Here is a 101,169-nt window from a genome sequence, read left to right as displayed (position 1 = left end):
CTTCACCGCAGTAAGATCTGATAATTCACCTCTTTTATTAGGCATTTGGCACTTGGACAGACAGCACAGTGCTTGGCACCTGCTGGCTGCTGAGTAACAAGCTCTCTGCGGGTCAACGAACAAATGAAGGTCTCTGCATAATTCGAGCATTGCCCTCATACCTAGAGGCAAACCTCGCTCTGCAGATGTTAACTAGTTTGTTTGAGTGTTTACACAAAGGTTTCTGAGCTATATTTGGCAGGGGAAAACGATTTTGTAAAAAGGAAATTACCACTGCGTCTTATTTTTTGGTTACTTTTCTTTTTTCGTATATTACAAAACTGTATTGACACACCCAGGGAAGGTTGATGTTTTCTCTGGATTGGTTAGATTTTAAATGGGTTACATAAACACATTTTCATTTTTATGGTTTCGTGCAGGACTTAATTAGAATTAAATGAGCCAGGCATTGTTATGTTAGCCTTTAAATAATTAGCATTTATGGCTGACTTTCCTTTTGATCTTTTAAAATTCTAATTGGTGAATTAGAAGAGCCATGAGAAAAAATTTTTTTAAATAATGTTTAGGTTAATATATTTGCCATTTATGTCTTAGCAAGCCACAAACCCCAAGTAATAAATACAAATTCAAATTAGACATTCACAAAGAAAATAAGCCGCCTAACAATATACTATGGCTTCTGTAAAACATAGCTTAATACAGGGTGAGAGCTGCCTCTCTCAGTCCTAAAAATGAAATATTTGTTAGCTGGTCAGGTGATGTTGTGACTGCATTTCCAGATGCTGGGATCTTAGAAAACAATTATTGAACACAGTTTATTCTAAAATATGTGCTATTATTAATTAAGAAAAATTTTTTTTGCTATTGCCAAATTTCAATGATTTTTGTCTTGGTTACAATAAAGCAGCCAAAGAAATTATATATTGGAGCGAATGCTATTATTCTAAGAAAGCACATTTCATAAGAGCTAATTCAGCATTCAACTTATTCCAGTTATAAATCCTTAGACTCAAAATGTGATTTAGCTCATGGATTTACACTTGTAAAATAAGCAAGGTTTCAATTAAAAGTCAATAGGTTATGCCTAAGCATCAATTAATGTTTGCCCTGGGGCACCTACCATGTCTATATTAAGTAGCCTAATAGAAAACACTTTACCATCAAGGTTTTATTTCTTCACTAACACACCATGTGTGAAAAATACATTCTTGGCACAATAAATCATACAGTGGAGTTTGATGACTTACATATGTTTCTGACGTTTACAAAACCTGCGTTGTCCTCAGAAGGTAACACAGAGTCCACGAGGCTCTTACACTTTACAAAAACAGAAAAACAAATCGGTGCCCAATTGGAATCGATTGGATGCGTAACCGAGGGACAACGGAGACGCTCCTTGCCTGTGGCTTTTCTAGAATGTCGTAAACAACCATCTTTTAAGGACGGGTCACCAACTAAAAATTGAAACAAAACAAAATTTTAAGGAAGCAGAAGAGAAACTAATGCATTAGATGAGTAATCCAGAGAAAAAAATAAAGGAGCCAGTGAAATCCACAAGGAGATTTGGCCACCAAGAAATCTGAACTTTCAGACATTGAGCTAATACTAAGGCCTTTGATTCTGTTATGATGCTGATGTAAAGATCAGAGGGATTAAAAACAAGAACAGCCGCAACGGTGACCACCCTCCCTCTGTTTTTCTTCTTTCCCCTGACAGCTAACTACCCTATTATAGGGCTCCCGCTCTGTCTTGCCCAAGGACCTTCAATTCACTTTTACTCTTTACAAATTTAATTGACAACGATGCTGTTATAAATATCAAATTGCTCTTCATGAAATTATCTGCTTTATAATAACTAAATGTCACCATTAAATTCAAGCTCCACTTCCCTTGTAAAAATGCATTTATGGAATGAGTCATTTTTTTTTCCAGGGTTTTTCAGAGCTGAGAACATCTCATCAGTCATAACTTTTAAAAATAGTACCAGGGCACAGATCTTCTAGGTCTCAAATGATTTTATTGGGCATTTAAGTCTAATACATTTGTGCCTCTGTTGCATTTGTGTCAGGGCTGTGGTTTGCACTGGACCTGAGGTTGTACAAAGTAGTCTCTGAGGGATTAAATTTAATTTAGGTCAGATTTGTAGCCACTGGTTATCAGAATGATACATTTTCTACTGTGTGCACATTTCTATTTATTTCCAGAACATCATGGTGTTGCTGTTTATTTTGTAGAATTTGCAACTCCAATTATTTCAGAGAGGTGGTTTTTTTTTTCTTATCCTTAAAAAAGATTAAATTGCTTACATTTTAAAAATATAATACACATAGTTAGCAATAAATATATACATTATGCCACCTTTAGAGAAAGAAGGAATAATTCCAAACTAAACTCAAGCAGATGTGGAAATTTCTTTGCCCTGGATAATTTATTTCCAACAGAGAACTCTTTGTTCGGTTCTGCTGGTGGAAGAGCAGTTCTGACGATCAATATTTCACAGGATTCTACCCAACAAGCCTGAATGAAGTTGTTGTGTTTTGTTTTATTTTAATGTTGTTTGCATAACTTAGATTAAAAAAAAAAAAAAAAAAAAAAGGAAATGTTTAAAAAGGTGAGCTGGGGAAGGAAATAAATTCCAGTGATGTTAAATTCGTGTGTGTGCACTCTAACGATTTAAACATTACTCGGCGCACGTGCTAGTCAGCTCAAGTTGCTAACTAAATATAGGTCCCAGGAGATTAATAAATGTACCCATCACCTTTGGAGAACTCTAGTTACAGGTCAGCCATTTCCTCTTCCTGTCCCTGCCTCTCAATAAGCGACTTCTGTTTTGCATTATCCAGAGTGGCCAAGTCCAACCTAAGTAAAACATCATGGTTTTTAATGAGAAGGGTTTCAAATGCATCTTGCCTTTAGAGTTAGTGGACAGCCAGGGCTAAGAGCTACTATTAAAAGACCCGTATTTTCTTTATAGCCAGTGCTTGCCTGAAGACTAAAGCATGTTTGGTTAAGGATACTAAACTGAGACAAGCTCCTTCATAAAAAAAAATAAATAAATAAAATAAAGTGAAATAAAATAAAAGATTGAGAACAAGCTCTGCAATGTTTTTATAACAATTCAAACCGAAAGCAAACGAATGTTCCACTTTTTAGGCACGCAAGAAAAGACTGAGCCTATATTTCATTCTATTTATTTTTCGAGCGATTGCCAAGGAAAGGCAGTTCCTTACACAGCCCTGTTGGGCTGAGTCTTAGAAGTGCAAAGATGGATGAAGTCTTTGTCTCAAGCGGGGTGATGCTACAGGCCCAAGAGGGGACAACCGAGAGGGCCTGGCAGCCGTTCATCGCTCAGACGCGAAGGGACTGTCCCCCATTTGAGATACTGTAGGATTTGTGGATTTAAAAACACACACACAAAGCAAGCTGTTGTGGTGGTGTTGACCTTTCATACGGTTTCTCCTCTGAAACCTTGTACAACCAAGTTAAGCTATTTTTATTCTCAGCCTTGGGCAGGCACTGGAGCCTCCTCCCACCACCGCCTTCCCTCGGCTTCCCCTGGCACAGGGGTTGCCAGCTCTGCCTGTCTCTTCATCTGACCCTTTCTCTGTCCCCTCTCGCCCTCCCTCCTGCAGGCTGTTGGTTCCCGCCGCGGTGCTTGCAGGCTGCGGCCTTCTACCAAGCAGGGGGGTGCATGTGCCTGGTATGGGACAGGCTCGGGCCTCTCCTGTCACCTGCTCATCACAGCAGCCCCCCACCCCTGTGTGCTTGCCGCCCACCCTCTTGATCCTGAGCCCCTCCTGTCTTATCCCTTCTCAAGACAGAGCCGGGAGCTCTGGTGCCAAGAACATACCCAACCAGGATGAAGGTGGGAGCCAGCCAAAGCAAACGTCCCCGTTTCCCTCTCTGCTGTTGATGAGGAAATAGGTGATGCGGGTCCCCCTCTGCGTTACCTCACTTAGTTTATACAGCTCGTGGGAGAAAGAGATCTGATCGCTGGCCCCGCCGCCTGCGGCCTGGGTGATCTTGGACAAGCTACTTACCCAAATGCCTGAACCCCTTTCTGGAATAAGGCTATGGTATAAATAAATAAAGGATCTTGCTCAGATTTAACTTCTTAATTACAGAGGAAAGATAGCTTAGAGGTTAAAAGCGCAGACGGGCTTTGGACTTGGGTGGGAATCTGGGACTTTCCACTGACTGGATAATAAGGCCATAGTTTCCTCGTTTGTGAAACAGGGCCAATAATAATCTTAACCTCATAAGGCTGTGGTGAAAACTGAATGAGACAATGCAGAGAAAGCTTTTAGCACAGTGCCTGGCACTCCGCGAATGTTAACTATTATTATCCCTTGACGCTGTTATCTTGAAGCAAAATTTGGAGGCTGTATCATGAAGTTAAAAGTAGATCCCTAAGACTCCTAGCAGAAAACATAAGCAGGAAGCTCCTTGACACTGGTCTTGGTGATAATTTTTGGAATCCGCCACCAAAAGCAGAAGCAACTAAAGTAAAAATAAACAAGTGGAACTACGTCAGACAAAAGAAAAGGCCATTTACTGAATGGGAGAAAATATTTGCAAATCACATATCTGATAAGGGGTAATATCCAAAATATACAAAAAACTCATACAACTCAATAGGAAAAACCCCCACACCAAACAAACTGATTTTAATATGGGCAGAGGATCTGAAGAGGACATTTTTTCCCAAAGAAGACATACAGATGGCCAACAGGTACATGAAAAGATGCTCGACATCATTAGTTATCAGGAAAACGCAAGTCAAAACCACAATGAGATATCACCTCACACCTGTGAGAATGGCTGTCACCAAACATACAAGAAATAACAAGCGTTGGTAAGGAGGCAAAGAAAAGGGAGCCCTTGTGCACCGTTGGTGGGAATGTAAACTGGTGCAAACCCTCTGGAAAAAAATGTATAGTTGTTCCTCAAAAAATTAAAAATAGGATTACCATATGATCCAGCAATTCTACATCTGGGTATTTATCTGAAGAAAACAAAAACACTAATTTGAAAATATGTATGTCCCCCATGTTTATTGCAGCATTATTTACAATAGCCAAGATATGGAAACAACCTAGGTGTCCATAGGTAGATGAATAAAGAAATTATATATATAGCTCATATATATATATTTGAATATTATATTATATATATATATTTGAATATTATATTATATATATATATTTGAATATTATTCAGCCATAAAAATAATTAAATCTTGCCATTTGCAACAGCATGGCTGGATGGACCTTGAAGTGAAATAAGTCAGACAGAGAAAGACAAATACCTTGTGATGGCGCTTAAATGTGGAATTTAAAACAAAACAACAAAAACAAGCTCAGATTCAGAGAACAGATTGGTGGTTGCAAGAGTTGGGGTTGGAGAACGGTAGATATGGGTGAACTTTTTTTTTAGTTAAAATAAACTGGAATTTAAATTTTTTTTAAGAAGTGAGATACCATCTTATAGAAATAATAAGCTATTATTTGGTTTCTACTCCCAGTTCCTGGCACAAAGCTCTTAAAACCCTTGTAAATAGTGGTACTAAAAGAATCTTTTGTTCTAACATTCAGTCCTTGACCTTGGTTCCTGACACAGAGTTCCTAAGGTCCTTGTAATTTCCTGATAGGAAGGTTTGACACTGATCTCCTAAGTCCTTTGGAATTTCCTGGGTGATGGGACTGTCTTTTATTCTAACGAGGTGACTCTTGGTGGGTCCTGGATGAAGACTGATCAGCAGAAAGACAAAACCATGATTAGAAGCTTGGAAGTTTCAGGCTCCTCCTCAATTCTCCAGAGAAGGGAGGGGGGCTGCAAATGGAATTAATGATTGATCATGCCCATGTGGTAAAGACTTCATAAAATTTCCGGTAACATGGGGTTCAGAGAGCTTCTGGGCTGATGAACACACCTACATGCCAGGAGGGTAGCACACCCGGTTCCCCAGGACAGAAGCTCCTGTGCTTAGGACACTTCTGGGCCTCGCCTGTATATCTCTGGACCCAGCTCCTCATCTTTTTTTTTTTCAATCCTCACTCAAGGAATATTTTTTCCATTGCTTTTCAGAGAGAGTGGAAGGGGGAGAGAGAGATAGAAAAGAAACGTCGATGTGAGAGAGACACATCTATTGGTTGCCTCCCGCTCGAGTGCTCACAGGGCCAGGGATCGAACCTGCCACTGAGGTCCGTGCCCTTGGCCAGAACCGAACCTGGGACCCTTCAGTCCGAGGACCGACGCTCTAACCACGGAGCCAAACCAGCCAGGGCTCATTTAATATCTTTTAATATGCTCTTTATAATTAGCCAGTGAGCAGAACAAAGTGTTTCCTTGAGTTCAATGAGCCATCCTAGCAAATTATTGAACCCGAGGAGAGGACATAGGTAGTCTGATTTATGGCCCAACTATTAGAGACATGTTTTGTATGGGGGAAAGAAAAAAATTATATATACACAAACACACAAGATAAACATTATAAAATTGGTGGGGGCGTTTTGGCTTTTTAATTATGGAATGGAGTGTTCTAGTGCTGACTTCACGTAAACCTGCAAAAGCATGAAGGGGGTTGGGAAAAGGGGCAATTGGGATGTGGGGCAGTCTGCCCTGCTTACACCAGGCCTAACTTTGAATCAACAAGTTCCCTCAGATGATATAAAAGCAGTGCCCAGCACCTAGCAACGGTGCTTGAGTCAAAAAGTTATTGAAAGAATTAATACATGATGCTGTTTAAATAAAAGATAATTTGCACATAAGTGAAAAACTGGACAAATGCTATAAATATTTGCCTATTTGTCGTTATTGATTAGAAAAGGCTAGAACTCGAAGGATTCTTAGAGGTGACCTAAGTTCCTTTCTATACGTCAATTCATAAATGAAAATATGGACATCCCAAGGGATTCATGACTTTTTCAGGCACAATCCTCATGTTTTCAAAAAGTGAAAAGCAATTTTAGTATTCTGCATAGTCTTAATTTTGGTTCTTGATCAGTGTTTCAGTGACTACTGCTGCATAGTAAATTACCCCCAAACGTAGTGGTGTAAAAAAAACAACCATTTTCTTTTGCCTGTGACTTTATGAGTCAGGAAATTAAGGAGAGCTCTGATGAGCAGTTTTACCTTGGGATCTCTCACAAGGCTGCATTTAGATGTTGGCTGAGACTGCAGTCATCTGAAGGCATGATTGGGCCAGACGTTCAAGTTGGCTCATTCGCATGGCTGGCAGTTAATGCTGGGCAGTTGGCTGGGAGCTCAGCGTGGGCTGCCTCCTAAATCGTTTACACATGGTCTCTCCAGCAGGTGGTTTCGGGGTTAGACTTCTTACGTGGTGACTGACTGCCCACAGAGCGAGCTTCCAGGAGAACCAGGAGAAAGCTGCAGCACCTTTTATGACCCAGTCTCAGAAGTCATATACTTCTGAACTTTATGGGACAGAGCAATCACAAATTCATCCAGGTTCAAAAGGCAGAGACAGAGAGCCCACCGCTTAATGGGGAAAATGCCAATGAACTTTGGGGCCCTGTCTTTAAAATCTTCACAGCCAGGTTGGTCATGTTTGGCAGCTTACCCTTTATAAGACTTTTAATTTGGTTCTGGGTGTAACTATCTCTAGGTTACATTTTTTGACTTTTTATTATAGAGAATTTCAAGCATAGATAAAAGCAAACAGAATAGTATAAGAAACTCCTGTGTGCCCATTGCCCAGAGTCAAAAATTATCAGCTCATGGCCAGCTTTGTTTCATCTGTACTTCCACCTGCCTTCCCCATCTCTAACTCTCATATTGCTCTGAAGTAAATCTAAGATAACATATTGATTTATCGGTAATTATTTTCCTAAGTACCTCAAAAAGAACGAGGCGCTGTCTTATTTGTTTTATCCCAAAGCCTCCTAGGAATGACACCTTTCTGCATGCTTGTAGGTAACCGCAGAAACCTCGTCATCTGGCGACTAAAGACAAGTTGGTAACAGCCTGATGATGGGAGAGAGAGGCTCAGAACAAAGGCTTTTAGGAGCCAGGTTGAGCAAAATCCATGCTCCAGACTTGGGGTTGAATATTTTGATCCTTCAAGAGAGTTAGCACTTGGCTCTACATTGGGGCCCCCTCCCTTAAGCCACAGCACACACAGGACAGAGTGTCCCCGCAGGGCAAGGCAGGGTAGGAGGTCGCCAGGCCACTCTGCCCGCTGACTTCCACTGAGCTCTGCGTACCCGGCAAGCTCTGATCGACAGGCCGCTGCAGCTCCGCCTTCTCTGAGGCTCGGTTCAGGAAACCAGGGCTGGACTTGCCGGCCGCAGAATGGAACCGTCTACAGTTGTAGAGAAAGGGAGGGTGTTAGTTTTCAAGAGCTACGGTAGCTAAGAACCACGACCTGGGTGGCTCAGCAACAGAAATCTATTGTCCCACAGTTCTGGAGGCTGGAAATCCGAGACCAAGGTGTGGGCAGCCTTAATTCTTTCTGACAGCTGGGAAGAAGGTTCAGTTCCAAGCTTGTCCCCTAGCTTCTGGTGTTTTGCTGGCAATCTTTGGTGTTCTTGGCTTGTAGCAGCATCACCTGGTCTCTGCCTTCATCTTCACATGACATTCTGTGTGTGTGTGTCTCTGAGTCAAATTATCTTTTTTAAAATAAGGACACCGTTTATATTGGATTAGGGCCCACCCTTATGACCTCCTCTTAATTAATTACATCTGCAAGGACCCTATTTGCAAATAAGATCACATTCTAAAGTGCGGGGCCTTAGGATTCAAACATAGGAATTTTGAGGAGACATAATTCAACCCATAACAGGGGGTCTAGGTGGGAAAAGGCCACCCCTTCTACTCAAATGTTTCGAGTAGCTTTCCTGGCATGAGCAGGTAAGGGGGAACAGGTATCTTTTCCTTCCTCTCCAAGGAAAGGAGGGATTCTGTGGGCTCCTGAGATTTCAATGGGAGGCTAGAGCTAGACCGCCTGCATGCTAACAATTATCCTACACACTTCCTAACCTAGCCCCAAATACCCACCGGCTTTCTGACAGGGTCAGGAGCACCCGATCATTTTGAAAAGGCAATTTCCTCAGATGAGACGTGAAGCACATAAGCAGTCATTATGTGCATCCCCTCCTGCCCCTCCTCAGAAGCCAAAGTGTGATTTAATGTATTTTAGGAACTGAAGTTCAAAATGTGAATTTCCTGTGCAGAGGAAAATAATGCCAGAAAGCACTTAGGAAAAGGCACAGCAGGCGGATTAAATATGTTCAAAGATCTGTCCTTGGCCCGCTTATCTGTTTTTCTTGACGATGTCATTCAAACTCCGGCTTGGGAGGGAGGCCGCTCCCCTGCCTGTGGCTGTGGCTGCGGCCCTGCGGTCCTGGGCGGGCCACAGGGGTTCCGCATCCCCCATGCCCGCCGGAAAACCCACCTACAGTGGCGTAAAAGCCACAGATCTCAGAGAAAGCGATCATTTCTGCTCTCCTCCAGCCAAACCCACCTCCTTACTTGTTGCCCTGGGACCCCTTTTTTCTTTTCTTTCCTTTTTATTAAATGTGTTTTTATTGATCTTTTTTTTAGAGGGAGAGGGAGAGCGAGAGAGAAACATCGATCGTGCGCCTCACCGGGGATCGAGCCCACAACCTGGGCATGAGCTCGGACCGGGAATCGAACCGGCGACCTTTCCAGGATGCTCAACCCACTGAGCCACCCGGCCAGGGCCCCCTTGTCATTTGAACGCTACTACTATGCTGCTGGTCATCTAAGCTGGCGACCGCTACGCCAGTGATTCTTAGCCTGTTCTGAAGTCTCAGACGCCTTTGAGATTGGATGAAACCTATCGACTCTCTTCCCGGAAAAAGAAACATGACTATTCACACAAATATTTACTCAAAATTTCAGGGGGTCTTCACGCGCCCCCATCTAAGTAATCTGGATTCATCTCTTTTATTTCCTAATGATATCTGCTCCAAAAACCTTTAGTGGCTCCCCACTGTCAATGAAATACGTGTGTCCATCTCTTAGCCTGGCACTTAGAGCATATCATTCATTATCTGACTACACCCCATCTTTCTAAAACAAACGAGTTCATCATGGACACAGAGAGCAGTGTGGTGACTGCAGGGGCGAAAGGGGTGGGGGGAGGTAGAGGAGGGGAAAGGGGGGTAAATGGTGAACTTGGGCTTGACTCAGGGTGGTGAACACACAATACAGTGTACAGAGGCTGTGCTGTAGAATTGGGCACCTGAAACCTGTATGATTTTGTTAACCAGTGTCACCCCCAAAATTCAATAAATTCAATAAAAAGCAAAAAATAAAAAGTAATAAGCAAAGCATCAATATGCTGGGGAGTGGACCACTAATCAGGATTAGTAGAGCAGGAGTTGAAGATCAAGAGCCTAGTATCTTCTCCTGTGCTCAGTCAGGGAAATGCAGTATAAATAATAGTAATGAGGAGGAGAGGAAAAGAAAAAGAAATATTATTTAGCAATTTGTATGTGCTCGGTACCTCAGGTATATTACCTCATTAATCCAGTGACGTGTTTGTAATATTAGCTTCATTACACTGGTCACTAAATAAAGATCACTCAGAGTATAAATCATGGAGCTGGGATTAACAACTACTCCTGTCTATTTCCAGAGCACAAGGGGTTTTTTTTGTTTTTGTTTTTGACTATAAACATTACATTTATACAACAATAAAGATTTTAAAAAGCAAGCAGAATCTTCAAAGGAGTGAATATTTTATGATAAGGCATTCTTTGTACTTTTTGTTGACCTGCTTAGAAATTTTTTGCTTGGATGGACTCTAAGTTTGGTTAAAGGCACGTAAAACCACAAGAGGTGCAGCTTTCAATGAATCTCCCCCTGTAAGCAACTATGACATTGGCAGATGGCATGTTCTCTAGCCTCCTCCAGCCCGTCTCTATCCCAGAACTCCTAGGAATGGCTGAAACTCAGAACAACAATTCCTGCCACCTAGTTGCTGTAATTGAGTCTGTGCTGCGCGGCCTCCCCAGCTCCCCACTTCAGGACTGAGGCACTCACGCCCCGCCTGCTGGGAGGGTTGGCTGACAGCTCTCTGGTGAGTGTCTCTTCAAGAACTGAAGGCACCTGTCTTGCTCAAGGTCATGCTGTTCTCCCTCCCTCCACTGAAGGCACCTGTCTTGCTCAAGGTCATGCTGTTCTCCCTCCCTCCACTGAAGGCACCTGTCTTGCTCAAGGTCATGCTGTTCTCCTTGGTAGCAGCCACTTCCAATGACTGGCCAATGATGGGGGGCTGGGGCTGGGGGAGAAAGCCCAACTTCTCGGGTGCTCAAGGAGCAGACTGTACTAGGGAGGAGTGGGCTCCAGGTTCCAAAGAAGCAGAAGGTGCCAGGACAGGCCAAACCCTCTTTCCAGCGTCCCCACCAGCAGCTGCTGCATCCCAGCTCCTTTGCTTAGCCTCCCCCCGGAAACACTGTGTGCCCGGGGGTGTGGCAGCCAGGTGTGGGCGTCACTACCAAGACCGAGGGGGAGAGACAGGAGCTCACTGACTTCACAGCGTCAGGTGATGTTGGGGGCAGTTGGCTGCCTTCACCTCTAGCTGGAGAAGTAGAAATTTTATAACGCGGGCTGTGTGCCAGGAGCAGCGCTGGTCAGCCGTCAGGGGGCAAAGCGGCCCAGTTTCATAGGATGTCTTAGGTCCTGTTTCTATGGTGGCTTTCTGACTAAGTGCTGGGCACTGCCACTCATGCGCGCTTGATCTCATTCAGTCTTTACAACAGCCCTTTGACACCAGGGCTGTATAAACTGATTAGAAAACTGAAGTTGACAGAGATTGAGGAACCGCCCCTGGGACTCACCCCTAGTAAAAGCACATCCATCAGGGGGAAGCGGGGCTGTGAGGAATTTGGGGGTTTTGACTACTGCTCTCTGCTGACTGCCCACGAAGCCCTAGCCCACTGTCGTCTCTGTCCAGAGAGCTCGTGCGACAAGCTTAAAAAGATCCAGCTACTGCCCGGCCGGGCTTGGCTCAGGGGTTAAGCGTCGACCTAGGATCCAGGTGATCAGGGTTCGATTCCCGGTCAGGGCACATGCCCGGGTAGCGGGCTGCAGCCGATCAATGACTCTCTCATCATTGATGTTTCTATCTCTCTCTCTCTCCCTCTCCTTTCCTCTCTCTGAAATCAATAAAGATATATTTTAAAAAAAAAGATCCAGCTACCATCTTGCGGTCAGCAGTGCCTAGCATAGTGTTTTGTCCACAGAAACAGAATTGAATTAAGAGGTGCGGACAGATCTCTTTAATAATAGATGCCAATGCGACGGACCGCAAGCGTACTGAAAAGGGCCGTCGGCTTTTCTTGTGCTCCGGAGTCTCATCCTCCTACATCAGAGCCTCCTAGTGCCTGCGACAAAGCAGAACAAACAAGCTCAGGGCCCCAAGGTGCTGTGTGTGTCTCTAAGGAGCAGCACCAATGAGTCCAAGGCCGGGGCAGTTTGAGCTGAGCGGGGAGGGGGCGCGCGCTGCTGGAACAGCCTCCCTCCAGCTGCCCCCGGGCTCCTCGCTGACACCGGGCCTGGCACACGGGGGGGGGGGGGGGGGGGGGGGGGGGGGGCTCTGGGTGGATCTCTGCTCAAGGTCAGAGCACTGTTCCCAGGGGAGTCTCAGTCCCGGGGCCGGGAAAGACAATTAACCTTCACTGAAGACCCACTGAGCGTGGGTACCGCGCTAGACTCCGTGGGCACGAGGGTGGATTCAGGGCAGCTACGGAGTCTGCAACATCAGCGCGCGGTGAAAACGAGAGGCACCTGCTCCTTGTTCAGAAGCGAAGACTTTCAGGACGGTGACAGCAGGACATTGGACCAAACGTGGGACCCTTCTGAGTTTGGGGGCTAGTGCGACTGCTCGGGTCACACGCCCAGGAAGCTGGCCCTGGGTGGACCAGAAAGTTTCTGTTGTCGGAGGGCTCTCAGCTCAGTGGGCAAGACAGAGGCGCACAGTGAGGATTTGGTGTGATGAACAGTGTGTTGGGGGGGGTGGTGAGAGGTGTTATGAGAGCAAAGACTCATTTAAACCTCATACCGGTATTATAATCTCCTTTTCTTAACCTAAAATTTTAAAATATTTTACCCGTTTAACAGCTTTGAGATATATTCACATACTGTACAATTTGATTTACCTATCGAAAGTGTACAGTTCAATAGTTTTAGTGTATATATATTTTAATATGTTTTTATTGATTTCAGACAGAGGAAGGGAGAGGGAAAGAGAGAAGCATCAATGATGAGAGTCATTGATCGGCTGCCTCCTGCACGCCCCCTGCTGGGGGTCAAGCCCGCAACCCGGGCATGTGCCCTGACCGGGAATGGAACCGCGACCTCCTGGTCCATAGGTCGATGCTCAACCACGGAGCCTCGCTGGCTGGGCTAGTTTTAATATATTGATAAAGATTTGCAACCATCCCCACAATCAATTTTAGAACATTCTCATCACCCCAAAAAGAAATCTCACAGTGCTTAGAAATCATTCCCCGTTACCCCCCCTTCTGTGGATTTGCCTATTTGGACATTTCATATAAGTGGCATCATACATTCTGTGGCTTTTGTGTCTGGCTTCTTTCACTTAGCATGATGTTTTCCAGGTTCATCCACATTGTCGTATGTAGATAATCTCCTTTCTGTAGCTGAGGAAACCAAGACTCTGGGAAGCAAAATGATTTGCAGAGTCACACGCTAAGCGATCTTACCGTGGGTGGTGGGGAGTCTGATGGCTTGGTTTTGAGATGGTGTCTAACAGATCTCTCCATGGTAAAAATACATTTTTCCTTCGGAATTATTAATTTGTGGGATGCTACTTGGAAACCATGTGATTAGCTTGTTCTCCAACATCCTTTCACTCAATGGCTCTAGCGTCCATTACTGATGCTACCCTGAAGCACTCACTATATTGGCAGGTGCAAACTCTAATTCTATCATTTGCCTACGTTCATTAGCTGGCATGCTTATGAATCACTGTGAACTTATTAATTTTTTACATTTTATTGAATGTGTTATAATCCATTACCATCATTAACTTTTTGATGCCCAAATTACCCAAAATTTGGCAACAGGGAGCTCTTAAAATAAAAAATTTGAAAGGTCTTTATAATAACTTAACCTATATGCCACAAAATATGATTGGTCGGGGGGGCCATGAAACTCTAAAATGTAGACTATATTCAGATACTTTTTGGACAGTTTGTTGGCATAAAATTTTTGCTACCTGAAACAAATTCAGAATCTGTTGACAATACCTTTGATTTTCTTAGAAGCTATGTTGTAGGGCATTTTCTTTGAACTTGATGTTGATGTATTATAATAGGACTTCTTCCTAAAAACAAAACAAAACAAACCAGTGAATTTTGAGTTGGCACCAAGATTTTAAGTGTCTTTAACCCAACTTTTTTAAGTGGCACTGGAAGAGTTGGAGAATTAATACAAGTGCACTGGATGCCAGAAATTTCATTTCATTTCCTGAACAATGTCGAGGAGAGTGAGAATGAAAGGAAACTCTAAATAGCCCCAAGAAGATAGGATTGGGTTGGGTTGCAAGTAATAGAAAACCGGATGGCAATGGCTTTACTCCACAGGGACTGCATTTCTTCCCTTGCAATAGGAAACCCAAAGGTGGTCAGGTCAGGTCTAGCGGGGCTGTTTAGCGACATTGTCGGTCCTGCTCCTTTCTTTGCACACTACCGTCCTCAGTCTGCTGCTTTTGTCTTCAACATCACAAAATGCGACTGAACCCCTAAGGCACTGCACCTGTGTTGCAGGTTGGGGAGAAGAGGGGGGAAATAAGAGGCAAATTTGAATCAGCCCCTATGAGCAAATGTTCTTACAAACCCCAGGCAGATACTTGTGTTTATGTCGTGTTGGCCAGATTGGAACACAGGGTCCTCTTCCCTGCAAGGGAGCCTATATTAGGAGAAAGCAAAAGAGAAGGGGGCCACAGATAGCTTTTGGTACCCAATTGGCAGTATCTACAGCCATGTAAATAGCTAGGCATCTGTAGTTGCTATTTCATAAAAGTTACATCTAAAGAAGTCAACATGGCCACAGTCTGAATGCCTTCCATTCCTAAAGCAGAAATTATTTTAGCATCTTCTGTGTACTATTACTTCATTAGAATGTAAAGGTGAAAGTGACATATAGCTTCGTTTGTTGGTTTTAGAACATATTTTTGAAAGTTCCAAGCAGTTAAGTCTTAGGACTCAGGAGACAAACAGGGGTGCTCAATGTTATGTTTCCTCTTTACGACAGTTTCAAATCCAATCAAAACAGGAACTGAATCACTCCATTGAGATAACAAGCTCAGTGAAATATTCAGTGTTCTCCTGTGGAATGGTTCCCTTTGTGAGAAACTGTCATAAATTAAATTCGTATTTAGACAGCCTTGCCAAACTAACTCCGGTAGGGAGGTAGGGCCGGCATCATTTCCAATGTTTATAATAACTTGTGCATGTTTACAGGGTAGTTATGATAGCTTGCATTATACTAAATAATTATACAGAGCTATCTGGGATATCCTACTGACAAGTATAACTTTAAAATTAGAGACATATGTCACCTAATTCCTTGTCATTATAGGCAAAGCATAACCACATAGGTTTCCTTAAAGAAAACTGTTGCATTGGCCAAAAGCTCTCTTAGATCTTCTAGATCAGGGATTGGCAAACTATGGCCCATGAGCTAAATCTAGACTGCTGCCCTTTGTAAATAAAGTTTTATCGGAATACAGCCATACTCATTTATGCAGTGTGTAAAGCTGTTTTGAAACTACAATTGGCAAGCAGAGTAGTTGTGATGGAGACTCCGCGGCTTTCAACGCCTAAAATATTTACTCTCTGGCCCTTTACAGAAACATTTTTACTTAGCGTTACTTAGCACATATTAGGTGCTCAATAAATGCTTCTTGATTTATTGAATGAGTACATTCAAGGCTTTCCAGCTGGAGAGGAAAAATGAACAAATTAACAAATCGAAACACAAAGCACTTTATTTCCCCAGTTCCTCTGGTATTTGCTTGTTTGATTCTAGTTCGCTGTTGCTGACACAGGCCTCGCAAGGATCCTGTCCGAACTTTGAGATTCTAGAATGCAAATTGCTGGAGACCCAAATTTTCAAAGATTTGGCCTCTGGGATAAATATCTCATTGGTATGTGTTGACCTTAAACAAATAGCCCATAGTTCTCCAGCAAAACGGGTTTATTCAGGAACAACAAAGAACTGCAATTCAGAACATCCAGTCTGAAGGCAAACGGAGTCCAGAGAACAAAGGCCATTTGCACTGAAGGTGCTTACTCTAGAGAGTATCCTTTGCTAAAAAGCAGTTTGATAGCTACACGTTTACTTCATTTTCCTGGCTTGAAAACAGACTGGTACAGCTGAAGACAAAATAGGAAAGAATGACAGTGCTGTTAGGACTGCCCCTTCATTTCAGCCCGAATGCAAGTCCATCCCCACCCCCTCGCCTTTCTCCAACAAGCCTGAAGACTCAGCCCGCGCTCCTCGCCCCCATTCCCGGCTCCGCCCCCCCCCATGTCCTGGGGTGGCTGACCTCCAGCTCTGCAGTGCTGTCTCCCCAGCCCCCCGTTTCCCTGCTGCCCTTGAAAACAAACACCTTGGCCCTTTTTGTTTTTCAAGTTTTACGGCTAATCACTACAGGGAAACAGACAGGAAATAACAATAAGGAGGAAATTACAAAGTTTACGAAAACCTTTTAGCTCTTACAGTCAGAGTCCCCGAGTCCCTTAAGGAGGTGGCACCTGGAAGTCTCCTGCTTTTATTCTGCCCTGTTAAGAGTCTCAGAGCTGGCAGGTCATGTCTAAAGGGCCTGAAGATTCTACACTCCACAAAGGGTGCTGAAGAATCGCCTCCATAGAACGGGAACCATTAGGTGGCAGCACAGGGCATATCTTTTGAAGTCTTTCTACCATAGGCTGGCGGATGTGAGGCACCAAATTGTCTAGAGGGGATAACTTAGTACCGAAACAGGGCAAGCATTTGGGCCCACACCGGTGGGAGGGCGAGAGCCAGCCAAGAGGCTCCCGGTCACAGTGTGTTGTCACCTAGCCAGCTGCAGAATTGTGGGCTCCCGGCCTTTCTGCATATGTTGATTAGAGTCACTGACTATTAGGGCTGATAAGAATCTTCCCGCCTAACACCTTGATTTCACAGACACTAAACCAAGGCCCTGAGAGATGACTGGTCCTGTTGTCTCCCGCTGACATCCAGAGTCGGATGTCTTTGCAGTTTCACTAGTGCCCACTCATCCCTCTGCTCTGCCTCCTGGTTAAAAAGCACTTGTGGGAGTCGGCTTATGCTAGTTAAAGACTGGCCTTCCTGTGTTCCAAGGCGAGACTAAGAGGGGCTTCTTTGCTTCTGACAGAGCAGGACTTCACACAGGAAACTTACTGGCCAGAGGTGAACCAAAGGAAGCTTTATTTCTGCCTCCACCTACCTAACCCACCTGGGAGAAAAGTGAGGGCCCCTGATCCAGAGGGGGAGTAGTGGCTCTCAGCACCCTGTGCGGCTTGAGTGTGCTCCCCACTGATGGGCGCATAACTGTGGCTCTTACCAAGCAAGACTGGCCTAGCATGACAGGGCTGGGCCACGCACACCCGAATAACTCGCCAATCCTCCCAAATGACATTAGTAAAACCCCTTGGATCCCTAGAATTTAAACAAAAATTCAAACAAATGCCCTATAACAAAATCATGTCCTCAGGCTCCAATTTGTTTTGAGGACAGTGTAGCGATCAAACGGAAAAGGCCTTATAGTGAGGGAGCATTTGCTTGAAGGGATCAGGCCTCCAAAGAGAAACTTTCCTGGGAACTACTATCATTATAAAGTCTTGGTTGTTTATATCAAAGCACCATCCTGGGTGTTATAGGGCCTTGCCACTCAAATTGTGCTCTTCCAACCAGCAGCTGGTTAGAAATGCAGAATCTCGCTCTCCTGATCACTCTGCAGTGACCCTTTGAGCCCCTAAAGCACCTTACCTCACCCCTGGCTCAGCATGTCATATAGTCCCATGTTCCCTTTCTGTCTCTGAACCTCTCACGCGTATGGGATCTCTGACTCTCTCACACGTGTGGGGTTCCCGTACTTATGTATGTGTTACATTTGGTTATTTTCTCTTGCTAAAAAAAAGAAAAGAAAGGCAGACTCTCGGCCCAACCTATTTCTACTGAATCAGCATCTTCATTTTAGCAAGATCCCCTACTGATCCCTACGTACATTAAAGTTTGAGAAGCACCCTAGAGAAAAGGCCCAAACCAACACCACCTTCTCCCCAAAACAGCCCCTACCTCAAGGAGCATAAAGACTGGTTTAGGAGCACACACTACACATATGGAAAATGTCATGAAAACACCCATAAAGAAATATGTCATTAATGCCACATGGGCTGCCCCGGGACAAACAGAACACTTATTTTGAGAGGGCGCAAAAGAGTGATTACAGTCAAGAGGGGTCAGTCTGGGCAGTGTTCCCATGGGTGGTAAGATTTTGATAAGCATGTATAAGTGGAGAGGAAAAGGGCAGCAAGGGGCATTTCAAGTGGACAGATCGGGGTAAACCTGGGAGGAGGAAAATTGCAAATTCTAGGTGGTGGCCTACAGATATTTTATTGTCTTATGCATGACCCCAGACTTCCCTGGGATCTTTCCAGCCCATCACATGTTTCTGTGGCCTTGCATTTATATAACCTCATCACATCTTACGTATCTTGTATCTTGGTTTAGTCAGTGGCTCCCCTGGGAATTCCTCAAATGTGTTCACTACCCTGCAAACTTTTCTCTTGGGATTGAAACTGGCAGGTCCTCCCTCACCCTTTCTTGTCTCTTGCGATTTGGCTGTGACTTCTAGCTCTTCTTTTATAATCAGGTAACAGGAAATTCCTTACCTGTGGACTCTCCTAAGTTGCTAGAGCCTTTCTAATGCTGTGCAAATCTTCTCTGGAAAGCTCGGAATCAGATCTCATAAACAGGAGCCCAAGCGTGTTTTCAGCTTCTAGATCAAGTTAATCACCCTCGAGGGCCAGGAGTTAACATGAAAATGGGGAACTGGCTTGTTCCGCTATCGTTAGGTTTAGATTTAGTTTACAAAACAAAAGTGATTGCACAGAAGATGAAACAAAGTTTCAGTATTTATTTTCCAAATGGGCTGGTGTGGCTGTAGCCCTCTCCTCTTCCTACCCAGATGGGATCACGAGCAGGGTTGTGGGGAATGAAATAGTGGGTACGGAGTGTAAGAGCGCCCCCACTGAGGGAAAGCCCTTAAGAGCCTGCCCCCCCCTTCCTGAAACAGTACCAAGTATCTGAGGCTCCAGAAGAAAAATTGGGTCTTTTCGAGGAGAGAATATTCTTTACATAATTCTTCAGAATAATTCCACCCTAAGCTCAGGGCCCCTTGCCCGTCTCTGAGCCCCGTTGCAGGTTGCTGAAATCAGAATGCAGCCGTGAGTCTGCCCACGTGGGGATCTGTCCCTTGGCTTCAGAGCTGCAAATTTCTTTGCCAGCAACACTGGTGGGACTGCCTCCATCGCCCAGGGATGAGACGATGGCTCCTCTCTGTCACAGCCCATCAGCCAGCAGCTAGTCACCGGCTGCTCAGAGCACCGAGAAAACAATTTCTGTATTCATAGAGATAATTTGGGTTGATAGGAATAGCATCGGGGGAAGGCGATGGTGCCACCAGATCAATACTTGAGCTTTGCAAATTAATGTCTTGGCCCTAGCTCTGGGTGTATTTTCAGGAGGCCGTGGCTCCCAGACAGAGACACTAAATGGAACAGACGCTTCGCTCCCAACAACAGCAAATTCTTTTCTTAATGAGGAGCCAACCGGAGACTTAATACGTTCAAGAAAATTCGTGGAGAACATCCATTAACTGGGAATTTTACGATGTTTATTGTGGCACGCCTCTAGGAAAGAATGCGGAGAAGTTGGGAGAGGGCAGCTACATGCCTGGCGTGAATGCTGGTTATAAGGATAAATCTTTCCACACCCACGTTCATAGCATCATCACTCACAATAGCCAAAACACAGAAGCAACCCAAGTGTGCACTGAGAAATGAATGGTAAACAAAATGTGATAAATACAATTGACTACTCTTCAGCCTTAAAAAGGAAGGAAATTCTGATGCGAGCTACAACGTGGATGAAACTTAAAGATAATATGCTAAGTGAAATAAGCCAGACGAGAAAGGAAGAATACTGCATGATTCCACTTATATGAAGAGGGACCTAAAGTAGTTAAGTTCATAGAGAAAGAGGCAGAATGGTGGTTACCAGGGGCTGTGGGAAGAGTTATTGCTTAGCGAGTACAGAGTTTCAGTTTGAGAAGATGGAAAAGTTCTGGAGATGGATGGTGGTGATGGTTGTACAACTGTGTGAAGATACTTATTGCTACTGAGCTGTACTTAAAAATGGTTAAATGGTAAATTTGTGTTATGTATGTTTTGCTACAATAGAAAAAAAAATATTTCATCCATCAGCCAGAGATCAAGCTCGTTATTTAAAGAGATCTTAACATCATTGGTTCCAAGGAGACTTCTTGGAAATGTTCAGTAGGGTACAAAAGGTTTAACTCCTGAGTGTACTTTTGGATATAAATTTGTAATCATAGAAGTTGACAAACTGATTACATATCAGGCATGATTGCAACATGGTGACACAAGGTTTACCAGCTAAGCAGTTTCCTATCTTGTGGATCAGGGCCTTGCAAACTCGATCAAATGTGCACGGGGATCACCCAGGCATGTGGTTAAAAACTCAGGTTCTGGTTCAGTAGGTTTTGGGTGGGGCCTGAGATTCTGCTTCTCTAACCAGGTCCCAGGTATTGCTGATTCTTCAAGTCCAGGTCCAGGGACCCCATTTTAAGTACCAAGAGTATGGACCTCTCTTCAGTTAGGATTCTTGTCCACCTCTTGTCCCCTTGTTAAAACCAAACACAGGCCTCTCCAGTAGAAGGTGAGTCTCTGGGTGATATGAGTTTGATCCTTACTGCCATCAAAAGTCAGGACTCAGGGATCTACAACTCCGTCCTATTCTCCAGCCCAAGCACGGACAAGCCACAGGTAAATCCCTTGCCCATTAGGTATAAGCCAGAGAAGGTGAATTTTCCAAAATTGTGCTTATAAGAGGGAAGGTGGGTAGAAGACAAGCGGGGGGGGGGGGGGGCGGACAGAGGAGGGGAGAAACACAGAGAGGGAAATAAAAAACAAAAGACTTCCTTTGAAGTCTTCTGTAAGAATCCTTGGTGGCCTCCATTGCTTCAGGCTAAAAGTTCAGACTCCACAGAACGGCTTATAGGATGAGGTCCCCGTCTACCACCTCTTGCCACTCCCCTCCATGTTCAGCCATCATGGATTCTGTTCTTTCTTGCCTTTAAAGTTGCTCTCCCCTTGATCTGGAACTTCATCCCCTCCTTCTATCACCTGTCTCAGGCACCGTCTCTTCTGCAAAGACTTCTCTAACCACGTTGCCACCCTCATTTCCTCCCCTCTGTGTTGGGTTATCCTTCTCTGCCTTTGGTTACACACAGGACTCACCTCTAACACAGCACTTCACAGTGTATTTTAATTGCATTCCCTCGTCATTGCTCCCTGCTGGGCTGTGAGGTCTTTGAGGGATGGGACGATGTCTTTTGTCACCACAATGTCTAGAACCTATGAAGTGCTCAAGCAGTGTTTGTTGAAAGAGTGAGCAAAGGCGAACTGTAAGTGTATGACATTTCAAGGAAACATTGCTCAGTTCCTAAAACCCCATGACGTTGCCCTCGGAATGACTTTTCTAAAGGTCAAACACATTGACACCAATTTCTGTGTTCCAGCAACTGGGACTGAACTCCCCTATTCTGATAAACTGTGTTTCCCCAGCTTCCTCACTTTATAGCATCTTCTCTGGAAGACAAAATGCAAAAAAGTACACAAGGCGATGACAGTTTTTAAATAAAATTTAGCAGAAGGCTAGAACCTCCTTGAATATTAGTAAGCTGATTGTACTCTTCTGATTGCCAATTTGAGCCTAAAATAAGTCTGTAAAATTGCAGTGGCTCCAAATCTGAGGTCTTGGGACATCTAGCTGTTACTAACAACCTCCAAATTGGTATAACTATATGTGTATCTATAAGTTTTTACACAGACACTGCCTGCTTTGTGCAAAGTACTGTGCCAGGGCCTATGGGGATTACCAAACTCCTGCTGTCAAAAGCTTTGGCCTTTAGTTGTCTGGTCTGTGCCCTCTAGTTCCACGGCTTCAGCGCCTACGTAACTCCCTGTCAATCTTTAGCTTCCATCTGTCTCATCAACTCTAGACAAGTATTTCTAACAGCCAGTGGGGCTCGCCCACCTGAGTGTCATTCGGGCTTCCTAAGCCAAGCACCTCCTCATCTTTCCTCCCAAACCTGTTCTCCTGTTACCTGCTGTGTTAATGGAACGCTAATTGCAGGCTGGTCATTTCTAAGTCATGCTTAACTTCCTCTCTCCAGCAGGTCTTGCTAATTATCAGGTCTTGCTGATTCAACCTCTCAATTCTTCCTTCAACCCACTGTTTTCCCCCTTCCTTTTCTTTCTTCTTTAAAAAAAAAAAAAAAAAGAAAATTCCAAAATATTTATCCCAAAACAAATTCCACATGGATTAAAGATTTCCATTTACAAAATAAAAATCTAGAAAGAAAAGAAGAAAACACGGCTATTTGTCCAACTTTGGGATGGGAAAGATTTCTGAATATCAGAAGGAAACGGGCAAAAACCACGAATGAAATGACAGTTTCATGCGACCGGGTAGCCCTTGAGACACACGGAGCCTTGTAGCTTCAGGGAGAACAGTGACAATTTATCAATCTCCTCTCTTTTCAGATGAAAGAAAAGCCGTCACCTGGCAAATTTCCAAAAGGCCCCTGGATTTGTAGAAGGGATTCTCTAAGGGTGTCGGGCCTAGCTGGGTGGCAACCCTTTCAAACCTAACCATCCTGTCGGGCCCGCACTGTTCGCGGGGCAACTGCTTTGGAAACCAGTTTGGCAGTTTCTGGAAAGGTCGGCTATGGGTGATCAGTCCGTACCCTGTCCTTTTCACTAGATGCTTTCTTTGCAGACCTAACAGAATCTGCATCCTCCATAATAAGACATTGCTGACGATCAGTGTGTTCCCTCTTTACTGAATTAATCCACCGCCGTCAGCAGCAGCATTAAATGTTCTGTCGCTTCCGTCTCACTAGTTCAGTGCCCCTTTTACTTCTCCTCAGTCCTCAGTCACCTGCACCCGGCTCAGGCGGGGGGTCCTGAAGCCCCTCGCCCAGCGCCACGTCCCGCTCTCGCCCACCCGCCCGCCCACCTGCTCGGCTCCCCTGAAACAGGGTGCGGGGCGGGGCACCGTTCCCCACTTTTCAACTCTCAGGCCCTTACCACTTCGCACCTAGATTATTGAAATAACCTTCCCGATGATTTCGCCTCCAGTCCTTCCCCAGGATAACTCAGACTGCTGCCAGAATGTCTTTCTGAAGCCCAAGCCTAAGACTGTCCCTCCCTTGACTTAAAGTCCTTCAGCAAATCCCTTCTATCTATGATCAAAGTCCAAAGATCTCCAAGGCCCTGGGTGACGCACCTTCTACCCCACTCTTTCCAGCCTCCTCTCTGGCGCTCTCCCTCCAGACCTTCACTCTACCGTTTCCTCGAGGCACCATGGCTCCTTCCTTAGCGACCACCTCCCGATGCTGACATTTCAGCCCAGAAAAGCCCTCTCTGTCCCCAAGCTCCACCGAAATGTCGTGTCCTTTGTGAAGACTTCCCCTCCAGGCACTCAGCGATGCTTCTGTTAGGGCACCTCTCCCCTTATGCTTGCTTTCCACCGGCCTCCTTCCCTGCTGGATTGAGCTCCTCGACCGGAGGGACCATGTCTCTGTTTTGTATCTTGGCCTTGGATGCATCTCCAGCTTGGCGTCAATGTTCAATGAGACGATGGGCGAATAACTGAATGAATAAATGATTGACCTCGACCCGAGTCAGGATCCGAGCAGTAAGAAAGGCGCAAATCAACTGCTGCTATAGGGTGTTCAGAGGACTGAGCCTTATTTATTGGGGAGACCAAAAAAGAGGGGGGCTGAGTGGAAAAGGTGAAGGGACTAAGAAGTACAAGTTGGTGGTTACAGAACAGTCACAGGGATGTAACGCACAGCACAGGGAACATAGTCAATAATATCTTAATAACTGTGCGTGGGGCCGGGTGGGTACTTGAAACATCAGGGGACCACTCTGTAAAGTACATGATTTTCTTTTTTTTTAAATTGATTTGAAAGATAGAAAAGAGAGAGAGAGAAATATCTATTTGTTGTTCCACTTACTGACCCTGCAACAGTGGCACATGGGGACAATGCTCCAACCAACTGAGCTACTTGGCCAGGGCTAAAGTACATGATTTTCTAACCACTCTGCTGTACATCTGAAACTAGAGGATAATCCTGAATATAAACTGTAATTGAAGAAAAAAAAAAAAGGCGGTGTAGTTGATTGTAATCTTTCAATCGAACTCTATATATTTGTTCATGCCTTAAAGCAAGATTTACTGAGATCCCGGCATAGCCCACGCCTTTTCCAGCTTCTACCCCCAAATGAAGTTCGTTTTACCTTCTATCTCTGGTATCATATTAGATCTTAGTTCATTTTAACTTTGCTTAGAGTCATCTGATTTCTTATAATAATTTACCTACTTGTAAATGAAGGTCCCTTTTTTTCGAAAAAGGACTTAAGGTTCCTACTGTAGCTTCTTATGTAGAAGCTGCCCAATAAATGTTTGTTGGAAGAGGGGTGAGGATCGCTCAGGCCCAGCGGTGCTCCTGAGCCGCCCGGCGAGCACCCATATCCCTGGCGCTTCGCCCAGGCGCTCTCCCTCCCCTGCGTGTTGACTGCGTTTCTGTCCATTTTCACTTCATTTGGGTTATACCTTGCTTCCCACAGATCTCTTGAACTTCGAACTAAGGCCTGTGTTATCTTCACAGCTCAGTGCCCGCGGTGCTGATGTGCCCAGCGTGGTTAATGTTTACCCCCTAAGCCGCTGGCTGACCGTCCTTAAGCCTGAACGAGTCAAGCTCCCGTCCATAGACAGCTCGGGTTTATTTAGCAGCAGAGCTTTGTTTATATAACTGGTGTCCCTCTAGGGCACGTGTCATCCTCCTTTCCAAAACCAGAAAAGGGTTCACAGAGCAGGAAAATCCAACCCAAAGGCAGTTCCCAAGGGGCCCAATCAAGGAGCAAAGTCTGCTCACCTTTGGAACTTTCCTGAGGGCCCTGCGCAGAATGTGGAACCCAAATCTCCGGGTTCCCAGGTCTGGGCTTGACTTTCCAGGCAATGAGGGGAGGTCTGTGTTTTCTGCAGGTTAAACGATTCCTTCAGAGCATCATTTTATTTATTGTCTTTTCCCTCTACCCTAGACAGTTATTGCTTCTGTCCTCTCTTCCTAACTGGTTCCCACATTTCTGAGCCGTGCAGAAAGGCCCAGCTTTCTTCCACCTGGGGACGGGCCCTCTGGGTTCAAGCCCGGGAGGTGCATCTTATCACACCGAGTCCAGTGGCAGCTTTAGGGATGGCCTGTGGCCTAACTCGGTGTCATCACTGTGCACCTCAGGAGTGTGCAGGGAACACGGGGCTTGGGCTCCTCTCCGCCTGGCCAGTGGTCCCCCGTTTCCGCTGCAGCCAGAGTGGGAGGCTGGGCGCCGCCAGGCGCTTGCATCGCGTGGGCGAGGAAAGAATGAACTCATCCCGAGGAAGCAGAGCCACAACATGGGTCCCCGAGTCCTAGGTCACATTGTGCCTGGGTCCCTCGTGAGCCCATACATTCTCTTTATTGCTTAAGCCAGTTTGAGGTTGTTTTATTTCACTTGGAACATTAAACTTTCTAATTAATGCATCTTAGATTATAAAGTATGTGACAGAAGAGATTGTGTCTATCTTGATCTCCACTGAACCCCTGGCACATAGTAGGCATGCAGTAAATATGTTTTGAACGAATATATTTCAGCTGGAAGGAACACCTTCTACAAACTCTCCCTCCCCAATGTTACTCCTAATCTCACCCCACACAAGGCCTGTTCGAACCACCAGGAAGTCTCCTGGGAAACACACTGGGGTGTCTGAGGCGGCCCCAAAACACCAGCCCCCCACTTTTCTACGAGTTTTAGACTGAACTAGAAGATCGCAGTGTGCTAGATGAGAACCAAAAATAACATTTATTACTAATAAAGCTTTTATTACTAATAAAAATAACCTTTATTACTAAAAATAAATACCTTTTATTACTAATAAAGCTGATATTAGAGGGCGTGACTAATGAGCCTCCCAACACCCAGCCTCAGAATGAGACAGACTTGGCCAGAATGGGCCTCCCCTTCACTCCCTGAGGGAGTCCTGCTGACTCCCAAGAAGAAGGAAAGAGAAGATGGAAGGAGGCCCAGTTTCTCCTTCCAAACTCATCAGTCATATTAAACCACTTCCTGCCAGAGAAGAATGGGGGGGGGGGGGAGGCCAGGGGTGGTTTGTTAATTGGGCTCTTTCACAAGGAAGGAAACAGCCAGAGTGAGAAGATGAAGTCTCCCTACCACACATCAAGTGTGAGGTGGTCAGGTCAATGATTCTGTTTTGTTTTCCACCATAATGGATTATTCTTCAAAGGGTGGAATTTGTTTGCTGTCTAAAATATTCTCCATGGAACAACTGACACAGCACAGTAATATCAAGCTCCCAAGGGAGTTAGAGATCATTGAAAACCATGCAAAATTCAAAGGAAGAAACAAGGATCCACAATAAAATTGCACAACCAGGGGCACTAGGTGCAATAATCCCTGTGCTCGCTCACCACTCACCGTGCCCATCAAAGGCATTGCAAGAGCACTGAGACCTCACACCTGTCAGTTTCTTTCTGGATGATCTCAAGAGCCCCACTGTACCTATTAGTCAGCAAGAGAGCACAGCCCAGGTTTAACTCCTTGGTGGCAAAGGGGAATCGGCACTTCACAGTGGATTCCAAGAAATCTAGGGCAATACTAGACAGGATGTGTGTGACCATGTTCCCATTTTCCCCAACGTCAAGACTGGGGCTGAGAGCATTTTTCAAAACAAATGGTCATGGAGCAATGTGACTGCCACATGCTTTTGGTTTTACTTACCCAGAACTTTTTTCCTGCTTCAGTTTTGTTGTTGTTGTTTTTTAAGGTAAACATTGACCATCCAGGCTTTAATAGGCTTTTCCCCAAAACCCCTGTTTTTGTAGATTTGAAGCTTGGTGGACAAATGAATGAGCAGATCAACTGGGCAATAATAACTCCTCCAAATTAGCCAACAGAACATTTAAAATTCAATGGGTTTTACCAAAAACTGTGGTGTTGGCTGTTTAGTGGGACTCTTAGCACAGTGAGAATGAGGGTGCCCTGAACCCAGCATGGATCTCCTCTGGTCTGGCTGCTGAGACAGAGCCTTGCTCTCATCCTGCCAGCTCCCTGGTGGACTTCTTGCTGGGGGTCACTAAGCAGGCCTGGAGGGCCAGCCGTGGGAGAGAACCTGAACTGACAATGGAAACCCACAACACAGCCGATTGAGACAATATGTTCCCATCCCCTCCTCAGATGCAAAGTTATTTTCTCATCTATGACCTGCCCCTATTTTTACCATCGGGGCTCTCCAATGCCACTTGGGCTATCAATAATTGGCAGTGAGTTTTGCAATGAACAACTGCCCAGAATCAATTCCAAGCAACTGCACAGAAACCTCTTCCAAGGACGCAGATCTGAGGATTACTCAGCTACTTACCTGTCTTCCAATCCTCTTCTTACCCAACACATCATCTGCTGGAAGAACCTGAAACTTGAGCCATGTGCCTAAATGCAAGTTCTGAGCACATGGCAGATATCTGAGAAATTCTCTGATTGATGGATGATTGACTGCTGTGTACCTAGAGGGAGAGAACAAGCAGTCCATGAGGAGCTGCTGTGTAATTCATAATGAAGACGATTTTCCTGCTGACTCATAATTTCTCTTTTCTAATTTCAGACCAAAGACCCCAGGGAAAGACTTGGGTAAGAAACTTGACCTCAGGGAAAAGAAAAGCCACTGAAGTCTATTCCCCTGTCCCAAGAGAAGCAGCAGGGCATTGGCAACAGGGACAGGCACATCTCAGTCTTCGCTGGTTTATCTCGCTCATCAACAGTACCTGCGAGGGGCCCTCTGTGAAGCGGAGCTTCCCACCTCATCCAAGCCTACTGGAGACATAACCCAAGGCTTCTGCTCACACATGATGTGGAAGGAGCGGGTCCTCTCGCCCTGACCTCTAAATGACACTTTCCAATACTGAAGGCTGTGGGCCTCCCATCACTTGAGAACGAGGAGGCAGATATTTTTAGACATTCAGTCATCTGGGCAGCCTCGAGTGGATGTTTTTTTCTGTCATTCCTCAGTATCCTGACCTGGTGGGTTTGGGGCAAGAAACCCTCCTAGGACAGCAACCTTGGAGGAGGTGCTTGTTAATGTAAGAGGGAGAGCGAGGGGGACAGCAGGCCGCAGCCCAGAGCTGCTCAAGCTCCTGGAAGCCTCAGCTTGCTCAGGCAGAGATTTACAGGCCCGCCTTTGCCTTCAGATTCCACATCGGGCTCCTGAAATCAGCCTCAGCTGAGCAACCAGCACGGGGCCTCGTGTTTACAGCAGAGACCGAGACAACAGAACCATGGCGATGCCGCCCCCGTTTATATACTGACCCGATGGTCAAGGTTAATCATCCCCTGGGCCAGAGGGCAACTTTTGTTCTGTTTCCTCCGTGCAAAATGCCTGGCAGAGGTAGACTGTTGTCAGCTGTGGGAAAAAACAGCCAGAGTTGCTATTTACAACCTGAACTGCAAGCTGGGTAAAAATAGTGCTAGCAGCTTGGTCCAGCTTCAAACCCCACTGCAGAAAGATTATTTTTGGAAGAGAAGGTTTTTCTTCCCACCCACAGATCTGAAAACGGTCACCTCCCCAGATGAGAAGAGGGGAGACACTCCCACGCTGAGGTGAAACATATCCCCTTCTCCACGCCCCTGTCCAGGTTAGAAATGCCTTCTTCCCCTGCCAGCCAGGTCAGGCCCCAGCACAGGCCTGCAGGTGACCCAGTTCAAGGTACAGTGGGAATTAATTAACTTTGACGACAGGAGGGGAGGCAGATGCCTCAACCTGGATGCTGCCACCATCCTGTTTATTGCTGTGAAGCTATTTGTTTGCCTTTCGAAACAGGAAGAAAAAAAATTGCAAAGAGAGTGCATAAGACCCCAAAACAATAGCTTAGATTATCTACTGCTTGAGAGCTTAGACATGACTCTCCAGCCCTTTCAGGATAGGGCACGAAGTGGCTATAAAATGAACAAATTCCCATAAACCTGGTCTGGTTCCAATTCTGCATTTGGGGCCTCCTGACAGCTGGGGGCGGACACTCTTTCTTCATGTACTTGCTAGAGCTTAGGACCTGGTGTCTGGGGTCCTGGGATCTCTTTCAGGCTCAGGAAGTGACCCATGTAGCATGGGTCATTGGACAACCACCTGTTTCTTTGCAGTGAAAAGGTATTTTTAGATACATGTCAGTATGTAGATGACACCTGTGCAACTCTAGAGGGATCTACCCATGTAGGCAGTTCCTTAGACATGTGAAAACAGTAAAGCACCAGATTAATAGTGTTAGTAAATTGTTCTATAGTCTGCAAGTGCCCAGGTCACCCAGAGCTGAGCCCAACAGGCGCTTAATATTTTTAGACAGGAGGGGGGAAATATCCCAAATCCTATCTCCATCTGAACCCCTTCTTCAAAGGTCCAGGAACCAAAACGAACCTTCTCCTTGGAGGAAACACACCGAGATGTGCCTAACCAACTGAAATAAAGGTGAGAGGACAACATATCGCTCCCCAACTTCTCAGCACCTCCCAGCCACACACACAGAGACCCTCATCCCCCCACCGCAGTGTGAGCCTGGAGTAGCGACAGAGGGAGGGACAACTGGGTCTGGGTAGAAAAACCGGGAAAGGGGGGACATACCTCGCTCGGGCACACAGGCAGCTCACGGCAGCCTGGCTTTGCCTCTGGCCTCTCGGACAGACCTGGGCTTTAGCCTTATCTTTGCCACCTCCTAGCTGTGTGACTGAGTCACTTTACCTTTTTAAATCTCACTTTAACCTCGGAGAAGAGAGGTGATAACAGCCACCCGTGAGGGTGGTGAGGCCTAGCAGAGCAGCCCGCAGAGAGCACGTGCTCCGCGCCTGGAGGGAGGGAGGGAGGGATACTGTGAAGCCAGCGTCCAGGAGCCGTGCCATTTCCCCTGTTGCGCCACGGGCCCGATTTGGGAACCTATCCTGCCTCTAGCTGCCAGATGATGGCAAATCCACCAGACGACTGAAGCCTTATTAGCTCCGTGAGAAATGCACTCACAGGAAGCCTGAAAACTTCCTGCGCCGCATGAGGCGTTTCTGCGCCATGCCCCTCGCCAGCTGCGGACCTGCACCTCTCCGCTTCCACCCTCTTCCCGGGGCCTTATCACGAAGCCAGAAATAGACTGTCCCTTCTCAGAGGTGCCTGCCAACCGGGAGCTCTGGCCAGCGGAGGGCTGGGTCAGCACTGGCTCCTTTCTCAGCGGAGGGAGGCCACAGAAACGCAGCCCCAGCGCCCCTTTCCAAGTTTCATCAACTGATGACATCGCCCGGGAAGAGCTGCTGCTCTGCTGTGTCAGAGCTATTTAAGCTATTTGTTCTCCGAGCTCTGAGACTCCCCAGGGGCCCGGAAAGATGTCTGTATATCCCGTTGATCAGTCGGCTTCAGGTTTCTATTTCCAGAGTTGAGAAATCCAGATAGTGCTGCCTCCAGCCCAGGGACGAAATGAGCTCAGGTCTCTGCCCCTCTCGCTCGCTGACCCCCGCCGGGGGCTGGAGGCCAAGGTGGCCAGGCTCTTCTCGCCAGCCTAAGTCAGCTTCCTCCCGAGTCAGCTTTCTCCACCTTCCTGTTAACAGCCACTGCTTTGGCCGGCTCCGCTCACAGTGTGATTACAGTCGAGTGATACATCTCAAATAAGGAAGCAGCAAACTTCCTGGAGCTGGTTACCGAGGGCCTCAGGGCTCCGGCTCCGGCCAGGAGGCAGAGGCCAGGCCTCGTTTTCTGCAGAAGGAGCAGCTGGGTAGAGGTGGGGGAGGCTAAGTCATTGGCCTTTGAGACAAGTCACTGTTTTGGGGGTTCTTTCCTGCTGAGCTGCCCCTGGTTTAGGGCAGGAGACAAGCATGCAGGCTAACCTTTATTTTATGGGAGCTTTTATTACCATAAACAATCCTGTGTTTCTTATCCAAGAATATAGACCCTTCAGTTGCCCTGGATGGAAACTGTGGGCCACACTGGGGTTAGTCCCTGCCAAGGTCACCTTTTCTCTGACACTACAATAACCAGGTGGCCTACTTAGAGAGGCTTGGGTTTCCGGATGGGACAGGGTGCCAAGAGCTGATTGAACCCCAGCACAAACACCACAATTGAGGCCACCTCCCACTCCTCCCTCTCCCCGGTGGAAACAGACACGCTAAACCATCTTTCGTGTTAGAGTTATACTGATAGGCAATGCAGTCACGCCGCCCTGTAATTTTATGTTTTTTAATCTTTACCCAAGGATACTTTTTTCCATTGCTTTTCAGAGAGAGTAGAAGGGAAAGAGAGAGAGAGACACACATCGATTGGTTGCCTCCTGCATGCAGATGACCAGGGCTGGGGATCGAGCCTACAACCGAGGTACATGCCCTTGGTCACAATTGAACCCAGGACCCTTCAGTCTGTGGGCCGACGCTGTAACCACTGAGCCAAACGGGCCAGGGCAGGTCACCCTATAATTTGGTTCAGCATTCTTGCTCACTGTGGGCCCTGGATGGAAAGAACGCTCAAGTTCAGGAGCCAGACAACCTGGGTTCAAATTCTGGCTCCGTCTCTTAGCTGAGAGAGCTTAGCAAATCTCCTACCTTTCTGAACCTCCATCTTCTCATGTGTATAAAAGAAATAATAATCTCTCCTGAAATGGTTTCAGAGTAAATTAAATGAGACAGCTTTAGAAAATATGCCTAGTAGAGTGCTTGGAATATAGTACATGATCAATAAGCGTTCCAGAAAATAAAAGGCAGGCAAATGTGAGGGTAAACCAAGGTCATCCAGGCCATTCAGACTAGTGAAAAAGAAACAAAAAAGACAGCATCTCTAAGTGTGTGGACCTATGACATCAACGTCTTCAATATAAAGGTTCGTGGGAACATGTAGAACTGTGTTTCCCTTCTCTAGATTCATTCCATTCAAAAGGCCCCCAAAGAGGCCCGATCTGGACTGTGATGCATCCTGCTGAGGCCACAGCGAGGAGGTGTCCTGGCTCCATTTATAGTCCCTGACGACACTTATCAGAGGTCTCACAGCTCATAAACCAATAATGGCATCTAGAAGAATGGGGGTGTGTGTGTGTGGAGGGATCGAGCAAAAAAGATAAAAAGAGACTCATGGACATGGACAACAGTGTAGTGACTCGGGGGGGGTGGAAGAGGGAATAGAGGAGATAAATGGCGACGGAAAAAATAAAATTAAGAAAAAATATAAATAAGTAAAAGATCATGGCTGTTGGAGAAAAGAGGAAGAAGGGAGGGCAGGAAAGGGCATCCGTCTGCTCCACCACCGGGGCGCTTATCTACATTTCAAGGTCCCCCGAAAAGCAGCAGGCCGGCCTGACCTTAGGGTGAACCCTGCTATCAAGGCCAAAGGAGAAACCAAATATCATGCATGCCCTGTTTTTCAACCTGCTGAGAAATAATCTGCCCCCCCAAACACCTGCTTATTACATGGCACAGAGCTGGGTCTCTTTAACCCAGTACCAGCTGGCTTCCGTCAGCTGACTGCTTCAAGGCTGGCTGGGGCGTGGGGGAGGGTGGGGTGCCGAACTTTGTTCTTGCTACAGCTTGCTGCCTTCGTGGTTACCAGCAGCAGGCATATATCTGATGGGAGCCAGCCAGCGCTCCTGGCAGCACAAAGTGGGGCAAGTCCCAGCATGACCTGCCCCCAACTGGGCACTGACTGGGGCTGGTGGAGGGGAGGAGAGAGCTGGGGCGAAAGTGACCTAGGTTCATAGTCATAAAAGCAGCCCCGAGGTGCCCTCACCCCAGTAGGCAAAGGAGCAGGACTTCCCCTGACACCTTTTGGGAAACGACTCTTATTTCCCCCTTGGACCCATCCTTGTTATTAACCCTAAACATGATTTTATCTATATGCAAATGTTGAGAGGGGTGAGCACACTGTAATTCATTTAACGGGGCCCAAATTCATGACCAGGGTCCAGCAGCCACTGGGAGCAGAAGCTGCTCAGGCAGGCGCCCTGCAGTCCAGGGAAAAGCCACCCTGAGCTCTCAGCCTCCTGCTGCATCAACCGTCACATCCCGGTTTTGTCTTTCCAACTGAGACCTGCCCTGTCCAATCAGAACTGCACAATTATGTCCTCATTTGCATCTAAACGGACCAATCAGAACTGTACTAATTTGGAAGCCTCATTTGCATAAAATTGGGCCCATCAGGAATCGGTGGAGCTCTCCCCTGTCAAAGGCAGCCTTCCCTTCGCTCCCCTAGTGCGCTCTGGGTGAGCCACTGGCTGCATTGCCATTTGCAAACTGTTCCCCTGAATAAAACTTTTCCTTCTCCACACCTCCGATTGGGAACTTCTGTTGATAGGTCTCAGGAGCAGGAAAGGGTACCGCAGCCAGGGATGCAGGGAAGAACGTTCTGGGAGAAAGAAAAGGGGATACAAAATCTTTCTTCCAAGTGTCCCGCTGTGGATATATTTACTACTCTTTCCTTTCTCCCCAACCCCCACCCCCCTCACGCCCAGACACCCATCTGGACTGTCTCGGGCCTTTCTGGCACCCGTTTCCCTACAAGCTCTTCCTTGTTCCAGTTCCCCAGCGTGTTCTCATCGCTGTGAGGACATCACCCTCCCTGGCACAGCCCAGAGAAGCCCTTCAAGGGTTCACTGTTGTTGAAAACAGTTTTCTCCAAGGTCCCCACACTCCTGCCCTTGAATCTCCAGAAGCCAATAGCTTTGACCTGCAGTAGATAAAACTCACCATTCCTGCTGGGCCAGCAGGCTAATTATAGAGTCTTCTTTCTAGAACTCTTTATCTCCCTCAAGGTTGTTTCCCTAAATTAGCATTAGTTAGGTTGACATCAATGCCATCTACCCCCTGCTTTAAGGAGTAGGCCCTCTAGCCTGTTTGGAACCAGCCCAGGCAGTCGAGACAGACAGACCTGACTTGAATCACAGCTCCCACCTTTACCAGCTCTGTGACCGCGGGCAAGTCGAGAGTCTTTGCTGGGCCTCAGGTTCCTTGAATGCGTGATGAAGAGGAAGATACCTAGCCTGGAGTTTGTGTAAGAATTAGCCAAGAGGTAGGCAAAATGGTTGGAATGTAGTAGAAGCCCTGTAAAAGGGAGTCTTTGTTATTGTATCAGCTGTAAAATAACCTGACTAGAGTTTTGGCAGTGCCTCTGACCAAGGTGACTGATTGCTCTGTTAAGAATGGTGGCCAGGGCTACATTTCACTCTCTATTTGGCCACAGTAGCTCTTTAATCTCTGTGTTATTAAGAATCAGGTGAAAGGAGGACACTTCAGGACATAGTAAGGGGCATGGATCCCAGAATCTCGGATTGGAAAGAATCCTGAGAAAACTCTAGTCCAGGGTTTTGCTATCAGACGTGACTGAATTTGAATCTCAGACAAGGTGGAAATCGCCTCCGGTCCAGAGCTGAGCAGCCGTCACCAACACTCCCCCAGCAGTGCTGCTCCTGGGATCACACACACTTCATTCTATTTATGTCACTCAGTCATTAATCCAAAAAATATTTATGGAGCACCTACTATGTGCTGAGTACTATTCAAGGCATGGAAGAGAGAGGGTGGGGAGAAAGAGAGGGTGGAGAGAGGAAGAAAAAAGAAAGGAAGAAAAAAGTTAATCTGGAGAAAATAAAACAAGGTACAGTGTAGCCAGTGACGGGGGGGAGAGGTAACGAGGTGCGGTGACCAGAGAAGTCCCCTCTGCAGAGATGACATCTGAGCGGACACCTGATGGATGTAGCCAGACGTGGGGGGCTACGGGCGCACACACCTTATCCATCCTGCAACTGCTCTTTATTCTTTGAGGCTCAAACCCCTAAGATGCCTCCTCCGTGAAGCCTTCTCACTTTCACAGTCAGATTCAGGCACCTCTCTCTCCCTCTCCTCTGGCACTGCCCCTTCATCCTTCTGACGAAACATCGTTTTTTAATCATTTTCTCGTTACCAGTGGTCTCTTAAGATCGTAAGGTCCACGAGGGCAGGAACCATAACTGTCTTGTGACTGTCGCATCCCCAGCATCTGTACCTGTTCATAAATCTCTGTTAAGTGAATGACCTGTTGAATTTGTTTTTAGGGGCAGATTTCGAAACCTGGGAAACATTTTGCCCTCAAATGTTAGCCAAGAGGTAGGCAAAATGGTTGGAATGTAGTAGAAGCCCTGTAAATGGGCTTCAGACTTACCTACCTGGGGACTTTGGTTGCAATGGGGCTCCAGTTGTAGGTAGAATATACAGCAGTTCAGAAGGCTCCAGAGACACATTTCTTGGGTTTAAGACTCAGCTCTACCACCTAGCGAGCTGGGGCCCTCGGGAAGTCACCGTCTCACTAATGCTCAGTTCTCTTTTCTGTAAAACCGGGCTGATAACAGGACCTACTTTCTAGGGCCAATGCGAAGGTTGATGTAAAAAGAACACGTGGAACATCTGGTGGCTGGCACGGAGCTAGCGCTCAATACATATGAGCTATTAATAGCCGTTTTCCTGACAGGCTTGACCCCATTGTGTCACCATCAGTGTCTGAGCCCAGGGCCTGGAGCGAGCGGCTGCGTTTCAGCAGGCTCCGCATTTGCCGCGGCACCGGGTCGCCCTGGATACAGGGCCTCGGGGAGCACGGACGCGGTGCGGGGATGGCTGGGACCAGGAATAGCCTTTTGCTCGCAAGTCAGGATTTATCGCCTAGAAAACGAAAGCGAGCACTGCCACCCAGGCGGCAGGTTACCTGAATTCTTCACAATTCTCACCCCTTGGGGCCTGGGCCCGTGTCCTTCCTCGCATTTGGGGAAAGAGAGGTGATCGGCGTAGGCAGTTTTGGGTACGAGCAGCAGTTTCTCCTTGGCGGAAAGGAAGGGGGACCTACAGGCTCCTAGGGAAGGCTGGGGGGTGTCTGGTTCCCTCTGCGGGCGCACAGAGGCGTATGAGCAGCAGCCCTGGGTACAGAGCCCCGGGTGTGTGGTCCCCGCACAGCTGAAAGAAATGCCTTCCTTTGCATTCTCATGCACGAGGAGGGGCTTGTAGTCTTTATTTCAGACCTGATTTTTCAAGATCTTGGTTCAAGCAGTTGCTTTTAGAAGCCATAACTGTCTCAACAGAGCCTCGAGCCAAATGGCCAAGATTATAAGATGCAAGATTATCCTGCAAATGTGTGTGCCCATGAAGTGAAGGAAGAGCGACAAGGAAAGGAACAGGATGACTCCTCAAAGGGACTCAAGGACTCTCCATGTCAAAGTACTTACTAAAGAACTAACATAATTCTGGGTCAAAGGTGAGGTTTGCCTTTGAGCGTGCAATTTTTTATAATTATTTTATGTGCGGCTGTTTCAGCAATGTTATCATCCCAGCCATCTTTCTGCAAGAGCCGGCATTTCTGGTTTAAAGGAGTCTAGGTTGGAAAACAGAAGTTAACAAAAAGGGGCCAGTTTCATAATCTGTGCCAAGAGCAGAGGGGAGCTTTCCAAATGGATTAATCAGAAAATGTGGCCAAAGGTAGGTATGCCTCCTACCTAGATGGATGACAGACAGGAATCACATTGGAAAGACTATGAGGTCCCTACCTGGGTACCGCTTCCCAACACCTACCTGCTCTCTCACGTCTTCATTTTTCATTCTTATCTTAATGTTTTCTTATTAGAAAAAGATATTTTTGCCTAATATGTCAAGTCACTCTTAAATCTCCTCTTGGCTCTTTACCTTGTTTGTTCAGATGGGATTTTCTATACATTTATCTCAAGGGAGGTATGTGGCAGTAGAAATCAGAAAGAAAAAATGATTATCCACATATATCAGAATAACTAAATTGACAAACAAGCAGACAATCCCAAGTGCTGACAAGGGTGTGGAGCAACTGTAATTCTCACGCACTGCTGGTGGGGATGCAAACTAGCACTACTGCTCTGGCCATATGACCCAGCAATCTCACTTCCAGTAATTTACCCAAGGGAAGTGAAAATATACACACAAATCTGTCAACAAATGTTTGTAGCAACTTTTTCATAATAGCCTGGAGGGAGTCCTAGGAAAGGAGGCAGACCTGGTAAGGACCATAACAGAGGTTTGATACAAGGGCTACCGGGACTCAGAGGAAGAAGGCAGCAGGGCGCCCTGGGGAGCCTTCCTAGAAGTATACTTTCTAGTCCAAACCAGTAACTGCTATAGTAACTCTGGCCTTTCACGGGGCAACTACCCACTTCTACTTGTTAAACAAACACTCCTCGAGGGGATTGAGAAATCTCCCTGAGGGCAGGTACCTTAGCTGTTTATCCCTAGCATAATGCCTGGCTCGTAAAGACTTTTTGAATTACACACGTCCGATGGCTCGCCTTCACCATGACTGAAGCACCAACCAATGGTTAACATTTCTCCAACTCTAGAGCACTAAGCTTCATCTGGGCACTCGGGCATTATCTTCCTTAGTCTATCAAGCCTCTTGGTTCATCAAAGATTCACTGAGCTGGTCAGAGGGTGATGTGTTCTTTGTTGCCCAAGAATAGACCTTACCAGTATGGCCTGGAAGCAAGCAAAGTATGGGCTACTCAGTTGTAGGCTGGGCAACAAAGAACCAAGAGGAAATTTTTAAAAATATATCTTTATTGATTTCAGACAGAGGAAAGGAGAGGGAGAGAAACATCAATAAAAGAGTCATTGATCGGCTGCCTCCTGCACGCCCCCAACTGGGGATCGAGCCCACAACCCGGGCATGCGCCTTGACAGGGAATTGAACCCTGATCGCCTGGATCCTAGGTCGATGCTCAACCACTGAGCCACACCCAGCTGGGCCTAAGAGGAAATTTAAGAGTGATTTTAGCCCTGGCCGGTGTGGCCCAGTTGGTTGAGCCTCAGCAGGTAACGACCTTGACCTATCCAAGGTTACGCAGCTAACTGGAGCCTGGAAGTCTGCTTTCTAACCCCCACATGCCTGGTAGTCTCCTGCCCACAGGCAGAAAGGCTTTTACAGGCATCTCATGCTGAGTCTGCCTGCGCATAGCACTGCTTTCTCAGGCAAGTCCCTCAGGGGAAACCTAGGTCTACCGAAGGGGAGATGAAGTCTCCGATGCACTGGACACGACAGGTCCAAACCAGTGACCTCTGTGGCAATCCCGACCTTTGCTTTGCAAGATGCATACTCACTCCCCCTAATTCCACAGAAACTCCCGGAGTGCCTCCCACAGCGAGGGCCCCGGGTCAGTGGACCTCCCTTCCAGCAATCCTCTTGCCTCAGACGCTACCATTTCTTTAGAATGTCATTTAGGTATGAAACGAAATAAAATGTGAATCTTGGGCATGTCTTGTCACCACAGAAACAACTTCAAGCCTGAGTGCCTCCAGGACATGTGGGTGCTGTGTTCCAATGACTGTGGAAATAAGGGACTGGGGACCGGACAAAGCTAAAACAGACGCCTGCTGGATTAGTGGCAGTTTGGGTAGTAAACGTGGCAAGCTCGACATGGGATCACGTTCCTCTTATGGTCAGCAGTCTATCAACCTGTATTCTCAACATTCGACACGGTGCTGGCCTAGTACAGGGCACGTCAGCCAAACCAGTGACAACTCAAATCGTCCTATTTTTGCGAAAGTACATTTTAAACTCGATTAAGGCGGCTCAAATAATGTGGTAGGAAAAAATAATGTGGTAGTAATAAATTTCAAGAACATTCTGCAGATGCGTTTTTGCCTCTGGGAATGAGAAACCAAAAATTTCCCAAGAGACTCCATTATTAAAGCCATAAATAAAACATCCCCGATGCAACTGCTTGGTTGCTGTGCTTGCATGGCCTCGCTCTGGGGAAACCGGAGGGGGGAGCTGGGGATGTGAGCGAGCCTGGGGGCATTCGGCTCCCTCCTCCACGTGTTGCCTGCACACCAGACAGGATGCGAGGATAGAGCGCGTTTCGCTTATTGAAGACCACCACTGATGGTTACTATCAAGTTTCAAGCAGGATCCTAAAATTCCAGGGTTTTTTCCTAGCTGATGCTCTTCTGTATTTTTCCCTAAATGCCCACACTCTCCTCTAGAAGAAGCAAGTAGCGTGGTGCAGGGACCACTTACCTGATGGCCTAGGTGCTCCGGTCTAGTTCTGGTACTTACCTGGCCCACGACCAAGCGCTGGTTTCCTAGTCTCCTTCATAGAGGTGGGTTAGAGGGACGAATGTTGGATCCTAAATGTCCTGTGCGCCAGCAGTGCCCATCACTGTGAGTTCCTGTCACTCGGCAGAAAAAAAAGACAATGACACTTGCTAAAGTCTATTTGATCTGGGCAATGTGCTGGGCTGTTCTGTGATCCTCACAGTAACTTACGTGTTTTGCAGAGGATGGGAACTGGTCCTGAGAACTGCTGTGACTTCCTCAGAGGATCGATGCAATCAGGCTTAACATTCCCATCTGTCCAACAGCAAAGCCAACCTTCCTTCTACTTGACCCTGCTCACGTCTGAGCTTGGGATAAATCATTAACATGATTTTAATTTAAAATAAATAGAACTCGATAGTCCTGTCAGAGTTTTCAAACAATTTGCTAATGCCTTGAGAAAATCAGTATCTTTAGCTATTCTGTCCCTCATAAAAATGATCCCATGTCACTTGGGAATTAGAAGTATCTTCATGTGACATGAACTTTTTAATCCTTGGCTTGTTCCAAGCTGGTCTGGAGAGTTGGTCCCGAATGGCCCCATGGAGATGTTGTCATATGTTAGGATACTTGAGTCACTTCTGCGTGGGCAAGTTTTTGGATTTTTATCTTTTAAAGCAGTGTCAACAACTGAAAGCAACACATCTTCCCCCTCCTAAGAAAGATAAAATCAACAGGCCCGACGTCCTGTAAAATAAAGGTATAACACAACTCGACCCTTGTCTCAGTTCTAAGCTCTTAGCTTCCACTGGAAAAGCCAGGATTTCCATTTCATGAGAAAAGAATAAAACATGAGACAGAACAGCCATGAAGTGTTGGGTGTGTGCTTAGATTTGCCAGAAAGCTTCCTATTTGACAGTTACTCCTGTTTCCTGAGTGGCAAGCTGGGGCCACAGATAGGGTGTGGGCTTCAGAAGCAGAACAGGAGTTAAAAAATCCCAGTTCTTCCACGGGCATGTCATTGACACCCTCTGAGCCTCAGTTTCTCCTCTGTAAAATGGGGATATTTGCTTCATAGGATTGTTGAGAAATTAAACATATAATGTACATAAAGAATAGTCTTCTTTATCCCACTTCCAATTCAAAATGGACTTGTGCAATCTTTTATAACAATTATTTTATTATTGACTCTTTACTATATACCAGGCACTGGACTAAGCCCTTTCCATATATTTCCTTTTTACTAAGGGAAACACGTGTTTGAGGCAAGGCGCTCTACCTCCAAGAGCGTGCCCTGTGCCCTGCTCCGGGACCTGAGCCATTTATTGGGTCCAGATAAAAGGATTTATGAGCAATTGCTTTTGCAGGAAACAGCTGCGTGTGAGGGTCGTGGCTGATGTGGCTGATGTGGCTGGATATCTGGCCAACAGGAGGGAGGGCCGTGCCCAGCCCTTTGTTCTCACACTCTGCACTTAGTACCATGATTTTCTGCTCCCTGGGGTTAGTTTCCTGACTAGATGGGGCAGGTGGTTTTTTTTTTAATATTTTTATTGATTTCAGAGGAAGGGAGTGGGAGAGATAGAAACATCAATGATGAGAGTCACTGATTGGCTGCCTCCTGCACACACACCCTGCTGCGGATCGAGCCCGCAACCCGGGCATGTGCCCTGACTGGGAATTGAACTGTGATCTCCTGGATCCTAGGTCCATGCTCAACTGCTGAGCCACACTGGCCAGGCGACAGGGCACTTTTTATGTCAAAAAATGCTTGTTAAGTAAATACATGCAAATAAGAATTTGATCACTCAGGGTGTAACCACGCACCTCACGTAGAAAACATTCGATGCTAACCTCATCTCCCTTCTCCTTAGGGATTCTGACACGTTGAACAGATTTCTAAAGCTGTTAATTCTCCACCGCCCACATTAATTCAATGCTCACCAAACTGTATTAAGTACCTACTATTAACTGAGGGCCAAGGATTACATATGTAATCCATTACAGAGCATTAAACAACAGAGGCCCGTTATACTCAGCTGCGGAACGCACACTCTTTCTCAGGTAGCGCCGACTTTGGTGGCTTTGCTCACACTATCTAATTTGCACCCCCGGACCCCTTTCTCACGAAGCAGTCTCGAGGGCAGAGGGAAAGGCCCTGTGAAGCGACACCAGAACGAGGGCTGGAGGGCCGGAGAGATGACAGTTGGGAACGCAGCACAGGGAAGCACAGGGCTGTGGGAAGCCAGGCAGGCTGTGTCCTGACCCTGTCGCCAGCAGAGAAACCTTGCAAAACTTCCATTTCATCACCTGTAAAACGGCAACAGTCAATGTTTAATTTCAAATCCGCTTTCCGCGGGGCGGTGGGGGCTCGCAGGGTGGCCGAGGAGGCAGCTCACGGAGGACCCTGGGTGAGATCGTGCAGGCCAAGCACAGGCCCCGCAGAGCAGGCGCCCGAGGGGTCTCCCGGCGCTTCCCGCAGCTTCCCGCAGCTTCCTCCCGGGCAGGACAGCCCTGAGGTGGGGGAGCCGGGGAGGGGAAGAGCCAAGGGCTGCTGGCTTCAGACTGCGAGTCTCCCGCAGTTATCTTTCCTCTCCTCCCGTCTGCCAAAGGCAAACAAGAAGCTAACAACAGGCACATCCGCTGGAGCAAATCAGGTCACAGGGAGATAACCGCTCAAGGACAAATGAAAGTCAACTGTGGCTGGGCCCAGAGGGTAGGTGAAAATTCATGGAAGTAGAGAAGGGATTTCCTATTTTATAGGGAACCGGGTTTTAAAACATTATCACCAATGTGAAAACATACGAACGCATACACTTGTGTGGTTTTAGTATTTTCTTTGCGATTTAGGCGGCCTATGCCAGGTGGGGGATTCCGTTATGGGGGCGAGCTTTGGAAAAAGTTCTTTAAAATATAGTATAAATTGATGTCTAGGCAAAAATGTTTGCACTGCTACATGAAGGCTCCGGCATGAATTGTACTCACAACGGGCTCTGCAAGACCGCGTGCGCACGTGGACACGCCCATAGGGAAGAAGCTTGGGAAACAAAAAGAGCTGATTTATTCGGGCGCTGAATAGCCTCACCCCGTGCCTGGAATCTAATCGGTTTGATCAGTGTGTTCGATGAGTGAGAAGACTTGATTTTCCATGTAACTGTGAACATCCATCTGCCTTTGTTGGTCAGTTATCCAGAGAACATGCTGCCTCTTTTTGACATAATTTTGTTCTTTGGCTTCTTTTTCCCCCTTACCTAACGCATTCCTATTCCCAAAGAAACCAGTATAAACAGAAGAGCTAGGAAGATGGCTTAGTAGACAGAAATGAGAAAGGTCACTCATGCATTTCTGATGTCTGAAGCCCGAAGTATTTACAGATAAGCAAGAGACCTGATTTTTATTCATTAATTGGCTAACTGTCCTTGGAGAAAATCCCGCCTCAGGGTCTCAGTTGACAGATCTGTGAATGGGGTAACCTCCTGCAGGCCTTTCAGTTACTTTACATTAAATGTCAAGACAAAACCGGCTGGGTGAATGAAGACAGACGAGCCCTCCGAATAATTAATATTTGAAAACTTTATTTCCTCAAATGAGCACCAACACAGATTGGAAAGATGACAGAAACAATGCACTTTTCTCTAATACTGAATCACTATGTACAAATATAGGAAAAGGTGAAGACAAATTATTTTGAAAATAATTATCTTTGTTATTAAAGCAAAGTGACCTGAAAAATGCCAACAACAACAACAAAAATATAAACAAAAGAAAGTAACAAAACCCAAACCCAACAAATAGTTTGTAAACACAAGCATAAACAGATTCTGTATTCAAAGATAGTCTCTGCAGGTTGGAAAGGGAACTCTCACTCTCACTGAAATGTTATACAAAGACATCTGGGAGATAAAATTTGGTAAAATGAGAAGAGCTTGCTGCTTCTTGGCTTTACCATTTGCGACTGGCAGATTTCATGTCTGTATTTTAATTTAAAAAATTAAACATCTCTTTCCTCTACTTAGACCATTAGCACGTTTTCTCACTTGAGGCAGACTTTTAAAAAAACATGTAAGTTGATTGTGTTCAAGATTTGGTTTCCCAGCCTTTTCCTGAACCTGAGGCGATCTGACCTTTAAAAAAACAGCTGTTTACCAACAAGGCGTGTGCATTATTTTATACTGCATTATTTTCAACCCAAACCAGTCGATGTTTTAACATGTGGCTTCTACCACGACTGGAGCCCTGGGGTCTGTGATGAATTCACTCACATCTCAGAAACACAGATTTGACTCCGCCTGATCTCCGCAAACAACAGATTTCCTTTATAGTCTGGAAAAGTTGAGCACACAAAGAAAGAAACAGGGATAAACCGGCAACAGCTCCACGCTCAGGAAAACAAGGCCCTCGAGGGTTGTGCTGCTGGTCCACTCGAATGAAAGAGAAGAAAAATCCTTATGTGCCCAAGGTGTAAACCACAGGTATAGTGTCCCCAATAAAAAAGAAAACATGAGGCACAAGGCAAAGTGCTTTACACACACACACACACACACGCACGCACTCGTACACACAAACATGATTCCAATTTGTTTCACTCTAAGTTGTTGCTAAATTTACTTGATTATATTTCTTTTATTTTCTAGCCAATACTGGTGCAAGAAAAGAATTTGGATTCTCAACCTGCTAAAGTGTACTGTAGAGTCCATTCCATTGGGGTTACAGAGAGGCACCACTTCACTGCCTCCAGACTAATGTGCTAGAGATCTTTTTTTTTTTAAAAAAAAAACAAAAAACATCGGTGATCACTGTTTCCCTTAAAATATACTTCAAGAAATGCAGAGAAAACCATAAAATTTAAAAATGAAAATAAAAAGTGCTCTCAGGGAATCTGAGAAAACAGCACCAAATATATTATTTAAAAAATTAAATATTATTTACAAAAGTATATATTCACAAGCAACTGTTTCTTTTATATATATCCACTTGAAAATCTTTTTATAAAGGGGATGCCTCTTTTTCACACACTGACCCACCAGTAAAGATGTCCTCTCTCCTGTTCCCATGATCTTGCCGTCCTAGGAGGCGGGGCGGTGCTCAGTCAGGCCCAGCAGGCAACCTGTGACCTTCGAAAGCTGAATTTGATTGGAGTCAAATCCGCCCACCAGCAGCCTGAGACTAACATCGAGGGTGGGGTGGGGTGTAACCCAGGGCCACCACAGGCCGCATGACCTCGGATGGAACCAGAGGGTCTGCGGCTGGACTTCAGCTGAAATCGAAGGCAGTGCTGGCTGAGGTGCGGAACCCCAGGCATTTTCCATTCTCACTCCTCCCTTTCCCCTCCTTACTCCCTCAACCCCACCTAAGTTCTGCATCGAACCCCAATTCCCTGAACCTACCAGGGGTGAATGGATGAGGTCTTTGGTTATGCTCTGAGTCAATAATTTGGTGAGGAAAATTAAAGAATGACCCGACCAAGGCCATGCGTTAATGCATCTCCATTGCTCAGCGGCGGTCTCTCTGATACCACCAGACGTTAGACAGACAAGCCATGAATGGAGCTGAAGTTTTAAGAAGCACTTTTGGTTTCATTGACACAAAGGGAAAGCCTAATGAGTTGGGGTTTTTTTTTCTGTAGGTTTGGAAAAACCAACCTTACTCAGATCTCTCACGCCACGTATGGCGTCATCCACCCATTGGACACTCAATGGACAGTAACTGAAAAAACCAAACCAAACCAGGGTCTTATTGGACCTCTGCTCTGATTCGTGCAAGTCAGAGGCCCTGTCCCCAAGAAAGAACAAGGGACACATCAGTCTCCTCTGCCCACTGAAAATTCTAGGGCACCCCATGTCTGGTTTCTATGTTGCCACATATTTTTACTTTTAAAAAACAAAACACCTGCCCTTGTTTAAGCCCCCATTTTCTTTTGATGGGAAGGAGTATCAATAGCCAGGACATTCCCCGAGCAAGGGGTCTATCAAAATCCATAACTGAAGGCTACTACCTTCAGGGGGCTGGAGGGGAATCCATGATTTCTGACTGGCAAGCCAGCTGAGGAATGTGAAAGTTAAAAATTTTTTTAAAATTTTTTTAGATCTTGGGCCTGGGAGTGCCTGGGAGCCAAAGGAACTACTTCTCTGGGAGCAGAGATGCATTACTTTTTCTGAACTTCAGTCTGCTCTTCAGTACTGTGGGGAGAACAGGGCTACTAAAGCACCGAAAGATGTGGGCAAGAAGCCTTTGGGAACAAAATCCAATGTCTAAGACTCCTTCTGTCTACAGAGGCAACCTACTGCTGAGCCTGGAGCTACCCTGCTTCCGTCCCACTGCCCTTCACGGGCAGGGCGGGCCATGCCCATCTCGGGTCCCCCGTCCTGCAGTCAGCACGCAGAGACACAAAAAGGCATTTCTACCGAGGACCCCTTCCCCATGGGAATTTGGTTCAGTTCTGAAAACGTCCTGGGTTGGCTGCTTGGATCTCGGTGAATCAATCTGATAGACTCTTGTCTCCATGAACACACTCTTTTGTGACGTCTAAGGTGAACAGTCCTATAGGATCAGAATGAGAGACTGAGCATTACCGGAATAACCTACACACATCTGAACAATAATGTTTTCAGTCTAAGCCATGAAATGAACTCAGCTAAGCGAGTTTCCGTCATGCGCCGTGTACTGGCTGAATTGCTGTAAAACAGACTTCACAGTGTTGATTAAATGTAACATGCTCCTCCCTCTCTCGTGAGCCTCAGAGGGATTTGTTCCCCACTCCCCCGAATATAATGAGCTTTGGATCGGGAGGTGAGGAGCAGGGGTGGGGTAATATTAAAATTTGTGACTTGACGTTTTGACATCAAATCTAAGCCCTCCCCACCCCTGGTTTTCTCTCCACACAAAACGTTCAAGTCCAAGGAGAACAGCTAGGGGCATGAGGAATCTACCAGCCAAGCTATCACTAAGCTCAAAGCCTTGGGACTTTGTTTTCCACAATCTACAATGAGAGAACGGGAGAAAACCACCCAAAACTCTATGTACAGAGAATTGCTGACCTCCCTGAAGCCATCGCATGCCAAAGACGAAAGACGCACGGAACCTGTAACGGTTCAAAGCTAAGCTAGTCCCAGCACCGCCCCCACCCCCTACCTTGACAGGATGCTCTTCTCTTATCGCGGGTCAGGAAAAAAGGTCAGGCAGGCAGAAATGCCAACTAGCCTGACTTGGTGTTTTGTTTTTCCTGGCCCGACACCTGAGCCATTTCTGCAGGAGCTCCCAAACGGCAGCCCCCTTTGTTCCCTGCTCTCCTCAATTACTGACTTTACTTGGTTCCTGGTCAAAGCCTTTGGGATGTTTGGATTTTGTACCCACTGCAAAGGGTAGTCCCCCTCCTCTCACCTACGTGGAGGAAGAGGAAGTGAGGATGGCCCCGAGGAGCAGTGGGGCTCCGGAGTCATCAAAACCCATCTGGGCTTTCCTCCGAGTCACTCACTGCCACCGAGACACCCCCGACCTGGCCCAGGAGAACCAGGCCTCTGCCCCGCCAGCTGGGATTAGCGCCGCTCTGCTGCACACGTGCTCACCTGGCACATTTGGTGTCAGGGACAGAAGCTTCTGATCAGAGAGAACGCGGTCATGAGGTATTTTTTTCCCCCTCTTTGTCTTTTTAGACAACTCGGTTATTTCAAGCCTAAGTTACCAGGTCTCCAGGAGTAGCACGATTTTGTCCCTACCTCTACCCTCCCGTCCCTGCCCACCCCGGAACCCTCAGGTCCCCCTTTCCCTCCTGCTCACACCCCCGTGCTGGGCACCGCGCCCCTGACAAGAAGCCATCAGGCAGCTCAGCCTGGGCCCTGGGCCCTGATCAAGGTGGGCTGCCGCCATGCGGTCGGGCATCTGTTCCTTTTGCTGTTTTGTTTTCAGCCAACACTAGAACAGAGAGAGAAGCCAGGATCACTCACAAACAGATACGAAGCAAAGAGACAGAGAGACAGCGATTTAGAGGCCGGTCACCAGAAAGATGGCGTCGGGGTGGGAGGATGCCCCAGAGGGCAAGGCCCACACGTGGATGGACCCACGTGTTCAGTCACTCTCTCACGCTTGGGTAGAATGGTCAGTTGGATGGCGTTCACGTGGACACGGGGCTGGTGGCTGCTCCCGATCAGTCCCAGCCATTGTCCTTGATCATGTGTGCCAGCTCGATGATGTATTTGCCTTCTTTATATTTCTGGCTGCTTTCAAAGGCATGTTCCTAAGAGACACAAGGAAGAAAAAAGATGCTGAATGACCAAGGACAAGCAGGTGACTCTCGTGGCACAGGAGCAAAGGCAGGGCCAACGACAGGCACTAGAGTCTTTGCCCCGCTTTACTGAGACTCACTGAGAGGATGCCACCACGTAAGCACACCGTCCCTTTCAGTTAACTCCAGCATTGAGGGGACACCAGGGCTTCCTCAACATCTACAACAGAGAATTTCCTTAGGATCTTTGCTCATTCAAGTCTCTGCCCAAATGTCACATCTCAGTAAGCTCTTTCCCAACTACTCAGCTCCTTAAAATCAGAGCTTCCGCCACAACCCCTCCTCCTTTGCTGCTTTGTCTCCGCAGAGCTTATCACCCCCAAGCACACACTGTAACCTACCCCCCATCTATTCTGTGCGCTGTCCGCCTCCCACCACGACAGTATCAGCTCCACGAAAGGCAGACACTTCCTCTGTTCCGCTCATGGCCATATCCTGAGCGCCTAGAGGACGGCTCGGCCCATGACAGGTCTTTGATAAATAACTGCCGAATGAATGGACGCAGGCACACAGATTTTGTCTTAGGGGGAGTTGATTTCTGACGCTAACCAGAAGTCTGCCCTATGGATGTGTTCGGACAGTTTGAGTCATCATTTTAAACTGGACTTCGTTACGTTTAGAAAAAGACGCTCAGCGAGAGGAAAGTATCGTGAGGCCAAACAGGTCTTTTCATTTCTTATCTTGCTGTTTCAATGTCAGCTGTGTTTTTCCTTCACTGCCTTTCTCCAGAGACACAAAAGCGGTATGAACTCCAGGCTGGGGAACCCGGCAGCCCTCACGCCCCACCCAGTTGCCAGGCCTCCAGAGGGAAAGCTCAAAGTACCCGGCAGCTCACCACCCTAACCTTGCAGCACTGCATTTCCCTAGCTTAGGAGCCCCAAGGAGAGAAGTCCCGCACGGATGTGAGATCAGAGGGCTATTTTATTTGCTGGCATAGATACCTAGAACGTCTTGGTGTATCATCAGTCATTAGATGGCCAAGCTTGACACAGAGAAGCCGTGGACATCAGATCTTCCTCCCGAGTCCCCTTATTAGTGACTAAATCCTGCTGTGGATAGGTTCTGGGCACCACTTATGAGCTGCACCTTCTGGTCTAAAGCTCAGGGGCTCTGGGTTTCAGACTACAGTCTTCGGCTGAGAGGAATCATTCCACTTCGTGGAGCCAGGAGGGGCACCAGGAGAGGATGTAGGAACACACCACCCACACGCCAGCTTGGCTCAGCGGTGATTTCCCCGACACCCCATCTTCCCCAGCTCTGTGCATGTGTGTGATGTGTGTGTGCGTACACAGCACAGAATGTGGTTCAGGAATAAGACCTATTGTTCCATAGTAGTGTGTTCAGGGTGGGGACAGGAAAAAAACAAAACAGGGAAAGTGGGAGTGTATCCCTATGAAATAAAAATACAAACAGAAAAATCAACAGCCTCCAAAGCCACAAGGCATCTGCAAAATGTCACAACTGAGCTCAAGTGGACAAAGCACTACACCCCGGGTCTCCAGCACCCCACGCTTGGCTTCCTAGGATCAGAAGCATCACTCACCATTTGCAATTTACAAAATGATAAACTTCCCATTTACAAAACTGGGATGATTACCAACATCTCACAGGATTATTGTGAGGGTCTAAAGAAATAATGGAATGAAAGGTTGGGGCACCGGTGATCAATAAATACCTGGGGAGCCCGGCCAGCGTGGCTCAGTGGTTGAGCGTCGACCCATGAACCAGGAGATCAGGGTTTGATTCCAGGTCAGGGCACGTGCCCCAGGAGGCAGCCGATCAGTGACTCTCACCATTGATGCTTCTATCTCTCCCTCTCCCTTCCTCTCTCTGAAATCAATAAAAACATATTTCGATACATAAATAAGTACTTTGGGAGTCAGATGTTTCTCTGCTGCCCTGCGCATGCGTACCTTCTACCTGTCCACTGTTTCTCCGTTTACCTGCGGCTATCCTTCCTGGCCTTGACTGTGAACACCCTGAAGGCAAGGACTAGATCCTTCACTTCTGTATCCCGCACAAAGGCTTTCGGTAAAGCTTTGCCAAAGGAGTGAATCATTTGACCTGAAGTAAAGAGAGAGCAAAACCAACCAACTCAGACTTATCTTCTGTCTGATCCAGCACAGCCTGAAAGGAATGGTAACCAAGAGGTTGGGCAACAGAGAAGGGGCAGAACATTTCTGCGTAATCAACCCAGAAAGGTGGCTCCCAGATCACCCAGAGGGGCCAGTGGTCGCACAGGGGGAGCAGAACGGCCAAGGCCAGTTTCTCCCAGAAGGAACAGCCAAGGCAACCACAGGGAGCTCAGGCTAAACCATCTCGGCATCATGAGACACAGCGTCTAGGTTTTTTTCTTTCTAATCATTTCAAGGGAGATGTAAGGGCTGCTCCATTACGGACTCCACCTGCAGCAGTTTTTAAGATGTGCATATTTCTGAACTTTACTTAAATGCAAGCATACTTCTATGCCTGGCTTCCATTGTTCCACATCATTTTGTAAAAAGGTTCCATATTTTTAGAGCAGTTTTAGGTTCACAGAAAATAGGAGCAGAAGGCAGAGAGATTCCCCCATACTCCCTGCTCCCACAGACACATGACCTCCCCACTATCGAATCCTGTGGAGTGGTACATCTGTTACAATAACAAACCCGCACTGACACGCCACTGTCACTCTGCCAGCAATTCCGACTCCTTCAGGCTTCTCCCAAAGCTACCTAACACAGGTCACATGAGCCAGCCCCACACAGGACATGGAATGTGAGGCATTTTACATGGAACACCCGCCCACCCTAGCAAAGGACCACTCCCTTTCCTCGGTACCAAAAAGACATGGAAAGCATTTGTTGAGTTAAACAATGAAAAGATGAATGTCCGGTTGGCAAAGTCCAGCTGTGACTGTATCTGACAGTGAGCATTAGCTACCAATGTTTGATGACGCCTAGCACAGGGCCTAGGACTAGAGATGCTCTGGCGACATTTACTAGAGCATCGAGGAGCATGGGCTCTGCAGTCAGACCACGACCTGGACCCCATCCTGTTTAGCCATCTAATGACTAGGTGACATTGGACATACTATTAACCTCCCTAAGCCTCAGTTTCCTCATCCATAAAATGGGGGCTAAAATATGCCCTGCCCGCTAGGGATGCTGTGAAGAGTGAATTAAACCACATAAGTCTGGAACATAGCAAGCTGTCGGGAACTGCTTTGTGCTCATGTTATTATTTATTAAATTAAAAGGCACGGGTGGGGGGTGCCTGTCTGTCTCAGGGGCGGTGTGAGGGAATGAGCAGGGAGAGGGGACTCTCAGTGGAAAGATAAGCGAGAGTGTGGCAAGGACTGCGAGCTCTCTGAGCTCAGTTTCCTGTCCTGGCCAAAGACAGTCCCACAGGCCACAGAAAGGTGACATGTCATGTAAGGCTCTCGGCTCCCCCCTTCACCAGGCTTCTCGATACTTACATATTTCCAGCCCAGAGTGGTTTTGCAGTTTTCACAGTAAATGTCTGCGACCGCGTGCAGTCCTGTTAACAACACCCGCTCTTCTGCGGGCCCGCAGCCCACGTTAACTCTGCGCCGGGGACAGAGGGAGAGAGCGGGTGGTTAGTTTCGGCTTCAGCAGCGGCTGCTCGAGCTGAGCTCCCGGAGAAACAATTAACTGAGCGCGGCCGCCTGAAGGGAAGCCAGCCCCGAGGGAAGGGCATCGTCTGCCACCGGCATCAATACCCACCCCCAGAAGGCAGCCGCATGGAAAATCTCCATTGACGGGACTCTCAGGTCTGCAAGTTCTGATTCAATGAGTCTACTAAAAATAGTCTTGATGGTTGAGACTTGGCTTGGAATGTTTCTAACAAGGGCTTTCAGTCTTGGGATTTAAGGGGACAGACTGAGGGCCACACTGAAGTCCACAGCCATGGGCACAGGCCCTGAGCTTCCTGAGGACCGACTGCAGCCGGAAATGTCAAATACGACGGGCCCAGTCTTGCCCTGACACAAGGGTGAGCGAGCCCTGGGGATCAAACACTCTCCTCCTCCGCAGGGCGGGCACCATCTCCAGCCGAACATGCTAGACTTCCATTCTCACAGCTCATCGGCTCGTGTGGGCTTCCCCTTCCTTTCCCAGGCAAGGGGCGGCGAGTGCAGCGCCCGGTTAATGGCTGAGGGCTACAGGGAGGGGGGCTGTGCATCTGCAGGAGGGAGGAAGGATCGTCCCCAACTGGGCCTCCCTCCGGCCTCAGGTCCTTCAGATGTTGGCGTCTGCTGTTCACTCTCTCTTCCCCAACATGCGTCAGACCTGGTTATGAGACCTCGCTTTGAAGCTCTCTCAGAAGCTCCCAGCTTCTTCCTGTGAGGCCACAGCTCTCTGATGTGCCTATTGGGCCTAGTGAATATTTCATTTTTAGCCAAAGATGCTGCCCCCAAAATTCCCCGAAGATAACTGGCTACCACTTGTGGAAGGTGGTAGAGAGGGCAGGGTCCGTCGTTTAATTATCGCTGAGCGTTGCTGTTTCTTTCCCCACCCCTCAGATCTGCACCAAACAATGGACGTACTGTAGAGACACTCACACTGAGTTAAAGAGGTACGCTCGTCCTTGACTTCCTTGGAACGACTGAAATGCAAGAACACAAATCGATAGTTAGACGGCCCTTTCGCCCACCCCTGGGGAAACCAGCCCCGAATCATAGCGATTGTGACCTTCTAGGGTTGACACAGCAAAAAGGGAGCAGGGAGCGGTTAGCAGTCCAGCTGGGGGTGGACAAGGCAGAAGAGACAGAGCTGAGGAGCGGGGACCAGCTGCACTAGGACTGTTTCCAGCAGCTCAGGTGAGAAGGCATGAAAAACAAACTCCACGGTGTCATTAAAAACAGCTCCCCTCCTGACATCACCTGACATAAGGTCTCCACCTGAGACCACTGATCCACATCGGTCCCTCCTAGACCCACTTGATTTCAGCCATCTCTAGACAAGACAGCAGAGAATCCCAGGGGGTCAAGCATAAACCAAACCCACCTTTTCATTCATGGAGCCTTGCTACAGATTCCAACCCCACGGCAGCTACAGCCCTCCTCCATGGGATGTCTCTTCCTGAGGTGTAAGCAACTTGATCTCTAGGTCACAGGGGTACTAAGCAGCAATCCCATTTTAACTTCTAGCTTAAATATGAGCTTCTTTCTTCCGGCCGGAGGGTGGCAGGGGGCAGGAGAAACAGGAGCCAGAGCTTGCCATGCCACTTGGCGTCTACTTCCACTAACACTGGCCCTATCCATGCTCGCCTCCTCTGGTTACACTGAAATGTCTGGCTGACATGAGCCAGCCATGTTCTGCATTGCTGACTGCATTTTTAATGGGGTCTGACAGTTGTACCCTGAATTAAATATCCTAGTCTGCTCTGAAATCCACTCTAAAAACAAACAAACAAATGCATAAGGGGCTCTCCCATGACCTCTGTTATTCAGTGGCTAGAGAAATCTGGGGTGTGGGGGGATGACTGGTTAACCAGACTAGATACAGATCACAGCACACGAGACAGTCATTGTCAGAGGTGCAGGACTTTAGGGATCAGTGCACCAGCCAGAGAGAAAGGCAGAATTCCTGACTTGTGAAAAAGCTGCCTTTGGGTCAGCCGAACTGTTGGTTGCCTCCAACATCCAAATACACCAGAATCTTCACTCCCAGGTATAGCTCCAGATGTCCCCCAGCTGCTGCTCAAACCTAAACCAGCTCTCCTGGGCCTTGAAACATCCCTGGGGAACACAGGAACTCCCAGACTAAAATTGAGCATGAACGTGAGTGTCACAGCCTGGAAACCTGGGACCTGGAAATCCATGCCAACTGTCTGGATGAGATGATGTGTCCCAGTGACACAGACCACAGATTTGGCCAACCTGTCAGCTTCGCCTGAGCCCTGACAGGGCAGCAAGAGCCTCACAGTCTAGCTCCACCACCTCTGCAGTCCCTTCTCTTGCTCCCTTCCCATGGTAGCCTTTGCTCTAGTCAGGCCAACCCACAAGAAGTTCCTGGAACTAGCATTTCACCACCGTGGCCCACAATGTTCCCCCAGACAGGGAGGCTCTTCACCTACCAATCTCAAGTCTTGCCTCAGCCTCCTCTGAGTTCCCCAGGAAGACGTAGCCCGTTGGCACCTGTGTTCTGGACGCCTCTTGCTCCCTGCCTGTACGTTTGTTTGATTTTAAGGAATTTGGACTAGCTGACCTCCAAATCCCCTTCCAGCTCCAAAATTATATTGGCTTATGGTTCCATGGTTGTACATTATGGATAACTGCGAGTGTCATCCTCTAAAAAAATATGTGTCGAGACCTTTAAGTTCAGAGCTTAGAGGAAGGTGGCTACGAGAAAACAAATCCTGGAAGAAAGCAGACAGGAAAACGACACCAGAGCGTCACCATTTATGACAGGAAGTCATCTGTTTCCCAAACACTCACAGATCATGTACTATCTGCTCAGCACGACTGGAACGCAGGAAGACAGGCAGCATTCGAAGACCTTTCTGGGCAGGTACACAAGACAACCCCCCAAGGCAGGAAAAAGATACTAGAAATTTTATCTATTTACTTTTATCTTTAAAAGTTTCGCTAAACAGTCCTAAGATAGGGATTGCCCCTGGGATTTTCCCTGTGCTAAAGGAAATATGGGGCTCTCACCCTGTGCGTGCGTGCGTGCGTGTGTGTGTGTGTATCTGGATGATATCAAGAACCCTCAAAACTCAACAATAAGAAAGTGGGCAAAAGATTTTAATTGACTTTAACAAAAATAAACATGGCAAACAGGCCCATGAAAAGATGCGCAACATCCCTAGTAATTAGGGGAAATGCAAATTAAAAACACAACGAGCCCTGGCCGGGTAGCTCAGTTGGTTAGAGCGCTGTCCTGACATACCAAGGTTGGGGGTTTGACCCCATAAGAACCGACCAATGAATGCACCAATAAGCGGAACAACAAATCAACCTCCCCCGCCCCCGCTCTCTCTCTAAAATCAATCAATAAATAAAAATTTAAAAATTAACCCCCACAAAACCACAATGAGATATCACTACACACATAGTAGAATCGTTAACTTATTTTTTAACCGACAAAACCAAGTGCCGTCAAGAATGTGAAATGGCCACTTCGGACAAGAGCTGGCAGTTCTGGTTAGTCAAGTGAAATGGAAATCCACGTTTACGCAAAGCCCGTATGAGAATGCTTTTAGCAGCTTTATTCAGAATTGTCCAGAACTGGAAGCGATCTAAACGGCTCTCGACTGGAGAACGCATAAACAAACTGGTGCGTCCATATAACACGACTGTAAAAAAAGGAACAAACTACGGATACGCAGAGCCGCCGGACGAATCTGAAAGGCGTTAGGCTGCGGCGGCCGGTGGCTGCACAGGCTGTGGGCGCAGGGAGAGCCCGCCTGCGAAGGGCTAACGGGCGGCGGGCTGTTCTGATGGCTTACTTCTGGGAGCGGTTACGAGATTATATATTTGTCGAAACTCACAGACTGTGCACCAAAGAGTGAATTTTACTGTGTGCAGGATTAAAAATATTTTTTAAAAATCCAAATAAATAAAAATTAAAAATCCAAAGACATTGTAAAGAATAAGCATCTCTAAAATTCCCTGCAGCTCTACACTACTACATTTGTATGGTTAGGAATTGTAAACAATTTCCTTATTTAAAAGAATTCCAAACAAAGAGCTTCAGAGGGGTTTGTAGCCTTGTTACAAACCCCTTTTCTGAAAATTTGCAAGAGCAACGGCAAAGTTGAGCACAAACCTGTGTGTAACTGGTGGATGGGTTGGACATGGGGATCGGGAGTTTCATAAGCACAAAGATGCTACCGATGCTTCATCTGAATCTCCCTCTCTTTACAAGTTTTCAGAGAGGGAAACTAAAAATGAAGTACCGAAATGCACTCTGCTTGGAACATACTTCTGAATCACTGCATCCAAAAGTGATAAACAAGAGTTTTAAAAAATAAAGAGTATATTCAATGACATATACTTTCGACAAAGTGAGATTAAAAGCAAACTTATAATTTTTTTCTCCCATCCTTTAAACTGCATAAATTACTAAAATTTTCCTCTCCTATATGTTTATAATGTACATATCACATAGCACACGTGTACCATTTATAAGCATACATATTAGGAGTGTACGCTCAAACATGTTACTTCCAGGGGTGTGTGATTTTAAAAGTTTGGAGGCCACCGCTCTGGGGGCTCCAGGGTAGGGCCCCAGAGGAACCTTCTGGAGCCTGACACAGATTAGAATTCCTAGAAAGCGGGACTAGGGGAAGACACGCACAGAAGAGAAACGCCAGCCAGCCCCAGAGGCACCTCGCAGGGCCACCAGGGTTTTTGCAGGCTTGTTCTGCGAGAGCGTGCTGGCAGAGGCCTGCAGGCTGCAGACGGGCGCTGACCCCCAGCAGGGCTGTCCCCGACAGCATCCACTCAGGCAGCCCCTGGGCCACCGTCTGGGAGCCTGCTTCCCGGGCCTGGCACCCGGGAGCAGCTGCGTTTCCCGGGGCACAGCTCTCCCACCAGGCCTTTCGCCCTGGGGCCCCTGCCAAGTCCACAGTTATGATGGCAAAAACAGCGACTGAGAACAACAGGCATCTTGCAAATAGGCACAGACAAGAATAGCCCCGGCTGGGGCACTGTATCCTGTGGGGCCCAGCCCGCCCGGCCCGGCGCAGCCAGGCGCAGCCTGGCACTCCCCCGAGTGAGGGTGGTACCAAAGGTGGGGCGTCTGAGAGGAGGCTAAGGAAGCAATTAGAATGAAGCGAACAGACCTCAGACCAGGAGATTCCCAAACAGACTGTCAGACACATTTGTTTGCTGTCAGCACTGCCAGGCAACAAGGCGGTGCTTTTCCATGTTGTGTGTCAACTGAGGCTGGTATTCGGGGCTCCAGGAAAGATTTTTTTTTTTTTTTTAAATTACACAAAACTTTTCATCTGTCCTTTATAAGAAAGTAATCATTTCAGGCCCAGCCCTTCCAGTCAGCTCAAAGGAACGGAAAGGGCTTTGAGTTTCCTGTTTAGTAGCCAAAACCACTGATTTCTGGCCTCTTTGAAAGTCTGGAAGACAGAAGCTCCTTTTAAAAGTAGGGAAAAACCAATACTCTTTGCTGGTGTGGCTCAGCAGTTGAGTGCCCACCTATGAACCAGGAGGTCACAGCTTGATTCCCGGTCGGGGCACATGCCCGGGTTGCAGGCTTGATCCCCAGGAGAGGGGGTGTGCAGGAGGCAGGCAATCAGTGTCTCTCTCTCTCCCTCTCCCTTCCTCTCTCTGAAATCAATAAAAACCATATTTTAAAAAGAAAAATGAATACTTTTGGGGGGAGGTGGCAACACAGCAGACATGTGGGTTCTTTCCCCATGGTAACAGCTGCAGGTCCTTAACCCCTGGAGTCCTGTACACTTGAACAGACTCAGGCACGAAGTCCTCCTGGCATGAGCAAAGCCTCTCACACATAGGTCCCCTCCTCTCACTGGGAAGGCCAACCATTTTCAACTGAGCACATGCCTCTGGAGATGTGCAGAGAGGTCAAGGAAGCAGATGTCCCCCCGCGAGCTGTATACATATCTGCCTATGATGGGAGGACCGAGTCTCAGCACCAGAAATTCAGGATCAAAGTCTGGTTTTACAACTTCAGCTTACTAGCTACTTGACCTTGGGAGAATTAGGTAGCCTCTCTCAGCTTCCACATCTTTTACATCGGTAGATGGAAATCACGTCTATATTTCACAGGGTTGTTGAGAACAGTAAGTAAAACAAGGTCACCGAAGTGCAGAGTGAAAGGGTCGGTTCCCTATCTGTCCTCTCTGGTTTTTTCAGGAGCCTGGAGAGGAGATGAAAAGGCTGGTTCTGACCTGCTTGGTTCTTCAACATCCTTTTCTTTGGTCTCCCCTTTCTCTACTATTATGACAAAAGACAAGTTTTCCACTCTTTCCAACTCAATGTCTCCATAAAAATGGAGGGATGGGACGAAAGCTCCTCAGGATCCTCTCCACTCATAATGTTCTGTGATTCCTTTAGAACACTTGGTACTTGCCTCTCCAACCGACCATCCACAGGCACAGTTTTAATTAATGGGCTTCAAGGCTTTGCCATCTACTTAGCTGTGTTACTAACTTAAGCAAGCCAATTAACTTCCCTAACACTCAATTTCCTAATCTGTAAAATGGACACAACAAAATAGCATTCACATTCACACCAGGCCTGCATACAAATAAATGAGATGCTGTGCATCAGAGAGAGCGCTGCCTAAACTTCAAGGAATTATATAAACGTTGTCCTGAGAATTTGTTTTATTGTATAACTACAGTATAAAGTACACAATTCAGTGGCTCTTGGTGTATTCACAAGGTTGTGCAGCCATCACCACTATCTAATTCACACCCCCTAAAAGAAATCTCACACCATGACCAGTCACCTTCCAGCTCCCTTGGCCCTAGCCCCAGGCAACCACAAATCTACCTTCTGTCCCTATGGGTTTGTTCAAGGCACTATATACTATACTACACACCATCTCTGTGGAAAGGCAGCAGAAGTGTTAGGCAGAGACAGAAAAGAAAGGTAAGTAAAACCCCTGCCCCTGGGGTGCCAGCTGAACGCCCCCACTTCAACAGAACTGACACGAGGCTGGGGAGGGTCGGGCCAGGTGCTTTTCCCTTCTGTCTTTTCTCCATCCATGGCGAGACCTGGTGGAGTTTCCTATTTAGGGTCAACGTAAGCCACGGGCTCCATGCCAAAGACCTGAAACCCAAGCCAAATAATGCTGGATCCTGTTTGGATTTCACCCCGAGGAAGCATATGGAGAAAGTAGAAAAGGTGAGAATCAAAAGCAATCATGAAAATTTCCAGAATTAGAACTCAGATGCAACTTACAGGAAGAAACTGTGACCATTTAGCTAAGAGAAAAGAAGATGAAAGGGGATTTCTCCCATCTTCTCGGCAATAAGGACAAGGGGAAATGGACTTAGATGGAATTAAGAGACCCGGGTTCATTATAAGGGAGACTTTCCTGACTCTCTGGCTCCCACACTGGGACACAGGTCACCAGGAAAGACTAGGGAAGGACAAGGCCATTCGTGTGTGTTTACGGCCTACAAAAAGCATTCGCGTCTGTCTAGAAACTCTGAATGGGGTAAAAGGCAGTGTGTGCGCCGAGGGGCAGGGGCACGGTCTCCCCCAACCCCCTTCCCCTGGCTCTGAGCTTTGGGAGGTCTCAAGTCAACCTCACATTCCCGAAACAGATGGAGGGAGGGGCAGGGAAGGGACTGGCTCTGAAGGAGGAAATGTCTGCAGTGCGGAGTCATAAAATTCCAAGGGCAGCGAGCGTACCCGTGACAAGAAACGGCGCCAAAAGCCAAAGGCAAAAGGTGGTGAGGGGACGTGGGGGCCACATTTTACTGCTGAAAGGGGGAGATCCGGGATCTACGTCACTTAATGATCAGACCTTTCAAACTGACCTCCATGAAACAAGCTGCTGTCAGGGATGGACCTAGAATAGAGGTGGAACAGAGGAAGATCCCGCAGGCTGTGCTCTCGCGCGTGTCACTCCTGCCTGCCTGATGTGTAGCGGGAAAGATGCAGGCGCGGAGCCGGGGAGGCCTTGGATCCAGCCCTTACTAGTTGTGTAACCTTGGGCAAGACACTTCAGCTTTCTGAGCCTCAAGGTCCCACCTACGGAAGGGAGAAGCAATGCCTATTCCCAAGGGATATCGTAGTGTTACATGGATGCCTAAGCATGAAGCACAGTACCCGGCTCAGAAAAAGTATTTAATAAATGCTTGTTTACTTTCACACCACCCTAGGCTTTCGGGATTTAAAATGGGAGCAGTATGACTCGTCCTGAAGGGCTGGGCTGTCTTCCCAGACTCTCATAAGCTCCTCCACAGCTACAGACCTCCACGGCTCCTCTCCCACACCTCCCCCAGCTGTCCTAAGGGCCTCAGATGTGGCTTGGGGCCGTGTGGTTGTTCTCTGATGAACCGAGGCTCTCTAGTCTGTGGCAAACGGTTAGGACAGTAGATGCCAATGTAAACACACAGCCAGTGGGAAAACAGATGCTGCCAGCCCTCAGCATCCTGCTTTCCCCAGAGGAGGCATGGAAAGCACGCTTTCTCCAGGACAAAGAGCAGGGGCGTATCGTGGTCACACGAGCGCTAGCCACCCTCGCACGGTCTGTGCGGGGAGACAGAGTTAGGTAGGAGAGATGCTGGGATCAGGATGTAATGGCAACAAGTCATTAATCGCCGGGCCCTTTGCAGTTCAACTCAAACATAAAACTAAACTGGGAGGATGCTGAAATAGTGCTGCTCAAATTTCTCTCAAAACCATTAGGCCTTTGAGAACAATTCACCGTTAATGTCTATACACCTACGAAGGACAAATACCGATTTCTTAAGATTTATGTTTCAATCTACGCTTCTGTTTCCAAAGCCAATTGGACACTGGCAAGTGAAAATGATCTTACACTACAAAGGGTATCTGTGAAGTCAGTTGGCAAAACCTACAGACTCTCTAGGTAAGTCTTGCCCTGCAACCAATCCAGGCAAGAAGGCCAGAAAAGGCTTCCCTCTAAGACTTGAGCTTCGGAGGAAATTGCTTTTTAATTATTTTCTAACAAGCAATTCCTATAGCAATACTGGAGAGGGTTTATAGATGAGACTGAGGTGGCTCATTAAATTGTGAAACATCAACAATAACGGCTCACATTTACATAGTGCTTACTGTATGCCAGGCTGGATTCAAGTTGTTTTATATCAGCCAAGTCATTTAAGCCTCTCAACAATCTAATGAGGGAGGTACAATCATTGCACCCACTTTACAGATGAGAAAAGTAAGACAGAGAGCGGTTAAGGCATGTGCTCAGGGTCAACCAACCAACCCATGAGAGACCCAGGTAGTCCAGCGTCCAGGTCTTGGGGAGAGTGAAGATGGGATAACAAGGGTGTTGTCCAAGGGACTTTATAGAAGACGAGAGCCTAGCAGAATCAGACTAATACTGACACACATAAGATGTGAGCGTGTGCAGAGCACTTTCACATACATGGACTGAATCAACCTCCAACATAACAGAGGAGGAAGCACGCCCATTGACTGGCTTGGCTTTACAAAGCTTCTAAGTCAAGGCCAGAGCTTAAACCTATGGCTTTTGACTCTAAGCTCCTCAATTTTTCAAGAGCGTGTCCACTTGGAAAATCCATCTCTTTAAGAAAGATGGAGCAAGCCGCCAAAACTGATGAAACTCGCTCAGGCTGTGCAGCTTCCTCTGCTCGGATTCCGTATTTACTTAGCAACTGCCCAAATCGAATTCTCTTGCTCAAGGAGGTGTACCTTCCAGGAAGATAACACACAGTTTAAGCTTTCAGAATTATCTGTTCCCCTGTAAATTAATAAATTAGAATTCTGGCCTACCAATGAGCTTCCCATGAATTGTGCTAGAGTGAATCTCTCCACCAGAGCTTGGTCACCCTTGAGTGAATGGAAAAAATTAAAATTGTAAACCTACAATGCTTAAGACTGACAGGACCACCAAGGGATGTTCTCTGCATCTCAGCCTGAAAACAGCCTTCCCAGCTCATTACTGAATGAATGATTCTTTTTTTTCTTTTTAAAAATATGTCTTTACTGATTTCAGAGAGAGGAAGGGAGAGGGGGAGAGAGAGAAACATCAATGATGAGAGAGTCATTGATCGGCTGCCTCCTGCACGCCCCCCAGTGGGGATTGAGCCCGCAATCTGGGAATTGAACCGCAATCTCCTGGATCTCAGGTCTATGCTCAACCTCTGAGCCACACTGGCCGGGCTGAATGATTCTTAATTTACAACCCGTGGGGAAAAAATAACTGAAAGCAAGGAAGCCCCTTAAAATTCCTTTTTTCTTTGGCACCTGACCTTCCTGGCAAAGACTGAGCAGAGAACCCAGAAGAATGCTCGGGGAGATCGTAAAAAGAGAAACACTTAATAATAACTGCAGTCGGCAGGAATCTCATGCAGTATAGTGGAGGCTCTCAAACCAAATACGCACATGACTTTGTCCAGTTTTAATTTCACAGACTATTGAGATTTGAGGAAGCTCTGAAGGCCAACCACTCACCTGGGCATGGAACCTTGATCACATTTAACCTTTGTGTTCATAAACCCCCAGGGGCTGGGTTTAGGAGTAGAGTGATGAAGGAAGAGCCGGTGTTACTTAAAGGGTCACAGTGGTGAGGATCATGGTGGGGTTGAAGAAATCACAGCCAAAGAGCTCTTAAGAAAGAGACATAAACATACGAACGTTAGAAAGATTTCTGCCAAAGCGCAAAAGCTAGGCACTGGTGACTGCTGGGATTGCCTCTAGAAACACAACCGACTTGGTCGCAGTGACCAGCACCCACTCCCAGCCCCGCTGGCACAGCCGGATCATCCGCCTCCAACTAGCGTGATGTCCTTGGACAGATCCTGCTCCTCTGGGCTGGGATTGCACCATCTGTGAAATGAGGGGGTTGAGTAAGGTCTCCTAGAAGGGTGAACATCTTGTGAGTCCATATTCTCTAGAGAGAACACGCCTCGCACATTAAACAAACATCTCTGACTCAGAGTTAGACCTATTCCCTGGTGTTTGTAAACTTCCTGTTTATCGGCATGGAAGGTCTTTCCTACCCATCAGCTGATCTGTTTACTGATAACTTCACCCTGACACGGCCCAACCCTCTGCACATATACATTCTGGCGCTCAACTTTCTCCCCGGCTGACGCAAAGGTCTCGGGCCTATCGTACAAGATCGGGCACCGGAAGATCATCTCCCAGGCCCCAAAGTGCTGGGTCACGCTAAGGCGTCCGTGGTACTAAAGGGCTGGGGAGGGGAGTCCAACGTCCAATGACAGGGGTATGGCTCCGAATCTTGTGCTGTGGTCACATGAAGGAATACTGTGCCTCCATAATTGTGTGTCAACAAATATTTCATGAGCAGCTGCGTCAGATTTTACTGGGCACCATGAAAACACAGAGAGTCGGCTCTGCCCTGAAGGTGCTTGCAATCCAGCTAAAGGGACTAAAATATGTACAAAACCATGTATGTCCCTATCATACATTATGGATGTTCAAAGGATTCAGAGAACACAGATGGGACCGGAGAGGGCACTCTGCGTGCGCACTGGGTGATCAGCAGGGGGCTCGCCTTGGGAAGAACGTAAGGTTGAAGAGAACCCTGAGCACTTGGCACAGCCTGTGTACACCCCCCACCGCTCCTTGGGGAGGAGGCTAACTCACCGAAAAGTCAGCAGTGGTACCTAGATGTCTGCTACATATAATAATAAAAATAGCCTGGCCGGGGCGTGGCTCAGTGGTTGAGCCTGGACCTAGGATCCAGGTGATCGGGGTACGATTCCTGGTTAGGGCACATGCCCGGGTTTCGGGCTCGATCCCCAGTGGGGGGCATGTAGGCGGCAGCCGATCAATGACTCATCATTGATGTTTCTGTCTCTCTCCCCCTCTCCTTTCCTCTCTCTGAGATCAATAGATATATTTAATAATAATAATATAATAATAATAAAAACAACAGATACCTTGAATCTTCCATAGTTTGGTACCGCCTTGGGGCATTCTCTCAAGTACTACTGGGCTTTATAAGTGGGGAAAGGCAGGAGCCAACAGGGCCAGAGCCACTCCTAGAAGCCAAATCTCCAAAAGCCCTTCTCTTTGGACACCTACTTTGTTTTGAAGTGAGTGTGTGCATTGTTTATTGTGCGTGGTCTAAACACAGGGCGCTCTATCACTCCCCCCTCCACTGATCTTTTCTTACTGATGGGGGTGGAGAGGGTGTGGGATCCTCAACAGCACTGGGCAGCGAATCTGAAAGCAGAACTTGCTCACATTTAAACAAGGACCAGCCAGTTGAACCATGGAGTGGGTGTTTCCATGCAAATTCCAGCACTTTCAAATTGCTCCACAAACGGAGCCCAGCCAGGACAGCAAGCAGTGGTTTGTGTTTTGTTTTTTTTTTGCAGCCAGCTCTTTGATTAGGTCTAGAAAGGGACTCAATTAGCATCATGGAAACACAGAGCAGATTTCAGAAGGGAAAGGTCAGCTGCAAGCCTCAGCGTTTGCTCTCAGCCATCTGCCGAGCAGGAAGTGCTTCTCAGATCTATTTTTAATCACCTTCCCCCGGCACGGGCTCCTGGGAGAAGGCAGAGGCCAGCCTTACTCCAAGGCAAACATTTAATTGCTACCTTTCTGTACACGTTTTTAAATAGTCTCTGGACGTTCTGGACATCATTTTCAATATATTCTGGGCATCAACCTATACCCAGAGGCCCAGTTCTCTGGCTCTGTTACTTGGGCACTGCCTACAAGGTTATCTTTGGGGGCCACGGGGACCTCCTCTTGAGGAAATTACCTGAGCCTGTTTGGAGTACCAACTAACTCCACCTAACATAACCATCCCTATAACTAGGTTCCAGGTATCTGCCTTGGTTGCTAGTGGCAAAGAAGAGATGGAAGTTTAAGTTCAGGATACAGGTTCATTCCCCAAAGCAGTAAGACTAACGGAGGGGCTACCTGCGCAAACTTCCTGGTCACTCCCCTTTTTATTTTAACCGCTTATATCCCTTCAGAAAGGTAAATTAAAACCAGTTCATCCAGCAGTAAATTTGTTACTCAAGGTATGGATTGGCTAAACGAAGACAGGTTTCGCCTCCATCCGCAGGGGCCCAGCCTATGCTGTGGCTGGTCCATCCAGGCGCAAGAACATTTGGTCCACTGGCTCCCCCGGCCCACTCCAAGACTCCCCGTAGCTCTTGGGTCTTGGTTCCACCCAGCCCAAGGAATGAGCCATCTCTGCACAGGCTGGACAGGGAGTCTGGCATGGCCATGGCAGACTATGCAGAAACAGAGCCTGGCTCAGGAGCCCCTGCATTCTCCCAGCCCACATACTGAACAGAGTTTCCTTGTCTCCTGACACAAACTTTCGGCCTCTGATTTCCACCCTAAGGTAAAGCCTAAGTGTATGTGCATTAGTGGCTCAGCCAAGTCAAGTTCCAACAGCCAATAGGGGACTGGGGCCAGGCAGCTGGCCATCACCCCATCAAACCCAATAGTGGGGGACTGGAGGACCCACTGTGCCCCAAGACAAAGAGACAAAGGGGTTGGCTCCAGTTTTCCCCACCTCCCCACCCTCCCTCTTCCCTCTACTTAGGAGCTTATCTGTCAGTGAGCAGCCGATGGGAAAGCTAAGCTGAAAGGGCACCTTGGCTGAGGGATCTTTGCCTGAGGATGTGAAATAAGAGACCAGGTATTTGGGGCAACTTAACACCAGCAGGAGCCCAGCCAAAGAGCCAGGAGGAAGGGACTGAATAGGTGGACATGTGCTGCACAGGAGATCTAACCTCCCCCTCCCCCTCCCACCCCCACCCCCACCCCCAGGAGGGGGGCCCTGGAACCTCTCCCCTCGGTGCCATGGAACTCTGCTCTAGTGAGCTGGGCATGCATGTCCCTTAAAATAAAAAAGGGCCACTGCACAGGGTCACTCCCCCTGACCCAGTTGGACCATACATTAATTAGGGCTCTGAGCCCTGCTGACTCTTGAGCTCCTCTGCTTTCTGGTTTCAGGAGCAAAGGGAGTTAATCAGTAAACAGCTTAAAAAGTAACTCTTCCACCCCTTCCCGCTGGCCACCGTTCTACAGGAAACCCTACTTACAAAAAAACATACACACACAGAGGAAATCTGGGGTTCCATATTTGGTCCAAGTGTAAAACCCCAGGAACGGAGAGTTTCTTAGAGATTTCAGAGCCAGGCAGACAGCCTGGGAAAGACCTGGAGAAGGGGCTGAGCTGAAATAATTCACAGCAAGCAATAAACCGTGTGGTGGATTACTTAGGGGCATGGACTGGGGGTCCTGCCTAAATTCCAATTCTGGTTCTACCACTTCCTAGCTGGGTCCCCCTTGGTCAACTCAATATGCTTCAGCTTTACTTTTTTCCTCTGAAAATGGGAAAATAGTAGCACATCTCTCTCTGAGTTGGTATAAGATAAAAGATGTGAGTCACATAAAAAGTGCCCAGTGCAGGGCCTGGCATTTAGAACACACTCAGTAAAATGATGACTATTTTCAATATTATTAGAGGAATGCCTCCAAAGAGCTGTTTCCTTCTTCAAACAAATGTTAGTCAAAACCACCCTTTGGGCCTTTAAGCAGTGGAAAGGGCTAGAGGGTAGACAGTGGATGGTAGGACAGCATGGGTGGCTATTTTCCAAGTACTCAGAACATTTGTCCTAGAGCCGTGGCTCCCAATATTAGTACTAGTTGCATAAGAATCTCAGGGGGAGAGGAGTGGTACTTATTAAATAGATCCCTCCTAGGGCTGGATTAGGATGAGGCCAGCCAGAAGCTAGAACACAGCATTTAAGGAGGTACTCACTCTGAAGGGCTGCCTTCGCACTGGTACAACCTAGGACACACAATTTAAGGAGGCACGCACTCTTAGGTGCGTCCTAGGTGACTTGTTTGTTGCCCTAGTCAGGACCCTCATTCCCACGCACATTCAGGCCTACCCAATAGGAATCTCTGCAGGCAGGACCTGGAGATCAGCCTTTTCACTCCAAGTTATTCTGATGTGCTGTCAGATTTGGGAATCGTGGCCCAGGAACCCCCATTTTCTAATGCCAGTTTTGATTAGGCTCTTAAAATACATGAAGACAATAGAAGGCACTTACCACCCCCTCCATTTTGCCCTGTCCTGAACCTCAAAGCTACGCTGAAAGCCATCTAAATCCTGCAACTCAGTTCTCCCTTTAACAGAAAAACACGTAAACGTGGAGTTGCAATTGCCATACGAGGATGACTCAGTGAGCCCCAAGAAGCCAGAAGGGGTCGCACAAGAGGGAGTGCCTGGCCCAGCAAACCAGGGAATCCAGGGAACGTTAAAAGGCCCTCTTCTCAGAGCTATGGGTTGGCCAATGATTTATCTGATTGTTTAGCTAAAGGCACCACCAGGAAAGGAATGAGCCTGGTTATTAATTACAGCCACTGACTTAATTACAGTGCTTGTTAACTTTATACAATATCAACATTCCTATTCACACAAAGCTCATGAATATGTGGTTTATGGAAACTGGAGAGAAGTTGAGTCCAATCTGAATCAAATGCTATGACTCCCTGGCTTAAACCCTTTTAGCAGCTCCCACAGCACGCATAATTAAGTCTAACCTCCATAGCTGAGCCTCTGAGCCCCGCGATCCACCCGATGACCTCCTGATTCCTTCTCACATGCCTCCTCCATCTCTTACCTGTGGTTCCCCAGGCTGGGTCGCCTCTAGAATGTTTCTCTGCCTCTATTTGGGATGGACCTCCCTTTCTCGTTCACTTAGTAAACACTTGTCCTACTCTTTGCCCCCACAGCATCCTGAAGGATCAATCACCTACTCAAAGCTTATGTTTCACATCTCATTTGCCTTCCCTGCTAGATCATAAGCTACTTCAGGGCAAGAATTTTGTTGCATCTATTTCTGTATGCCCAGTGCCTCATGCAGTACTTGTTATTTGCTGAATGGTCAGAGGTGAAGTGGCTTATCCAATGCTACTGTGAAGTTAGTGGCAGAGCCAGACGAGAGCTGAGGTGGCTTGACCCGACCCTTCACTCAGGGCTTTTTAAATAGTGCTGACTCTCCATCAGCAGGGCCCCACATGGTCTTCCCATCAGAGTGTTGAGATTGCCTGAAACTATGCACACTGTCTGGCTGAGTCACCTTGTGACCTTTGGTGGGAACTTGTGCATGCTGCGTGGCTGAGGTTGAAGTTTGGCCTGTGGAGTGGAATTCTCTGTGCAGCTAAAACTGACACCGGAGTGTCAATTAACCTTGTCAGTGAGCACAGTGCGCCAGCTCCTACACTATCCGCACCACATGCAGCCACCTGCTGATTTGGAATTCCTCCTGAAATCACATAAACCCATTTCTCCAACATGCATTTCAACTACCTGTTAGAGTAGGCGGCCAGAAAGATGTGAGCTAGGTTAGGCAGTTAGGGCTTGGAGGGGGTCTATGTGCCACAACAAGCCAAAATTAGACAACGAAAGCAACAGACCCCTATGTGAGAAGATTTAGAGCCCCTCCAGGATGTGGTCTAACCGGTGGCATAACAGGTGGGTGAGGGAGCCTTAAAGCTTGAAGATATATGTTTTTAAGAAATAAGGAAGGGGGAGACTTACTTAGGGACACTCCATCCTAGGGGTATAAATTCCCCAAAGCCCCACCTAAGCGGGGCGCTTGGTTTGGTTCCGGCCGGCCGAGCTGCCTGCTCAGACTATACCTGAGTGTATTCCTTTTCTGTAAATAAATTCTCACCTGCTTTTGCTGCTATTTGTTGTGTCATATGAATTTGTTCTTACAGGAAGACAAGAACTGAGGACGCAAAGGACCATCTCTGGCCAGAGGCCACCCTGACCATCGCTGACGTATCTAGCCTAGGAGTCGACAGACAACACAAAAGGGTCAACTTGGGCCTCTCACGTGTTTTGCAAATAAAGTTTTGCAGGAATGCAGCCACACTCGTTGATGCACTCTATGGGTGCAGAATGGAGTGGCTGAGACCACATGGCCTGCAGAGCCTAAAATATCTGCTATCTGGCCTTCAGAGAACGGTTTTGCCCTCCGATAATCTACTGAAGGAAAGGGGAATTAAGACGTCGAAGAGCTCCCCCGTCTACCAAGAGACTGGCTGCCCCCATTCTGGAAGTTAGTGGACTGGCTTTTGCATGATGTCATTTCTTTTTTCTTTTTTTTTTTTAGCACTTGTTATAGGCCTAGGATACAGAAGGAGGTTTTGCCTAATGGAGACACAGAAGGGCCTGAAATACCTCCCACGTGGCCTGGAGTGTAATGGTCCTCAAGAAATGCTTACCGAGTAAACAAAGGGTGGGAAGCTGGCCAGTCCGTGCCCTGAACAAAAGTCCACCCCTCTCCCTCTGTGAGTTTCAAGGTGACCAGCCATACAGGTGCCTGGCCGCAGCCTGGTGACCTAGATTTGTCAGACCATATCTTACTGGCTTTCCTTCCTAGTGTATTTACCCAACACCTGCCCCTTCAGTGCCCAGGGCAGACTGGCCTATTGCTTTAGAGAAGGCGGGGGGGGGGGGGGGGGCAGGGAGGAGCTCTCCTCCCCCACAGATACTTCGCTTCCCTTCCTTCTCCAGCTGAGGGGAAGTTCAAAGCCTACGGTGGCCTACAGTGACCTACGGAGCTGCAGGAGGTCCGGTTTCTCTTGCTTCCTTTCTCCTTAGGTTTTCCGAGTGAATCTGTCTGGGGCGCACCTTCAGGCACTCTGCAGAGCCCTCCCTGTCATTCTGAACATTTGGCGTGGAAAGGGGAGGGGCCTGCTGAGGGTCAAGTCCAGCAGCTTTCAGAAATAAACGGTGCAGCCACCAGCAATGGTGAGAGGCCTGGTCCTGCAAACAGACATTCCTCCCAAGACACATCAGAGAACAGCAGGTCTCACTCATTGGCCACCTTGAGCTGCAAGAGCCCAGCTGGCAGTTTTATGAGGCCGGACTAGCTGGGGTTGACCTGACGGGAGGACATGGACAGTCAAGGAAACAGCTGTACACATTTGGGCATGGAAATCAGGCAAATGGAATGGAAAGTAACATGGAAATGTTGGTTTCTCAGCTGCCCCAGACAACTCAGTGCCAGGATCAGAGTGGAGATCCCCACCTCCACTGTCACCAAAGGGTACTGGGTACAAGCTGGGTAAGGCATACATCGGTTCGCTTTTCTGTCCCCTCATTTACCTGTTAGAGAGTAGATGTTACAGTAATGTTCTTGGTGGGACCAGCCCTGACCAGGAGGTAAAGGAGTTCCTGGGCCCCTAAAGATAGATCATTTAATTTCTGACAATCATTAGTTGCCCCTTTAAAGACCCAAAGGTATTGGGGCTGAGGAGGAAGGAAGAGCCAGTGCCACCTGCTCTGCCTCTTGACATCACTGTGGTCTGGAGAGAGGAGCTTGTGGACTGATTAGATGATGTTTTCAGCAGCAGCTGGCAGAGCCGGTCTCCTCCTCTGCTCCCCTCCTCCCCTGAGTCACTGTCCAGCCACCAGCAATAGGCAGAGGGCGGGGAAGCAGAGAGCCGAAGCTCTCCTGGGCTTGGCAGCTTGGACCTGAAACAATACTCTGTGTCACCAGGTCAAGCCCTCCCCTTAGGAACAAGCTAAGTGCTTTGGAAACAAAGGTATCAGAGATTTTTTTTGGTTTGTTTTTTAAAGATAAGCAGAATGACTTCTTTCAAAGGAAGATCGCCCCCCTCTCCCACTCCCAACCCCACCTGAACCATCACAGAGCGAACCAAACTGAAGCAATTCGTAGCTACAGCTAGGGCTCAACAGGCTCGGACACCCAGGCCTCGAATTCTCTTCCAGCTGCCTGGGCTGCAGTGTCACAGTAATTTGAGGTCTCTGTAACCCTGCAGATGTGTGGTCAGAGGCAAAATAACCACCTGACAGAACAGGAGGAAGGGGGTGGGGGCAGATTTTCCATTTCAGTTCCATCTGCTTGCAGGTAAGGCCCCAGAGAGAAGGGTGGAGGCTGCTGCTGCTGCTGCTGCGATTTAATTACCTCTAGAGAGCTGTTGGTCCCTTTGGAATTATAACTAACGAGAGACTGGAGGATCATAGAGGCCTCAGAAGACCAGCTGTATTGCTAAAGGGCTAAAGCTGAGTCTCTCAAAAAAGAAGGAACATATAAAAATATACCAGGACATGGTTATGTTTGAGTGACACTTTCCATTTTAATTTTGCTTAATGGTCGCAGAAAACAGCAGCTAGCGGCCTTCACTGAGCATTTACAATATGTTGGGTACTGTGAAGTACTTTATATTGATAACTTCATTTAATTTTCACAAGAGTTCTACCAGGTATCTAATATTAATAGCATTCCCACTTTCTCAACGAGGGCGTTAAGACACAGAGTGGCTACTTAACTTGCATAACTACCAAGCGAAGCAGCCAGAGTCTGAACCCAGGGAATGTTCTGGCTCTGGCTTCACACTGTTAACCACTCAGTTATGTTGCCTCATATCATCTTTTGCTGCTACATTAGGATCAGAAGATGGGGGATGTGGAAGGAACCTTGAAAGGCAGTTTAATCTAAAGCCCCATTTGGAAGGGCAAAGAGAAAGGAGAGCCAGAGACAGCAGTCTTGCCCAAGATCACACAGCTTGACACTTGAATTCTCCGGGCTGCCGGCCCTCTCCCCTCTCCCCGGGGCTGCCTCCAGCATTTACAAGCCCCGGTGGTGCCGAGGTAGCAGGTGGTGCTGCAGGGAGGAGGTGGCAAAGTACACGGGCGAGAGGCGCTTCCTTTCTCTGGGCCTCGCTTTCTTGATCTGCAAAGCGAGGAGCTGAACCAGAAAACCCAGGTTCCAAGGCCCCTCCGGCTCTGATGTCCTGAGCATCCATGACTCCGGGCCACTTAGAATCTTGTTAGGAAACAAGGCAATTGTACGTAAAAAGTGCATGTAACCGCAACAACACAGACCTCGTTCCTACGAGGCGGACATTATTAATTGCCAAACGAGCAAGCAGGCAGCGAGTTTTACAGACATTCAGTGGGGGGAGGAGATCCTCTAGTCCAGGAAGACATCCTAGAAAACACTTAAGCTGGTCTTCAAGAATGGGTGGAGGCTACTTTCTAGAAGGCTGGATGGAAGTGCTTATTGTTGAAGAGAAGAGACCCTTTTTTTCATAACAGTCAATGAACAGGGCTCTTTCCACATCAGTCTATGAGCTTTTTAACACAGTTTCCTAATACAACGTCTAGGATATATTGCAGCTTTTTTGCATTTCTCTTTCAGCCCTTTTCTGGTCATGTTCTTACCATGAAAGGAACAGTTGCCTGACCTTTTCCTAGGTGGTTGATGAAGAATGCTCAGCCTCACGGGCCTGATTCTATTTCCTTTGTGTTGCAAAAGTGACCGTGATGGTGTTCGCCTGGTTTTCGGGGCTCCATTTTGCAGCTTCCAGTCTTTTCTAGGAACAACCACGTATGTTGTGCATGTGGCCACACAAGGTGCTTAAGAGCAAAATAGATTTTCCTGAGCATTCAATCAAACTTCCACACAGTGAACTCTCTAATGTGGACTCGAAGTGTATCTGGTATATATTATTTAACTGTAAGGTACTTTTGTGTTTTAAAATTTTCTACCACATATTCGATTTTAATAAATGCATGAGTAGATGCAAAAGAAGAAAAAAAAAAAGAATGGTTAGAAACTGAATACAGTGATAGAAGGGATTCTCCAGGCAAGGAGAAAGCAAGGAGGGAACACAGGTTAGGACATACCCCGCTACTACCACTGAGAGCCCAGAAAGTAATCAACGCCAAAAAGAGCCGCCTGGGTCCTTACATGGGAACAAGGGCACAGACCTATCTCAATCTGTATCCCACACAGCTTCCTGGTAACCTGTGGACTTAGGCGAGTCACTTAATCCCCACCTTGAAGGGATGTCGTGAAGCGCAGGAAGGAAAACGTCTAAAGGAGTCCCCAGTACATAGCAGATGCTCAATGAACAGCAATTAATAGCCACAATGTCAACTTTCCATCCTGTGCTTTTTATGCCACCAACACAACCTTCTCTGTAACATTCTGCCCTCCTTGGGGAGCCTTCCATTCCCCTGTGCCCCAAAGATGCGGGGATCAGTTGGCTTCCTCTCCCTATCCGTGGTATCCACACCAGGGCCTGGCATGTTGTTTCGAACGCAAAAAAAAAACAGAGCTGAACAGGCCATGTTATGACAGTGGACTCTGGGGTCAGGCCCCCAAATATGAGCAGCCAAGCCAGCAACGGTGCAGCTCTTCCATTCCAGGGGTGGCAGCGTGCCAGTGCTCAGACAGAAACACGGGGCACAGGTCCTGCCCCCTGCCCTGCTTCCCAGGGCACACCGTGTTGAAAAGGGCTTCTTTGGGCTTTGACTGGGAGCACACGCTCCCCATCACCGGCGTCCTCGCTGAATGCCGAGACATTTGTGTACAAAACCACGCTTGTGATCGGATCCTTACAGACATTTGCAAACCACAGAGTTAATTTTCAGGGTACGCCTCATAGCTCAGTCAACATTTCCTTTGGTATTTAAAGCAACCACAGAGAAAAGATCGCATTTGAGCAGATTCGTGTGTTCCCGCTGCCTGCAGTCTGCAGCAAAAAACAGATGATTCACCAGACTCTGCCCCTGGAAGCTCCTTGGATAATAAATTGGTGAACAGTCCTACTAGTGCCCAGATTCATTTTCCCGGGGAACAGGCATCACTGTGGGACAGGTCTGCCTCCATCCAAAGAGTGTGAGTTCCTGAACTCAGTGCCTCTTGTTCGCGGCCATAAAGGATGAGAGGCTGGCCTTTCTTTCCCAAGCAGTGGTCAGCAAGCATTTGCTGAATGAACCCCTCCAGGTCACTGCAACGCACACGCACTAGTTTCTCCACGTCTAGTCTCTTCCGCAGTTCACCTACCACATCACATTCGCCATCTCACAGCAAAGCTCTGCTCATGTCATTACTTGCTCCAGAGTCTTCAGTAGGATGAAGTCTGAACTTGTACTCTCCCAACAATCTGGCTTCAACCTACCCTTCAGTCTCTGTTAGCCTCACGGTTCCTCACTATCTAACCCAAAGAATGGCTGCTCCTTACACACTCCCTACCTCCCCTTCTTTGTTCCTGCGGCTCCCCTCTGGCCCCTCCCCATCCGCTTCCACCTGTCTAGGTTCTTGCTTCAAGGCACATCTCAATGGCACTTCTACCAAGTCTTCCTAGAACTTCAGTTCCTAGACAGATGGATCATAGAGGGTTTTTAATTTTTATTTACTTATTTATATTAGAGAAAGAGGAAGGGAGAGGGAGAGAGAGGGAGAGAGAAACACTGATTTGTTGTTCCACTTATTTGTGCATTTGTTGGTTGATTCTTGTATGTGCCCTGACCAGGGATTGAACTAGCAACATTGGTGTATGGTGAAGACGCTCTAGCCAACTGAGTTACTCACCCAGGTCCCATAAAGGGTTTGACCAACAACCCCTTTGAAAACCTGATGAAAGCACGGAACCCTCCCTAGAAAATTATACATGCACACAGAACTAAACATACAACTTCAGGGATCCCTTGAAGCCAGTCCACGGACCCCAAATTAAGACCCCTGATACCTGTCTCTATCCTGGAGTACTAAGTCATTCACTCAGACATTCACTGAAAATCTACCAGTCTTTAATAGCTGTGCCGGGTTCTAAAGACACAAAGATCACACGCATCTCCTCAAGTAGTTCACAAGTGAATGGGAGACGTGCATAGTTAGTTACACTGTGATAATCGCTTTAAGATAAACACAAGGCGAAGTGCAAACTTCAAGAAGGGATGACTTGTGAACCTATTATCTCCCCAACTACAGTCCAAGTTCCATGAAGATAAAGCCCTTAAGGGAAGTAGCATAATTTCTAGTACAGTGCCACACACACACATATACACACACAGGGTATATGTCTAGTGTTTGTGCAACGACAGGACAGAGCCGATGAGACAGAAGAGCAAGTGCGGGCACAGTCCCCACTACCATCACCCGCACGCACCAGGGGCCTCTGAGATCCTGTTGTGGTCCCCTCTTGGAACAATTATGCCATAAAACTATCCCAGACTATTCATGACTGATCTCACCCTGACCTGATTCAATCTCTGTCTCTATTGGGGGGAAGATGCTATAAGATATTGTATCTTATAAGCTCCAAACGGCTTCTTTTCACCAAAGAACACTAATCTAACAGCATCCCTTTGGAGATTTTCTGTACAGACTTGGTTCACCTGTCGCTCCTTCCTCGGGGGTCACCAGATACTCTCTGCGCTCTTCCAGAACTAATACTTCCTGGATAGGAGATTAGGACTTTCAAAGGTCAAGTAGTAATTTTAGGTTAGACACGTGATTTTCCTCACAGAAGCTAAATTGACTGAATGTGCTTTGAAACTGGGCTTATTGCCTTATGTTGGAACTCTCCCATCATTTATCACTCTGCCTTCGCTGTGCCTCAGAAATGCTCTTTGGGACACACTGATAAACATTCAGCAATGGTTTTCAGACCCAGCAAAAGCAACAAAGGCCCTCACTCTATCACATGGGCTGTTCTCAACCTTTTGGTGCTTAAAGCTCATTAGTTACTCTGGTAAAAGCCTGGGTCCCACTATTTTAGAAACAAAAGGTTCACGTTTTATGAGGTAGACGTTTATAGGTTTATATACAATCTGGTTTTTCCCATCTTGCTAGAATAGAAATACTAATTTTACTGAATCATGGTTTCTGTAAAAATCATTGGCATATATCCACTGGATACCAAAAATCTCTTAATTGATAAAATTAGAATTCAAAAAATAATTTGCTAGAATTACCTAAGTGACATATCTTATTGTACATGTTCTTTACGGCTTATTCTGCTCGATGTGACACAGCAGTCACTAACACTACCAATCCAATCCCCTGCACACTAGAACACTTTCCAGAGTACTCAGAGAAAATGAAATGAGTAGATTTTTAGAAATTCTGTTCCTGTGTTTTTTACATGAGATTTTCAGGACATAGGTAATTGCATTAATATTCTGGAGAGTTAGTTTTATTGTACATTAAAGACAAGCTGGTGGGGTGGGAATTAAGAGAAACCTGCCCTGGCCGGTGTGGCTCAGTTGGTTGAGTGTCATCCCATGCACTGAAAGGATGTGGTTTGATTCCTGGTCAGGGCACATGCCCGGGTTGCAGGCTCGATCTCCAGTTGGGGTGCATGCGGGAGGCAGCTAGTCGATGTTTCTCTCTCTCCTCCCTTCCTCTCTCTCTAAAACCAATAAAAATATTTAAAAAGAAAACGAGAAATAAACCTGATAGGTAGACAGAATGGGGCAGATCTCTGTACTTCCCTACTGGCACCCCCCCCATGTCCACTACCTCTAAGTCATGGTGTTGGGGGTACAAGTATTTTGAAAATCTCTGGTATTGAACACCAGTGCTCAGAAGCAGAGCCGGGAAACCGAGGTAGAGCGGGCCTCTCAGCAACTACGAAGACAATACAAGACCTCAGAACATTTTGCTCCCAGCCTCTCTTTTCAGAATGATGACAGCAACGCTTCATCTAACGTCTAGGCAGGAAGGTAACACCAAAACACCACCGTTGTAAGCCCAATGGAACCTCATGCAGAACAAAAAGAACTGCCTCCTAAAAGCTCCCCACTCAGAAGGAAACATGTTGCCCTGAGCTCTCTGCACGGAGCACAGCTGAGGAGTGTGGAACAGACGCCTGGCTCAGAGGCTGTGCAACCTCAGCTCGTCACTGAGTGGCCACGGCCTGTTTCCTCATGAAGAGGGGCTGGAACTCTGGGGATTCTGCATTTGTCACCAGAAGACAACTGACCTGAAGGTTTGACATATAAAAACTAGTTTGGGAGGGTGAGCAAAGATTTCTTCCTGTCACCTTCCCTGGATCCCACACTCCAGAGCCTCCTACAGCACCTCCCCTCCAAGGATCCAGCCACTAAAGCCACCAGTGTCTGCAAATGAAGCCACTGTCCCTAGAGTGGGATGGTGACCGATGAATCCAATTCACTATCCCCAGATGGCCTGCTCCACGATGCCACAGAAGGGCTGACAGGTGGGAAGGAAGGAACGATTACAGCAGGAAGCTTTCGGGGAAGAGCCTTGTGGAGATCCAGGTTTCCCTAACAGTACCCACTGAGCTGAGGGTTCAGGTGGTTCTCACTCAGGGCAGCCAAATGTTCCAACTGAAACCATTATTATTTTATAGCCAAGATATGTTTGTGTCCTGGGCTTGCAGCATCGAGTAAGAAACAATAGTGTGGGCAGTTCCTCATGCACTTAGCCCACAACACCCCAAGAAAGAAATTGCAGGAGCCTCAGTGCATCCCCCAGATAGCTCTGTCATCGGTTCTGCGTCCCGCCTGCCCGCCCCCAGCCGCCACCCTGCAGAGCGAACGCTGCCTCCTTCCTGCAGACACACGCGGCTCTGCTGTCGTTTCTTCCATTGCTCTTCCTCTGTGTCTAGCCCTGTGCTCCACGGTCTAACGGGAAACCATCCCGCCTCCTCGGAACCTGCTCGGCGTCAGACAGGAACGATCCTCCCCACCTCACCCCCTTTTTTTCTTTGTTTCTCTTTTTTTTTTTTTCTCTCCCTGACAGCAAGGCCAAGGGAAGCAGAGGAACCACTTTATACTTGCATAGGGCTTCCTTTGATTTGCAAACCACCCACGTATCTATGATCTCATCCCGCCTCATAACAACCCAATGAGGTAATAAACGTGCTCCCCGCCACCCTCCAATGAGGTACACCTACCGCAGGGGCTGCTGTGGCAGGGGCCCAGTGACACAGTGCCAGCCGCTAGGCTCAGACGGCAAACACCACCTCACGCCTTTCATTAGCCAGGCTGGGGATCAGAGGCTGGACCATTGATTCCAGGCCTCTGGGGACCTAGAGCGAGCTGGGAAGGTGGAACACAGTGCAGGATCCTTTACACCACATGCCAATATAGCCCTAATTGTTTACACCTTGACAACCACACATTTCCACGGGGGGTTAGCCACACCGACAGGAAGGGGGCCCGAAGTCCTGATCTCGCCTTCAGTTCTCTGCTAAGCCCTATACTCTGGGCTTTAGTTCTCTGGGCCTTTGTGTCGCCTTCCCCCTAATGAAGGCAGACTCGCCTTTTTTTTTTTTTTTTTTTTTTTATAAAGACTAAACAATGGAATGTCAAGCTTCCAGATGAAAGGCTCCCTTACAAGAACAACGTATCATTTAATTACACTGCTCCAGTTATCTGCTTCCCAGCGCCCAACTCCCACTGGGCAGCTTCTGAAACCACATAGGAGATTATGTGAGGGGGAGAACAGGAGAGACATTCTCTCCCTGAACTTTCTTAAACGGGAGACACAAACAAAACTAAGAGAAAGACCCATTTTCCAAGGAGGGGGTTGGGGCAATGATCTCTCCCTTAAGCAGACCTGCATAAGAATCTATAGATTATTTAACGCCGGGGGTGGCTGGGGAGCAAAAGAAAGGAATCTTTGTGCGATGCCAGCCACAGCTCCCTCAGTCCTTCCCCACAGCCAGGCATTTAACCCAACTCTTTAAATCATCGGGCTCTAATGCTCCCCATCTGTGCACTGGTTGTGGCCGATGAAACTGAAGCCTGTGCTGACTTTGGCCTGGATTTGTGAATGAGCCTTTCTGCCCCAAAAGGCGCAGGAAAGAGCACATGAGGCCAACAAAACCTCTCTCGCTCACACCTGTCTTCTCCCAAAGCTCAGGCTCCATCCATCCACTAATTCCTTCGATCCTTTGCTGAGCTCTTGCCATGGGTGGGATTCTGACCCAGAGATACGAAGTTAGTAGGAAAGGGCCCCAGGTGGAGAAGGGGGTGTAATGTGGGTGAGGGCTCCTGGGAGAGGGGAAGGTGCAAAAAAGGGGCTGCTCTTGGCTGAGGCCCAGTAGCCTGAAATTCCCATCTGCATACTCAGGGACTGCTGCTTAGTTCCAAGTGGTTGGTACATAAAGAAGGAACTGGCAGGAGACCTAACTCAAAAGGTAGGCTCTGCCAGGCCATCCAAGACTGTGCATACCAGGCCGGAGGTGAGACATAACTGTGGAGGCCACCACCGTCTCCCCACATTGGCTTCGGTCCATCCTAGGGGGCCCACCTCTTCCAGGAATCCTTCTTGAACATGCTCAGAGTAACTGCTCTCTCTTCTCTGAGCCTCCGATTTGAGTTCTTGGACAACATTTATAACTCTCAACGTCTCCATCCATATAAAATATGACTAATGTCACCTCCTTTAAAGGCTTCTTATGAAGGTTAAGTGAGATAACAGTCAAAGTGTCAAGCAGCCGTTTTTAGTGCAGAGAAGGTGCTAAAACACATTTTACGGGCCCCTTGATTTCTTACAATATGGAGCACTTCTTCCTGGTATTAAAAAAATATCTTGGCTTCCCCTCTCTCTGGAGATTTTCAGAAATAGGACAACTCACATTTTCCCTCCAAGCTAGCAGGCATGCTTCCAAAGCAAAGAGGGCTGAGTCCCGTCTTCCCTCCCTGACACAGCCTCCCCACATCCAAACTTCCAGACTCATGGGGGTCCCGAAAGATCCAAGGCCTCTGAGACAAGATGGGTTAGGTGACAGGGGAGGAAGCTATAAGCTGGCCGAAACAGAAACAGCATCAAGGAGAGAAACTGGCAGGGACCTAGAAAAGGAAAAGTGGGCCGGACTCCAGGGCTCCAGGGTTCAAGCCTCTGCGGTAACCCTAGACCCTGGAACAGGCCTGGCAGGAGGAGGTCCGTCCCCGGTCCTGATTTAAGGATCCCCATACAGATGTGGTCGTTCGGGCAGCTTCCCCACTTCCTGCCAGACCGGCCAGCTGGACCGACTGGTCTAGAACTGCTGCTCCTTCATCCCTCTCTGGCTGGGGCTCCCAGGCCAGAGGCAGGGAAAGCGATGCCACCTTTTCTTACAGTTTTTTGGGTTTTTTAAACTTAGTCTGGGTCTGCATAAAGGTTTGTTTCTTTTTCTTTCTTTTTCCCCCTTGCTTTAATGGCACGTAGCACAGGTTCTGAGGAAGGAGGTTTTTTAAAGGCGAAAAGTAAGTCCCCTGTGGTCTATCTCTCCTTGTCATGCAGACTCTGGTAAAACCAGTTTCTCTGCCCCTGGGAACCGAGGGCCAGCAGGGAAGTCGCTCCCCTGAGAGCGCTGCCTGAAGGAGCCAGTTCCTGGATTGCACAAGGGAGATGTTGGGTTTATCTATTTATTAATAGCCCCCCCGCCCCACTCTCACCCCTAACTTTAGGAAGCAGTTGCCAAGGCTCCTCTGAAAATAGGGTTCCATCTTCTCTTCTGATTGGGATCAAATGCCATGCCGTGTCTCCTCATGTAAAAGCTGTAAAGGTCCCCACAGGCCAGTGAGTCAGCTCTTCACCAAGTCACTCTGGTCTCCCCCCACCCCAAAGTCAACAGTCTCATGATCTTGGAAGGCAATGACCTCTCTCATCCCAGCTAAAACCCTGCTACAAGACATCCTGGCCCCACCAGCTTTCTTCGAACTCTCTTTCCAGGCAGGCAGCACTCTAGACGGTGTTCGTCTGCCAACCTAAGCCAAGCAAGCCAAGCGAAAGACTCCACTCCCTCCCCAGCCCCTCTCCCCAGCAGCCTGCCAGCCGCCATTCCCTGCCATTCCTTGCAGCCTCCAACAGGGATGACATCTAATTTCCAAAATAACAAACTAAGCTAGCACGCTCTCCCCCCAGCTCGGTTATTTCTCAGTTGCATGAAGACAGCCGTGAGGGTCAGCCCTCCCTGGATAGAAGATGGAGCCCCAGGACCCCAGGCTCTTTGGGAGAGCCTGTAACCCTCTGCAGCCTCAGGGACAGGGAGTGCCCTCCCCCAGGGAAGGCAAGGCAGGCCTGCAGGGGGCTGTACCTTGGAAATGAGTTCATCGTGATTGGCCAAGTGGGCTCTGCAGTGAATGCAGCTGTAGGTCCGGTGACAGGAGGGCAGGTAGGCCTGGAAAGTCTTGGACCTTGTCATCTTCACCATTGGCGCCGCTGAGCGTGGGGTGAACTCCGGGGCGGCCCACGAGGCACTCCCACAGGACGGGTCGCAGGGGAAACAGCGGAAGACACAGGTAAAGGCCGTGGTTTGGCAGGGGGTGGGTGTGGGGCAGGCTCCACACACTGGCGACGTCTTCAGAGGAAGGACCCTCAAACAGAGGTCTCGGGCTGGTTCTCAGCAGCCTGCGGTGCCAAGATAAGGGGAATATCATTAGCTGATGGAGCTGGGCTTCCTGCAAAGCAAGTAAAGTCCAACTGCCACCAAGAGGGAAATGTTTATAGGACAAAACAACCCCCTTCTGTTTCTTGCACTGTGTCAAGATGCCCCATGTAGGAGAAAGAAACCACTGGAGATCCCAGAACCGCTGCTTTTCTCGAGCTGGAGGCTCAGGGCTCTCAGCAGTCACTAGGTACCCTCCACCGACATCCAGCAAACTGGCATGATCACATTTCTAGGGAGCCCCAGAAAAGGCCACGCTTAAAGATGTGCAACCTTTAGCCCCTGGGAGAGGACTCCTAAGGGCCCCCTGTCCTGAGCTGACGAAGATAAATGGCTGGAGTAAATTTAAAAGGAGAAAGCCAGCCTCCAGAGTCACCACATCAACAGTCACACCTGGATTTCTCATCTACTTCCAGATGCCGGGAAGCCTCCGACACATGAACCCCCACCTGCAGAGACAATAAACCCTGCACTGCCCTTTGCTCATGGACTAAGCATGGGGTACAAAGGGTCAAGTTTCCAACCAGCAAGGTTCCTCGTGGCTGGCCAGCTTTTTTGGGAGAAGTAAGTCCCTTTGCCATATCTTGCCCGGAAGTAGATGCTTAGTGCATTAAAAAAAAAAATTAAAAAAAATTCAAGTGAATAAATAAAACCAATGAAATAGACTCCTGCACCTAAAACTCACAATGACAGTGAATTTTACCAGAATCCCTCCTGAACCCTCAAACTTCGCATTACTCATCCCACAGTCCCAAATCTCTCTCCCACCAGAACCTCAGCTCATTTTTTCTATTGGGAACCAAGGACATTGAGACAGTGGGGTGGCTCCCAAGGTATGTCTAAGTAAAGGTCCGAGGGCCCCAGGGTCTAAGACTCACTCTGCCTTTCCAGGCTCACCCCCAAGGCTTCGGGACCCGCCTATTTCCCCTGAGCTTCACTGACGGGGGTGGTGTTCCCACTTGCCTACCTCCAAGGAGAGCCAGAGCGTTAATTAACACTTGTGTCATGCTTTGAAGATAAAATTATTTAGAGACAGGGAGGAAGACAAACAAAACCAATCTTCCTTGCTGGATTATGTCTGGGATCCACCTGGATGTCTAGAGAAAGCCTGCAAATCGCAGTTCTCTTTTCTCTAAACCTCACTGGAATCCAATCTTCCGAAGGGGAGATGCCCTCCTCCCTGATTTCCTTCCCCCCACAGCAGTCACGGAAGGACACTAGACCCCTGGGGCTCCGTATTTCCGAGTGGTCAATACCACCCACCAGCACAAGACAGGTGGACAACAGTGGTCACTACCCTTTATCCTGAGTGTCCCTCGTGTACCCCTGAGCCAAGCAGGCTCCACATCCACAAGATGTCCAACTATTAAAAGAACTCAGACCTGTAGGGGCCCAGGCATAATGTCCTCCCTGCACCGTCTATTTTTAAAGGTGCAAAATCAGGTTAAACTGAACAGTATAAAAATTCCTGAAAATATAGAGGTGAGAACTGATTTACCCAGTGGCAGGCCTGGACATAACAGGAGATGAGGCAGGAAGATACATGGCCCTTGGATCCAGAGCCCCTTCATCTCCCCCTGGGCACACTCGGGGGGTGGGTAAAACCAGGGCCCATGGAGACCAATGCTGCTCTGTGCTGAAGTATCACAGGGGGTCGAAGGAGCCAAGTACCCGACTTGGGGTACTTGGTTTCCTGAAGTGCCCTTGAGCTTTCCAGTCCTCCTGTCCCACTCTCAGGAAGAACAGTATTCCCAGGAAAGGAAGGGGTGATGGGTCAGGGTAAGGAATAGGAAAGACAGGCAGGGGATGCGAGCAGGCAGCCTGCCCAAGGCCAGTGCTTCTGAAGGCCACGCTGCTGGCCCTGGCCTCAGCTGCCGTGGGGAGCGTGGGGAGTGTGGGGAGCGCTGGCCCCTTCGGTCTTAGACAAACACTGAGGGAACGACGGACGAAAAGGAAACAAAGAGCCCTGGCTGCCAGTCTGGGTTTATAGAGCAGCCACAGGGTCTGTTTTCTTACGCACGCAGCCGGCTTCTAAGTTATGCATTTCCCCAGAGTAGAATTATTTCTCCTCTCACTTCTCTTCTGCAGGAAACCCCCAAAAAAAAAAGTTCGTCGGCAGGGATTTCTGGTTTTGCTCGGCTTCAAATCTGAATCCCAAAACGTATCCAAAGCCACCTTCTGAGCCATAAGCATCTATATAGTCTGAGGTCAACGTATGTCCCATATCCCACCCCACCCCACATGCCACAGCTCTGAGCTTGAGGAGACAAGGGGCGAACCAACCCCAGGGCAGCAGGGGAAAGCCTGGGGAGCCCCGACGGCGGGCACTGGGCTGTGCCGCTCCCCAGCCACCGTCTTCTTGCTCTGTCACAGGAATGCACAGGCACCGAAGGCTGACTCCTGCCCCAAGGAAGGAAAGAAAACGTGTCTTGATGAACTATGAATCTTGTTCAACTGGCACAGGGCAAACTAGAAGGAACGGGGGGGCGGGGGGGAGTGAAAAGCAATGTGAAGCACGATCGAGAAAGGTCGTACCTGAGAAGAAAGAAGAGGCGGCTGAGAGAGGAAACGTGACAGCGAGGGATGGGGGAAAAGCCCCTGCACTGCCTTCTTCCCTCTTGGGGGAAATCTGGTACCTGTTAATGGGGCTGTGCAGGCTCCATGGAGCTTCCTAAGTCCAACTCATTGAACACACTGTGAAATCCATTGATTTCCAATAGTAATCAAATGAGCTCTATAGTTAAAAGCCTTAGGGCACACGTACAAATTAAACACCACTTTAAGTGAAGTGATAATCCATCACAGTGGAAATTAAAGGAAGATTTGCTACCACCCCCAGCTGGCTCCCGCTGCTCAGCATGGAAAGAAAATATGTGAACTATTATGATTAAAAACAAAGACCTTCCATACACGACTCTGAGAGCCAAATGCATGGGGAGCTCACGCCGAAACTGGCTGGCTCACCTGACAGACAGGCCGGCTTCCCAAGGGGTCTCAGCTGCAGCTGGGACTCGGCACAGAACCTCTGCGCGCCCCCAGGATGGGGGGTAAGAGGGATGGATGCCTCAGGAAAGCCATGAAGGAGCTGGGTGAAGCCAGGCAGTCCTGACACACACACAGCCACAGAAACTGAGAAGGTGCGACTCAGGGGAAGTAACACCTCCAACCACAGGACGGGACCATCTTAGGTGTGTTGTTTCTGTGGGGTGTTTTGGTGGAGGGTAGGCAAAGGCTGCCTGCAAAAGAAACAGGCTCTGGAATCACAAACCAGCTCTACTCCTTTCTAGCTGAGCAATTTTGGGGCAAGTTATTCAGCCACTCTGACCCTCAGCTTCCCCAACTCTGACAGCACCAACCTACTCAGGGCTATGAGCATTAAATGAGATGATGTACGTGCGTACGTACAGTGCTGGCACACAGCCCTGGCAGGCCCTTAAGCCTCCTTCCCCCTTTATATCTACCCTCTGCATCTCAGCCAGCACTATTTAAAAGGCAGACTTGACCATGTCATCACGCTCACGGCCTTCAGAAAGGCAATACAGGGCAGTAGTTAAGGCAGGTTCTGGAACCAGGCTCGGCTATTTCAAATCCCAGTTCTATCACTGACTAGCTGTGTGACCTTGGACAGGTTACTTAACCTCTCTGGGCCTCACTATCCTCATCACAAAATAGTTAATCCTCACAAGAGTCCTATGAGGAAGATTCTCCTAAGTTAATACATATAAAGTACTCAGCATATACGCCTGGTGTGTAGTTAGTATGCAATCAATTCTAAGTGTGTATGACCACTGACCACCATCTACCACTGACACCCATAAACGGCTGACACCCATAAACAGCTTCAGACTCATCTCCACCAGCTCATACTCTGTACTCCACTCACTGAACTGACACTCAAGGGTCAACCGTGTGTCAGGAACTCTCCTAAGTGTTCAGATCCAGCAACCAAACTCTTTGTAGTCCCTTCTAATACACCACACACTTGCACTTCACCCCTGCAAGTTTTGTTGATGCCATTCCCTCAGCCTGGCACACCCTTCCCACCACTGTTCACCAGGCCCTTACTTGCCCATGAAGACTGAGCTCAAATGCCACCTCAGCATTGGGCTTACTGGCCCCTCCTCTGGGCTCACCTCTATCTTAACACTTAACCTACTGAAAGTGAAATTATTGTTTTCTTCCTGTTTCCTCTACGAGAGAGAAGCTCCAAGAGCAGGGATCACCCTTTAGTCATTTCTGTACCCCTTGAACTCAGCAGCACAGGGCACACAAAACCCCTCTTCTCCTCCCATATTCCCCACTCACATCCTGTGCTGAGATGCCCAGAACATGGTTCTTCTGGGCCACAGGTGAATTTTTTTTAAGTCCTACAAAGACTTGTCATTGGCATCTAGGCCCACTTTGCATTTGCAGGGTCTAGGTTAAATACATATGGCTGTTGGATAACAGCTTAACCATTTCCCAACTTTTCCATCTCTTGCTTACTGTGGGAACTCTTAGGCAGCCTGAGCGGGCTTTCTGCTAGCTCTGAAGGGCAGGAGAGTGGGAGGGACACTGAATAACCCAGTTCTCTTCCGCCATCGTGAGGAAAGAGAAAAGCCCTGATCGGAGGCAATAAGCAGGTGACTGCGGTAGAAAGGGAACAGACCAGCCACTTCTGGGACTGGGAGAAAAGAGAGAGAGAGACAGAACGGCTACGGACGGCCTTTATCCCAGGACTGACCTCCTTCCCCATTCCTGATCTCACCAGAATCCTGAACCCAGGCCAGGGAGCAGAGGGACCCAGTCTTCCTAGGTTGAGTGGGTGGCAGTGTCGTCCAGTGGCAAGTGCCGGATCTCAGACAGATGGACTGGAACTCCGTCTTGGTTCCTCACTCACCATTAGACAAGCTGCCGAAGAGGGCGTAACAACAGTGCCTACCTCACAGAGGAGACAAAAGAATCAAATGAGATCATGCAAGTGAAGCATTCAGCACAGCACCTGGCCCGTGGATAGCACCCAATAACCCTGATTAGCTGTCACTGTCCTCACCAGCAAGCATGAAAAAGCACAGGAACTGTTTATGCACAAGGCCCGAATGGAGCAGTGTTCTGGTCTCCGGGGTTGACTCATGGTGGTTAGAGGGTTAGGGCCTGACTTAATCCACTCAAAGGTGCGCTGTGGTTTAAGGTTTTTGTGGCTCAGCTGGGGATCTGTCTGATACTACTGCTGTGTCATTCCAAACAACAGACCACTCCATCACCTAGCGCAGAGGACAAGTTACCCCCGCGGTCGGCACTGCCTCCACTCATCCCAGGATGGAACTCCTAGTGAGAACTATGCTGAAATGCCCTTATTAATACTGCCATGAGCCTGGCCAGTGTGGCTTGACTGGTTGGGCTTCATCCCACACACCGAAAGGTCTCTGTTTCGATTCCTGGTCAGGTTGCAGGCTCGATCCCAGGTAGGGGGTGTGCAGGAGGCTACCAATTGGTGTTTTGCTCTCACACGGATATGTGTTTTTCTCTCCCTCTCCCTCTCCATTTCTCCCTCTAAAAATCAATTTTTAAAAATCTTGAAAAAAAATACAGTCCTCACATTGTTGAGAAAAGGCTGTGGTCATTTAAAACTGACATGAAGCTGACGTGCAAAGACACACAGGAAAATCAAATCACGTGTCATAGTTCCCCATGTCACAGCTCTGAACCCAGGTGGTACTTCAAATCCATCTAGTTGATAATAAAAACCAGCTTGGACATTCAAGAAACCACTCTGCTTCATACACAAAAACAACCATCCATCTCCATCCTGGGTATGGGGCCTCGTCTTGGCTTCAGGGGGATTATCCGTCAGATGATAATCCTACATGATCTTTAGGATTCCCCCAGCTTTCAAAGTCCTGATTCCATGTTGTAATGATGTCTCTGCCAGCTGAACCCTGCCCCCGAGCAGAGTGTCCAGCCTCCCACCTTCGTTCTGCTAAGACCCCGATGTCAGCCAGGTCACAGAACACGCCGGTCTCGCAGAATCTGCTCAGAGATGGCTGCCAAACTGTGCCTTTGCAACAACATCTGTTAGCACAGCAATGCATCTACCACATGGCCCTTAGGTCAGCACTTTGCCCAGGGAGGCCCCACGTGAGGCTTGCATCTGTTTGAACATCTGCATAGAAAAAAAGGCAGTGCCCCTCGAAAATCCTGAAGCTTGCATGTAATTTACTAGATATTAGATAGAAATAGCTGTTGCTAGCTGGCTATGAAAAGATCGGGTATCTCTTTGGGTTGTTTCTGCAATCTCATTAAAAAAATAATGTGGCGCTCTCCCTCTTGGGAGCAAGGCTGCGCCTTTCCTGTTCCTGTTCCCCTCCGTGTCCCCTCAGGCCCGTTACCTTTACCCTTCTCTCTCTTTCTCTCCTGAGCTCCAAGGGCCCTTCTTTTGTCTCTGTAACTTGTTTCCTGAGCCCATTTCTTCTACAGCTCACTCCAACCTCTGTGACTTTCGAAATGAACTTTCTCGTATTAAAACCCCCCACACGTAATAATAATGTAGAAAGCCCAGATTACCTGTCTGAAGATAGGTTACCAAGGACACGTGGCTAAAGTGCATTTGTGGCTTCCTTCCCTTTCTCATACAACACTAGCTCCCAGAAAAAGATTTAAATTGGCTTACAAAATATAAACAATGCAATACGATTACAATAGGTTAAGAAATTAGGGTAGGAGAAATAAAAGAGAAAAAAAGAGTTAGGACATAGAAATGCATGCTGTTACGTTGCTAACTACTTATTGCCTTTCAGTTGCAAATCTGGCTTTGAGCTCCCCGGTAACCAAGGCAGGATAGAAAACAGCAGTTATGTGGTTTATATTTCCTATAAGATGGAACAATCTTGGTTGTTCAGGATACAGATTTTTCTCAGAGACATTCTCCCATGGGTGGTTGGAGGAGACAATGGACAACCCAGTGGACAAGATCCCCAGTGCACCCCGAAGTTCCCACCACGTACCCCTCTTGCAAGACTGTCCCTCCATTAAAACAGGTGGAGTAACACACCCCAAAGGGCAATGCAGTAAAAAGGAGTCTAATAGGGTCAAATCAGGGCAGCCCAAGAGCATGGTGGCTTTGTGACGGTCCGGCTGGATCCAGGGAGGCAGCCTCTCGGAGGAATGGGAGAGCTCCAGCGCCTGCTGGCAACGCTCCATGAATATCATTTATCACAACCAGGCTTTTGAGTAACAAAAATATGGGCAGCCTCCAACATGCCAAAGCCCAAACACTAATACTTTTGAATGCGAACACTTATTTGGCCCCAGTGCTGCGTTCAGCTCTCTCGTGGGCCCCTTTTCCCTAAAGCTCTCCCTTGGGGGCCTCCTCCCGCGCCTCCTGCGCCTCCCTGGCTGCTCTTCTTCCACCCTCCTCCTCCTCGGAGGTGCTCCCTCCATGCCCTGACCCACTGTGCACTCATCCACACCCTCAAGTCTTCCAAACCTCTGCCTCCCGCTCCTGAAACCTGGGTCCCTTTCACAGGGATTTCTCTGCCTGGCGCCCAGGGTGGCACATCCAAATACACTCGTCCAAACCAAAGCCAACACCACCTTTCTCCTTCCCCCTGGTTCCTATCACCTTCCTCCCAATTCTGTTCCTTCCTCCTGGGGGCCCAGATGCCCAAGCAGAAAACACCCTTTTATTTCTCTTTTCCTTCTTTGCCATACTTCATCTGTCCCCTGGGTGGTTGGTTCTGGGCCTGAAGTCCACCCTCCCGTCGCCACCCTCAGGGTCACAGACAGCAGCACCGTGTGAGCCCTGTCCCCTCTCATCCTGAACGACTGTGACAGCTTCCTAACTGGACTCCCTGACTCAGCGCCTACCTCTCCAGCCCATTCTAGAATTCTATTTATACAACACAATCTGATCACCTCTCTCTCAAGTTTCAAAACCTCCGGTGGTTTCTTAGCAGCCTGCAGGACGAAGCCCAACACCTCAGGTGGCACCAAGAACCTGGTGGCTTATCTTCTCATCGCCTTCCCATCGCACTCCAAACCTGTTTCCCCAGCAGACCGAGCTCGCTCGCTGCCTTCTCTCGAGTTGTCTCAGCCTTCTGCATGGCCTTCACCTAGCTTCTCTGCTGGAAGCGCCTGCTCGAGCCTTAATACCCAGGTCGAATGAGACCCAGAGCACAGCTGGGGCCCCCTTCTTCTGGCATGCTACACCCCTCCCCCAATGGCTTCATCACACTGTTCCTGTGTCTGTCTCCCTACCAGACTCAGAACTTGCTGAAGTCGTAAGTCCAGTCTTTACCACCTCCCACCAGGGTTGGCCCAGGACTTCTAGCGTCCAGCACACTGGAGATTCTTGGTAAGTGTTAACTGGATAAAATGAATGACCAGCCGTGAAACCCTGCTGCTCTATAAAGCTGATATTTTAAAATCTCCTTACTTACACTTTTCCCCTAGCCAGGACATTTAAAACTTCTAATTCTGGCCCTGGCTGGGTAGTTCAGCTGGTTAGAGTGTCTTCCCGACGCACCAAGGTTGCAGGTTCAAATCCTGGTCAGGGCACATGCAGGAGGGAACAATACGTGCATAAGTAAGTGGAATGACAAATTGATGTTTCTCTCTCTCTCTTCCTCCCTCTAAAATCAATTCTGAAAAAAATTTTTTAAAAATCAATCTAATCCTGGACATAAATGACATGGGGTTCACATACTGTTTATGCTCCACAAAGTTCAAAAGGCAGCAAACTCTCGTGACATCAACTCACTAGGGCTGGCAGGAATCTAAGGCTCAGTTCTGTGGAGCCGAGTCTCCCATAAGCTGCACCCCATGAACCTCTGATGGATTTACTTGGCTGTTGTCTGATGGCAGAAACATTCCCCATGCCGCCTTCCCGAGCCCTTCACCCCATCTCTATATGCCACCTGGGGCAGCTTCCCGAGACACCCTCCCCAGGCCGGCACTGATTTCTGGATCCCTAGAGAAACCCTCAGACTGCCAACCCTGGAACCTTCTTTCTCCCAGGGTGGTCCCCACAGAGCCCTAGACAGTCTGAGCTGTTGTGCTCAATGACTGAGTTAGAGAAAAATGAAGCGTCAGGTGTGGTTCGGGCCCAGAAGGAAAGGGGTCCGTGAACCCTGCGTCTATTCCACATGTGAAATGGGGCCAGATACGCCCCTTTCCTCCAACCCCCGGAGGCTGCGGCCCTCAGCATCAGTCCTTCGATTTCTATTTGGCCAGGCTCAGAGATGACAATCCTGGTTAAAATGAAACAAATATATTTTTCCCATGACCTGGGACCCAGAGAGGGATCGGATCCACTGCTCTGCCCCCAGACACGGCTATCCTTGAACTACTGTACAATGTGAAACCACCATTTAGCAGATCTTTCAAGGAAACAACATCTTGGCAAACAAAGTAAGAGATGTGGCCAATCTTCAGAAGTTCCTTCCCCAGGGGACCCTCCCCTTGGCCTCCTCCAACCCCCTTTAAGTCAGGTCCTCTATTCCACACGCACAGCATTTTGCAGGGTTGTAGCTTTATTTTTATTGACGTGATTATCTGATTGTCACCTGTGTCTCACCCACTCAAATATCAAACATTATTTACTAAATAAACAAATGTCCTTTGGACTATGGGCACTGTGTGACCTGGAATCCTCTTTAACTGCTGCTCCCCCAGGGCACAGCTGGGGCCCCAATTAGTTACAAGCCATCCATCCCCGACCTGCCAATACGATTTCACTGTTCAGCTGTCAGCATGCCTTTGGCTTTCCCGCTTTTAATCTCCCAATTCAAATAAATCCAAAACTCTAGACTCTGACATCTGTGGCTGGGCTCCCCGCCTTTCCACAATTGGAATTTGGAAATTAAACTTAAAACTCAAGAGAAAGAAAGGGCAGAGGCACTTTCAAAAGAAAGCCTGAAGTCCCGGCCTTCACCAGGACAAAGAGGGATGTATTTCGTTCTAAGAATTATTAAACTGTCACCCAGTGTTGCCATTTCTTGAAGGAGACGAAACGGAGGCAGGCGGGGGAGAGAGAGACTGATCTAGAGCAAATTTCTGATTTCTCCTGTTAAGGGAATGGCAGGCAGATTTTAGTGAGAATCACAGCCTCTTTTCCTTTCATGCTGGCACATCAAGGGCAGACGTGCATGGTGCCAGTGCAGCTTTTTCATGTAATTTGAGAAACCTCCACAGCGCTAGTTGTTTATGGGTCAGTCTTCCCAGTAGATTGTGAACCACTGCTGGCCGGAGACCAGGACTGGTTAATCACCCCTCCTACCTAGCCCAAAGTCTGGCTGGCAGTAAGAGCCAAAAACAAACAAACAAAAAACCACACACACAAAGCCTTGGTTGAAAGGTGGAAAGTGAGGGGAGGAGGGAAGAGTCACCTAAGGCCCTGCAGCAACAGTCAGTAAGCCTCCAGGACTCTACAATTTATTCATTTCCTATTATGGGCCCAGGAGGGGGCAAATACTTGACATACACATTATCTCAATTAATCTTCACCACAACCCCAGGAGGGAGGCACGACTGTGGTTACCTGTTTGAAAGTACCAGAACCAACATTTGAATCCTGGGACCTCACCCTCCCACCCCTGGTGAATTCTTCAACTTAAGCCAAGCCAGAGCTGGGTCTGAATTTGTACATCCCAGGTTCCTGAGCCCCCTGGAGCAATAAGCAGAGTATCTCCCAGAGAGAGAGAGAGTGTCTAAATCAAGTAATTATAATGCAAAAACAAAGGCATTAAGTTCTCTTAAAACATTTTCAGACTGCTCTCAGGGTTGGCTCAGTGCTACAACTTTCAATTGCAGAAACCTGAGAAAACAAATGGCACCAGGTGGTGGGTCAACAGACCAGGCACAAGAAAAAGCTCGTTTTCTCAGTGTCTTCCTGCTAATGGGCTATTTGGCTTTAAGGCTGCAGTCATGCATGAGATGCTTCTCCCCCCTCGAATCCTGAAGGAAGCACAGACAAGGATCAAAGTGGTAAAAGAATGGATGACACACACGGGAGTCATACAAACAAAAGACAAGGAAAGGAAGCGACAAAACCAGAGAGTAAGGGAAAGGAGGCCAAAGGTCAAAGCTGCTGGGGGGCTGGTTTCTGAGGGACAGCAACCACCCCAGCGATGCCCAGACCTCTGTCTGACACGTGTGGGAGCGGCTGCCTTAGAAAAACCTGGGAAATACCGCTTTTGATTATTACATGCCTGCTTTTGTTAGATTCCCCAGGCTGAACATTCTCATTGTGTACATCTCTGGTTGAGCTAGAACTTCTTTTTTAAAGATTTAATTTCAGAGAGGACGGGGTGCAGAGAGAAACATGGATGAGAGAGAAACATAGATCGGCTGCCACCTCCACCCCACCTTGCCATGTGTCCCTCGCCAGGGACAAGGCTTGAAACCCAGCAGGTGCCCTGCCCAGGAATCAAACCTGCAGCCTCCTGGTGTGCGGGACAGACGCTCAACCAACCGAGCCACACGGGCCGGCTGGTCGGGCTGGGCATCTGATGGCAGCCAGGATGAAGGAGCCCTCGGGACAGCCTCACTTTAGAGGACGCCTATTACGTCAGCGAGCCACTGCTCACAGGTCTTCGTCCCACTGGGAATGGGAGCCACAGTCCACTTCCGTGGGGTCCCTCTGAACTGTGGCGACAGCCCAGGGTCCTGCCCCCAACACCTCAGCTGCCGGCCGAGCGATGCCCACACGTGACCTCTTCTGTCCACAGCTCTGTGGCTCTGCACACACTGTCCCCCTGGAGTGTGTCCACAGGCTTAAATCTTCATTCCTCACAGCCCTGTCCCCAAAATGCCTACCCTTCTGTCTGAGCCTGACGACGTTAAACGCTACCTGTATTCTGGTTAATAACTAGTGCACGGGCCTGAATTGCTCTTAGGGGCAGGGGCCATATTTGAAATCTGTTCAGTGATTATTACCCGAGAAAATAAAACAAAACTCAAGGTTGAGTTTCAGCCCCAGGCCAGAGGTTCCTCTCCTCTCACTCAAAATACAAATCAAAATGTTCCTGACTCAGGCAGGATGCGTTCCAAGCCTGCGCTCTCTTGCCCCAGGTACTCCCAACCAGAACACCCTGGGAAAACAAAACAAGATCAGTATTTTCTATAACTAAATTTCACATCAGATAAAATAAAGCCACTTTAAAATAAAGTCACTTTCTTCAGTCCAACCAAACCCAGCTGCTGTTCACACCCAGAAGACCCTGTCTGAGCCTCAGGGGCACCCATCTGCCATCAGAATATCAAGCCTTCCTCTCTGCAGATCTAACAAATAGACTTGAGAACTCCAGACACTAGAGGGTGTTTTCATTCTGAGCTGGCAATCTAGTTTCAGATCAAAGCCACTAAGTCTGGACACACCACATTCTCAAGACCTCAGGGGAGGGCTGGCTGCCCTGTAGCTCAGGAGACGAGAGCACAGCGTTGCTGACTCAACCAGGAAACAGGGATGTGGGTGGCAAGGTAGCACCTCACTAGCAGAATGCTCCTTTGCCCTATCAGAGAGGAGGTAGACTTTGCCTAGTATTGAGACATTATGGGTTGTTAGGTTTTAGTCAGGAGCTGGTATTTTTCCAGAATGTACAGGAGTAGGAAGAGCCCTGGGCCTAACAACCTAAGAAACAAAAGGTATGGCTTATAGTGTGTGCTTTGCCCTAATTAGCTCTGTGTCTTAAGTCTTTTTTGCCTATTTGAGCCTCAATGTTTATGTCGCTAAAATGTAATACCTAAAATGGATTTTAATACCCAATCCAGCATACATCTAATTAATAAAAACTTATAAATTATTAACTTGAAACCAGAGAAAATAAAAATGACAAGGTTAACACCAGGAAAGGGTTAGGATGCAGGGCCCTACAGTTATTAAATTCAAGCCACTAATTTGGCTTTGTGCTTCCTGGCAGGCAAAACAAAAAGAGAAACGTGATCAGCTGTAAATTTCCAATTGTCCAAAGAAAAATCATACCAGTTCCTCGGAGGAGGCAAAGCTTTTCCTGGAACTTGATTCTGAAAGAAATTTCTCCAATTAACTTTTTATTTATTTTATTTATTTTTTAAAATATATCTTTACTGGATTTCAGAGAGAGGAAAGGAGAGAGAGCGAGAGACAGAAACATCGATGAGAGAGTCATTGACTGAGCCCCACAACCCGGGCATGTGCCCTGACCGGGAATCGAACCCCAATTACCTGGATCCTAGGTTGACGCTCAACCACTGAGCTAGGCCCGGCCGGGCTCCAATTAACTTTTTAAAGTTGCAGCTTAAGTCATCGAAATATAAACCCTTATAAGAAATGGAGTATCATGTTATATACAGCTCATTCTGGCAGTGCCCCTCCATGAAAGCAAACGGCAGGACACCTCATCGCAGTAAAAACCAGTCTGGAGGGGCAGAGACAGATGACCCCGGTCGAGAGCTTTCAGTTGCCCTGCCTTAATTCAGGGATAAAGGAATGGCCAGGGGAACAAGTAGACAACATTTCCTTCCAAAAACTTCTGTAAGTATTACTTCTTCCATATGGGTATTTATTTACAGTTGCGTATTTCTAAATTCCATTCCAGTTCTGATAGATCTAAGTGACATACTTAGTCTCCATTTACTTACACACATTTAAGATTTTGTGGATGAAACAGGTTTTTTTCCAGAAAGTCACCTCACAGGGTGATCTCAGCATAAATTCCTAACAGGCAGTCACACCTCAGACAGATAACTCTTTTAGTAAAAGGTTTATCTTCGCCTTAAGCAAGCCCTGTCCATTATTCCTGAGCACCCAGGTCAGGGGTGGGAAATGTCTGGCCCTCGGGCCATAGACGGCCCTAGAAATCATTTGGGCTGGCCCTCCTGCCGAGGCAATTGCAGGCGGGACTCGAAATGCAATAAATATAGGAGCTTTTTTCATAGCTAATTTTTACGTGGATAATCTTGTATGGCCCTGGAATGATATTACAAATATCCAAAAAAGACAGAAAAAAGGTTCCCCACCCTGGATCTAGGCCAACATTCCTTTGAAAGAACCACCCTCAAGAGGGCACTTAATCTCGTTAGCTACCCTGTCACCCAGTCCCAGCCTTGCTTTCCCCCACCTTCTTGTAATCCGCCGTAATTGGTTCAAATAAATTCCTAAAAATTCTCTACAGGTTTCCTGGTTATGTCGACACTTCGGTAGTTTTCACCTCTTATTGCCCATTCCGAAATCAATGGATTGGGAATTCCTGCGGAGGGGGGGGGATTCTAACTATTAACATCAATGTTGTCACTAACCGCTGACACCAAGTGCCACGCGCTTTTTCCTACACTTAGAAACTCAGCCTCGGCTGTTAGCCACTCATTCATTTGTTCGTTCCAACAACAGGTAGCTATTTTACCCATTGCTACTCCAAGCCAGGCACTGTCGGCAGTGGGTAACCCAGCCATCAAGTAGCCAAGGTATTTCCAGATGGTATTAAAGGTCTTTGGAAAAAAAAAAAATTAAGGGGTTTAAGAGAGGCTGAAGGGCAGGGAGGGGAGGAGCTGTTCTAGATAACTGGTCAGGGAGGGGCTCTCTGAGACCCAAGTGAGAGAAGCCAGTCATGCAAAAATCTGGATGAAAGGCCTGGAAAGATGACATACCGAAAGGCCCAGGGACTAAACGAACCTGCGGAGTTTTAGAAAGGTTATGGGGCCGCTGGATAGGGGTGAAGCCTGGATGGGGTGAAGCCTGGATAGGGGAGAAGCCCAGTAGGCCAGGTGAGGACTGGTTAGGGGAGGGCGGAGGGCCCCCAGGGAAAGGAGTTGGATTATGACTGAAGGGCAATGGCAGCCATTGGAAAGTTGTAAACCCGGGAGCAGCAGCAATCCAATTTACTTTTAAACCTCCCAGGGCTATATTCACAGCTCCCAGGGAAATTCAGGTCCGTTTGGTTCTTTAGGATGAAAGTAAATTACCATCACCTTTTGTTTTGTTAAGGATAGTATCGCTGAAAACTATCAACTCTAACAAAACACCTTTAGCCTGCAGGCCCTGGCTTTCCATCACTGGAGGCCCAAGTTCAAAAAGATGCTCCTTTTTCCAGAGCTGAATGCAATTGTCAGAGCACCCAGGGCCTTGGTCCACGGCCCTAGGGAAACGCCACCATAATACACAAAGGAAACGGATCCTCACCCTCCCTTTGACTCGCACCCCACGCCTCTTCCCTCTGCTTTTCCTAACCTGGGATACCCTATCCGCCGCCAACCTTTTGTTGCTTTCTTTTCCCCATAGGCTCAAGACTAAACATTCTCCGTGTGAGCTGCTTGACCAAAACTGAGCATTATTAAAGTTAATGTCAACAATCCTACAGTTAGTAATCCCATATAAGGCATACCTTTGGCAGAAGGGACCACAGCTGAATTTGAACTTGGACAATCCAAGATTCTTTTTGAAGCTAAACTGCAGCTTTAATTCAAGGAAACTTCTTTTACCAATACGTTTGGACACAGTAACTAAGAAGCAAGCATCCACCATATGAATGCATCAGATTTGTGTGTGTGTGCTTGAAGGTAGAGGGAGAGAGAACAGCATCAGAGACTGGGCGAGTAACAGATCCACACGCAGGCGGGAGCCAGGGCTGAGGCAGGCAAGGAGGTGGGGAACTGTGCCTCTTATTAACAACTGCTGACAGACAAGCCTTTGATGCTACCCCCCCACCTCCAAACAAAAATAAAAACATCAGCCTGCCCTTCCCTCGCACTACACAGCCTGGAGTACCCACATATTAAACAAAATCAACCTCTTCTGCTGGCCATTTGTTAATATCCAAGGGACAATGACTGCGTGGCTAACTCCAAACCGTTAAAATCATTAAAGCAGTGATGATTTTCACACAATCTGTAAACAGTATAACAACTCATCCACACAACTCATGACCCCAACCTCACACACCCAAAAACATCCAGTGGCACAGAGCAGAGAACAGCAGCCCTCAAAGGGGGTGAGGCTGGGTTTAGGAGGGAAAGGCTGTCTCTCTCTTATGGCCGAGTTTCATGGCAGCTGAAAGCAAAGTACACGATATGGGCTACTGTGACTGGCAGCTGAGATCTTGCGTTTGCGTAGTGTGGGCCACATACCTGACTACAGCTGTGCACGCTTCATACCCACGTTAATGCCTTTCATTGTTCACTGCCCTTAGTTCCCACTAGGTCAGGGTTTCTTATCAACCACCTGCATCACAATCTCATGGCCCACTTATTTAAAATGTGCCCCACCGAGAATAAACATCTCCAGAGTGGACTGGCAAACTGCATTTTTAAAACACTACCAAGGTCATCTTTATACACATTAAGTTTAAGGAACTCCGCCCTAGAGAGATGTTTCTTAAACTGTGGGCCATGAGGTATTTGGTCAAGAAATCAAATTAATGGGTCATGACCAGCAGTTGTTGTTTTTTTGTTTTTTGGGTGTTTTTTTTTTTTTAATTAAGTAGACAAAAATTATAGATAGAGCACACTGCAGGTAGTAAGGGCAACTGTTTCCTGGAACTTATTGTGGTCTGGACCTCAGTGCCATGGTATAAAATGTATCCCTCACTGTGGATCCCACTCAGAGTTTGGAAACGGCTCTCCTAAAGGGAAGGAAAAGCGTATTCTTGTGTATGGTGTTTAATTTTCTGTTTTCCACCACAAACTCCAAGCTTCTTGATTTCAGTTCCAGCACAAGATACCAAGACAGATCCCAGGAATGCTGTTATCAAATCCTAAATTAAATAAGGCAAAACCTAACTGAGGTGGGGGATGAGCCCAAGGCCCGTGTCTACTCCTACCGGACACCCTTATCATGGAGCCGGGGACAAGGGACAGTGTCAAAGGGAAGTTTGCGCAACTCTCCTCAGGCTGGACCTGTTCCTAGATTTAAAAAAAAAAAACAAACAAAAACAACCTTGCAGCCACTCATATCACAGTCCAGAAGAATTAACATATTCCTCACCAGGGCAAGACTCAGCCCTCAGTATTAAGTGCTGATGCAAGGAGGGAAGGGATGGACAGTCAGGTTGGGCCCACGCCTGCAGGCCTGCGGCGCTGATTAGGCCAAAGGAAAGCCAGGGAAGGTTAAATCCAATGCCCCTGATCACAAGGCCAAGTTCTCAGGATCAGGAGCCCCGCAGACCACCAAGCCTGTGAGGTCAAATCCCACCCAAGCCAGTGACACATTTATCTTGGGGGGGGGCCGCTTATCTGCTCCACCCCACCAGGTTCCTTGCACCACTAGTGTCCTGTGAGCAAGTAGGACACAGGGCAGCAGTTCCTCTTCTTGCCCAGCGCCCTAGGACAGGGCCCCATCCTGCACATCCTGCTGGACCAGAAGCAAGAGGCAGGGAGGGCCAGCCAGCTACCTAGCTGCCCTGGCCTTCAGACTCAGGAGAAGCAAGGGCTCCCTGAAAACAGCCTGGAGGCTCCAGGAAAGCAAATCCACCGGGAGGCCAGAACCCCCCTGCCCCCCAGCAAAGCCCTGAAGCAGTTTCACGTGCCATTCACAGCAGCCCGCACAGAACCGAGAAAAACGGGGGCCACTCACTCGCTTGGCTTCTTAGGCAACTGTAAGCTGAGAGTGAAGTCGGAGGTGGCAGTCTCCTGGGCTGGGTCCAAAAGAACAGGTGGTTCCCCCGGCCTCCAACGGGAGAAGAGCCGCCACTTGGGGAAAGACACCCAGAAGAGGTCAGCGGAGCGCGGACCCGAAGCGGGGGGCGGCCGGGCTGCCCCTCGGCGCCGCTCCCGGGAGGTGCTCGCCGCAGAGGCCCCTCCGCGCGCGGGGCAGGAGCGAACTCGCGCCCAGCCCCTTGGCAAGGGCACCGGGGAGGCGCCGGGAGGCGGCGGGGCAGGAACTCGGCTGCGGCCACCTCGGCGCGGGGCCGGCGAGCGCCGCCCGGAGTTTCAGGGCGGCCGGCCCCCCACCGGCGGGGCCCCGGGGCGCCGCTCCAGCACCCACAGTCTGCAGCAGGCAGCCAGCCAGCGTCACCCGGGACAGAAAACGTCCGAACCCACGGCGCTACGCTAAGGAAGCAGCAGCGACTGCGTCTCCCGGTGCCCTCGGCCAAATCGCCACCCCAGACTCGCCCAGTCCCCCCAACAGGTCCCGGACCCCGACCCGAAGGCCCCTCGCGCCCCCCGCCGCTCCGGCTCCCTCCGCGGGCCCAGCAGTGTTTGTAAACAAACCGGTCACGTGGCCCCGGCGGCGGGCTCCCCGCCCCCTGCGCCCGCGGCCCCCACGGAGACCCCGCGCCCGACCCGCCTCGGCCGTGCGGGGCAGAAGGCGCCGCGCTCCGCGCGGTCGGGCCGCTGGGGCCGCGGGACGGGCGCCCCGCGCTGGGGGCCGGCGCTCGCGCTGACAGCGCGCCCCGTGCCCACGCGCGCTCGGCCCGCGCCGCGCTCCCGGTGCGCTTACCCGGCAGCAGGCTGCCCCGTCCGGCCAGCGCCGGGCTCGGCTCCGCGGGGATGCGCCGCAGCGAAGCACCGCCCGGCTGGCTCCCGGGCTCCGGGCGCTCTCTTAAAGCCACAGTCTCCGCCACGGCCGCCGCCGCCACTCCGCATCCCTCCGGGTCGGGCTGGGGGCTGCCCTGTGACGGACGCGCCCCCGCGCCTATCCCCTCCGCGCAGCACATAGCAACACGCCGCGGGTTGGCTGGGCTCGGCCGCAGCCACCCACCGCGAACCAATCAGCGAAGGACGGAACTCCGCCCCCAGCTTCCCCTGCCTCCCACCCCCCACCCCTCTGCCCTGGCTGGGCTGGGGTGCGGGGAGGGCTGCGAGTGACCCGTCTGGCCCCGCGGGGCTCCGGCCGCCGAACCCGCGACTGGTCCGGGGAACCGGGAGAAAGAAAGGGAGATGAGGGTGGGAGGGCTCTCAGCGCCTGGGAGGGGACCTTTTATTTGGGTTTGGGATTTGTCCCCAGGTCAAGACTGGGCTTCCCAGAGCCTGGGGCAGGGAGAACAGGTTTCCAGCGCTTCTGCTTGGAGTCCAAGGTAGTAACTCTCTCCTCACACCTTGGCCATCCCGAGCCCAGAGCCTAAGTTACTAAGGAGGCCCTCGGACCCCGGGCAGTTGAATTCAGTAAGAGGGTGCCAGCCCGACCTGGCCACGCAGGCCCTGCTCGGAAGCAAGCCATGGCCCTCGTCCTGCTCCGCGGTAGTCTCTGCAGGCTCGAAGTGGGAAGGGGCTTTAGGGGAGTTGGACGGCGCCCTGCGCCCTGTTGCTGCTGCTTTCCCAAGGCTTTTAGGGGGAGATGGGGATGGTAACCCGCGGAGAGGAGGTGCATCCGTGACCACAGGGGAGGAGCCCACATTCTGGGTCAGTGGGGTGGTGCTTTTCAAGGAACAGGAGGTTAAAAAATAAGCCCGGGGTAGTCAGGAAATTCAGGGAGGGACCAGGTGGGTGGAGTGGGTCAGTCTCCCTGCAGGAAAACAGGTCAGTTTGAAAAAGAATGCTGGCGGGGGCCTGGGGAGGAGCAGCCCAGCCTTTTCACTTGGTCGCTGAGGTTCCTGTGATTCCTCAGAGACCAGAAATGAGAATGGTACCGGGATGGACCTCCTGGTGGCTCCAACTTCACCCACAACTCCATCCTGCTGCCTTTGAAATATATTTGATTCGGTTAATATACACTGCATTCAAATTATATTCAGTTAATACACGTTGCATGCTTGGGTGTGAATCTAGTCCTAATGTTAGTAAAAAAACCAGAACTACCTCAAATACATCAGTATTGTACATATGTATCAGTTTCAAACTTTCAGTTTCAGTAAAAGCAGGAGTATCAAGACACTGTTCACAATTGATAAACTTGGGGGGGGGAAGCTTTTGAGAGAAGAAAGAATCTTGAAACAGACAGGCTTAATATTTAAATCCTTAATCGAAGAAAGTGTGATGAATTCTTTAGATCATCAAGAGCTTGATTTCTAGCCTTAGTCTGCCTCTTGGGCAAATGCCTCTTGTCTTTCTCTCTCTGGGCCTTGGTCTTCACAGTTTAAAAGGAAGAATGAAATAGGATGATCTCTAAAGTCCCTTCCAGCTCCAAAATTCCAAGTAGGTCCAGAAAGCCAAACCTGTTATAATGTTTCTGCAGTATTCTCCTAGTTAATGTTTGTGTTGACAGGTTACCACTCCCCAACAGTAGATACATTAGTTTAACAACCTTAGGATATTGGTATGTTATGTAACAAGATTGGTGGTTACTGTTTCTGTTTAAATAAAAGATAATGTTAACTAAAGAGGACAGGCCTGGCGCAGTGATTCAGAGAGAGAGATCTGAGGACCCCTGCAGGCCTGCTGCGGGTATGCAGGGGAAGGAGCCAGCCAGTCAACAAAAAATATTTAAGAAGCCTGGTAACAGTCCCTCCCAGTCAAAAGAGTCAAACATCCTGAGTTGTTAAGTGAGAGTAAAACAAAGTTGTAGGCGAAATAAAGCAGCAAAAGCCTCTTCTCTTCCTCTGTGAAAGCAAGCACCTCTAATTGCCCCTTAGTACACATTTACTCAGGGCCCATTATGTGCAGAATTTCCTGCTTGACTTGGATGTTAGGACACATTCTGAATATCTACTGAGAGGAGAGAAGCTGAGGCCAATGGAGAATGTGTGAGGACAGCAGACACATATCCTGT

General features: G+C 48.2%; 1 protein-coding gene and 1 long non-coding RNA gene across 4 annotated transcripts; both read right to left on the bottom strand.

Annotated features, from left to right (window-relative positions):
* Positions 1 to 313: 313 nt before the first annotated feature.
* Positions 314 to 30,140, bottom strand: LOC308568599. Its single transcript, XR_014000515.1, has 5 exons — positions 30,055 to 30,140; positions 27,811 to 27,952; positions 14,262 to 14,338; positions 2,759 to 2,859; positions 314 to 1,454 (listed from the first exon to the last, which is right to left on the bottom strand). It is a non-coding gene; the product is annotated as an uncharacterized lncRNA (long non-coding RNA).
* A 12,874-nt stretch (positions 30,141 to 43,014) lies between these two features.
* YPEL2 (yippee like 2) lies at positions 43,015 to 99,144 on the bottom strand. 3 transcript variants are annotated; one of them, XM_081161218.1, is made up of 7 exons: positions 98,962 to 99,114; positions 98,095 to 98,210; positions 85,297 to 85,490; positions 80,223 to 80,536; positions 52,302 to 52,345; positions 51,198 to 51,306; positions 43,015 to 47,692 (listed from the first exon to the last, which is right to left on the bottom strand). In XM_081161218.1, the coding sequence occupies exons 4-7, from the start codon at positions 80,337 to 80,339 to the stop codon at positions 47,603 to 47,605; spliced, it is 360 nt and encodes a 119-aa protein (XP_081017344.1). In that variant the 5' UTR covers positions 80,340 to 80,536; positions 85,297 to 85,490; positions 98,095 to 98,210; positions 98,962 to 99,114; the 3' UTR covers positions 43,015 to 47,602. The 3 variants fall into 3 exon arrangements, with proteins under 3 accessions (XP_081017344.1, XP_081017343.1, XP_081017342.1); XM_081161217.1 differs by lacking the exon at positions 85,297 to 85,490 and having other exon boundaries at positions 98,962 to 99,144; XM_081161216.1 differs by lacking the exons at positions 85,297 to 85,490; positions 98,095 to 98,210 and having other exon boundaries at positions 98,962 to 99,123.
* Between the last annotated feature and the right edge of the window lie 2,025 nt (positions 99,145 to 101,169).

The sequence above is a fragment of the Miniopterus schreibersii genome (genome assembly GCF_964146895.1).
Source record: "Miniopterus schreibersii genome assembly, chromosome: 16".
Classification (NCBI taxonomy): Eukaryota; Metazoa; Chordata; class Mammalia; order Chiroptera; family Miniopteridae; genus Miniopterus; species Miniopterus schreibersii.
Note: the sequence above shows the minus strand (reverse complement) of the source record. Positions and strands in the feature narration are given on the sequence as shown.

Bases quoted from the DNA above. Each gene is read 5' to 3' on its own strand.
- YPEL2 (XM_081161217.1), bottom strand. From the start codon at position 80,339: ATGGTGAAGATGACAAGGTCCAAGACTTTCCAGGCCTACCTGCCCTCC. The intron at 52,346-80,222 runs GTACAGCCCCCT...CTTGCATTTCAG, and splicing joins ACGATGAACTCATTTCCAAG to TCGTTCCAAGGAAGTCAAGG. The intron at 47,693-51,197 runs GTAAGTATCGAG...TGTGTCTCTTAG, and splicing joins CCACTCTGGGCTGGAAATAT to GAACATGCCTTTGAAAGCAG.